This window comes from Cinclus cinclus, chromosome 1 (genome assembly GCF_963662255.1).
Source record: "Cinclus cinclus chromosome 1, bCinCin1.1, whole genome shotgun sequence".
Lineage (NCBI taxonomy): Eukaryota > Metazoa > Chordata > Aves > Passeriformes > Cinclidae > Cinclus > Cinclus cinclus.
The window spans coordinates 117,696,612-117,822,663 of NC_085046.1; the positions used below are offsets into that span (position 1 = coordinate 117,696,612).

At 40.5% G+C, this 126,052-nt stretch overlaps 4 protein-coding genes and 1 long non-coding RNA gene across 11 annotated transcripts; 2 read left to right on the top strand and 3 right to left on the bottom strand.

The window, feature by feature from the left end:
* Positions 1-2,663: 2,663 nt before the first annotated feature.
* Positions 2,664-18,149, bottom strand: VCPIP1 (valosin containing protein interacting protein 1). 2 transcript variants are annotated; one of them, XM_062489381.1, is made up of 4 exons: positions 15,304-18,149; positions 10,826-10,912; positions 9,496-9,558; positions 2,664-7,903 (listed from the first exon to the last, which is right to left on the bottom strand). In XM_062489381.1, exons 1-4 carry the CDS (start codon positions 17,990-17,992, stop codon positions 7,038-7,040), a joined length of 3,705 nt encoding a protein of 1,234 aa, XP_062345365.1. In that variant the 5' UTR covers positions 17,993-18,149; the 3' UTR covers positions 2,664-7,037. The 2 variants fall into 2 exon arrangements, with proteins under 2 accessions (XP_062345365.1, XP_062345373.1); XM_062489389.1 differs by lacking the exon at positions 9,496-9,558.
* Positions 18,150-36,111: 17,962 nt separating this feature from the next.
* On the top strand, positions 36,112-91,648 carry SGK3 (serum/glucocorticoid regulated kinase family member 3). 6 transcript variants are annotated; one of them, XM_062489428.1, is made up of 17 exons: positions 36,112-36,227; positions 64,776-64,980; positions 69,771-69,854; positions 70,529-70,601; positions 73,416-73,491; positions 79,045-79,132; positions 80,992-81,041; positions 82,097-82,154; positions 82,939-83,022; positions 83,119-83,250; positions 84,420-84,532; positions 84,743-84,779; positions 84,893-84,979; positions 85,738-85,833; positions 86,609-86,764; positions 87,805-87,894; positions 88,361-91,648. In XM_062489428.1, the coding sequence occupies exons 2-17, from the start codon at positions 64,903-64,905 to the stop codon at positions 88,529-88,531; spliced, it is 1,473 nt and encodes a 490-aa protein (XP_062345412.1). In that variant the 5' UTR covers positions 36,112-36,227; positions 64,776-64,902; the 3' UTR covers positions 88,532-91,648. The 6 variants fall into 6 exon arrangements, with proteins under 6 accessions (XP_062345412.1, XP_062345394.1, XP_062345385.1 ...); XM_062489410.1 differs by lacking the exon at positions 36,112-36,227 and adding an exon at positions 41,001-41,138; XM_062489401.1 differs by lacking the exon at positions 36,112-36,227 and adding an exon at positions 52,316-52,515.
* Positions 91,649-93,309: 1,661 nt separating this feature from the next.
* Positions 93,310-103,149, top strand: MCMDC2 (minichromosome maintenance domain containing 2). The gene is made up of 14 exons (XM_062502141.1): positions 93,310-93,518; positions 93,608-93,738; positions 93,830-93,889; positions 94,200-94,395; positions 95,350-95,472; positions 95,642-95,749; positions 96,943-97,071; positions 97,597-97,828; positions 99,418-99,623; positions 99,924-100,090; positions 100,427-100,603; positions 101,322-101,464; positions 102,020-102,129; positions 102,621-103,149. Exons 1-14 carry the CDS (start codon positions 93,419-93,421, stop codon positions 102,785-102,787), a joined length of 2,049 nt encoding a protein of 682 aa, XP_062358125.1. The 5' UTR covers positions 93,310-93,418; the 3' UTR covers positions 102,788-103,149.
* LOC134049599 (uncharacterized) lies at positions 97,629-105,614 on the bottom strand. The gene is made up of 4 exons (XR_009933624.1): positions 105,515-105,614; positions 104,607-104,712; positions 98,994-99,117; positions 97,629-97,761 (listed from the first exon to the last, which is right to left on the bottom strand). It is a non-coding gene; the product is annotated as an uncharacterized LOC134049599 (long non-coding RNA).
* Positions 105,615-109,737: 4,123 nt separating this feature from the next.
* On the bottom strand, positions 109,738-113,262 carry TCF24 (transcription factor 24). Its single transcript, XM_062502161.1, has 2 exons — positions 112,882-113,262; positions 109,738-109,851 (listed from the first exon to the last, which is right to left on the bottom strand). Exons 1-2 carry the CDS (start codon positions 113,260-113,262, stop codon positions 109,738-109,740), a joined length of 495 nt encoding a protein of 164 aa, XP_062358145.1.
* Positions 113,263-126,052: the final 12,790 nt, after the last annotated feature.

The window sequence follows — 126,052 nt, forward strand, 5'->3', positions numbered from 1 at the left end:
TGTGTGTGTTTGACAGCTTCTGCTCCTGGGAGAAAAGTGGACTTCAGGGAAATATCCAGATTTGGAGTGAGCCAGTGCAGCTTCCAAAGTTCCAACCATGGAGATGGAACAACATAAATCATGATTGCCCTACCGAACTACAAGGTGAACTTTTAGAAACACTGATACATCCTTACCAATCCTCTCTTCTCTCTTCTCTTCGTCTTTCTCTTTCTCTTCTCTTGAATCTCCCAGGAATCTCCCTTTGTTCCTTTCTGTGCCATATAAGGTTTCTGTGCTTGTAATAAGGTTTTCTTGTACATCAGTCTAATTTGTGTGAAATTTGTTGCCTCCTACTGTCTGAGAGGGGCAGTATAAACAGAGGACAATAAACTTGCCAAAACATCCGTGGTAAAAAGGATATAGAATCAAGGTTCAAGAGGCAGATGAAAAGCAAACAGGAAAGGCAGCCCAGCGTCAGAAGAGATCTCTTGAGGATTTGCCGAGGCAGCAGAAATGCATGTGGGAAAGGGAGAATTTAGGATCAGGAGGTAGTGTCTGGCAACTATTGCTCTACATTTACACAATATGATAATCTAAAAGAAACTTAATTTAAAAGAAAATCTTATGCACTGACTTGACAAAGTAGCCTACAAAATCAAGTTTTCTTATTCTGAAAGAAGCTGCTTGAAGCATGCCTTATGGGTTTGTAAGAATTGACTGTGCATTTCATGCAGCCAGACTCCAAAGACTGTTGGCTAATAAGAACCACAGCATCATTCAAACCTTCTTATAATTTCTGGTAACTTCCTTCCATCTGCCAGCTTTCTTTTAATTTTTCAGTTATTGAATACAAGTTTCCAAACAGCACAGAGCCAGTCCAGACCTACAGGATCACTTTAGAAGTGAAATTAGATTTGCTAGCAGCAAGACAAGCCACTAGAAGTATTATTTGCAGCGGAGTCTTTTAAAAATAGAGGTGGATAAAGTCCAAATGCAAGTCTGTGCAGCTATCTCATAATCAATGTTTTTCAGCAACAGAACAGTCTTTCTGAAACCTCTTAAAGTGCCTGAAAGTTACTGCAACAGAAGTCATTCTTACACTGAAGCCTAATTCCTCTGTGTTAATACATGTTCAGAATAACCCAGTATACTCAATTTAAGCAATCTGAGTCCAAATAATCCATTTCAAACCAGCTGCAGCAACAGGGTTTCTGCAATGTCAGCTTGGCCATCAAGTCTACTGTGAATCCAAACACCTACTTTCTTTATCCATTTCTGAGTAATAAATACTGAAAACTACACAAACCAGCAGAAGCCAACATATATCAAAACCTCTAGATCAAGCAAAACAACATGATTTCAAATAACTTTTGCAGTCAGTATAAGGTGTTTGAATTCCTTTGTAATACCAAAAGCACCTTCCCTAACTCACTACACATGCTTGGATGAATATCCAAGGTTCACTCTTACCCTGGCCCTAGGGACAAGATTGCATTTTGAGGAGTTTTAGGGTGACAGGGAGCCTGTCCACTTGCTGTGGACATGCATAAGAAAAAAAATGAGACAAACCAACCAAACAACAAATAAGAACCCAAACCAAACAACTCCAATACAAAATAAAAATTTAGACAGATATTAAAATGGTACAATTAATTGCAGAAGTAAAATGAAAACACTTTGAAAGCACACTAAACTTTGTTGCTTCATACATTCCGTACTCTTTTTGGCTCAGATTATAAGCACTGTATTAATAAAGATGAGCAAATTTCTATCTTAGCATTAAGCATTTAAGCTTTTCAAATACAAATCTTCTGAAGGATAACTTTCAATTCTTCGTGATATGACATGCTTTCAAAATTAACTCCGTATTTACACCTATCATTTTAAAGAATGCTTTAATGCTAGCACACTCGGAATTAAAGCCTTTCAGTAAATCCAGGAAGAAGCAACACAAGAGTTTTGCAGATGGGTTTTATGTCTTGTTTCTAGGCTCAGAAGTTTTGATTAAAGCAAATTTGTGAAACAAAGTACCACATGTAGCTGGCGGGAGAAGCATAGAGATAATTTAAATAGTTGTCAATATGTTCATCTTTGAGTATTGCCAAATTTTCAAAAGCCTAGTTCTTCCAAATGGTACTATTCATACTTGAATTATTACATGCACACATTAAAATTTTGCTTTGAAATACATTTTGGACAACGTTTCAAATCACAGGTTGCAAGGTATCTTAAATGCTGCTTTGGTTAGCATTTTTCTACATCTTCTTTGTGATAACTTCGAAGATTCAGGTCTTGAATTTTGGTCCCAAATATATGAAACACGTATGGTTTAGAAATCTCTCAAATCCAAAGGTCCTGTGTGCTCAATGAAATATTTAGAATAGGAATGAGGTAAAAAAACCCCAACTTTTCCTTAAAGAGCTTTTCTCTCAAAAAATTATTTTTAAGAACAGCCATTACAAAAGGAAAATGGATAACATCAGATTTTACTTCTCTAAGAATTGTATCAGTTTTTCAACTTCTGTACTGGTATTCATGTATGCAAATATAATGCAATTCATACGAAAAATGTAGAAATTAATGTATTTTTAACTGACTCATTTTATAGGCAAATCAACACTAATGAAACAAGCTAATGTGTGAAAGGCTAGATAAAAATTACACCTTATAAAACCAAAGCAGATGTTTTAACTTATAGTTTTAATATAGCAATCAAAGAAAATTCCAAATACTGTACAGTGAAGTGTAGTATAGTACACTATATACTGTTATAATACACTATTGTTACATTACAGATAAAAAAAAATCAAATATAATTAGTACAGCAATCACAAATAAAACAAACCAAACCTTGCTGAGTAACAGCCAGTACTGTGAAGATGGTACAGTTTCTATGCTAATTTATTAATTCAACATGTAAAGCACTTACTTTTTAAAAAGATTATTTTCTAAATATATACACTATTTTAATTCCTATTTATACACTTTAAATAGTATTCCCTCCTAAAAGTGCACTCTTTCATTTCTTGGCAATAATAATCCTCATCAAGTGTAAAATAACTCTGAAAATACCACTCTTGTTTCAACCTTTTATTGCTCAACCACAGGCATAAGGGCTCAGAGGGAATCCTGCATTCTAAAGATCTTAAGCAACTTCCTCATGAAGCTAAACTGATATCCACAAGCAAAACAAAGAAACCACTCTCTGCTGTGGCCTTTTTTAACAAAAGTATTAACTTCATATTCATATTATTATTATTTTACAAAAGCATGTAGATTCTGATATTTAAAAATAGGAGCCAAACAAATGTGGAGATAACAGTGGCATCTTCTTAAATCATTCATTTTCTATGCAATTCAGATGGAACATTATTCTCCCAACTGTGAACATACCAAGAATTTTGTTATCTGGAATTTTCAGCACATTGAAAAAGTAGCAAGCAACTCCACCAACCCTGTGACAGTGACAACAGATTCTACTTTATGAAAGATTGTAAATCAAGTATTTTGGCCTCGCAGGGTTGTTAGCACACAGCCCTGTGGCACCGTGCCTCTGTGACACTGCTAGAGCACTCTGTCAGAGGCAATGTCTAGCTTGTATTTTGCAGCCAGCACAAGACTAGTAAACTATACGGGATTCACAAAGCCAACAATGCACACAGCTGCTTTGTTTTTGTTACAACAGGGAAGACATCCCAAATACATTTCTTTGATTTCATTTGAAAATCTGCTATTTATTTTCCCTCACTGAAATGCAAACAATTCAGAGAAAAACAGCACTATCAAAAAGTCAACCTTGCTAAGCAGCCAGCCATTTGAAGTAGCAAAAGTCTTGCATTTCCCTGGAAAACTGATCTGTTCTCCCAAGGTTTCCCAAATGCTCACCAGCAATCTAGTTCATTCCCCTTTTTCTTTTTGTACTAGGTCTGTATTTTTAGTAATAATTTTTTCTTTGGGTTATACATACTAAGCCATAGTAACATTTAGGATTTTCTAATAATGTGTCTTCTTTGCCATGAGACGCAGTGTAGAAGATTGCTGGCCTTCAGACAAGAAAGTGATCAAGTTGGGCACTCAAAACCACAACCTCTTTCCACAGGCAAATTGGTAGCAAGGATTTGGGTCGGTTGCCTTTACTTTTCAAGAACAGGGCACCATTCTTGACATTTGAGAAGTCCTGCCAACACATCATCTCATCCACAATGAGCTGAAGTCTTCCCTGCCCTTGTCCCCCACCAGCATTTCCCTGACTCTAATAGGGAATTCTAACAAGCACACTGGTGCTTCTCTAGACAGGCACACAGATTTGTCTCAACTTACATTTGCATCCACTGCCAGCAACCAAATGAAACATCTGTTCCAACTTACACTTCAGTGTTCTTTATTTCACTTCTCCTGCCCAGTCACACATCTCACTGGCACATAGATGAAGTTTAGCTTCACTTGAGAGTATCAAAAGCTATCTATCCTTCTCAAAACCACTGATATTAAATGCATGAAAAAGCTACGTGAGATAAGAACACTGCAAAGAAATATGCACAATGCTGCCTTCCAGAATTCACAGCAGTGGATCTTGTGATTGACACCATTTTACCAGTCCTGTGAGACCACCTTCTTTTAGGAACTAGAGGGCTCTGATGTACATGACTTGAGTAGGCCCTAGATGATGCTAATGGTGAGTCAGAGCTATTATCTGTTTCTATGTCTATTTAGATAAGAAGGAAAATGTCAAATTACTGCTGAAATGGGAAGTGTGTCAAAACTAAACCAAGCCTTCCTCTTTACACAGTAAAAGGCACACAGACTTCTGCAGTCTTACCAGAAAGGCATGAAAGAAGTAAGCATTCTTCCTTGAAATAAGAATAATGTGCAATAAATATTTCAATTTATTTCAAACTTGAAATTCTCTCATATACACTGCTCGCTCATTATTTTTCCAGTCAAGGAAGACTTTTTTTTTCCTAAAGAAAAGGTTACAACTGTCAAAGCATTGGTTACCTGGTCTAAAATGCAAGAGATCCAAGAGATTCCTCCCCCTCAGCCTCTCCCGATTGAATTTATTTTTTCAGGAACAAGTCACTTCTAACACTGTGACAAAGCACAAGCCTCTAGTCAACATTTTCTATATAGATGTAGCCTTCAGCGAGCTAGACTGATTCATGGGAGACTAAATGTTTTCAGAAGTCATGGCAGGCTTCCAGGTGCTGCCTGTGCATCCTGTTTCCCATTGAATAAGCCCTGCCAGTTAATCAGTGCATCAGCAAGGTCAGTTCTGGCAAGCCAATTACTTCATACATTCCAAGTTTCCAAATTGCTAACTTACCAGATAACATTTTGAGATCTTAACATTTTTCATTTATTTGTGAAAATGTGATATATTTTACCTCTAAGTAGTATACGAAATCATAAAATATTTGTACCATCTACATAAAAAAGTTAACCAACAGAGGCATTTTAATTTACTTTGACAGAAAAGAAGGGCTATTCTTTAAGTGACTTACTTCATTTCAGTTCTACATACAAAAATAAATCCTTCCTCATGGGACATTTTATCATACTAATGCTTAGAACTGTTTATGTGATTATAAATGTAAAAAGTGAGGAGACTTTTCTGAATACAAACATATACAACACAAACCACATTTGTGAACTGGTAAAACCTACAAGTGACAAACACAGGCTTCAGTATTTAAATACTCTTAATTCCTTTGAAGCTGTATTAACATCTTTTCATCCATTTAATGTTCTTTTACCATGAGAAGAAGCAACAATAGTGCATTTAAATGATTATGAAGAGAGGAAGCAAAGTGCAGTATCAGAAACACATTCCATCCTCAGGGAGCAAGCACAATGGCTGCTTCTCAAAAATCAGCACTACAGGTCTGATGAACATACTACTTAAGTGGATACCAGCTCTATTATCACTGATGCAGGGAAATCTGCATCACAAACTGAAGTGAGGCTGAGAGAGGTGGGTAGTCTTTATAGACATATAGACACTGAAACAGCATGTATTCCTTGTTCTCACAGAGTAAACAGTGAGCTTCTAAAAGCTCAGTTATCACCAAATGCTTTAGGATAATGTGTGTTGGAGAGTCATTTCCTTCCAATAAATTGTTAATTTGCTCTTAAGAAGACAGTTATTTCATTTTTGCCATTTCTAACCAATGCTAGCAATCTAAGTCTTCTAAAAGAAATGGATTTGCCATTGAACATTTGCTTTTACTTGTGATTGCAAATTTCTCTCCCGTAACTGTCTTAAAAGTTGCACAACCACCTGACCAGTTTGGTATTTGGGTGGAAATAAAGACATGTTACCAACAGAGCACCAAAATGGTTGTGTTGTCTCAGACAGCCATGCATAACCACAGCACATTCAAGGCATCTTCATCATATGCTGTGTGGCCTTTTTTTCTAGCTTGCTTTCTAACTGGCAATAAGAGAACTTAGACTTTAGTTTCCTAAAGTTACACTTATTTCAAGATTTGAGAGGAAGATATGAATGAAAAAGTTATTAAATTGGAGAAGTGCCAGCAAAATGTAATTAAAAGTACTGTATATGCTGCATTATCAAATTGAGCAGAAGTTTAGTTTCAGTTACTTTTTGAAATTTATGTATAACTTATTATAATAGTGTCTTGTTTTATTGGAATTAAGTACCTGGGACAGAATTAACTTTGTCATGTTTCTAGTTTTGCCTGTTCTAGCCCTTCCAGTAACCTTAAGCTAGCATGGTTAAGACCCTTGCATGGGCTTAAATTTTAAGACTTTCAAGAAATTAAAAATTACAAAGAATTTTCAAGAACCCACATGTACAGCAGATATTTATCTCAGTGCATTTCCTAATAACTAATTTACAGGTAACAGAGCCAGCCTGGGCAGCAGTATGGTAATATTGAAAGCTATTGCCAATCACATGCTTATCATGCACTGAATAAGATGATATAGTCTTTGACATACATACAAGATTTAATAACTAATCACTTTGTGTGGCCCAGCCAATAAACATTACATTTGAACAGTAATTTCTTCTACCCTTATTAGATTTTAACCTATCAAGAGTGATCCATTGGCTCAGTTGCATTAGTGATTCCTGCATCTTGACTATCCATCTCCTCAAGCTCCTCAACAGAATTTCCCTTTTGTGCTTTAGACCTTGCAGGGAATGTTCCCACAGAATTCACCATGTTACCATCAGCTGATTCAGTATTCAAGTGTTCAGTACCAACTGGTGCAGAGAATGATTCGGGTAAGGCAGCCTGAAAGCTCCCAGTTTTAGCAGTTGAACTCACTGCCTCTACTTTTCTTTGAGATACATCAACTGATGCTGACTGCTCTGTATTCTGATCCCGCAAATGTCTATCCATTGAAGCCTGAATAGAAGAGACCATTTCCTGCAACTTTTTTCTCTGTGCCTCAATCAAAGTGGGGTCAAGCTGCCTGCTGTCTCTCATTGTCACAACTCCTGGAGCAATTCGAATAAGCTCACTGTTACCAGAAGCAGCTGTGAATACAGAAGGCTCAATTTTAGCAGAAGGACTGAAGTCCGTTTCTGTGCTATGCTTTCTTAAAAGTGGTGTTTCCCTGGCTCTTTGATCATGTTGTTGACTACTAGATGCAGTTCCTAGGGAATGACCCTTTCCTTGAAATGCAGTTATGTTATGTAGTTGTTCAGATTTCTTTTTCACTACTCCACCACTACCCAGCTTCAGCATTCCATGTGAAGGACTTGCTTCCCTGCTTCTTGTAGCTTCTGCTCGCACTTGACTTAAGGCCTCTTTGACCAGCTCTTCAACATCAGGACCGATCGGGAAGTGCCCAGCAGCATCCACACACAGCTCTAATCTGTCTTCTGCTGCATTGTACACAAAGTTTTTACCAGGCAGATGTGGAAAAGTGCAGTGCTTGCCATCAGCCAAACCTATAAAGACAGGAGAAATTATTCAAAGTGCTAACATATTTTAAGGCATGCTCTGAACACACAGTAATTACTGTATTTAAATTTACTGAACCAAGTATATAAAATCAAACACTGAAAATTACTACTGTGGGAGAAAAAACTTTTATGGCTTTTATGCCATATGACAACAACCACAGTATGCTGCAAAGATGCTGCTGCTTTCCATGATGACTCTGATGAATAGACAATTACAAAATGAAATAACCACACCGCTATGACTTGCAGTTCTGTGTTTGCAGTAATGCAAAACAAATCAAACCCCATCACTACCACCACCCCACACCCCCAAAACTACACAAAACCAAACCATCAAAAAATCAAAACCAGAAAACTGACAAGGAGAACATTTCAAAACACAATCTGGAGAAATACTATTTAAGACTACTTCCATACTAGTTAGAACTGTAGTAGGATTTCTGGTTGTCTAACTGCTGCTAAACCTGAGGATTTTCAAATTTGCTATTTTGTCTCCTCTGAGAGGAAGTGTTGCTAGATTAACAGAAGTGTTTCAAGTTTACTGTACTTAGTAGTCCTGGAGATTATAACTATTGACCTTTACGAAACAAACATAAGGGATAATATTTTTGATCTGCTGTTTGTTTAATTGTCCCACTTAGAATTTGACCAATCTGTTAAAACTGAAAGTTCACTAGGTAATTTCAAGTTCTGAAGTTTGTGTGCCAAAAATGAACAACATTGATTTTTTATAGTTTATCATCGTAAAACACAAAATAACTTTTTCAACTCTGTCAATGCAGGCTGTAGTAAAAGCAGTAAGGTATCACTTCAGTGATGGTGGCTTTCTGTGAGTTAAAAGCTATCTGCAGATGAAAACTTGGCTGCAACCATTCTCTCCACTTTAGTTCCATCAGCTATGCATGGAGAGCTACAATGAAAACAACACAGCTTAAAAGATGCCAGGAACAGGTAAACTGTCAGGATTTTTCCTCTCATTCTCAAAATTCTTGAAGAAAACCACCAGAAATTATTCAGAAGGGAAGAAAACACAAGAAGCAAATTCTATTTCTGTGTTACCAAACACAGTGCTTTCAAAATTAGTATTTTGGGCAGCAGTGGAAAAGGTCATTCAATAACTTGTAAGTTATTAAATTTGTTTTATACTAATGAACCTACTGATCAATTTCACTCATACTCCACAGCTTCTGATTCACAAGTGCACAGTTGCAGAGGACCTACACAGAAGATTTTATTCCGAGAGCTTCAGACATGTAGCTTCTTTCTTTAAATATCCTTGGGAACCAATAACCAAACAGGCAAAATGCAGAACAAAATTCAACCTCAAACACCTACCTGTTCTTAGCCTGAAAAAACATATTTTAAGCACCTAATTTAGCAGCTCAATTCTCATATGCAAAAGAGGGAACTGTAACAATTCCTATGATTGACCAAAACTGCCTCTGAAACTGTAATCCCAAAATCTCAAAGTAAGATCTTAAACAAGATCTATTAAATCAAGTTTTCATTGATTAACAGTACCTACAGTTGACAGACAGCTTTGTTCCAAAGGTATGATAGGTGCATTATTACATTACCTGAAAGATTACAAATAGGTAAGCAGCTTCTTAAAGTAGAAAGATGAGTCAGATTGTTGCACACTGGAATTGTAAAAGTGTGCTAATGCTGAAACAGGAATTGTACCAACCAGGACAGTCCATATTTGAAATTATTGCACTTCTTTGTATGCAGGCATTTTACACTATTATCTCCTACAGCCTTATTTCTTACACAGTAAGCTAGGGAAAATGGCTTTTAAGTCAGACATTTTCTGTGAGTTGGGTTAAAATTCCTTGGATTCATTTCAGGCTTTCAAATCTGGCTAGCCATTAATAGGTCAAAAATATCCTTCCATCAGGCACTGTTTAAGCTGATTCACTTTCCACAAACAATACACCACTCGTTACTGTACAAGCACAGTAAGCAGAAGGAAAACTAAAAGGAAACAGATCTGATAAAATACACTGGCATGCTAACTCTATAATCTAGGTTAATAATTCAGTGAGTGGTAGTGAGCATTGAGTACATCACACATTTTAATTTATTTCCAGAAATAAGTAAGATAAGGTTGATAAAACTGCCTAAGAAAAAATCAGACAGCAAGCAAGCAGCAAAGGAACCATTATACTGCTGAAACCACAAAAGCTAAACTGTGAATCCAAAGATTTCATCAAGAAAATAAACTTAGAGAGAAAATAACTCCTCAGTACTTTCTTCTCTAAATAAACAGCTGTTATTCTTTGTAGACAGTATTTGTAAAGCCACCTAAAAATCAAATATACTCTACTTGCTTGGTTATTCTGTACAGAGCCCAAGATACAGTATTCACCAATTCAAGGAGACAGTTTTGCTTTTGAACAATAATCTTAGGAATATGAAAAACAAATTTAACCAATTGTTTAAATTTAAAACATGCAGTACCCCACATAAAATATCTACTAAGAAGCACACAAGAAAGGTAAACCCCTTATCCAGTAAGTGTCTTAAATTATCAGGAGTAAGTTCCATGCTTTTCTTGTTCGATCTTTACAGGAGAAAAAAAAATAAGAAAACAAAAAAAAAAAAAAAAAAAGTTTAATTTTTTTGGTCATACTGTCATTAAAAAAATTAAAAAAAGAGTTGTTTGTACAATTCAGGAAGTGGAAATTTCAGAAGAGAAGAGGTTTAAGTTCAATGAAATAGGTTTAGGCAGATTTCTTAGTCTGTCTGAGGGAGCATTAGGAGTTCTCCAATATTGTAAGAATGAAAATTTAGCATAGTAATAGAATTAAAAAAATGTTTACACTTACAAGTGACTCAATACCAACTTACAAATTTCAGGATTTGGAATGAAGGAAGGAAGGAATAAAACCAAAGCCAAAAAAATACCTGTTGTTTTCTTCATTATGCTGTAGAATACTCCACCCTGCTGAAACAACTGTGGAAGCCCCTTTGCGTAAGACCAAACATCTTCTCCTGCAAAAATCAAATACAAACATTATAATTAAACTGTTGTATTTTCACATTATAGACAATGGCTGAAAATGTAACTCCTTAAATCAAAAGTTGAGTGCTTGCTCTCTTCTATGCAATTCAGAATTTGAATTTTTATTGTAAATGCACAGAACAGGAGCCTGGGACACTGAAAGACTTTCAGAAAAACATACCACTGTCTGCAGTCAAATATCCTACATGTTCTAGTACAAAGTTTTCCAAATTTGATTTGATCCAAGATGCAGCTCCTGGTTCTTTTCCAGGCCCTGAACATGAGTCTCCATTCCCTTCCTACCTCTGCTTTCAACATTAAACTAGGAAATTACTAACACACTTCTGAAATTCAAGCACATAACCTTGCTAATTAAAACTTGAATGCTACATCTCTACACCTTCTCAAAAATCAGAGCTCAATTTCACAGCTGCCACACAGCAGACTTACTACTGCAGCTGAGACACAAATGTCCACCCAGGCAGCTGCACAGAAGCTGTGTCTGTACCTTGCTTTTCTTGAGTTAGAAGCAAAATACCAACCATGAGGCCCCTGAAATGCTGTATAACCAGCATTTCCCAACAATGCCAAAAATGGCATTGAAATGTGACAACTTTAAATGCCATGGAGAGAAAAAAAAACCCAACCTAGACTACTTAAGGAAAGGAATATAAAGAACAGAAAAAAATGGTTACAGTGATGGAATATCAGTGACCTAACAGCACCTGCTCAATCAGTTCACATCTGCATTTTGCCTATACCCTTTTCCTTATTTTGCTAACCACTTACCTGCTTCAAAGAAGTGACATGTGCTGCAGCTGTCTAAGCAGTACAAACAGAAAGTTCTGAAAAATTCCATTCTCCTGATGCAGAAACAACTACTGTGCATACTCATTTTCAGAAAAAAAAATCCCACTTTCCATCAAACATTCAGGGAATATAAAAAGATATTTTAGATAGAAATTATCCCCTTCTGTAGAGACTGAAATCTCAGTAACCACATGTCTCAAATTTCTGTTAAGACTAAAAAGTGTACAACTTCAACTATAGTTAACTGGTTGTACTACTTGGATAGAGATAGCTGCAAGGTGTGAGGCTGTAAAACATAACCTACCAATACGTCTTTGCTTGTTGTTGTAAGGAAAATAAAAGCACAGGAGGCACAGGACTCTGTATGCTTTCCTGCTCATCTGCTCCCCCACAACTGTCACTCACCTCCCCACTCCAGGCATTACTCAAGCCCCCATTGTCTTTACAAAAATATAGTTGCTGTGGGCATGATTTTTCAAGCCTTGCACAAGGGAAGCATCACTGTTTAGACAACCTTTTATGCAATACTAACAAGTACTATATGCAGGAAAGCACGGGGAACAGGCTCACAATACAAAAGCATCAGCCACTGAAAGAAATACAAACTAATGACACTGTTTTGACAGACATCTCTCACTGGAAGACCAAAAAAGACCACAGTTACAACTGGACTTTCCCAGATCAGAGGAACTAGTGTGTGTGACTCAACTAAACTACATTTGAGGTTTGAACATTTTTGTTGTTAGTTGAGCTTTACCATTTGTTTTGGATTTGTTTGCCATGGTGCCGAGATGTTTATAGGTCACAAGTTAATTTGGACGATCACTTACTTAGATAAAAAACTCCCTCAAAACACTACATTTATCAAACAGATTATACTGTTCCTACTCCAATACACATTTCCCCAGACCAGATCCCAACCCAGAACATTAAGGTATGGGAACAAATCAAGACTGTCCTACCCACAAACAGGCCTTGCTCACTGGTGCAAGTTAGCCTGCAGCTGCTGCAAGCCCAGGACTGTCACTTCAGACAGCAGAGAGAACAAAGCGCAACACAATTAAAAAACTCAATTGATAAACATATGTTACAGGGAAGTACAGCTGGCTTCAAAGCAAGCTGTTTAATTCCAAGAAAATCCTGTTATCAAATAATACATTAAATTTAAACCTGGCTATTTTGATTCCTTGTGTATGGATGAATTCATCAATGAAAAACAAGCCAATCAAAATAAATTCATATATGGCTTGCACATATTCAGAGTGCCTCTGCATGAGTGTAATTAAACCTAAAATATAATGTTTTAAATATGCTAACGCAAAACTCCAATTCCTTTAGTAAATTCCCTATAGAATTCTGTATTTTGAGCTAAACTAAAAAAAAGAAGAGAAAGCTTTTAAAAAAATCACTCATAATATGTTAATTGGTCCAGGAATTACAGTATTTAATTTCCCAGGGCTTTTTTAAAAATTATATACAGAAAAATTAAAGAACATGATCTAAAATTCCAGTAAGTAGCTGAGACCAGAAAAGAAAATTTTTAGTAGCTGAAATAAGAAAATATTTCAGCCTACAGGAGACTCTGCATGAAAGAAAATGCTTTAAGCATACAGAATGAATAATTATAGATGTTTGAAGACACACTTCCACTATGGGCATTAGGGAAAAGTGTGTCTGGCCTAATGAGCTACCTCAACAGCATCACCCCTCTACACATTCTAATCTCACTGTATTACAGGAACGATTTTAGCAGAACAAAGTTACAAAGCTGGCTCTCAAACCTTTACAGCAGTTTTTAGCAGTACAGAAATCTTGTTGAGAAAAAACAAGGCTTCTTGTCCCAAAAAGGCTGAATATGCCACCTTGAGGAACTGCCACCCTTAGAAAGTGCAAGGACTTAGGAAGTTTGTTAATCTGTTGAAAAATCACAATTGTGAACAGTCTAGTAACTAGATTTGTCCCACAAGTATTTTTTTAAAGGAAAATGAAGATCCAATGAGAAAAGCAATTATACAATAATAGCATCTTATTCAGTAGCTGCATAAGGTTTTGTAACTGGTTGGTTTATCACCTGCTGCTGCTTTTACTTGTATTAGTAATGCACAATAAATGCAGCCAGAGAAGAGTGAGGTAAATTCTATTCTAACTGGCACTCTTAAAGCAGAATCTAACAGTAGTGATGTCAAAGACAAAAAGTCATTACTGCATACAAGATCAGCTCACAGTTTATGGGTAAGCACCTGTAAAATAATGACACACCTTTATGCTCAAGTAACCAACGTATTTTTAAAGCATGCCAAAGTTTTTTGAAGTCAGTAACTATACTTCCAGCAGTATTTCCTGCAGACAAGGAAAGCACTCTTTTAAGCTCTAGCTCAAAATTAAGACAACTTTTAAACCTAACTTTTTCCTGCACTTTGGAACTGGGGTGTAAATGTCAGTGTGATGAGGTGAGTAATGATTCAGCACACTATCTTGTAAAAGAGACAGGAGTAAACAGTCACACTTGGAAAAGAATCAAAGTTCTGCTTGATGAACTTCTGACATACCACTCTGCGATTACGTAATTGTTTCGTTTCTGAAACATCACATGCTTTAGCCACACCAAATCCCTCCAGCAAAAGAGAAGGCTCCCACAAAAAAAAAAACAAAACCTGTAAACATGACTATTCAACTGGTTTGTACAGCTGAATGTATGATAATTACAGTTGTACTTCCTGCCAGAAAGCAGCAAGAACTGTGAAACCTGATGAACAAAATACACAAACAGGGGTCCAAGTCTCCTGAGTTGAAAAAGGAAAATAAAAAACACAGACACTTGAGAAAAGTCCTTTTGTCTGAAATTATTCACACTCAGATTTACATGACTGATAATTTATAAGTATAGCTTTGCAACCCTATATCCAACCTCTGGAATTGAGATCCATGTTTAGATTACTTCAGTTTCTGCTTCTGTTTATATTCTGAAATATTACTTTTCTCAGCTCTTTAAAAATGCCAGATCTTCATTTAAAACTGACAGACTACCTACAGAGAAAATGTCAAGCTGATTTGACTTAAACCAAGACAACTCCTTGTGGGGCCAAATGTCAGGATTTAATCTTACTACATAGGTGAAAATTTGTTCCTCAAACTTCCAATGAGCACACACTCAGCATCCCTTTCTCACCTCTGTTCTGAATTTATTTCCTGAAACCCGAGGGAAATGTTGGGAAAAAAAACTCTGTAGCTTTCATACATACAAAATGTGTGCCTGATGAGAGGCAGGAAAAACAGAGACAAGACAGCAGAAGCAAGGCAATCACCTCTAAACTGCAATTTTAAAAAGAGGACTTTATAGCAAAGGAAGAACAAGTATCTCATATATCTCATATATACACCTCTAAACGTCACTGACAGTATATTAAATGTTCTTCTAAGAAAGGAATAAGGGAATTTACCTGATTAGCCATGATTTAAGAAAAAGGGAAATGTGTATGTAACTACTGTTTGCAACATGTTATCTTCTACTTAAAAACAAAATTTTGAAGAAAAAACAAAATTTTGAAGAATAACACCAAGTCAGCCTTACCCATGAGGGTTGCCAGAAGACAGAGCGAATACATCTCCTTGTCAACTTGCTCTTGCAGGTCCTTTGATGAGATCTTACTGGTCACAGCAACATCTTCGTGCTTCACAGCATGGGCCGAGTGTGCTGAGGCAGCCTGCCTGCCTTCTTCCTTGCCCTTCAGGATTTCTATGGCAATCCTGTCACCGTGCTGCAAAGGAACGGGCTCGTTTTCCATGCCTTCTTTGGGAGGCAGAAGCTCTTTTGGAGGAAAGCCGTAGCGAATACATTGCAAATACGGGGGAATATTAAATTCTCTTGCTATGCCTTCCTGGAGCTCCAAGAAGGTAGTAGTGCACTTCAAGGTAAGCATCGACTGCCTCCCATCATTGGTGGTTATTCGAATTTTCTTCTCTTTTGCAGATGTTGGAGAATACGGGGTTTTGGTTGGTGTAGCAGGTGCAGATGAGGGCCCCTCACGAACAGCCCCAGGAGAAGCAGTCCTGGGCTGCCCTTTATGCTCTTGTTTCAATTTTTCACTTTTCCGTTTCTGCATTACAGAAGCCTGGTCCGCAATGTTCTGCTGAATAGTTCTTTCAGCTTTGCTCATGTTCAACTCCTCCTTGTGCAAAGTTTTAGTCTTCTGACCAGTCAAAATGATCTTGGTTGGAAGTTGCGACTCTACTTCTTGTCCTTGCTGTACATCATCAGCTCTTTGGGCGTGAGCACCATCGATATTTACAGGGGTATAATCATCAGGGTTCTTTTTGGCAGTCTGGTGCAGTATTGTGTTGACAACTTTCTGCACAAGAATCTCACTACCAAATTCACCAGGGAAGTGCTTGGTAACAAGTTTCATGGCGACATCATACACGTTGCTGTTCAAAGAGGTGTCACTTTCATACTGGAACCAGTAGACAGTCTCTCTCACCACTCTTCCACCCCACTCTAGAGTTATAGGAAAAGCTTCAGGCAGATTGTCATATTCTTTACCTTCCCAGTAATGCTTGAATCCACAGCCACATTTGCCACCTGAAGACCTAGTATTAGTTCTGTCTCCATCAATATACAAAACAGACCCATCTTCTCTGACACGACGCATTAAGTTACCGTGGCACCAGTTACAAACAGTCAAATTACTCAGGCCATAGTCTGGTACCAGCACATCCTTCACGGGGTTGTAAGAACATACCAAACTGTTGAGGGGAAAACTGTAATTTTTGTCAGGCCTTAGCTGGCCATGAGTACTTTTTGCCAGGTTATACAGCTTTCCCCCAGGAGCCAGCCACTCAGGGGGAACGTGATGCTCTGAAAGAGCCCCACAGATGAGGCACCTGTGAAGGCGGTTGTCCATCACTGCTTTTTTGGCAGCTGCAGTGACCTCTTCGGGCTGGACCCCTATTACACCAGTCCTTCTGTAGAAATATTGATGTACATCAGCTACAAGACTGGGGTGGATCCCATGTTTACTCATGAAAACCTCCTCCATTGCAGCAACAAGCCTCATCAAGTACTTATCCTGCAAACTTCTGTCTCCTCCAATAATACAACCACCGTCCTCCTCTAACATGATGTACTTTTTGATGAGGTCTTGAGGAACTCCCCAGGCTTTAGGAAGCAGCTTCCTAGGCAGCTTAGGTAAAGCAGCACCTTTTATTCCAACCAGAGGAATATAATGGTTACGTCCTGAGCTACTCCACGCAATACAGATTGGCTTGTTCAACATGCCATCTTTCCCCATGCATTTTTCCAGAGGTATGAGACCAGGGAGAAATGTCGCTGAATAGTCTCCAGAGCTTCGCATTCCACTCAGGGAGTCTAACAGGATGATAGGCCGGTGAAGCACATTGGCCAGGCCAAAGATGTGAATATTCCTAAGGCCCATTGGCACACCTTCTGGAGGAACAAACAAAGGGTCACATTCATTGATAATATCCTCCCACTCTGCAGCATCAATAAAGTCATGGAAAAGTGCCTTGTAGTGGCTTAGATTCTCCTCAAAATGCTTCTTTAGATTCTCTCGGAGAGCATGCCAGAATAGTTCCCTGCCAACGAGCGCTCTTGAGACTGCATGGACAAGGCAGTGGCCATCTCCATCCACGTGGACAGGAATGAGGCACTCTTGACTGTTGTTGGCCTTCTTGATGTCCTCCAGGGTGTCGTGCAGGTAGATGAGGCTGCCGGAGCGGTCCTTCCCATAACCCATGGTTTCAACGTGCTCCGGCTCGATGAGGAAGGCGCGGTCGCCCAGGAGGGAGCAGTCAAAGATGTCTCCCTGGTTCATCTCCGTGAGGAGCTTGGCTTTGCCAGTCTGCTTGTCCATCCCATAGCGGGCCAGGATGGGAGCCAGAAGCTTGCAGTGGTAGTTGGAGAGGCCATTGACTTTGACGAGCTCAGTGTTCCTGCGGGGAGGGCCGGCGCCGCTGACGCCCAGCAGCGCATTCCGCAGCAGGTTGTGCAGCACCAGGTCGGGGTCCGTCACCTCCTCCACGGCCAGCAGCTGCCGCTGCTCGTGGCGCCGCCCGCAGTCCGTGCACTCGATGCTGCCGCTGCCCTGCGGCCCGTGCGCCGGAAAAAACAGCCGCGCCTGGCATTTGGGATCGGGGCAGGTACCCGAGAAGATGCGCCGGTCTCGCTTCTTGGAGGCGGACGGAGGCGGCGGCTGCGGCTGCTGCTGAGGGGACGGCGGCGGCGGCTGCTGGGGCTGGGACATCGCTCCGCTCAGCTGCGCCCGGGCTTCACCCGGCACCCGCTCCTCCGCCACCCTCACAGGCGCATTCCCTGCGCGCCGGACAACGACCGCCGCCTCTCAGACGCCGCCGTTGCCGGTACTGCCCGTGCGGTACCGAACGCCGCCCGCCACCCCCCGCCCGACGCGGAAGCCACCGCCGCTCTCACCGCCCCTCGGCCGCCTCAGTGCCCGCAGCGCCGCGGCCTCGCGCACTTCCACGCCGGCGGCGCACGCGCGGCGCCGCGGGGGCGGACGGGAGCGATAGTTTCTTTCGCCGCCAAGCCGCGGTGTAAGGAAGGGATGTATGTGCCGAGAGAAGACTACACAGACCGTGATGCCACGCGGCGGAGAGAGGGAGGGCGAGGGCGGGGCGAGCCCCGGCGGGGTTGCTGGGAAGAGTAGTCCGCGGACGGATGGGCTGGGAGGGACGCGCAGGGCACTCGGCAGCGCTTGTTGCGCTTCCTGCGGGAGCGCTGGGGGTGGCGGTAGGGTGTGAGGTAACACCCCACGTGCACATTCCTGCTCTGTCTCGCTCGGGTGTTGGTCTGAGGTGACACCCCACGTGTAAATTCCCCTTTGCGCCTCTCGGGTGCTGATTTGAGGCGACACTACGTATATCCCTGCTCTGCCCCCTTCGGGAGCGGGTCCGAGGTGGCCACCCCGCGTGTACATCCCTCCTCTGCCCCCTCGCCCCCCGCCCGCTCACGCCCCGCAGGACCACCGCAGCGAGGCTCCCTCCCGCGTCACCTGTCCCCCGGGGCGGGCTCCGGGAGCGGGAGGCTGCTCAGATCCAACAGGCTGCTGCCGGCAAGGGGCTGACAGCAAGGGACAGGGCGGGGCCGGCCCCGGCCTCAGCCTTCCCCTCAGCAGTGCCGCTGAAGGAGAATCGGAGGGCTCCCGAGGGCTCCCCGGGCACGGCGGTTTCCAAAAGCACGGCAAGCAACGTGTCCTGCCAGGCAGAATGTCCTGCCAGGCAGCCTTGCCTGTAGGCGCGGGCACACGGGCTCTGACCCCCGGCTCTGCCCCACAGGCACCGCAGCCAGGCCCGGGCGGCGCCGGCTGGGCTGGGGCCGCCCTTGGAGCTCCACGGGGCGTCTGGAGCTCAGCACCGCCGTGCCGGGGTTTCGATTTCCGAGGAGCCGCGCCAGGCTGCCGGTCCCGGGGGTGAGCTATCGAGCCGAGGTGTTCCCCGGCTGCCGGCTGCTGATAGCGACAAGACAAGGCTCAAGACGACGAGAGAGCGAGCTGTTAACACGAGTGATCCCTCCAGCTGGTGCTACGCAAGGAGATAATGAGGGAACGGAGCTGGCGTTTACGTTATCTCCAGCGGCCGTCTGAAATGGTACTTTTGCCAAAATGAAATGGAATAATGTTCACAACTTCCAACCTAATTACAGTGGGCTGGCAGCGTATTCATGTGGAGATCTCAAGGAAGGATACTGTCAGCAAACGGAGGAGTTAAGCTCTCTGAAAGCTATTCCAGATAGAGATTCATCCTTCAACTAAGGAAAACAAAAGCTGAATGTCGGAGGACAAGGGAGAACCCCACAGGGTTATTTCCAAGTACCAGTGACATACCACTATGAACACAAGGAAAAAAAAAATACCACTTCCTCCCTCCTCCATCACCCTTGTTCTACTAAACATCTGGAATTTACATCCCAAGGCCTCACCTATTCTATAGTCACTCAAGTGATCTAAAATCAGAATAGAAATCATAGAGTTGTATTAGAGAGATAGTATTGTGCTTGTAATTTCCAATACAAAGGGCATGTTTCATTTTCATTATTCCATGAAAAGTAATTTATGCGTCTGACATTTAAATTATAAAGATTCAGATGATTAATACATACAGAAAAAATCTGTTTCTGTGCTTTATCACAGGCTTAAGGGAAAAAATGGCTCCGGGCCTGGCCCTGTGACAGGCTGAGCACTGCCACCTTCCAGTGACAGCAACTGAGCTGTGCATGCTCATTCCCTTTCAGCTTCAGTACTTTGTCAAACACAGAAAATATGTGTCTTTGTGTGTGTGTAAATATATAATGCATGTATTCCACAGTGTCTTTTTTATGTGATCTTTTAAAATATGTGGCAGGTTTGAAGAAGAAACAAGGAAAATTATGAGACAGATTTTTCATTCTTGCCTGCTAATACTTTTTAATGTGTATGACAGTAAGGTAAGCAGCATCACCAGCTCCACAATCCTGCCAATGTGCCTTGTACTTGGGGATAAATCAGCAGTCTGTGCCCATTCATTCCTTAGTCTCCCCTTCATAAGTAGCAGGAACGCAGTAAAAATGCAAATAGGGAAGCCTCTGTCCTCTGTGAAACTGTGTAGCAGCTACTGAGAATGGGCACCATTCAGGGCATCGTCCGGTGACAATCCTGTGCTAAGCCGGCCTGCATTTTGAAGAAATGTCAAAAGAATTTTTCCGTAACATTGCTGGCCTCTGGAGCAATCCAATCTTTCACATAAGGGAAATAAACACTTCTGTTACTGTTTAATAGTACTTTGTAGTCAATAATAGGGAGCACCCTGGTGAAATAATTCACTTGTACTCTCAAAGTGAATTGAATTTATGATGTTTTGTTTACTTCTCCAACTGGATACTTTTATGAGGGCACTCTGTAAAGTCAAAAACATTTCTCCTTTCTAACATTAATTTCACTGATAAATTATATTCAGTAGAGGCATCTATATTTTGTGGTGGCTTGACCCTAATTAATATGGATGTTTTTGATTAATTATATTTATAAGCTTTTCAGCTATATGCAGACTTATGATCATGACTGATTGCCCAAGCAATTTCTGCAACAATAAACTTTCATTACAGAATCTCTGATAAAAATCACAATTCTCTGGCAAACAAATAATTTATGCAAATTAAATGCATCTTTATTTACAAGCTTTATACACTGTATCTGGCAAACAGTATAAGGAAGTTCTGTGTTGTATCACTGAATACAGATTACACGAGTAACTAAAACTTTAAGCAGTCTTAAAGGAAAATTCAGGAAATACAGTGTCTGCCTTGTTAGTAAGTACCCTGCAGAGTGTAGCAATGAGTCCTACCAGAGATCATGGCAAGAGCCATGCTATTTTCACAGACAAACAACAACATCACAGTCAAGAAAGTAGGATTGAAGATCACAGTGATTACAAAGTTAAATCTAATTGTAATGGGTCAGAAGAATGATTAATTGTCAGCAACAGGACATACCTGAACTTGTGCCACTTCGTTGATGAGAACCAAGCACTGACAGTCAAAATACCAGGCATTCATTTCAGGCCCAGGACGGAATATGTAAAAATTTCAGTTTGATCTTCACCCACTGCTATTCTGTCGTCTTTGTCATTTACCCTCAGGAAATGGGTCATTCCCAGGTCAAAGCAATTATTTTTCAGAAGCACTTGTTTCTTTGGAAGAGCAATGACAGAAGTTTCCAGGTAAACAGAAACAAAAGGCTTGAGCAGCATGCCAAATAACCGATCACGATAAACTAGAAGATGGTCTGTGTTGTCAAGAAGTGAATGTTATTATCAGCCTTCAGCTATACCTCAACATGTTCCTCAGAAAGGATAGCTAAAACCTGGTGTTTTCTTCATTGAAACCCTTGCAGAGCTGATCCTGCCTAGCCTGCAAGACTAGCAGTTTAGCCTGACCTGGCTCTGAAAGCTCATGTACACTCAAGAAAGAGGAGAGAGGAAACAAAAGTGTGAGCTAGAGGGAAGATGGCAATATTATCACACCCCACAATGAACATGTAATGGTTTAAGGTTTGCCAATTGTGATATATTTACCTTTTGTTGTGAAATAGGATTAGGAGTAAAGCAGGCCTAAAACTTAAAAAGGGAATAAAGGAAAAAAAAAACTTTATTAACAACACAAAGAATAATAATAATAAATTCAGAACAGATTTTTAGACCAGTTCCTCTTTCCCCCTTTGTAACAGCTTAACAACATACAGGGACACTTCAGTCAATTCCTTACACAAATAATCTTTTTCAGTTCACTTTAGGGAGAGGAGTTTCTTTTTGTTTAGCTATAAGGATTTTTACCAAAAGAGGAAATCACCAGTTCTCTCTTGACTCCACTTCTTCATGATTAACAGCTGCCCGGGATCTGCTATCATGAATTTCCTCCCACTTCACAGTCTTTTCAGAACCGAGTTGCAGGCCATGTTAAAAAGTCATGGGGTATTACTTTTAAGGATGAGCTCCTCAAAGGCAAAAGTTCTCTTCAGCTCACTTCCCTCTGTTCATACTTCATTCCCAGGAACAGAGGTCCCCCTCTTTTCCTCGGGGCAAAGGATTCTTCAAACACTTTACAACTTGCTCCCCATCCCCGTCTTTCTTTTTTCATGGTTTAAAGGAATTTTTTCGTGAAGTACAGTCCACCCCTATAACTTACAAAAAGATATTTCAGCCAACCTTCATGGTGTCTCCTCATTCTCCTTCCATTTAGAAACTTAGCTTTTACTTTACTGACTTTGGTGTATCCTTTGTGTTCCTCTCACCCAAGGAAAGACAAAAGTCTCTAAATCTTATCTGAGCATTGGGGGAAAAAAAAAAAAATATAACCCCCCAGGGGCTGTGCCAGGCCATGCTGGAACTGCGTCAGGATCTCAGGGTGCCCAGGCCACGCTGGAGGGACAGGATGAAAACCGCAGAGTCCATCCAGAGGAGAAATGGGTGCCAAGGCTGTGTCTCCATGGCTTTCCTCCGGTTCCAGCCGCCCCCAGCTCCAGCCGCAGCCCGGGGGTTCTCCCTCTGCCCTGCCCAGCACACAAAGCCCTGGGGGCTCTCCCGAACCGGGCCCGGCTGCCTCCCCCCAGCCCGTGAGGGCGGCAGGGCAGGGCCCCACCGAGCCACGGCCACACCGGGAAAAGGGGAGAATCCAGCAATGGTCTCTGCTCCCCTCGGCCACTGGGACCCCTGGTTAAAGACGGGGCCCAGCCGCCTCCGGAGCCGCTCCCGCCTGGGCCGGGCCCCGCTAGAAGGACCCGGGCTAGCCCGGGGCCCACTGTGAGAGGCCGAAAATGCAAGAGGAGCTTTCCGAGCGTTTACTTGCTTCAAATGTGATTCACGGAGCGAACCGACTTTTCCAATTGGTTTCTCAGGCTGTCAACAACTAAACCAACCTCCAGTTGGTCCCATCAATCCACAGAGGAAGTTCTCATGGAGAAAACCTTCTTAGTGTGCTCTCCCCCCAGGTAAAACCGGCACATTGTTACAACATTTTTTTATTTAGATGTGACAACCTAGCATCTAAAAAAGCATGTGTAGACCCACAACTGGATAGTATTTATAATATCATAAGTACTATCAGTAGTACCAGCTACAAGGAGAGAACGACAGCGTGTGCTCCACTGCACAGAGCAGCTTCGAGTGTTGTGTGAGCTCTGCTTCTTGCTCCTGTTAAGCCAACACTTCCCGACTGCTGCTGAGCCACGTATCTTGTTTTGCTCATCGTTTAAGCAGGCACTGTTAAAAGCCCAAGTGCTCACCACCATGCTACCTGTGGTATTCCAGAGGGGTGCTGATCACAGGCCTCCTCATCTCCTGGTCCTTAGAGGCAGCGTGCAGCCCAGCAGTATTCTGGAAGGACAGGAATGACCACTGAGAAACTTCAGCTTTCATGAACTTTTGGGTTAATTAATAGTTAGTCAATGGCAGTTAAAAAACAGCACTTGATTTATCCTGGGGACCTGGGCTGGTAACTCATGTCCTGCATACATCCAACTGAATAACTTCCATATCCCGCTTCTACTGCCTTCCAATGACCTCCAAAATTACAAAATGTTTTCCTACAGTGCTTTCACAGAGTCAGAACTTGAATTGCTGCCATTGCACCAGGTTCAGCAATTTACACCACTATTAGATGTCCTCTGTTAACACTGATGTCATTCCCACACGAGACCAAATTTGGGCTGCTCAAAGTGTGGAATGTTGTGTTAGCAATACATGAATGCATTAGGAAAACAACATGAAAAGTGAAATACTGGGCAGAGGTTCCAGTACTAATTACAACCATCCAAATAACCCACTCAAAGGCTTTGCTGCAGCAAAATCAGTGTTCCAAATGGTGGTTCAGGTACAGCCTAGTCCAGAAAGAGCAGCTCTACAGCTGACTTTCATGCTGGGTCAGTCTCATCATCCAAGACACGCTGGTTTGGGTTTGTTTACCTATGCTTTCATTTTGTTTCTTGGCTCAAAATCTGGTTCTGAGGCCCTATATTGAAAACATTTCACATTGATTTCACATGCAAACTCCTCTGCAAAGTGAAGGCCCCACGTTTTTTTACTCTGAATATCACTTTGTGAATTGATGTCAGCACAACTGGCAAACAAAATGGATTCATTAGGACTGTCAGTGTTCAGAAACTGTCAACAGAAAATCAATCTTTGGGGCAGTAGACCATTGTGAAAAAGGAGAATGTAAGTGTTATTAGCATAGATGTGTAACCTGATTATATGGAAGCCTCAATGGCAATTACTGTGAATGTTTATCTGCTTCCATAGTGCTCTGTCAAATACAAATTGAACGAATGGTACAATCCCATTACACTAAAAGATAAACGCCTCAAAATAAAATAGGTTGAGCAACTAACACACTCACTGCCCTATTGATTTGTATGTTCACAGTGTATGCAGTCACTGATGTCATCAGCTGTTACAGTTTTACTTAAATCTTTGTAACAATCCCATGTATTTAAGCGTCCCAATTAACTGTCTGGTCCTAAGTGAAATTCTCTCTGCAAATACCCAGTTTAAAGAATGAACAGCATTTCCAGCACAGAAGAATTGCCAAGTCAAGGATATAAATGGGGGACAAAGACATCAAATTCTTCTTACAGAGAGCACATAGCAGTGATGCCTGGCTCACAATTATGCTTCAAATTTGGAAGTATTTCACAGGTTGAGAGCCTGTGTTTTTCAGAGTTGAAGACAGAGGAGAGAACCTGATACACAAATCAAAATGGTGGGAGTGGATCAACAAGCTGAAAAAAAAAAAAGAAAAATAAATCTACTATATTCTTAAATTTTCTCCTGAGGGTTTTTAAACTAGATGTAATAACACTTCAAATTGAAACCAGATGAACCCTTCCAACTGGTTTGCTGCCCTATCCTTTGGCAATTGAGCTGAGCATAATGCTCCACCTTCCAACATGCACAAATAGCTTTACCACCAGTAGCCAAATGTTCTAATAGTTTCTAGTTTTCTGATAGTTCAGAAGGTTCTTGGTCCTTTATACACCTCTAAAGGTCTAAACTACAGTTCTTGTGTTCATTAATTCATTGCAGTTCACTAATAACCTTCCAGTAAGTGGCATCCTCTACCACACTTCCTTGTCTTGGATGTGATTCTAAGTATTGAAATAAGTGAAAAGGAGGTTTGCAAAACCAAAGAAACAGGTGCCTATTACTGTGCAGTAATTTCTTTGAAGAGCAGCTTTTTCTTGCATCTGATATAAAACCACTCACAGTAACAATGAAGATGTACCATTTATGAAAAAAAAAAAGAAAGTAAAATCTTTCTTTTTGCTTTTGAGTTTTTTCCAGTTATAAACTCATTGGCTTCTATCATGGAAAATGCATGAAGTGACTTTCAATCAACTCTTGTCCTTCACTAATTTTATCAGAGAAAAACAACCACAAAAAAAAAAAATCCCACGGAATTAGTCATGGGGCCTTTGCCATTTCTGGTCTATCTAACTTATTTCCTTAAAACTATGGGTGGTATTTACCTCTTTCCATACAACACCGGTAGTCCGAATCCAAAGCTGCACGCCAAGAATCCCGTGGGAGGGACGGCGCCTTCCCCTGTCTTGTTGTGCTGCGTTCGGCTCTGGCAGTAGGTGTCAGCAGAAGCTCGTCAGCATCCCATCATCCCGGGAAGTGCCGCGCTACACGGGTGAGACAACAGCGCTGTCAGGCACCACCACTTCGTCGCTCTGTCGCCTTTTTTTCTGGCTAACCAAATAACGAAAGGCAGCGGGTCCAGCTGCTGAACATCCTACATGATTGTACACCTCAGCAAATAAGCAGTTTTGCTTCCACACTGATAGTTCATTTACATAGCAAGCATGGTAGGGTGGTTCACAAAACAGATGCTGGTCTCGAAGAACATTCTGTGCTGGAGAATGACAGACAGGACACCGTGATTTGCACATCGAGAACATGAGTGCCTGTTCTGAGGTCCGGAACTCATCAGGCAATTGGATCAAGTAACTGCAGAGGAAAGATCCTCCTTACGGTATGACTTTACTGTAGAGCACTGTATAAGGATGATTCAGGGGATAAAGTTTCAAGGAGAGCGTTTCAAATTAAATCGTACTAAGGTCAAGCTCACTACTCAAACTAAGAGCTATCAGCAGGAGAAAGCTCATTCACAGGTAGAAAGTTTGAGAGAGATTCTGTCGATATAGAGGATGTCAGACATCCTATGGGGAAGGCTTTCTAGATTTGAATCTGAGCAAATCTAGATGAGTAAAGTATCAAACAAGTTGCATAATTTGATGAAATAACAAGAGAGTGAATGAAAGATAACTTCAATACAGCACCTTTGGAACTCTTCACATTTCTAGATAATACTGCCTGTGAAGGAAGTAAAAATGAAGAATCATTCATTAAAAAAACTGAGGTTATATGTGCCCAAGCTATCTTGATCTAAAGAATATTTAAGTGAAGAAAAATCACTTTAGTGAAACAATGACCTTGACCCCAAAACTCAAAAAAAAAAAAAAAAGGCATGACAAAATAAAACCCCACTAAATCGAATTACCAAACAGAAGGCAGGATGGGGAAAAAAATACAATGATTCCAAAGCAGAAAGTAAAATGTAATTAAGGGGATATAAGGAGAACACTGCAAGCACATTATTTCTGTTAAGAATGTTTGACAATACCAACCCAATGTGGTCACCTGTTTTCTCTCAGCAGGGGCAGAGCACACCCAGGAGAAGAAGTGATACTGTCTGATCTTGGCATTCGTGAGTTTTGGTATCCTCTCACATTGCACTTTACAGTCAAGCTGGCAGAAAATGTACTGATCTGATACTGCTGTGCTAGATAGAAAAGCCATGATTATAGCAAACTTACGTAACCAGAGCATATGCAGAGCAGCTGGTCACTAACAAACTGTAAAACCATATCAAAATGAGGTTATGCAGGCATCTGTCCTCAGTCTGTTCATTAATTACAAGCAAGATTATGCTTACCAAACTTGTGGGAAACACTGAGCTGGAAAGAGTTGCAAGCACTTTGAGGGAGAAATGTGGTTTAACATACTCTTGACAAGCTAGTGAAACAAGTAAGATTAGAAATCAGCACATATAATATTTTATTCTTACTTACAATCACAAGATAAAGGAGTACATTTATTGGAAACATTTTTCAAAAAGGATCAGGGCATACAGTGAATCACAAACTAATTGTGAGTCAGCCACATCATATTGTTATGAAAAAGCAAAGCCTTTTAAAGGATTCAGTGATTGAGTGTCACAGGGATACAAAAGGATCAACATGGCAACTTGCAGCAAGCACAGTGTGTTAGTACCTCATTTCAAGAAACATGAAAATCAACAGAAAAAGGTCCAAGCTAAATGAACAATAAAATAATCGTGACCTAGAAAAAAATAAGGTTGAGAGAAAGAATGGATGTCCTCCTGTAAGCATGTAAGAACAAGGTAACTGAGGCAGGTAACACAGAAACTGTAAATGAGTCAAGATCTCAGTAAAGAATCATGATACAGCAATAGAGAAAATAAGAAAAATATGTTAGAGATTATATGGCTTCATGAAAAATAGTCTGCTCTACTCACAACCCTTTCCTATGTTTCTATTTGTGAATATGATGGATAAATCCACTCCTCTGATGGTGAAGCTTTGTTCACCACTTGTATACACCAGGAGTAGCCAGCCCAGCACTCAAGGTGAAATTTGAGGGAGTGCTCCTGACAAAGACAAACAAAAACATGCTACACTGAAAAGTAGAAAAAAGCAAAATGAGAGTTTGAGAAAAAGAGACTGAGAGATTACCTTTTTATATGTGGGTTAGCAGAGCTGAAAGACATAGCTAGTGTTATAGTGACCCACAGATCAAGGAATATTTGACTGAAACTGTTATCCCTCCAAGAGCATTATTCCCAACTCATCTCTTCACAGGCTCTCTGTAGCATGGGCAGAAGGAAATGCATGTGGAACCTGGATACAGGGGGACACCTAAGCAGTCTCTGGCAGAGTAGGAAACACCAGCTCCTGAGAAAGGGAATCCCAACAATACCTCTTCCTTGTTGCACAATACCAGACCCCTTGAAGAAGGTCTTCTGCAGGTAAACATACTACAGTTGCCAGAATAAGACAGAGAAGAAAGCAGAGGATATGTAATTGTGCCCAAAACATTGTCTTTCAAGTCATGGTGTAGGAAAGACAAATCCTTAGGAACAGATAGGATCTGAAAATTCTCTGGAGAACCATTTTTACCACTGGTTTAATATTGATTTAGGTTTATCTAATCCCTATTTAATTACTGTGCTTTGGTCACTCCCTAGACTCCAGACTCTTCCCAAACAGACTTTTTGTAAGCAGCCATCTCATATTGGGTGCCAAAGGATTTCTCATAAACTTCCAGCAGTTGCCACCAACAAATAAGCTACCTCAGGTGTAGAAAGCTACTGTGTTTGAAATATGCTCTACTGACAGCAGATCCATGGACTGTTGGTCAGAACAAACCTGGGACATTTGCTGGGTCTTTACTGCTGGAGCTCTGCAAGACCTGATTACAAAATGGATGCTTTTAGACTAGAGTTACAGCACACTGAAGACCCAGGGTTTAGCAGATATCTCTTACTCACTTGTACAGTTCAACAATCTCATAAATAAATTTCACTATGCTTATGTCTGTGTGCAAGATTTAAAAAAAAATAGTTACTTCAGTTCTTTCACATTTTTCCTAACAGTAGAGATGTCATCCAATTCCTTAGTCTGGTTGCATCTGAATTGCATTACAGGGAAGAAAAGTTCATAGAACAGAAGACAGTAAAGATGAGAAAGCAGAACAACAAAACTGAAGGAAAACAAAAAAATTAATTTAATTTTTAAGTTGCACTCCTACTATCAGCAGAGCAGGAAAAAGTGCCTGTTAATGATGAGCAATCATTAAGTAACAACACTTCCAGCTGATACATATATAAAAGAATTTACATACATAAACTTTAGTAACCCCTCCGCTTCACTTAGAAATGGACTACAGCTTCCTTACAGTCTTGTAATCTTGACCACTCAAATGGCTTATTCTCTTCTTTTTAAGGTTTTAGACCCTAACTCCTATATTAATACAGGTAAGAACACCTCCATGAATTTGTGGTAGGTTTTGAAATTTTGTATCTGTGAAATCTATTGACTCATTGTTGCTACTTCCTGAGAAACTCATGGGAAACATATGAGGCTGGGGTTTTCATGTTCCCCAAAACAGCAACCACAGCTAGGATGGAAAGAAAAAAGGAGAAGAAACAAAAACCCGTTTCACTTTAATAAATTTGTTTTCTGAGCAGGATATTTTCTTGAACTGAAACTTTGGTAAATTAATTCAATTTCATTTTCTTGGAAACTTACATTGTTATATCACATGACACTTTTTTTCCCTTTATACCAGTAGGATTTAATCCTAATTCCCTTTTATACAGCTGTGTTAAAAAGCAAAAGTAGACTTAGGGTTTGACTTAGGATCTCCAACTTACTGCTTAATTCTTACAGTTTGCATTGAGTAAGATGATTATATGTCCTCTCATATTTTGTTTGCTGTATTCTTTGGATTTCAATTTGGCGGTATCTTGATAAACAGTTATATTTCACCCTTGCAATACATACCATTCTGCCCTTTTTTCTTTTATCTTTTTGTAGACAAATAGCTTATAATTCTTGAATGTATGTTTGAGAATTGTTATTTAATATATTTAAAATAAATAGTTTCAAATTTAAAAAATATTTTAAATTTTAAAATAATTTTAAAGAGTTTTTTCAGATTTGAAGAATAAACTGTCTTCCAATATTTTAGCTAATTGTGTTTGCAGAGATTGATTCTCAGATGCTGTAGCCAACATCACTGATGTTTCATATGATAAATAGTTCACAGCAGCAGGGATCCTCAATGCAAAAAAGGGGCTCTACTTTGTACGCAAAAATTTAACAGGCTTGTGGTGTGAATGGGATGGGTTTTACAGTGCATCCAGTAACAAAAGCTGAAGGGCAGCTAACCTGGTCTAATTAACTTTGAACTTTACAGAGAACACACTAAAGCATGAAATAGCAACACAGTATGTCACAACAGTTGAGTAAGAGGATATGATTGAGGAATAACAAATGTTGGTTTTGGAAGAAGGGAAAGAAAATAAAGTGTGATTACTACTTCCCTAGACAGAGGATATGATGCTTAATTGCATACCTCTCACCATTCCAGGGAAAGAACTGTACTTACTCACTTGAAAGCTGCCCTTAGTTAGGGGCAAAGCAAAAGTGCTTGCATGTCCTGAAATATCACCCACAAACTTGGCAACATCTTGCACCAGTGTTTATCATGTCTCATGATCAAACAGCAAGTGGCCATTATTTAGTAACAACTAAGACTGGGAAACATCTCTGTTTACACTCATCTGAATATCTGTCCGTGAACTCCAATTCTGCAAAAATCTGATCTAGATTTACTCATGACACTGACAAAGTACAAACTGAAGTATGAAACTCAAAGCATGCAACAGTGTAGGAAGTATAACCAACCTAAAGTGGTGGCTATGAGAAGAGTGGTCTCTACTCCTCTGTACCTGTTGTGACTTGGGTGTTGATGTAAAAGCCTAATGGCAATACTCTGGAGAAGATTTTTCCTTGAAGGCACAATGAGAGGTATGGATCCCCAGATGTGATTTGTAACTAAGTTCCTGGAACTCAATAAAGCACTTAAGTTTATTTTTATTTGACATTTGTGTTAAACTTTCATCTTAATTGCTGTGATCCGTATTTCAGATGTTAAATAAAATGTGTTATACTGTATTAATGGAGCAAAGTTTTTTCAAAACTATATCTTGTCAATATCTATGCTACTTAGAAATATGAACTGTTAGCTAGCCTCCTGAAGATTAACTTTATCATTTCTGCAGGAACTTGCTCTGAAAAATGGGAATTTACATGCCTGAAGACAGGAGCCTCTTCATGAACATGGAGTCAATGGCAGATGAATCCATGTCACAACAAGCCTTTCTCATGATTCGTAACCATTGATTTATTTCCTCGTTAGTATGTGGTTGTGGGGGATCTAACCAGCCTGAGCGTGTACTGTCAGGTCTGCTGAACAGAAAGCCTAGGTAAAAGGTCAACTTATATAACTTTGCTCTCTACTTTAAAACTTTTGAAGCTTCTTTTATTCCACTTGTCCTTAGTCTATCTCTATTTCTTTCATCCCTACTTTGGCTCATAGCCCATAGTGCTAGAGATCTTGCTACAAGTCTACATCAGCTAACAACCATTTGTCTCTGCAATTTCACCTCTGAAATTCAGCCCATGCTATTACCTGGCTTCTTCATGTGGGAGCAGGCAGAAGTAGGATGTATGAAGGCAGAGTTGCTATGGGGAAAGAAGTGCAAAGGGATGAAAGGTGGACACATGCAAAGAGGTTAAGCAAGAAAGAGAATGAAAGAAAGTAGAGCAAGAAGGCAAAAGTCCTGGCGACCTCACAAAAGATGTTTCTCCCATTTGTTTGGCCTTTCATAGTAAGATGATAATGCATCATCTCCACAGCTACTGAGCTACTATACAAAGGGTTTACTCAGACCTCAGTCTGTGCATCAGACCGTTGATATTGACAGGAGTTTTGTTATCCTTTAAAAGCCAAATGTCATCATCATAATCTGTTTTTTCTGTTTGCTCTTTCTGTATTGCTGGTGCTTTTAGGTGTGTGCTGCTCAGACACTGACCTTTGTGTAGTTAAACAAATCAACCTGTCTGGAAGGATATGCATAAAAGAAGAAAACAAACAATGGAGCAGACATGAGGAAACAAATGAGGCACATCTATTACCTTTGTTTGCTCAGCAGCCAGCCTGAGACTGAACTTTTGAAGATTTTCTAAGTTTAGTGCTTCCTAGTACCGAGGACAATGCAATAGGGATTTGAGGGTGTACTTGTGTCCTCACAGTAGAATACCAGAGCAAGAGGAAAACACCATTATTCTGGGAAAACTAAGAAGATAGAAGAAAAGGCTGGCTGTAGTGGCAAGTCACTTTTTCCCTTTTTTTTTTTTTTTTTTTTGTGGGGGAGGCTTTTACCATAGGTGAACTCTGCTTACATTGAAGTGGAGATGGTTAAGATTCTCTTTGATATTTAGGTTTTCTGCTGTGTCTGTAGAGGAGTGCAGTAGCCTGACTAGCAACAGAGAAGTCTCTGGTGGAGAGAAATAAGCTTGTAAAGAGCATGAACTTGCAGTTGCTCAGGAACTCCACCACGGCTGCATCTGCACATTGTGGTCTAGACTGGAAACTTTTCCCCAGGCTGTCAACATGGCAACCCATCACCTGCAAGAGGACCATGTCTTTCTCAAGCTGCCTAGTTTGTGCCAAAGTGTACGTGAAGCAGGGAAAAAAATGAGTAATATCAGGTCAAAGAAGGATTTGTAGTGTTTTTACAGACACATGCACACAAATAGAACTAGAAGAGACTTCCAGCACTTCAGACCCCTCAACTGATAAAATATGCTATTTACAGCTGACCTTTTGTGTTCCTTTGTGATAGCTCTGTGTTCTTTTAAGTGGCAGGAAAACTAGAAAGAGTTTCTTGTAATTGTTAGTTAACTGAAGTTGATTTCACTTAAGATGAGAGCTTTTTAAATTTTTAAATTTCTGATAAGGAATAAACAATACAAGTATACCTTGATAGAGCTTTGGAAATAGGAATTCTGTAGGCACTTTATGCAGTGTGTAAGAAGCTCAAGTATGTTGACATGATACATCAGGTTATAGGCTACTTTGGGGTGGAACAGATTTTTCTTTCTACGGAAAAAGAAAGAACATTTTTTGTTCTTAATTTTGTTCTGGTATGTGAGAAGACCTTTCAAAACTTTTTCCTCATTCAGGTTCTTTGGGAGAGAAGGGAAAGGAGGGAATGGTTACATCTATTATTCAGTCCTGTCTCTGCCAGTTTAATCCAATGCAGAAATAGGGTTCTGATACTGACAGATTAATTCCTGAAAATCTAGGCCTTACAGAAAATGTTTAGTTGTGTTAATCAAACCCTTTCTCCCAAATGATAATATAGCTAGAATCACTCATCACTTTTTAGCATTACTTCTGCATAACAGGGGTGGGTCTCCTGAATGGGTCAAACTGCATAACCTTTTTGTCTGGAGATCTGCCTTTTGGAAGTTGTTCTGAAAATAGTTTTCTGTGTGACTGTATTCTAAACAACTACACATGCAAGATGGATCAAGGACACCCATGTGTGCATAACATTAAATGTGTGCAAGCCTTATGAGAAACATAAGGTTACAATGATCACAGAAACACAGAATAATAGAATAGTTCAGTTTGGAAGTGACCTCCTCTAAAGGCCATCTAGTGAACCTGCCTGCAATGAGCAAGGACATCTTCAGCTCCATCAGATTGCTTAAAGCCCCATCCAGCCAGAACTTGAATGTTTTTACAGATGGAGAATCTACCACTCACAGACAGACAGCCTGTTCCAGTGTTTCACCACCTGCACTATAAAATTTATCTTCCTTATATCTAATGTAAGCCTACCCTCTGTTAGTTTAAAGCCATTATCCCCTGTCCTATCCCTTTCTGTCCTTGTAAAAAGTCCCTCTTCAGGTCCCTCTTAGGCCCCCTTTAGGTACTGGAAGGTGCTATAAGGTCTCCCCAGAGTCTTCACTTCTCCAGGTTGAACAACTCCATCTCTAATTGTTATATCTCAGCCTGTCTTCATAGGAGAGGTGCTCTAGCCCTCTGAGCGTCTTTAAGGACCTCCTTTTTCTGGACAAAGACATGTTGCAACAGGTCCATGTATTTCCTGTGTTGGGGATGCCAGAGCTGGATGCATCACTCCAGGTGGGATTTCATTAGAGCAAAGAAGGGGTCAGAATCCTCTCTCTCAACCTGCTGGCCACAATGCTTTTGATGCAGCCCAGGATACAGTCAGCTTTCTGTCAAGAACATATTGCTGGGTCACATCCAGCTTTTCATCTACCCCAAGCCCTTTTCCACAGGTGTGCTCTCCATCATTCATCCACCAACTTGCATTGGTACCAGGTTGCCCCAGGTATAGTGTCTTGCACTTGGCCTTGTTGAGCCTCATGAGGTTCCCATGGGCCTACTTCTGGAGCATGGCCAGATCCACCTGGATGGCATCCTGTCCTTTAGGCCTGTCAGCAGCACCACTTGGCGTGGTGTCATCTGCAAATTTGCTGCAACTGCAATCAATCCCTTTGTCTATGTCACTGGTGAAGACATTGAAGAGCATTGGTCTCAGTATGGATCCTTAAGGGACATCATTTGCCCTGGTCCTCACCTGGACATTGAGCCATCGACCACCACCTTCAGGATGCAATGAATTTTAGGTGCAGTCAGGTGACTGGGTATAATGATGGGTTAAAACAGTATTCCCACTAAAATATGTTAGCAAAAATCCCCAAATGAAGAGAGGAAGTTTGCGTGAAAACATAACCATCTTGGCAAGAACTGCTTATACCTACCTTTCCTCACAGATGTGGCTTTTAGCTGTACGTTTTTGTCTTGCTCATTTGCTTAAATAAAAGCTGGGAAAGAAGGAACCATCCAAACTGTATTGAAGGGATGTTGTAATTTAGGGATCATTCTTTTAAAATGTACTATGACAACAGATTAACTATACCAGACCATCATATTGAGCTCATTCTCTGTGATTCACTTCTGCCCATACTATAGCCTCTGTCTTCTTTCCAGCATCTCAGGATGCAAGAGCTGTTGCTGTCCTCAGGAGTCTCTTCTCTTCCTCTTATTACCATCAAAAAAATTCACCTGTGCCCTGGATGTGCTTAGAAAAAACTCCCTCATCTCCCATCCTCTCACTGAGGCCTTCCTGGAAATTTTCATCATTTTGTGAAGTATCCAAGCTGGTACCATCTCCTAAGGTGTCCCATGTGGGGACCTCAGTTTGCCATACCCAGAACCATGAATCTGATAGAAGCGTGATAGAAGCGTTTCGAGGCTGGATTGCACAAATTCCGGGTGAGGTGAATTTTGCTGTGCTGCGTCCTGTGGTAATTTGTGGAGACGAAAGTGTGCCAGGAAGCATGGAAAAGCAGCCAAGAGAGAGATAACAAATGTTGGTTGAGAGAAACTGGTAACAATTTTTACATCCTGCTGTGAGAAATGAGCACTGAAGGTGATTATTGAGAAAAAAAGGCAAAATAATGCCTACAGGACAGAATGGGAAGAATGCTTCTGTACTCTCGTTGACGTCTCCGATGTCCCTCTTCTCCATCCAGCCCGACTGATCTACTTTTGCTGCCCAGGCGGATAAAATATCGGCATCGAAAACCACCGTCGCTTTCCGTGCCGGGGTGCGAGAGCCGTGCGGCGGACGGAGCGGGCCGGCCCTGGGCAGGCTCGGTGTATGTCCCGCTGGGGCACAGTCCCTGCCAGCGGCCAGGCAGTACGGCTAGCTCTCGGAAGCCGCTCCCGAGGCGCAGCCTGCTCGCCCGCTGGATGCCGCATGTGGGGAGAGCGGCGTGGCCCTGGATTATCTGCCGGGTCCGCGGGGGCATGGCGGTAATCCGCCCTCGGATCGCACATCCCGCGCCAAGCCGGCAGCCGCAGGCTCTGCGGTCCCTCGGGCAGCTGCAGCCGCGGGGCCCCGAGCGGGAGCGGGGCCGGCTGCGCGTCCCGGCCTGACCCCGGCTGCCGCCGCCCGGGGGGGCTGGTCGGGGCGGGCGGGCGGTGGGGGCGGCACCGACAGCGGAACCGACAGCGGCACCGAGAGCGACAGCAGCCCCGCCTGCGCCGGCGGGGAGCGGCGGTGGCCCGTGGCCGCCCCGGGGTGGGCGCAGCCCCGTGAGGGGAGCCCGTCATTCCGCGGCCGCGGCGGGAGGAGCGCGGCTGACGCGGCAGGGAGGAGGAAGCGGCAACTCGAGCGGGCGGGCGGACGGACGGACGGACGGACATCGCCCCGGCCGGCGGAGGGACAGAGGGAGGCAGGTACGGCGGGTGCAGCCGTCCAGGGGTCCGTGCCCCCTCCCACGGGCGGGCTGGAGAGGGCCCGTCCGGAGCCGCGGGGCCTCGGGACTCAGCCGGGGACACGGGACTCAGCCGGGGACTCGGGACTCGGGGACGTTTCGCTTCCCTTTTGTTGCAGCCCGAAAACGCCTGCGTGCTTTGCCGGCGTTCCTGAGGAGCGTGTTCGGTGCGGCCCTGGCCAGGCTCCTGCGGAGGGGCCGGGGCTGAAAGTGTTCCTGAAAGTGTTCCCGCAGGAAAGCGCTGCTCCGCGTGGGCGTGCGGCTCCAGCGCCCGGGATCCGCTTACGGACAGGGGGCAAAGTGCTCGCAGGAGAATAAACAAAAAAACATGGAGAAACTTCTGCTCCCCCCTCCCCTGCCGCTATAATTTTAGATATTATATTTGCAAAGAAGTTTTTAAAGTAATTTAGTGTTTTGCATTCTCCTCTCTTTTTTTTTCCTTTTTTTTTCTTCTTTTTTTTTTTTCTTTACTGGCTCCTGCTAGTGCCCTTGCCCTAATGTTTTTGCTGCCTGTATGTGTAGTTTTACGTACTGTGCTTTATTTTGCATGGCTGGCTCGGTGTGGGAGGGTTTGCTTTCTGGGTTGCAATTACGGACACCACCAAACTCCATTTCAGCTCCACTACTTAACTCCATAAAGACAGTAGCGCTGTGCTGGAATCAGACATTTAAGAGGTGAAGAATGGCTGGGCGTTTAAATTTAGAGCAGGTGAAAGAGCCTTTTTCCAGAGTCCTTTACCTCTGTCCCAGCAGGATGAGGAGACCCTGGCTTGCTTTGCTTTGTGCCTTGCAGAGGCAAAGCAGTGAACGTGGTTTGGATCTGCAGTTCCTCTTTCTGGTGGTCTCTTTGCCAGAGAGGCAAGGGTTGGAATTGTTTCTTTACCTTCAGCATAAGAGAAGGTTGGAGGCAGGGAGGGAATTAAAATAATGCTTCCTCCTCCTGTGCAGAAGAAGTTGCAAAATATTGGTGCTTCCTGCACAGGTCTTTTATGGGAAGGTAAAATTCTGACACAGACTTGAGGGATTTGAATTAAGGAGAGAAGTATGAGCTTGAAAGAGTATCCAGTAACATTCACCTGCATGGCTTTGTTACTTGCAGGAAGTCTGCCCCACTGCTTTTGTGAGCACTGGTCAGAACTCCTTGGCTTCCCCTTGCTGAGACTTACGTGCTCCTGCAAAACTTTTTTTTTTTTTTAATTTGAATTCTGTCAGGCTCTTTCCCTTAATTTTTGAGATTGTATGAAGAGCAGAAATATGCACTAGCTGGCAGCAAAATCCAGTTAATGATCTTTGCATTTCTCTCCAGTAAGTGCTACAGCCTCTTTATTATGTGGTCTAAGCATTGAAACAGCATTGACATTTATACTGGACACTCAAAATAGATGTTGACAGCCCTTGCATTTAATTTCTTTCATGCTAATCTAATAAATTCAGTATCTATTGTAATCTTCAAAGAGGATTAAACATTTCCTGAGGGAGAGGAAAGTTATGCAGTCTGGTGAATACATGGGCTACATCCAGAGTGCTGCAAGACTTGTAATTCATTGGTTATGTTGTTCTGAGGGGATCTTCATCCTGATAATCAACAGCCCATAGGAGTTGTTGCTTTTTATTATCAGTGTGTACATTCTCATTCTCTAAGGACATCCTGACAAAGCTGGAAGTTCAAGTCTCACTGGACTTGAAGTCTTCAAAGGACTTATGGGGGGACAGTAGTGGTGATCCCTAGTCCACCCTGCTTGTAAAATAATGTATTGCAGGGAGCTAAATAGTTTTAAGATGTGAGCACTTTAAAAATCACTACTCTGTTCATTTTTTGACTTGTTTAAAGTCAATCCACAAGTAGGTGGATAATTTGACTGTAATGGCATGTGTTTAAAATAGTGATCGGTGGTTTTTAATATGCAGAATTGCTTCAGCCTAGCTAGCTGGAATATCTGCAAGCCTCCAAAGCTGACTTGACCCAGCAACAAAATGTTTCAGTAGGGTATGCTGAGGGCCAAAATAAAGTATATAAAGTAAAATCACTTAGGTATTAGCAAATAAACGATATGCAAAGCATCTCTTGTTTCTCTTGGGATCTAGGGTTTATAATGGAAATTATGTGTCAATCTAAAATGTCATGCGTGCTAATTGCAGGTTCGTGTTAATCATCACTGTATAAGAGGGTATGTCAAATCCTATTTTCCATCCCATCCATACAGGATAAGCTGCTAATAAGCTGTGATCCTTTAGCCACATCCACTCATCAGTTCTCTCCTGGGTTATCCTCCATATATCCCAGATCATTTTCCAGATGGTTTCAGTTTTATAATTTGCATGCAAGTAACTAGGGCTTTTTTGTCCCATGGCTACAAACCATTTCATACACAAATGCCCTGCATTTCTGCATGGAAATAGAGCTCAGATTACACTTATTTGCAGTTCCAAATTATGTTTTTGTTTTGGCTGTCTAAGTTGTCATTAAGAAGAATGTTATTTTGAAGGAATGTGTGCTTCCGAAAAGGAAAGTCACTGTTGGTTGGTTTTATGGCTTCATTTTTGGACATCCCCAAGTTGTTGAAGATTAATTCTGCTATGATTTTTTCTTTCAAAAGACCAAGGAACTAGTGTAAATAATGTATGTACATATATAGACTGAGCTGTAGTAAAGCAATATGTTGTTTTTATTTGAAGTTAGCTCTGTGAGTGTTTGTATTGAAGGATTCATTTTGTTCTAGTTTGAGTAGTATCCATATGCTAAAAAGTCCTACAAAGCAAACATACTTTCCAAAGTAGAACTGAAGGGCTTCCACGTGCTGCAAGAACATTTTAAAATATCTTAATCAGATTCCTGCTTGCATTCCTAATTCTCAAACAGAATTTATTCCCTCAAATCTTCCAAACCACCTAACACTGTGTCTGCCTGACTCTGAAAGCGTCTTAAACATATTGGATCTCCTTTGAGCAGAAAGTTCTTAAGCGCCTTATCTAGAGCTGCTGTAGTTGAGCATCAAAGCCCTTAGGAGATGAAGAAAGTAGGGCACCTGGCAAGCACATTGTAAACATGCACTGATGGCATTGGTTGTGTCTCGAAATGCAGTTGTCAGTTTCCTTTTGGGAACACTGCTGGAAGAGGAGCCAGTGCACACTTTTCTCTGGGAGCTGCTGGTGACAGGATCTGTCTATATAGCAGGCTGAACCTGGGCTCCTGCTCCTTGTGCCCCAGGCGTTCAAACCCATATCTCCTGTCACCTCTGCAGCTGTTGAACAGGCTGAAGGAGGCGAGCAGAAGGGCACACTTCGCTCCTTGTGTTCAGCCTGGGCCACCTCGTGGAAGATGAAGCAGGTTGCCCAAGGCCAGCGCTAGGGAGCACCAGAACCTTGACTCTGTCACAGCAGTTTGTGTCCTGCTGGGAGGAGGGCTGGGATCTGGTGGTTGCTTGCTGGTGATGATTACCAGAGGTGATAATTTCCATGACATCCCCTATGCTTCAAGAGAGGATCAACACTTGACTAATTTCTCTATGAGAGAACTGTGCTGAGGAGAACAGTCTCAGGGATCTGGAGCGGGTGGTGACAGCTGTTTGTAGTCCCAGTTTAGAAGTTCAAGCTTGCAAACTGAAGTGGGGAAAGTGCCCAGTGTTTCCTTCCAGAAAGCCCCATTTCCAGTGCAGGAATCTCCATCCTGGGCCACCACTTTCACACAACGTATCTGTGTGGCAATAGCTGTCACCCTGCCAGTTTTATATTATACGGGTTTTTAGGTGGTGTTTTATGTGTTCTGTACCACAGATTTGTGTGTTTGTGTCCTGACCTATAACTCCATTCCCATGCCCAGTTCTGCATTAGGATTTTTTCTCCCTACTCTTCAGCAAAGGAAGAAGTAAGGTTGTACTTTCATCTGACCTTTTCACTCCAGTTTCTCAGGAACCCTGTGAGTATCATCTGAGAAGGAGAAGGAACTTCCTTATTCCCTCCTCTTCAAAATGCTTTGCTTTGCAACTGCAGTTTTTCTGTGGTTTAGAGCAGGAAAGTACCTGGGGGTTGGGGGAGTGTGGGTAGGCAAGACTGATGTCTAAATTTATTTCACAGCTCCTTTATTCAAAGAGATGTCACATCTTACTTCTTGGCAGTCTTGTTTGAAACTGTGAGGGCAACTGGCAAGCGGCTAGTGCTGAATGTCTTGCCAAATACTATTGCAAAATACTGCCAGTGCAGAAGTTGCATAGTTTACAGGCTGTTACGTTTCTCAGGGAGTAAACCAAAGGGTACCAACTTCTGCTTCTTTGCCTCTGATGAGAAGCAGGACTGAGGTATTTCCATTGCCTTGTGAGGCACCATCGTGCTGCTCTGCTGCTGCCGTCTCTTCCAGCCCTTGGGATTAGTTTTCCTTCAATGGTGCTTCTCCATCTCTTGCTTACTTGCTCATTGTTGTGAAATAACTGAGGAAACGGAACTATTTAAAAGATCTTCCTTATATTGTTAATTGCAAAATATTTTGGAACAGACATCAGACCAAGGAGAGCTTTGCCTCCAATCCTGGATTCAATGTTGCTAATGCAGCAGGTGCATCAGAATAGATTTGCTGTGCTCCATGGAGCAATACCCGATATCTGAGTGTTAATTGAAGAGCCTTGCAGCTAAAGTCAATCCCAGCTATTTATCAATATAATATAAGATGCAAAATCTGATATCTAAATATGTGCAAACTGCATGCTTTTCTATTTTTCAGGAACTATCTTGTTAGCTATTTCAGAGCTTTGCATCTGTGCTCAAATTGGTATTTTAATGAGAAAATGGGCACTTGTGAAGATTATTGTCCCATGGTGTTGTATATAATACTGCATTACAATGACATTTCTGGATTCAACTAGGAAGAAAAGCTGAATGGGTAAGTGCAGCTCATGGCTAAACATCTTAAATCATGTTCTCATTCTGGTTAGAAGGAACCTTGGAAGGCGGGGAGTTAACTTGCCAGCTTAAGTTAACTCCTCACCCTGAGTGTTCAGACAGGGCTGCTCAGGGCTGTGTTTGCCTGTGTTTTGAAAGACTCAGAGAGAGAGGCTACACAGCCCCCCTTGTTCTAGTGGTCTATTATCCTTGTGGGGATTTTCCTTCTCAGGCAATGTGCCAGCAAGTCTGTCTTGGTAACCTTCTCAAAGGTTTGGGAGGCTGCTGTGAGGTGCCCTTCAAGCCTCTTCTCAAGGCTAACTAAATAAGTCCAGTTGCTTCCAGCTCACCTAGAGAATGTGCTGCAGCCCATGACTGTCCGTGTTTTGGCCTCTTCCATACCCTATGTAATTCCTGCTTAAGTGGGAGAATGTTGGATGCATGTGTTGGGATGCAAGTGTACTTGGTCTGCATGACTCTGAACTACTGTATGTTTGTATTATAATAGTTTAGGTTTAGACATTTTTTTTGTTTGTAAATTCCTAGTGTTAGGTATTTATGAACTGGGATCACTATCAAACACTGAAATATGCTTTATACTAAGTTTAGTAAATAAGTAAGGACTGAGCATTCAGAAAATGAATACATTTACTCAGCCATGGTAGAATTTCCAGTTTGTGGTATGTGTTGTGCTTTAATGCTGGAAAAAGCATAGAAGAAGGACAGGAGGTAATTAAAGAAGAAAATAATTCCTGTACTCCCTTTGGATGGGACTTAACCATACCTTGCAAAAGCAAGATGCAGTAAGTCTACAAGTTTGAAATGCTGCCAAAAACTACAAAACAGAGAAAACTTAGGACAATTCAGAAATAAAAACTACCTGACAAAAATACCCAGACTGTCAAATGCCTTGAAGACAAGTGCATCAGAGAACTAGGAGACTCCTGCTTCCTTGCTGCCATAGTAGTGGTGCATCTTGAATATATTAAAGATACTGGGGGAAAGAAAAAAGCTATGTTTTCATAGAAAGGTAAGTGAAAAGAGAATGTAGCATTAAGAAGTATATAGCAATGTTTTATGAGAGGTAAGAAGTGAAACAGAAGGGGGTTATTTGGAGTCATTGTGGATGCTGATAGCCTAGAATCCAACTATCCAATTAGCCTCCTGGTGTTTTTTCTTTTTTCAAATACTAGGCCCTCATGTTTCATTCAAGCAATAAATGTAATGCTGTTAATTTAATCTTCCAGTACTCATGGTAAATATCTTGTAAATAACTAACTTGTTTTCATCAATTGCTCTTTAAAAGGGGTCATGGATTCTTCAGACTAGCATTGAAACTGTTAAGCAGCATTTTAATATCTAAATTTCACCCTCCCAAATCAGCCTTTGGTAGAAGAATATCTGTTGTCTTTGAAATTTTTGGGACTAACAATCTTTCCTGCCATCCTTTGGTTTTCAGAGCCGTGATAGAAAACAGATGGGGTTTCTCTGTCAGAGAACCCCAAAATTGTCCCTTAGTTGTGTCCCTTGAAAATACTGTGACACTTTGAGCAGTGATGGAAAACCAGACAGTTACTGTGCTCTGGTCAGAGATTGCATGCTACAAAATTTTCAGCTGTCTTGTTGTAAAGTGTTTGTATCAAGAAAAAACTGTGCTGTTTGCAATGAGGTTTTACATCTTGTCTGTGTGTCCACACACATTATATGTAACTCTAAAGGCATATGCCAGATAGATTGGTTTAACTTCACTTTTCTTCAGAATTTTTTGGAGGTTGGCTGCCTCTTTGGTGCTCTTTTCATGTTAACTAATAGGTTATGTGGTGGATGAATAGGATTCTTTATAGAATTATCTAAAACCAGGCACTGATTTATTTGAAAACAAAGGGTTTCTTTAGAGCAAAGTTTAAGCTGGCATTGCCATGAATCCTAGAATTATTCTACATTTAAATGAGAGAACAGTGATGCACTTGTATTTGGGCTTTGAACAGCACAGAGCTGTTGACCAGAGACTCAGAGACTGCTGAGCAAATCTGTTTAGGTTCCTTTGCTGAAGTTTCCAAGCCTACTCTTCTCTCCTTACAGATGATGAGAAGCCAAGCTAGAAAGACCCTATAAGTTGCATTGATCAGTTTGTTTGGAGGAAGGCAAGTTGTTTGCTTGTGTGTGATCAGAAAATGTATAAAATCCTGCTCTGTAGCAATCTGAACACATAGTTTTTCTCTGTTTTGCTTTGGGGTGTGTGGGGTCTAGAGCATAGCAGCTAAACAATACCTCACTTGTTTGTAAAAAACCTTGGAAGAAGGGGTGAAAAAGAAGAAAATATTTACAGTAGCTTTCTACCCAATTAAAATCAGAAGGCAGACTAAAAAGGAAGGAGTTCATCCACGGTCCAAGCCAATTAAAAGTAAATTTTGCTGCTTGGATGTTAATTTACACATCCAAGGCAATATAAATTTAAACTAGAAGCTTGACTTAACCTCACCAGTTCAGATGTACTTCAGATTTATGATTCATTTAGTTTTGGTCATAGCATCTGGGTGTTTAAGTACATTTAATGTGAATTGACATTAGAAATTCATAAACTGCCTTAAAACGTTAAATCTGTGGAGTATTTCACCAGAATGTGTAAATAATGCCTGTCTTGCAGACACAGCTCTGCAACATGAGCTGGCTCAGATCCTCAGTTAAGATATTCTTATGTTTTATGCCCTCAACCATTTATCCCCTTGTTTAATTATCTGGGAATAAAACTAGGTTTCTGTAGCTTCTCTCATGTGTTAAAAGGTATCTTGAATTTCTGTGCAAATACTTTTAATTGTACTTGTTGATATTAGTTGACATTGTTTGTGGGGTTTTACACATAAAACATGGATTTATAAAGAATTGAAATAGAGGTAGAAGCAGGAATCTCATAACACTTACAGGTTTTACTCAGAAATTAAAGTGCAAACTTGTCAATGCATGCAAAAGTCAGTTTACTGTTTTACATAGGAGCATCACTTGAAATTACCTGAAAGAAATTTTATGATCAACCACCTAGTCAAATCCTGGATAATTATTCAGGGAACCATGTAGGATGTGTGATGTGCACAGAGTAAGAAACAAAACAGTCCTTGAGAAGGAATCTGAAGGGGCTGAATATTTCAGAAGTTACAGAGCAGAAGGAACAGAGGACAGCCTTGCAGCTCAGAATCTAAACAGGGACACACACTGACATATGCACAATTTGACACTTCTTTAGGAAAAGAAAGTTCATGAAATGAAAATATGTTGATATTAGGAACTGGCAAGGAGAAACTGGAACAGTCTTTGTCTTGGTTATTGCTCTATGACTCTGCAGCTAGAAAAGATTGATGACTTGGGTGCTTGGCCCTTTGTTTTGGTTTTGCTGTTTTAATTTATGAGTCAGGGAGTCCCTAGACAAAGGTCTTCATTTAAAGAAAAGGAAGAAAGAAAAATAAGACAGGTTATTAGCAATGTTATTTTAAAGCAAATGCAGTTGCTAAGTTAAAATATTGTGATAGTTGTTCCGGTGTATTTACAGATCTACCAAAGATGTCCATGTGTCACATCAGATGTCGATTTAAATGGTCAATATGTTGTCTCAAATCAGTCAGTGCCTGGTGTCTAGACAGTGAATACTGCCACTCCAGTCATGCTTGTTGCTGCAAAGCATTTAGATCAATCTAACAGTGGAGGAAAGCAGTTAGGGCTAGAGTTAGGGTTAGGGTTGTTCTGGTCTGTAATGGCTGGTGTACCCTGCTTTGGTCTCTGCCACATGGATGCCATGGTTGGTCCCTGGATTCCTCTGGTTTGGCTTAAAATGAATCTCTGTTACAGTAATAGCTCAGTTCAGGGGCATGCTTCTGGAGTGCATCCCCTGTGGTTCACTCTGGTGGATGATCTTGGGGAACATGAGCTGGATTCCTTTCAGATGAAGTAAGACTGGAAGATGTTCTTCAGGAGTGCTGTTAGCACTGAACCAGGCCCAGGTGTCCTGCCCACAGCACTAGGCTAAAGCTGGGTTGAAGCACAATGCACAATCTGCCATGCCAACATGGGTCATGTGGGTGCTGCATCTTCAACATCAACTGTTTTCCTCTCTGTGGATATGCTTTTCTTGCACTGCAGTATTTGCTAAGGTAGGCATTGAAACAGAAACTGCAGCAAGAGTAGATCTGCGTATCTGGAGCCTGCCTTTTCTCTTGACTTCAGGTGTAGCCTCGTATGTCATTGCTCATGAAAATGTAACACGCCTCTGAAATTACTCTCCCTGCAAATGGCGGTCTCATTTTTCATCTTTGTTTTTCCCAGTTTGCTGCCTGTCACCTGACTTCCCTCAGTGCTTCTCTCTGTGTTTCTAAACCACGTTTTCTTCCCCACACTTCTGGTTGGCGACCATAGCATTCCCCAGCCATAAGGTCTCAGTCTCAAGTGGTCTCTGCCCCAAAGATGCAATCTGTGTTTTATGAAGAAGTGTTTGCTTCAGCTGTTTTTAAAGCTCCTTCCTGGTGAAATCTCTTCCATTGCTTCACTATCCTTCCAATATTTTTATCATGTTCTTTTCTCCCCTCCTCCAGTGCTTATTAACCTGAACCTTTTCTGTGCTCATTTTAAGCTCATTAGGACTTGTCCTGAAGAGACAATTCCCTTCTCTTTGAAGTAGTCTTCAAGGTAACAGCCATCCCTCAAGTGGTTTTCCCCCACCCCACACTAGCTTGTCCATCCCACTTCCCCATAAGTCACATTTTCTAGACCAGTTTTCATTCTTATTTCTGTTCCCTAGACCCACACACGTGGGACCACATCTTTCCTAGGTGTCCAGATACAGAGTGAAGTAGAAGGACTTCTTTGAGTTCAGAAGATTATGTGCAGGTTTTCCACTCTTGTTTTATATCTCACAGCAATATTTGTCTTAGAACAGCATTACATTTGTCTTTGTGACCTGCTGTAGTCCAAGGCTTTGTTTCCCATCCCATATTTCCATATTAGATGTTTCCTGTCTCGGGCAATATCTTGCATATAACCTGCTACATTTCACTTCATTCTTCCAGATCACTACTCTGTCCTGATGAGGGTTTATTTAACCTTTGTTCCTCACATCCAGAACTAATATTTATTCTTCCTGCATCTGTAGCCTGGTTGTTAAAATATCTCAAGGCAGCTTCAAAGCTTTTCTAAAGGGAAGGTGTGACATCTGTGATTTCTCTCTTACCTCTCTGGAAGGCTGTCAGAGGAAGTTAGCAAAGTGATTTAACAAATCTCTTTTGGCTGTTACTTAGGATTATCTTCCAGGTGCTGCTAATTGATCTGTTTTGGATTGTTTTCCCCAGAGATTTGAAGTTAAACTGACTCACTGGGTATTTAATATTCTTAACTTGTTTTTTGTTGTTTTGATTTGTTTACTTGTTTTTTTTTCCATTCTGCAGACATGCACATGCTTCCATTCACATTCTCTGTCTCTCTCCCATTCCTCCTGAAATCTTACCTGTCATTACTGTTATTTATTCCAGTCATTGCTTGCATTTGACCTCCTTAGTGAAGACTGATGTCCTAGATATGATAGTCTTCTGGGTGTCATCTCTCATCAGCTTTTCTATGTGTTGACTAGGGCCAGAAGGTTTTTCTTTCTCTTAAGCTATAGACATATTGATAATAAGGTTTTCTTTTTGTTGCTAGTATCTTTTTTTTTTGCATTATAAGTCTACCTTAACCATGCTGATTCTTATAACTATGCACTTCTGCAGAATTTATGTTTATTGGTAGAAATTTGACTATGTTTTCACATTCTGTGTCTGTCTTGACAAATAAATCTTGTCATACTTGTGTTTATTTTTATAGGGCACAAGCACAGATGATCCTGTTGTGTTGTTTTGTAGAGGAATTGCTGCTTCTTTCTTGTCTCCTCTCTTAGTGTCTCTCCTGTTCACATTCTCTTCGCTACATTCTTGGGCTTTCCATTTGTCTGGTAACAAATCTAAAGGGCCCTTGCCTTTTATTAAATGTAAAAAAACAATCTGATTTTGAAACAAAAGAAGTTTAAGTCTAAACTAAACTAAAGTGCTGTTAGTTCACAGGCCTTTGCTCCTTATACCATGTGACTGTAGAGATACCACAGGGTAGTAGATTCCCTGTTCAGGCTCTTGGGTTTTACTTCTAAATTGCTAGCTATTTGATATGTAGATTTGAGATATCAAGAAAATAACCCTGGTGCTGGTAGGTGGTTTTTAATGGCTTTGTTGTTGTTTAAATTGATTAGCCCTGTCAGTGCAAATGGCTTGTTCTTGCAAGGCTTCAGATCCTGCCGGCTGTCATTGTGCTTGTTGTCTGTCATTGTGCACAGTGACAATGGATCTACCGTAATGAGACACATCAATTTAAAACCTCAGGAGTGTGTATCCTTTCAGATTTACTGAATAACAGAATGGTTTGGATGGGAAGGGACATGAAAGATCATCTAGTCTCCATTTCTGGTCTGTAACATCAGCCCATTCATGGGATGGTCCAGATTTTGTTTCACAAGTTGTTGACACTATACAAAGGTCAGATGCTAGATCCAGACTCTTCCAACCATGGATTTATTTCCTTGGCTCATTACAGCAATGGCAGCAGAACATTTTAACTGAACCACTCCATCAGAAGGAAGGGCTGCTTGATGTGGGTGACCTCAGCAATTAACTGAAATGCCTCCCCTTGTTGTTTTGAATGGGGGATGCTGTACTGCATTCCAGTCCCAAGAGACAGCTGAACCTTTGCACATTCACCCTCGGTGACACCAATGATGTTAAAGGCTTACCATTGACTTGCTTCACATCCAGGGTGAGTAAAAAAGGCACTCACCTTGCTGTGGGAAGACTGTCAGTTCAGGGCTTCCTCTGAATTAAAGTTGTGACATGTGCTGCCACACTTGGAAAAGAAAAGGATCTGGTTAAAATGTAAGACAAATTCCACAGTTTATGTGTTCAGAAGACACTAACCATTATTCTCTGGAATAATCTTTTGCTAGTATCTGATTTACTTACTTTCGTGGTAAATTTGTCCCCACCCCCCCAACATATATTTGGGGTTATTTGGTGGGTAGTTTCTTTCTTTACAAGAGAAATTCTCAGAATAATAATTATTATTTTAGTTATAATGTAAAGGAGTGCGAGTTTTGTATGTTTTCCTCTCTCCTTCCATGGGACATCCTTGCCATAAACCAGATTTGAACATGTGGTATGAGTTTAACTGTGCAGATTCATGTTATGGTTTAACCCCAGGTGGCAACTAGCCCCTTGCTCACTCCCTCTGTTCCTGGTGGGACGTGGGGGAGAATTGGAGAAAGGTAGAACCCATGGGTTGAGGTAAAAAAAGTTTAAGAATTGAAATAAAGTAAAATATAATAATAGGAAGCAGAATGAAAAAGGAGAAAATGGAAAGAGGAATAAAACCCAAGAGAAAGAAGTGATGGACAATACAATTGCTCACCATGCTCTGATGCCCAACCATCCCTGAGCAGGGATTGGTGGCTTCTGGCCAACTTCCCCAGTTTATAGCTGAGTATAATGTTCTAAGGTATGTATTATCCCTTTGGCCAGTTCAGGTCAGCTGTCCCAGCTGTGGTCCCTCCCAGTTTCTCTTGCACTGCTCAGTGGCAGAGGATGGGAATGTGAAAAGCCCTTGACTTAGGGTAAACACTGCTTAGCAACAACTAAAACATCAATGTGTTATCAACACTGTTCTCATACTGCATCCAAAACACAGTACTGTACCAACTAATAGAACAAAAATGAACTCTATCCGAGCTGAAACCAGGACAGTGCATGCAATAAAGTGTTTATGACAAACTTCATTTAGCAATTATGACTATAGGAATGCTGGAAATAGGAGTCAGCAGTAGCAACAGCCAGCTTCCCTACTGTTATTTTAAAAGCATCCTGATTACTTCTGCATTTCTCTTCTCAAAATTAGTCATCATTCCTGTAAGAGTGAGAAATAAACAGTGGTTGTATTTTCTGACTTTGGATGCGCTTCTAAATCAATCAGGGGAGGTAGATGGGTGAGGGATGAAAATATCCACAATTACCCCAGCTTTATTTTAACAGAGGTGTGTGGTGAGGACCCTTGGCTGGACACTGCCCGGCACCCCAGGCTCCCTAGGGAGGTGACCGCAGCAGCAGGCGGGTGTCCCTGAGGTTCTGGTGTGGCAACAGCTGCTTTCGGGAAGGCATAAATTGGAGAAAAACAAATTTTAAAAAAAAGAGCAGCGTAGGCCTGGGAGAACCATAGTTATATAAAAGTGAACAATGAAACATTATTTCTCAAGTGGGTATTTTGAAGGGCTGTTACCGCAACACTTTTTAAATAAATGAAAGGTACATTTGAATCGGAAGCAATTTGGTGTAGCAAACTGCTACTGACTCATCCCAGACCTGAGGGGAAACAGAGCTGCTGTGACATGGAGAGATTTTTTGAGTGCATGCATGGGATATGCTTCAGAGGATCCAAGAGTGAGAGGTATTACTACCCTCCTCCAACACTGCTCCTATTAGCATCCGCTGGCATGGTGCACATTCCAGTAAGGAGATCATCATCATCACCACTGCAATTGCATCCAAACACAGGTTGATTGTTGGTATCTTCTTGAATGTTATACAGATTCCACACATATCCCATATTTTAATACCAATGCAATTACAATGTATTTATCAAGAGCTTCAGTGCAGGAGATGTATGTCTTGAGTTCTCATGGCTTCGCAAAATCTTTTATCTTCTTTCTAGAACAATTTTTTTTTCTTTTATTCCAAGATTTATAAAAATATTTAATGAAGCAGGTTGACACAAAGGTTGCCATGTAATTAGAAAACTCTGATATTTTGCTCTTTTATGTTCTTGTGCACACTTGGAATTGTGCTGTCAACTGCAAAAACTGCTTTAATTTGTACAGCATTGTTGGAGAAAACTGTAGTTTGAATAAGACTTGCTCTTGATACATCCAAGAGTAGCTTGGATAGTGCAGGAACATTTTCTTGTTAAACATCTGAATAATTCAAACAATGACATCAAGAAAATACCGTGTCTTTTAAATAATCTGGTTCTTACTGTCCCTTTAAAAATGGCTGTATGTACATCAAAGCTAAATGTCAATAGATAAAATTTTGTGATAAATTCTCCTCCCTAGTAGTCATGTTCCATGCTGTAACCTACAATATCTTGCCTCATTCCTTGTGGTCCCTACCCTGCAACACCACACCTAACACCAAAATATTATTGACTTCAAATATGAAATACTGCCACGTTCCTTTTTAAAGCTGCATAATCTAACAGTGGCCTTGAATTAGTGTTGAAATTAGATGGATTAGTTTAATTGTTGCTTATACTCCATACTTAGATTTACAATATTCCATTAACTGACTTCTGCTAGATCGCTATATTATAAAAAAGAAACATAAGTTAAAGAAAAAATTAGTTTGGTGGAGTCCAGAAGTTGATCATCTGTACCTGCTTCTTGTACTGGTTTTACCTGGTATAAGAGGATCATATGCATCTTTATGTAAAATATTGCTGATGTATCTTTATATATATCCTTTCTGAAACTCACTTGAAAGTTCAGACCCACATGTACCCTCCAAACACCATAGTTCCCAGGACAGAAAATGTGAGAATGAAAATATTCTTAGAGAACAAAGATCAGACTCTCTGCGAGTAGATGAATGTACATCTTCTCTGTGGGTTAGGAATAGGGTTGGACATCTGGCAAACTTGGGAAATTACTTGATAAACAAGTAAGCAAAGTAAGGTCAGCAAATAACAAACTCTTGAAACATTTGTCATAAAACTGTATCCTTTCTGAATTATAAGATACATCTTCCTGCTTTGGTAGGTTGGGTTTTTTTTTTCTTTGTTACTACCTTTTTTCTGCTCTGAGTTGGTGGGTAACAGTGCTTTAGTGGAATGAATGTGTCTTTTGCCATAAACAGTTGGAAGTATTAATAGAATAGCAAAAACAAATCTGGCCTATCCTGTAGATCCTAGGCTGCCTTTAAAATGTTTTTATTTTGGAAAAAGCCTATGAGCCTTCTGTGGGGGGACATACACACCCCAAACCAAAGCCCTTGTTCAGTTTCTTTTGACTAGAATACCAGTAAATAGCTTGAAAATGCAAAAGGGGTCCTTGTGTTCTTGCTCATCTCTACAGTTTGAGGAAGAAGTCTTGACATTCTGTGTAGACCCCACCTACATAACATTGTGTGCCAGAGAACTTGTTTACCAAAGCATGTTTGTTCACCCCAGCCTGTATTTGCAATTCTAGTAGAACGTGCTGTAGCTGGGATTCAGGAGGCTGAAATAAGAAACATCCATACAGAATTACCGCTTAGAGATATTTTTTTTTCTTTTATGCTTAGCTTTGGTATACCTTCTTGCACAAATTACTCAGATCTCCTGGAAACTCAGAGACTTGACCTATTTTATAGCACTGCATTTATAAATGGAATTCCAAAGAGTGTTGAGAGCAAAATGCAGGTCATACAGTGCTGTCACTTAGGAGAGTTTTTGGCAATTTATATTTCATGGTCTGTATTTGATAACTTCAGCTTCACAGTGTTTACCAGTGCAGTAATTTATTACTGTGTTTTATGCATGTCTGCTGAAAGTAGTCCCAGAACATGTCAGCATGTACCAATAAGCTGTATATGTGACATGTCAAGCACATGTGTTGCTACATGCCTATAATGCAGCTGGGCATCTTTGTCCTTTTTGTTATTTATATATTCCATTTTGTTATCTGTGTATTCACCCTTGCAGGACTTGGTGGTAAGCCAGGTCCAATGTGCTTCTTTATTCCTTGTATTCTTGGAATCCATGTCTATCTTTTTTGCTTCCATGTGAGCAAGTGGAGGTGGCTTGAGGCAGTATCCACACTGCAGGTCTCTGACATAACTGATAACTAAGGTAAACTAGGTTATCAGGAATTCAGCATTCACACTGATCATCTTCTGGTGGCTGAACTAGTTCATGGAGGTTTCACTTGGGTACCTGCTCCAGACTGCACACTTGCAGTGAGTGAGGGCAAAAAGAGATACTCTGATAGCGGTGCTTCTCCTAAGGACACAGCTATGGTTGGATGATGTCTCCTCCTTGGTGGAACCCTGCCAGCTATTGGAGTGATAAGTGAAAGGGATGTAAACAGCAGGGTTTGGGTCAGACAGTTCATGTGCACTGAATTCACCATTCACTTTAAATGCCTTGCATGCTAAGTAATTTTTAGAAACTAATCATTGAAAAAAAAGTGAAACTAACCCAAGAAAAAGTGCTTCATACATGGTAACAATAATACATTTTGGTGTATGCATGAGGAAAGTAAAGATCTTGAGGAGTATGAAGCTGGGAAAATAGAGGTAAGTGTATTGAAATTGCAGATATGGTATTTCACTGCCTTATACTGCTGTTTTACTTTGATATTTCATTGTTCATTTTTGCTATTGGCAGAATGCTTTCTTGTGGACTAGTGTTCCTTTTTAGTATATGCTTCAGTTGATTTAAACCAGTTTTCTTCTGAGCTTCTGTGAAGAATTTCTTTGATGTGGTACTGCTGTCATTTTTCTGGTTCATGTTATACACACTCTGTGATGTTCATGAGATGATGCAATTTACTACCATTTTTCTATAGTTTTCCATCATTTTGATATGTGGTGTTTGCTATGCTAAGGGAGAGTCCATGTAGTGTTGTTGCAGATCGTGGTTTTGATATTCATTAACCTCTGTGCTCAGGACATTCTTCTTGCAATACATGGATCATCATCTTTGTGTCTGGAGTGCTGGAAAACTGGCAGTTCACTATGTCACTATGAATGAAGCCTCCTTTTAGTTGCCAGGTTCTTATGCTTTGTCAAAAGATAATACTGAATCTTTCAGCTGTGTTTAGGTGGCTTGTGGTAGTTTCTGGTGGGTTGGTTAGTTTGCTTGGGAGAAGTGGTTGAAGTATATGTTTGTAATGAATCAGTCTTTTAATTATTCATTTCATTCCTTCAAATTGAAAGACTGTCACCTGAAGACATTCTGTAGCTGATCTAGCCTACAAAAAGAAAGTAGGGAAAAAATCATTTCCTCTCCACAGCTCATGTAAAACTGAACCATTACTCAGACTCCTCTAATAAGCACAGGCATGCAACTGTGAAAATGAGTTAAATGAAATCTATTAATATGCATACATTCATTAAGTGTTACAAAACCAGCTTTGGTAAAGAACAGTTACCTGGTGATACTGTTGCATGTGCCTGCATTGTGAGCTTTAAATCTTGCCCAGCTGTCATTTCTTCCATAGTTTTAACTCTCAAGTTTTCAGCTAGCTCACTTTCCCACTGAATGTCTTCTCTTACTTGATGTTGTCCATGGTAGCCTGTGTTTTCTGGTCATCTCACGAGTCCAGGGAATCCAAGAGGACACTGTTTTCTCCAGTACACAAGTCTCGGGTGCCACACATTGCAGTGCTGCATGCCTGGTCCCAGCTGGCCCATGCCCAAGCCTCCTCTATTCCTAATCAGACAGTGGGGTGTGAACATAGCCCAGTTAGCTGCCAAACAAGAGGCTGGAAAGCAGCGTGAGAGTAACTCATAGAACAGGGCAGATGCATTTCTATCTGCATATGTTTATGGGGTCTTTGTGGCAGCCAGAATCCCTGGTGCTAGACAGTATTATCCCAGAGTTGCTGTGCCTGTGTCATTGTGAGGCCCATCCATTGCAGCCTGAGACCCTTCAGAAAGGTGGTGTCCTCAGACTGCTCAGTGCTGTGCAGGTGGGTACAACCTGCTGGGAGTTGGGTTCCCTGAATAAAATAATTGGCACATGCCATGTTAACTACAGTGGCCGTGAGTTGTTTCCTGAATGAAGTCTAAGTTCAGGGCTCAATGGGCTAAAGGCTAACAATAATTATTTAAAAGATTGCTTCATATCTATTACTGTATCATGTTTGGGGGGGGTTTAAATAGATGCATTTGGTTTAACTGGAGTTAACAGTTGGCAAGATACTGCCACAGAAGTAGTTTTAGTTCCAAACACGATCTCATCGTAGTGTCCAAACCTCTTGACTATTAACAGTCTGTTCTGGGGCCAGGAGGTTGTGTTTTCCTTAGTGTGAGGAGTAGGATACAAAGCTTGGTGTTAACAGAGAAAGGCTAAGATACTCCTTTGAAGATGAAAGAACTGAAATGGAAAGCTCTGGTGTTAATGTTTGAAGGTGATAGTGAGGTAATGATTTTGTTGCTCAGTGACCTTCTGTGTTTTGGAAGTAACTAAAATTTTTGGACTATGCTTGTCAAGTGGTTTGGGTTGTGCTTTTTGTGTGAATATTTGAATATCTACAAAAGTTTCACGGTATATTGATATAGAACAGTATTCATTAGCAAAGCTCCTGGCTGCATTTGAACAAGTCATCTGTATTCCTGCTTGTCTTTGTCTTACAATGATTTTTTTATGGTCTGGGTTTTTTTTGTTGTGGTTTTTTTTTTTTTCCCCTGTATAGTTCTCTTGATGTTATAAAATGAGACTCTTGATCTTTGGTCAGGGACAAGGTTTTCATGCTAATTTAAGGACATTTTCAGTAAAAACCAAATTGAATAGTTCATATTGTTGCTACCTGGTCTTCCTGGGCTTGGAGAAATATGTTAAAGGTACTCTGCATTTCTGTGACCTCTTGCATTTGCAATGGGTTGAGATGGGTCCCTCATTTCTCTTCCCTTTTCTCATATTTTCCACCCCCACTACCCAATCACTGATACTGCTTGAGCAAAGGCTTAAAATAGTTGGGACGGCAGCACACTACATGGATTTGTAACATTCCTTAGAAGCAAAGTACTGCAAAGCAGTGCAAATGAGATTCGCTGTGTGTATTACTGCCCAGAAAATATAAGTGGGGAATGCAAGGGAGTTTCCTGGGGACAAAAAATGTCAGAATGAATGCTGACCTTTAACTTCACTAAAAAGCAAGTTGAGTTCCGTGCATTTCTCTGTTGTGCTATGCAGTTAACCACCAGGTATCCACCTTGACATTAAAATATTAGCCTTTAAAAGCTCAGCAAGCAAATCTGTAAATTACAATTTATTTAAATTTTAGGACCTTAACAGTGCTTTGCATTGTATGATGCACTAGACAGATGGATGTGCTGTGGAATTCATTCAGGCAAATTACAATTTAAGGATATGTACAGTGTTGCTAGTCTCTAATTACCTATGCCAGAATAGGGAGAGGAACCATATAAAATTAATGTTCAACAGCCCAGTCTTCACAGAGGGATTTTAAGTGTGAAGAAGGGCAAATAGCCGCTCTTTAGCCAAACTCAGAGTGTGGACAGGGAGACAGAGTTAAATTCTCTCCAAGCCAGGGTCATCTTCTCACCTTTCTTAGGCTGAGGCTGTACTGTAAATTAGTCCAATAGCTCAATTTAACTGATCTGCTGACAAGTGAATGATTAACTGAAAACTATCAACCAGACAGAAGTGGAATAACAACAGTGCTCAACAACTGCATGTAAAATCGCTCTTGAATACAGATTACCTGACTAAATTATTTGCTAATGAGTTATTCTAACTGACTGAAGTTCAGAATCATTGTGGTCTGGGGCTCACCAAGAGAAGTCCCAACAAAGCCTCTTTAAACCCTCTCCATTAATGCAGAGGTAAATACCTTGCCAGATCAAATCGAGCTGTTGCTGCAATGCCAAGTCTCAATACCTAGCAGTACCTATCCAAAACCACGAAACTCCAAAATCAGGAAGGGGCAGGTTAAGATGGGAAAATTCCTCATTTCTTCCTGTGGAAGCTTGTGATCCAGTTGACTTGTAGCTTGTGTGTACACAGTTACAACACACTAATCCAAACAATGACGTATTTTAAAAACTGCCAGACTGCTTCTCTGATTTGTTTTTGGAGAGTGCTTGGATGACTGTCAGTGCCTGACTACATGAGTGTACTATTATGCAGGAATACTTCTGCAGCAGGACTGTTCAGAAACAGGATCTCCTGAATTGCTTCTTGCCAGATACTTGCCAATACCTGAGACTGTTGAAATGAGCACTGTCATGTCCTGTCAGGCCCAAATACAAGTCTTGTGAAGACAGGCCTGTAGAACATGGGGCTTCTCCATAATCAATACAACAGTTCCTGATGACAGCTTGTGGGGTTTTGGGGACACCTTTGTGTTACATTGGTGATACAGTGGAGCGGGCTGCAATATTTTCACAGTTGCTCATTCTTTACATTGCCGTTGAAATCACAAGAAATATTTCAGGTATTTATAGGGAGGAATCTAAAATGGCATAGGCTTTTAACTCATCCTGAGTGTTACCATTTGCATTAGATATTCCCTGCCTCTTAAGCCTTCTCTTTCTTCTTTGAAAGCATAGCAAGATCCTCAGTAAATATGAGGCTTTAACTTAATGGGTGTGGTGATCTTTTCTGTTGAACAGAATCCATGCTAACTCCTGTTTGTCCCACACTTCTAGATCTCGTTAAAAATATAAAGCGAGGAGTGATACTGTCATTAAAGAAGCTCTTCCCCCCCCCCTCCCCCCCCCCCCATAATTTTTATAACTGTTTTCAGGCCTCAATTTGCTCAGGAAAGCTTACCAAGTTACACATCATTTTAAGAAGTCCGGTTGAATTTTAACAGGAGTATTGAAACTTACCCTGAAATTTCAGGGGCTGCAGAAATAGTTCCCTAAGCAGTGCTAGGTACCATACAAACCTATGTCATGTTCCGTGTGTTATTTCTCCTGTCCATGGAAGGAGAGCTGTCATTACAGCGGCTGGCTGGTTTAATGACCAGTTTAATGCCAGTGGGCTGTGGGCACCCCTGCACACACTCAAGAGTTAAACTGGAACCCCTCGTGTGCGCAGGTGGGTTTTTAAGTTATTTTTACCAGAGCGTTGCTGTTTTTCCAGAGTTTCTGTGGGGAGACGCCCAGCAGAGAAGCACGAGCATCCCCCGAAGGGCTGGGGAGGGGAGAGGGGACTGAAACCGTGGGATTAGGGGAGGGGGAAACTGGCCCCTAAAACAAAGTATGTTTTTAAAAGTTTGGTTTTATTTTAGGATGGATGGATAGAGAGATAGAGAGATAGAGAGATAGATAGACAGATAGATAGATAGACAGACAGATAGATAGATACGGGGGCAGGATGCCACCTCCCGGCCCCGGCCCTCAGCCCGGGGCACGCCGCGGTCGGGGCTGCGCGGGCGGCCTGGCGCCGCGGGCGGGGAGGGGCGGGACGCAGGCGAGGAGAGACGGAGGGAGGGAAGAAGAGAGAGAGAGAGAGAGTGAGAGGGCGGCCCGGGCGTAGCCGCTTTTCCTTTCCCGGGCCGCCGAGCTCTGGGCTCGTTATCCTGCGGGGGCGGGCGATGGCCGCGCGGGGCAGCGGCGGCGGGCGCTGGGCCGGGAACGGCAGGAACGCCTTCACTTCCTAGAAGTCGAGGAGCCGAGGAAGAGTTGCTGCGGTGAAGGCGAGAGAAGCTTGGTTTCGTTCCCGAGGTCCTCGCGGTGCGGTGACGCCGGGGGCTGCGCCGGTGAGGAGGAGGAGGAGGAAGAGGAGGAGGTAGGTGTGGGTTCGTGGTACCCAGGGAGGGGAACCGGGGCGGCCTCTGCACCGTCGTTCTCGTCCTTCCCCGAGTGATTCGCAGCCAGGTCGTGCTGCTGTTTCGAGACAGCAGCACTGAAGCGTCTTAGGCAATGCTGTTTTGTCGGGATTCAGGTACCCTTGAGGAATTTAATTTTGTGGAGGTTAATTAAAAGGCTGTTGCAAAGTATTATGGCTAAAGCTGTTTTGACAGCTCGTCCTTTTTGTGTGTGTGTGTTTATGTGAGTTTCCCTCCTCTAGCAGTTGATAAAGGTGTAACTGGTGCATGTAAACTTGAGGTAGTTTTGCGGGATGGAATGTGCCTTTCGTATTGCCCATTAAACTTAGGATGCGTTGTCGTGCGGGTGGTGCATTTCATCACAACACAACAGAGTCACCTGAGTGCCCCTGTGGTTCTTGCTGAGCTGAAGATTTATGTGAATATCACTTGCTGCAGTATCCTTGTAGCTAAGGTTTGTTTATGACTTCTTTCGGACATTCCAAGTGGTTTTACAGACACATAGGATGAGACTGTATTTTTAAGGGTTGATGTTACTCTATTTTGGTTCTAACATTAGTAGTGTTTCAGTCTCAATGTCTAAATATAGTTCTGACTTTTTTTTTTCTTCACCTGCACATCAGTCTCTTCAATGACTGTAATATGAACTAATGGTAAAAACAGAAGCTGCATATGGAAGAGTGTTTTCCTGAAGTCTTTTAGATACTTTGGATTTCAGGGAAAATTCTTACTAGCTTTTGGAAAGCGCTTTGGAAAGTTCAGTATTGTTAAGGTAGTCTCCATGCATTGTATCTCTTATAACTTAGAGCTAGAAAACTGACCTGTTTCTTGAAAGTTACTTTGAGGGCCTCATTTAGATCAGAAATGCAGCACAATTGACTTGCCCACGTCAGTAAGAAGTACTGTTTGTTTTAAAAACCTTTGCAAAGCTGAAGAAGTAGGCACTAGTGGTTACATGATAATGTAACATAATAATAATAATAACATAATGTGTTAAAATTGCTTTCCAGCCTCGAATTCCCACCTGTGATGTAAATTACAGCCTCACCACATCTGACGTTGTTGCACCAAATTCTGCGTTCTGTACATAAGCCACTAATCTGTGAATCCTTATGAACTGAACCTTCTCATTCTCTGAGCAGGACGGAAATATGTGAGAGTTCAGTGTATGCTCTTACCTGTGGGAGTCTGTAAACTGTCCCTGAAGAGTAGACATAGAATCCTTGCTGTGGCTGCACTGATGTAACATGATGAATCAACTGGTGGTGAATTGGACATGCAGTATATTGCTAAAGGGTCTTTCTCTTGCTTGCCTTTTACATTCCAATGTTTAAGTTGTTGCCTTTTCATTATCCAACAGCATTATGGTTCTAAGCAGCCATCAATTCTGTAAAGCCCAGACTTCAAAAGTGTGATTTCTGGATTGTGGCCTGTAGCCTGGATTTTCATATTTCATTATTCCAGCTGTATTCTGTTATATGGATGTTACCCTTTGGCTGGTTACAGTACATAAAATCTCAGAGCTCTCTACATGTTCAAAGTGTTAGCAGTAACATCCATCTTAAACAGATTGGAATTCTGTTTGTAGTAAAACCCAGGGAGAGCAGTTGGTGACTTCTGTTGAAGGTCATGTAAGAACATGTCCAGCATATCTGGAATTGAAATGTGGTGTTCTCTTGTTTAATTTTCAGCCAGAGGGGTAAAATGAGGCTGGATTATTTGCTTGGTGTTTACTGAAGTCTGACTGCCCTCTTATGTAGAACTGACTATGTTGCAGGTGGCTGCTGTCAGCTGTCTGTAAGACCTCTTCAAAGCAGCTTATGGTGCTGTTACTGCGGCTCTTGAGCTGTGCTATTCTTAGGCATCTACATTTAAAATTTAATTGGGCCTGGTGTACAGGCAGACTGAGGAAGCACACCAAGAAATGTGCACGTAGCAAGTGTAATACAAACTGGAGTTTTTAAATGTACTCCATTATTTGTGTAAGTTGTACCATCTGAGGCACGTAGTGATCCTTGTGGGTACTATGGACACAGGCTACAGTTGAAATTATTATGGAAATGTGTTTAGGATTAAAAGAAAACTGCCTCTTACTGGCAGTATTTGTTCTTAAGACCCGTTTTATTACTCAGGGCTTGTTTACCACAGCAGGGAACCTGTGTTCTACCATGTAATAAATATGAATGCAAATAGGTCTAATCCAAGCCATGAATCTTGTTATATGCCAGTTAAGAGTAATTTACTGCAGCTTCTTTTGGGAGGTAGGGCAGAAGGGATGGTCTTGGGTGCAGTACAGTCGTGGGAAGGTAATGTTTGCCTGACTTCTCCAAAGTAAATTCAATAGAGACAAAAAGAAGGTAATTACTTACTTCATTCCTTTGATTGCATTTTCACTTTACTTGCAGTTCTTCCTCTAAGTAGAAAGATTCAGTTGAATTGGACTTTGAGAGGAAAGACTCAGTTGAACTGGACTTTGCCCATGTTGCTGCAGAGGAGTGGTGCTACTAGAAAATTTTAAAACTGCTAGGTTGTGGGTGGATGTGTAAACAGGGAGCAGGCTATTTCCTTTATACCAGGGGCTGAATTCTCAGCACTTTCAAATCATACTTAGAAGGGAGTGTGGAGATAAGAGAGGGATTGACTAGAGTATTTTGGTTAGTGCTCTCTCTTTTGATTCAGGTGAAGTCTCGTTCAAGATCTGCCCTGGTATATAGTGTTACTGTATTAAAAATTGTATGCAATGTGATATTTAAAAGGATGTCTTTTGTGAATGAAATCTGTTTTCTCCAGAACCTTGTTGTTGATCAGCTTCTGGCTATCCCCCTTTCTTTAGAGATTAGCAATCTGTGTTTTGCATTTGACTTTTTCTGAAGCATTTGACTTCATGTACAGTCCTTCATCCTGTATTTCTGTTGCACTGGATTCTGGATATCTTGTCTCCCATTTCCTGTGTCAGCTGCCGGTCTTGTAACAAAAATGGGACACTATTTCTCCATAGAAAGATTGAGAAAAAGTTGACTTTCTGGGTTTTCTACAAGACTGTGTAAGGTCCAGCGATATGTTGAGCCATCATCAGTGTATTTGTGGAGAAGACTGAGGAAGTGGTGAAAAGCATGCTAAAGCTGATACTTTCTCTAAAGTTAGAAGAAATAGGATAGAGTTTATAGCATAATAGGACTGCCTACTGTGCCTTGCTTTCAGTTTCTTTATATGCAGGTTCCTTTTGTAATTGGAATCACAGGTGAGATTTTCATCAGATGGTTTAATGATGACTCAGTCCCAAGCTAAGTCCTTCAGGGTAGATGACTAGTGTATAGGGAAGTCCCTGTATTCTGTTCCAATGGATATGGATCTTGGCAATTCCTCCAAAAGTGCTTGCAGGGAGAGTCTTTTGGGGGTTTTATCTACTCTTGTCTCTGCTTCCCTTGTGTTACTCAAAGAGTGAGTGTGATTTGCCCTGGCCTTGCAGATATTTAAGGTAATGTTGGCAGCAGCTGGAATGGTGCCAGGTCACAGCTGCCTGATCTGGCCTTGGACATTCTAGGAGAGGTTGAAGCATAAGGACCCAGAAAAAGGATCTTTTGGTTGTACAGTGATACCATCTTTAGGCAATTACCATTTTAAAAAGAACAGAAAATGTTTCAATCCAAATTAAAATAGTCTGATTAAACTTCAGAAACCTTTTCTAATACAGTTTGCTTACATAGAAGAGAGTAAAAGGAGGATGCCACATACTGCTAAACTATGTCATTTGCCTGTTGCATACAGCTATTAAGAGGCTGCACAGAAGATTTTATAGTCAGGCATTCTTTGTGGGTGTAGTAGATTTGTGTGTGCTCTTGTGGTGTCAGGGTTCTGCTATCGCCATGGCCTTGCTTCACTGCAGGCAAGGGTCAGCCTGAAAAATGATGTTGTTGTGGCTTCCTGCAGGAAACGGTGAAAATACTGCTGGCTTTTTGACAGCCCCCATGGAGAGAATGGACAGTGTAACTGTTGATAGGCTTGAAACTCTGCCAGGAGGACTGGTGACTTCTGATCTACTCTAACTTTTTCTGTGCTTTCTCCTGTTCCAGGCATCCATGCTGTAGCAGCTTAAGTTTTTGCTGTTTCTGAACAACACTGATCTGAGCATTAATTTGTCTTGAGGGTTATCTACCTTACCTACATCTTTCACTGGTGGCCGAGTTTGATCTAAGGAGACTTACTTTGATGTGTGCTTTTCTGAAGTTCCTTTCCCTTTTGGTCTGTTACCAAAGTTGAGCCGAGGGGCTGCTTGTTGTTAGTTCCAGGAAATGCTGTAACCAGAGGCAGAGACTTCTCTGCTGACAGCATCTGTTAAACTCACTCCTACCTGGCATCCTTCAAAATGCTGCAATTTCCACTTTTGAAGCTGCGGATTAAAATGTCTCTACTGTTTTCTCTCCATTATTACTTCATGTAGTTATCTCAGCATTAGTGGTTTTTACCTGCTGTTTGAACTACAGCTGTGTTCCTAACTGCAGCATGGTAAAGATTAAGGCAAGTCTGTCCCTATTTCTGTAGTCAGACCTGCAGTTCAGATGTAAGAAGCTCTCAGGAGCTGATATGCTCGAGGCAAACAGAAATTGAAAGAAAGCTCTGATCTGCTGGAGCTTAGTGGCAAAGTGAAAATGCAGTTCTTCCAAGTTTGTCAGTTCAGCTTAGTGTTGGTGACCCAGGCACGGCTCAGGGGAGATGCCTCAGGGAAAGAAAGTAATCACAGCTAGTGATCTTCCAGGCAGCTTAAAGAAAGAAATGTGAACATTACAGTTTTGGTTTCTCGGATGATTTATTCTTCTCCTCAGTAAGATGAATAAAGTCTTCCTGAATTAATCTGGTTGACACTTCCTCCTTTTGTTTTTCAGAGATCTTTCAACTTCAGATCTGAAATAAAGCTCAGTCTTCCAAGACTACAGTTTTTAATCCATACGACTCCTGTACTGGCATTTAAAACTCTTTTGACACTAAAAATAAGAAACTGAAGGGATGAGAGAAATACAGCCCGTACTGTGAAAATGAGTACAGGCATCTTGGAAACCTTTGTAACTAACGTTGGTTTACAAGAGGAGGACAGTGAGTGATATTAATCAGGGAACACCTAATCCATTTCAAAGCTTTACTTGTTTTTCTGTGATGAGCAGTAAGGCAGATAAAGCACAGGGGCTTATGCTCAGTTCCTGATACTGGACTTGAAGTGGCTAAAGATTGACACAAGTGCTTAGTAAAGTCTCAGCTTAGTGAAACACTTACTGGAAGTGGTGCCTATTAACTGTTTTAGTGGACCTCTTACGATGGAGAAGAGCTCAGTTGACCTTTACATCTCAATTTTAGTAGATGGCAATGGGAGAAGAACACTCTTAATCTCATGCTGGTATAAAATTGTGGAAGGTGTGCCTTGTAATAAAGCTTTTAACAGTAGTTTTCCAAAGGAAAAGAGAAACCAATTTGAAATTCATGGTCTGTGTAACTGGGTTGAATGAACTGTGTTCTAGTCAAATAAAGGTGGGGGAGAAGCTTAACCCTGCTCAACACTGTAATTACCTAATTGGTGAAGTAGGGAACAGTCAAATTAAAGTAAATGCAGTTGTAGCTCAAAATAATTTTCTGAATATCTTGCAGTATGGATGATCTATCACTTAGCTGTGATTTTAGTGGTTGTAAGCATTCCTTTTTGTTAAAGTCATCAGATAGATCTTTCAAAATTAACTCAATTTTAAATGGCAAGATGAGAAAGAGCAACATGAAGTTTAATGATCTGGCTTTTGATGATCTGGCAAGAAAAATAGTCAGTTGAACGACTGAGACGAGTTGGGTATCAAGAATAAATCTTTTTACTGGATTCCAGGAGCTTTGGCCAAAATAAATATGGGTGTCTCTCTAATAGCAGAATTGCATGGGATTAGTTTGTGCTTTTTGGAAATTTATGATATGAAATACAGAGTTCACTTTTATACTTCCCTGTTTTAAGAAAATAGGGAGTTCATGTTGAACTGGGTGCTCCTTTTTTCCTTTGACTGTTTTGGAGAGACCTGAGGTCCCCCTCTTTCTAAAACACTCTTTTCATATTTGTAAGTTAGTCAGACACATCTTGTTCTAAAGTTGTGCTGCATTCAGTGAAGCAGTTCAGATGGCTGTGCTCTGCTGTGCAGGCCAAAACAGAAGGTTGTAGCTGCTCCCAAGCGTTGCTGAAGTCCGTGTTGTCACCAGTGGGGTCCAGTAAATAATGTGCTTGTGCTCAGGGAAGGTGTGAAGAACACTGGGCCTTGTGTGAGTGAAGAGGTGTCTGGCTAACACTAAGCTTTCTGCCTTTTTGATGGCTTTATTCTCAGTCTCCTCTGTTGCGCCCTTCTCACATTCTGCAAGGAAACCTAACTGTTCCACGGAAGGGAAAGGGTGACCCTACACCCTGTGTTCTGCTAACACAAAGTATCCCTGGTAAGGTGAAAGAAGGGCAGAGAAGGTAAATATTCAAACAGACACATGATGCTGTTTGTGTCCCTCTCTAAAATTTGCATGAAAATTTAGTTTTTCTCATGTCATCTTTGATTTCTGATGTGACATTTAAATGCACTCAGCATGTTCTGGCAAATCTGAAGTGCCCCTCTGGTAGAGACTCATGCAGTTGAAAACCTTTGGCATTGAAATAAATTGTTCTGAATGTCCAAGTTGGTGGCATTTCTCAGATGTCTGATACCAAATTGTCATCTCCAATTATTTCTTCATGCCCTTTGTTCCTACAAAGTATTCTCTATAGCAGGGCCAAATCTGTTTCCAGTGTGTCTACACAGCTCAGTGATTTTTTTGGATGCACTTGTGTCCTTGGAGAATGTGAGCGATTTCAGTGAAACAACCAAGGACTGCAAGCATGAAAATGTAGAAAATAGGCATGATTGTGGCTTTATATGTGCATATTAATGTGCATTTCCTGCCAGCAAGAGTTGTTGTCACACAGGTTTTTGGCACTGTGAGTTAAGAACTCCTGTACTTAAATTTTCTTTCTATGTTCACTTTAAGATAACACAATGGAATTCACATTTTCTCAAGAAAAGCTGCGGATCTTGGATCAGTACCCTTGATGAAACCACCTGATTGCAGCACCCAGAGCAGGGTCCTGTAAGGACTTTGTCACAAGAAACATACAATGGATCTCAAAGAGAGCTGCCCAAGCGTTAGCATTCCCAGCTCTGATGAACACAGAGAGAAGAAAAAGAGATTTACTGTAAGTATGTAAGAGAGTAAGCACTGTGGGCAAAGGCTGTTGGTGCCTAGCAGTGCTGCTTTCTTTTCTTCTGCTACTAAGCTTCATATTATTTTCAATAGTTTTATGGAAATCAGTTTCCCTGCTCTTGTGAGTACTAGCCATAGTCCAGTGTGAAAAGTTGTGAATATTTTGGTATTTACCTGTGTTGCTTTCTGCAAAAAGAACTTGCCTTTACAAATTTCTCCTATTTTTACCCTGAAATAGCTGCATTTGCTTGTATAAAATATTTAAATATCCAAGTACGGGGGAAACATCCTGGTACCATTTTTGGCATTCCACGTGATTTTTCATTGAAGACCTTTATTTTGTAAAGGGATAAAGTGTGGATTTGGTTATTTGTGGGGGTTTATTTATTTGTTTTAATGTCCATTCTTTCACATATATCCTATTATACTATTGTAATTTTTTGTGTAAAATGAAAAAAATATAAACCATCACATTTTTTTAAAGCCTTTTTTCTGCCTTCCTTCCTGTTTCTGATTCTAATGCTTATGAGTTTTTTCCTATCCTGTTCCCATTTCCACTTCTTGTCATTTCTCTCCCTCTTCCTTTGTTTGCCTCCCAGTTTGACTTTCTGGTTGTGAAGTCTTCCTATTGTGTGGGAAATTCTTTGCATTGCATACTGAAAAATAAAGTAGTGTGGTATGGATTTTTGTTTGGCTTCTATATAACCATAAATGACAAGATCAAAATACTTCCTTTAAGAAGGCTCAAACTATTTCATTGCTCTTGTGCAACTTCCTCTAAGGGTTTTTTTTCATTGAGGGAGTTAGTCACTCTTCAGATGAGGAATGCAAACATCCTTATATGGAGCTGCTATCTGAAGAATACAACAAAACAGTGGTTTACTATGAGTTATGTTGTCTCCTTTTCCTCTTCACCTCCCTTCCTCGGAGAAGAACAGTGTGCTGTTTGATTCTAGTGTGTCAAGATGTAGTTTGGGGAAAGAGTGTGCTGGTAAAAGGAATAAACAAAAGAGAACTTTATTGATTCCTTAAACCTCTGCATTCATGTGAAACTCAGGTGAGCAGGAAAACCTTCATGAAAGTCTAAACGTGAGCAGGGCAGGTTTGCTTTGTTGCCTTAGTGATGGCAGTTCTGCAGGTAAAATATGCCAGTGTGGTACATTGAGCATGTACTAATGTTGTGGTTTCCATTTTACCTAAAGGTTTGTGAGACAGCCTGAGCAGTGTAAAGGAACTTTCTTTGGGTGTACTCTTTAGAAAGCTATATGAAACATCAGAAATGGGGAGCTGATGGAGGAGGGGGGTAAAAATCCAGCCTAGCTTACACTGTGCAGGGGTACACTTCGTCTTGCTGGCTTCTGCTTTCTGTGCCAAGGAGTAATTAGCAGCTTGACAAGAACTGCTTTCACAACCAAGCTTTCAAATATTATCACATATATTTTAGGATTTGATAACAGAAGTGGGGGTCATAGTAAACTTCATGGTAGAAACTGTGAATTCCAGCACGTGTCAGCACTATTGCTGTGTCCCCTCTTCTATGGCTGTGTGTAATGACAGGATCCCATCAGGACTTCGACAGGGAATGAGAAAGGGGTGCGGGGGGGGGAGGGGGGGGGGAACAGTTCTTAACAAATTTGTGTTAAGTATGACTGTCTCTTTTGATGGCCACATTAGTGCCGTTCCTATGAAGAGGAATAAGAAGGGTTTTCACTTGGGGTGAGAAGAAAGGTCAGAGTGATAATGGCTAGGAAAGATTTCAGGTGACTGTGTAGTCTTCACCTTACCATTGCTCACAGTGTGTATCTCTGCTGCTTCTGAGATGCTTCTAGAATCGTACTGGTCTGAATAGAATCTGAATTTCAGCTCAAAGCTTCCAATGGCTCACTTAATGCTGGCATGGAAACAAGTATGTGCAACTTAGCTTTTGCTAGCTCTGCTTTTCCCCCCTCACACTTACTCTGATAAAGCATTTTTAAAAACAATCATGTCTCTGTGCAGTCATCATTCTGATAATTAAATGAGCTTTTCAGTTTTGTCTCTGGAAGTGAACTTCTCATTCTTCCTGAGCATTATCATGACTTTTTATTGAATATTCAATTTGGTTTTGTTAAATACTGTGTACTTTTGATATGTTTACAACCAATTTATTTTCTTTTTTTTTCCCCAAATGATTACATATTTGCATTTTTTGGGTGTTCTGGCAGGGAGCCTTTTTTTGCTTCCACTTAATTCATGGCAACCAGCCTCTATGTAAATCCACACTAGTTTGCTGTCCCACATTTTTCTGAAGATCCAGCATCCACTTTCTCCATAAAAAGAGTAAAATATTTCCTTGTTTTGAACCATATCTAGCATATATTAATTGCTTTCTGTCCTTGCTGCATTTTAGGTCATTCTTTTGCCTGTTTTGACAAATAGCTTTGTTTTGGGTTTCTCACTTTTATCCCTATGCTGTTTGATGTCTGAGGCTTAATTTTCTCTTCTGACCTGTTCTCATCTCCCTTTACACCTAGATCATATACAGGCTTATTAAAAAATCTCTTTCAAGGGTGCTGTTTTTCTGATTATATCTGAAAACTTTGTGTCAGACCTGTGATATATAATATTAATCCCCAGCCCTGTGGAAATTGGAGTTGTTTCTATTTTTTCTTTATTTGTTGACAATAAATAGTTTCCTAACCTTATTGATTGCTCTGTCAAAATTGGAAAACAGCCTATCTTTTTGTTTTTTTTTTTGTTTAATAAAAATCAAGCATTTAATCTAGGAGCATGAGCAACCACAAACAGAGTTGAAGGCTTTTAATTTCAATGACTTCTTTTGTGAAGAAGTCCTACTGCATCCAGAAATAGCTGGATCCTGTTCTGTCTGTATCTGGGAAGATATTTTATGGTGATGTTTTCAGGAATTGTTTATTTTTTTCTTCCTTTTTATTTTTCTCAAAGCTTTGTGGTTTTTGCCCACATACTATGAGTTGTAGATGCATCATATCTATGTTTAGGGAGTCTTTTAAGACCAAATTTGGATTAGGAATAATTTGTCTTAAAAAGGTTATTATCTAAGTTAGATTCCTTCCCCCTACCTTTCTAGAAATAAGCATTGCACATCTCTCTTATCATTACATAGGTGTAGCTGAGAGAAGTAATACAGCCCAGACATGTCATGGTTTTAGGTTTTACCAGAATATTTGTGGTAAATTTTGTGTTTTCTCACTGCTCAGTGTGTCCATGACTGTTGGACTTGCAGCTGTTCCTTTCTTGGGGTGTGCAAGAGCTTTGTTAGTGGTGTGAATTGGATGATCTCATACAGGTTTTTTTAATACTGTGTTGTGTAAAAAATGTTGATTGTGTCATTGTTCTACAGCTACTCTGAGAGCAAAAATTTTAATCTAGCAGTTGCCAAGGAGGTGGATATTATCTCGTATCCTGAGTTATGCTTGCCTGTGCACTCTGATCCGTTTGCATCTGTGCTTTCAGCCCATCTGCCTTGGCCCTCTGCTCAAGTGTGTTGGCATTGATTTGCTGTGCAATCGTGGGGAGCAGAGGTGTTTTGTGTTTGAATATTGCCTGCAGGACTTGATTGCTGTATGAGACCCAGTTCAGGAGGACAGTGCTTAAGTTTTGCAGCTGAAGTTTTTGCTATCTACAGTGTAGGGAGACTCTTTGAAGAGGCACGGGTAGGTTTTATGCTAACAAGTGTTTAGCAGTACGAGGCAAAGTGGGTTTTCTTAGAAGGTCTCATCATCATTCTGCTGGATGCTTCCATCCAGCTCCCTGTGTTCCCCAGGGCCTGGGACTGAGAACAGCTTATGTGAGCAGTTAACACAGCCTGACTGCAGCCCTCAGGCTGAGGAGCCAGTGGTGATGGCTGCCACTTCCACTGCAGAGTTAAGAGTGAGAGCCAAGGTGCTGTTGCAGGGCAGAAGGGAGACTGGGGCACTGGTCCAGCTGTCTGCGTTGGGAATTAGCAGCGCTCTGCACTCATTTCCTTGCTGTACCCATCCTCTTCCCTGAAGGAATAGCTGAGGTCCTACTGGAAGTGCAAGAAAGTGGAGAAGTGAAGACATCTCCTGAGAGACAGGAGAAGCTTGCTGCACACACAGCTGCCAACCAGATTTATGAATCCAGGGACCGAAAATCTGTTTAGTTACTGAAGTGCTCTGTGACATGGCATTTGAGAGGCCAGAAGTGTGCAGCAGATTCCAACTATACCTCCCTTCATCCCAGTGCAGTGTATTATGTTATATGGGCTATGTTTCAGCCACAGCACCATTTTTTCTTCCCTGAACAATTGTGCCATCAGCCAGTATTCTTCTGTATCCATGGTGTTCAAATGAACAGCTATCTTCGTACCTTCCATATGTACTTCCTCTTTAGGTTTTGGTGAAGGCAGTCGTCAGTATTTTTAAATGCTTTTCTTCTTTAATGTCTTTATTATGGATTATTGAGTTGTTAGAAAATTTCATATTAAATTGTGATAGACTATCTGATAGCCAAGTATTCTTTTTGGTTATTAACTAATTTATGGAACTCCACTAAATCAGTTTTGGTGTTAGTTTTTGCTTACCTGGTGTTTAAAATACTTTCTGTGAAGTGCCAGATTATTTTAATTGTTCTTTTAATCATTTCTGTTGATGTCTGTGTGACTTAGCTGTAGGAGATACATGGTTCGATAAGTGCTTTTACACCAGGAGTTTAACAGCCTGCCCTTACTTCCACCACAAGATTAAACCTGGGAGGTTTTACTAAGCTTCGTGGGCAATAACACTGTCCTTGTTCCTACAGGTTTACAAAGTGTTGGTCTCTGTTGGCAGAAATGAGTGGTTTGTCTTCCGACGGTATGCAGAGTTTGATAAACTCTACAATACGGTGAGCAAAAAGCAAGCTGTGAAATCATGCCAGAATAGCAGAGTAACGCTTGCAGTGTTATGGTTTGAGTTAATCCTCTCTTTAGGAGTTTGTGTTCACATTTAATCACCATAGGAGCCTAATTGAAGAAAATGGTGAAGTGGGCTTTTTAAACTTCAGTTTGTTTGAATTTCAAACTCAAAATCCACTTCTTTTCCACATTTTTTTTATAGTTCCTTGGGATCATAGCTTAATGAAACTTCCAGTTCAGTTGTTGTCAAAACATATAAAATGTGCTTTTGTTCATAATAAGACAACCCACAAAACATCTAGATAGATATGTTTCTCCTAAAGTAAGTGTTTTTCTTTGAAGTACCAAAAGCAATGAACAAATCCTTATTAACAGAAATTTTCTAGTCAGAAATAGTTTTGCCCTATTGCTCTAGTAGTTCATAAGATGAAGATGAGATGGCCTTTGAATTTAAAAGGGTATGTCTATTGCAAACAAGCTGAGTACAGATTGTTCTGGGTATGTTTTTTTCCCCTCATGTGTATGAGCAGAGGAAATGGCATAGCAGAGCAGAATTACTAATAATCAAGTGTTCAAATGGCTCATCAGAAAACAAACAAAATGCAATTATTTCTAGATACTTTAATGTCTAAGCACAATCCAATTTTATGTGTTTTGCTTTCAGCTAAAAAAGCAGTTTCCCACCATGAACCTGAAGATTCCAGCTAAAAGAATATTTGGAGATAATTTTGATCCGGGTATGTCATCATCTTGTTATTCATTTTGTCAGTTTCTTTATGTGAAAATTGATCCACTCCAGCCTACAAGAAGCTGTCTTACATGAGTTTTGCAGCGGTCCTCAAAACAGTGACTAAACCACTTAGTCATGCTTCAGTCAAGAGCAGGAACTAGCGTGGGTAGGTGTTTTACCTTGTGATAGTGATCAAAGCATTGCTTGGTCACCCAGTGCCTCTCTTGCACTGAAGGCTATAGCTCCTCCCAGCCCTCCCATATTCAGGATTCTGATTCTGAACTGTCAGGTGTGATCTATCTCCTATAAAATCAAAAGCCAAACCCCAAGCTCTACCTAAGCTTTTTATGTCTTCCATTTTAAGCTTTTCTTTGTGTTACATGCCCCACAGCCATCTCTGGAAAATTAAATAACTCAAGGATTTATCTCTGAGGACTTTAGAACTCTCTGTATCTGAATGTGCTTCCTTGTACAGTTTAGGTGAAAACGAACTTCTTCTTGGAGTGGAACAACCAGAAGCGTGTCCAGTGTGAATGTGTAGTGCTCCAGTTACCAGTATAGGTCCCCATTTAGCTTGCTCTGTACAGAGTGAAATACTAATGAAGGTCACTTGTAAAGTGCCTTGAAGTTACCTGGGTGGCACCATGGATGAATAATTAAAAAGGCAGATTGGAAAACCAGGACATTGCTCTGTGTGTTTGTACTATTCATTCAAGCCAGTTTTACTTCAGGCTTTTCTCCATGTTCTTTGGACCCCTCCCACCTTCCCCTGGCTTGCTGGTATGGTCAGACTGCTTGTAGTTTCCTCTCCTCCTGCACCTGTTTCAGTTGTTTCATTTTCTTCTTTGCTGAGGAACAAATAGATCCAAAGCTGTTGAACTCTTAGAATGTGTAGGTTTGGGGTTTTTAAAGTTCTGACAAACAAACCTAGTGTTCGGCAGTTGCAGTTAATCATCTGGATCCTGATGTGAAATTCTCTTTTATTTTTTATTAGAATAACCAAATACAAGTATCCAAGCTCTGATGTTCTCTTCTGATGAAGATGTAAATGATTGCCAAAAGTTCTACATGTGTTTTGTCTAGAGGAACTTATTGTTTAGCTCTGGTTTCTTTTCTCTGACCTTGGGGTTCTCAGAGCTGGCTGAAGACCAGAGAATGCCATGCAGTCTGGTTTGCTGTACAGGCAAATATGCAGGTGGATTTCTTGGAGCCAAATTTAGGAAACTGGAGTTTTAATGGGGAAAAAAAACCTCAACTAAAATTTTATTAAAATTATATATGTAAAACAAAGTCCTCAAACTTGTTTTAAATTTCCGTGAACTACGCTGAAGTCCTTGAAGCATGAGAAACTAAATAGTTCTCAAGATGTTTCTTGCTGGGAGGCAGGGTGGAGATGCAGCTATGATGCTTATGTAAATAATTTTTCTTAATGCTGATTTATTGAAGCTTTGATGTAATATGTCTGCTGGCTCCTGAAACAAGTTACATATTTTACAAATATTGAAGAGGTATTTTATTTCTGTAGTCCCTCTATGGGTATGCAGCATTGTACTACTGCACTGAAATGCAGCAGAGTGAGACCTTTACATCCCTCTACCCAAAATCTGCCAAAAAACCTGTCATTTAAATTGCCATTTAAATGCTCCAATTTTATTGTCGCTTAGGTTATTTTAAAATTAGTCTTGTTTTACCTTGAAAAAATGGAACAGAAACCAGTCAGAATACAGAACCTGAAAATTTCAAATGTTACAGGTGTTTTTTCTTCACCAGTATGGATAGCCCTGTAGACTTAGAATGACTGATGACACTGAACATCTGCCACACTGAAATTGCTGATGTTGGTGACTCCCATAATATATGTATGCAAATTTACCTTTCTGGTAGATGTCAGTGATTTGGGATTATTAAATACCCTAGGAAGGGTTCAGGGGTTGTATGCCTGAAACAATATAGACGTCTTTCTTAATATTTTAAGTACAGCTGTTCATTAAAATTTAATTTTAATTTAAAATTTTAATAATTATCAGTAATCTGGATATGGCAGTCATTGGAATACCTTAAAAGTTAGTGCACAAGTTAAATATTCTTTTTACATACAAGTTATTGTTGATAAGAGTAATGAAAGATAAGATTATTCCATTTTACACTTTATGTTAGAACTCTTTCTATTCTAAATCCTTTGTGTATCTTTCCATGTTGCTGCAGAACAGTTACATGTCTCAAGCTTTAGATAAGAGAAGGGATTCTGAGGATTATATTTTTTAATGTTGGAGATGATGTCCAAAATCTAAAGGAAAGTATTTTATTTTGTTGCCTTTGATGGCTCTATCTGGGTGCCTGCCGGCAGGATATGAACTGTGCAATCTTCCCTCTGCCATACATATGTTATGGAAATATGCTGCTTGGTGGGACTGTTCATGTAAAAACTTGACTTGTGCAACTGATGTCAGGTTTTGCCTGTGGGTTCTTGGGGGTTTTGTTTCTGTGGAATCAGGTGCTGAAGGGCTCACCCGTGCAACGAAGGCTGCACAGGTTAGCCCGCTGTGGTTACACACTGTTCTTGAAGCACAGGGTGGCACTTCTAATCCACCTGGCTTTCAACATTTTTATGTAGTGTTATTACAGAGACACTGAAATTTATTCTCTCAGCTCAGTTCAATGTTTGAAGCTTGCAGTTTTTGTATGTAGAACCAATCCTGTTCTAAATCAGTCATGGGCCAGTCTCCTTTTAACTGCTGTTTTTAATCCTAAAAAATCTGAATAAGAAAATAAGTCTTTTTCACAAGCTGACTGATGATTCTAATAAATCTGTTTTTTTCAGATTTTATTAAACAGAGAAGAGCAGGACTGAATGAATTCATTCAAAATTTAGTTAGACAGCCAGAGCTATGCAACCAGTAAGTAGTTTCATTTCTGTTTTATAAGGGCTGTTGAAAAGACATGAGATGAAAAGATACATTAAATACAAAATCGCAAATTAGATATTTAACCAGAAAATGTATTTTACCTGTTCAGAGCTCTTCAGTATAAAAAAATAAACTTTATATGACCATCCATTCAGGAAAAGTCTACAGACTGAAGAGTATAAAAGTGTTTTTGTTTTCTGAAAACCAACCTACAAATCAATTTGCAGGCAATTAACTGATCTTAATTCCAGGGGTGCAGATTCCACTGTAAACTGTTGCTGTAGGGCAGGTGTTTATTTTGCCAGAGGCTGTACTGTTTGAGGGCCCTGCTGTCACTTGCTGCTACACTTCTGGCAGTCAGTCACTGCCTACATCCGTTTTTGTTTTTTTTTCCTTTATTTTGTTAAGAGCAGTTTGTGTGTGCTCTGGAACTTGTTTAAAGCGCGGTAATCAAGTGGCTTAATTAGCTCGCTGAGATGGTTTGGGATAACCAAACTGAGCTGCCTAAAGGAAATGATGGATAAGCTTGTACCTAAACTGTTCCCAGCAGAAGAACTGCAGGTGTGTTCACCACCACCAGTGGAGGATGGGAGGTGGTGTTAGGACAGAGTCAGCTCCAGTTAAATCTGGAGAGCAGCACTTCATGTGTGAACCCATTGGAGGGCAAACAGGTGCCTTCTTTCAGTTGAAAGCTTCAGCTAAATCCATGTAGCTTTCTATGTTGCATGAACTGGTAAAATGGTAAAGCTCTGTGCTTGGCTTTAGTGTTGAGTAAACGTCTTTAATACATATGCTTTGTTTAATTAGCCTGTTTGTACTGTGAAATTGCCCACTTCCCACAGGAAAAAGTAACTAACAGAATATCACTGCAGTTCGCAGCATGCAGATTTTCTTTTTTCACAACAAATGAACTGTTTAATGTCCTGTCAGCCTGAAATATGTACTTCCTTTCCTTTCTAGATTATAAAAAAAAAGTAAAAAGGAGCATTTTATATATACTTGTTTTGACTAGTGGAAAAAAAATCAGTAACAAAGTCATTATGGAATCTCCTCCTCTGGTTTTCAGTATATACAATTAACTTTTTTTTTTTTTTCCCCAAAACATACTGTATTTGTTCTCTAGAGGTAAAATGGTGCTTTTTTGTTATGGACAGTACAAAATGGTGTGCTTAAAAAAAAAAATGGCCTCAAACCTCAAATCCACCTGCCTCCTTAAATTTTTGTGACCTTTTAAAACTGTTTGATGCTTGAATGCAACTGTAGAAGAATCAATGTTCTTTAATATGGCACTTAGCTTGCCTGATCCATTAAACTGACTTAAACCAGGGTTAAGACGTTGGTCTGATAGTGTTTGGTTCTGATGAAAGTGTATTCAATAATAAGCTTATTAAGCAGAGTTCTACAATAGCAACAACAAAGAGAGACCAAAGTTTGTCTTGTACTGTTCTTCTCCACCTCGCTCTTAAAGAAATAGTGAATTTAGTGGGAGAAGAAGCCTTTAATCCACAGTTCAATCCGAAAGCATTTAATTTTATAATAATTTCTGTGTTGTTTCTCTTTTAATCACTGCAAGGTGATTGTTTTTCTGAAGTTAGCTTTTACTTTTTGTAGCTGCATTGCAACAAATCATATAATTAATTATATCATCTGTCAACTTTTCTGTGTTCCAGTGAATGTTGTTATAGAGGAAATACCAAATCTTTGATCATGGTGCTTCAGATTTTTTGTAAAATCTGATAGAACCTACTTAAGGGATATGTGATGACTTGAGTCTTCACAGATAGTCCATCCTTGCTTTCTTAGTTTTGCTTTAATGTGCTAATTAAATTTGAAACTAGGTCAAATAACTTATGTAAAGTTAGTGATGTACAAGGAAGACTTAGTGGGTTGTGCATTCTTCACAGAACCATTAGGAAATCCACCTTCCACTGCATCTTTCAAGCATTAAAACCAGTAGCAGCATGTCATATATTTGAAGTCCTGCTTAGGAGAATGGTTTCACTAAAAGCTTAAGGATGATTCAAGGTGTTACCATTTCTGGATGAGAAGGCACCTGAACATCTGAAGTGAAAAGCACAAATGTTAGATTCAGTGTGTCCAAGATGGTAATATTTACATTATTCTTTGAAACACGCAGCACTGTGTTTTTACTTTCCATCAGTGGACTTTTTTTCTTGGGTCTGGCACATTTCTCCAATATTGTATCAAAGCCAAACCTTTTCGCTCGATAAAAAATCCAAGAAGAAACCTAAGGTGTATTGGAGTGCTTAGAGAGACCCTGTGACAGTTGATAAGGTTTTTCCTGCAGTCACTGTCAGGTGGAATACAGGGTGAGATCACTGGCTTAGTCCAGACTGGGAATTAAGTGGACTAGCTTCAAGCTGCATTTCCTCAGCAAACCTACTGTGATAGACAGCTTGCTCTCATGGGTAGAATGCAGGTGTTCCAAGAAAAGGTAGGGATATATATATATAGGGCAGAAGGGATAGAGATCTGATAGTCTGCCCCCCTTTCTGACTGCTGTCCTTAATAGGAGCTGGGAGTTTGTTCCTAGGGAGCACTGTGAACCTCCCTAAAACACTATACAACTCCTGAAAGTGGGCTGCTCACCCCCTCAGATGTAGGTCTTCACTGAAGAAGTATTAATGCATTTAATTGCTGTCTATCAGAACAAGTCCAAAGAAAACCTGTTTGAAAAACCATATAATAGAGGATGTGTTAAAGATGTAACGAAGTTATTTTTAAATAGTCCAAAGTAGCTCCTTAATGAGAACATTTGCATAACACTTGAAGAACTCAAGGATGACAATACTCTGGAACCTGTGGGGAAATGAGTTATCAATTCTGTAAGTGAGAAGCAGGGTATGAATGTGGTCCTTACAAGAAAATCAGTCACAATTTTTTTCTGATTTCAAAAATCTGATTAATATAAAAGTGAATGTGAAACCCCTGAATTGTAGGAACCTGCAGTCCGTGCTGGGGAAAGCAAACCTTATGTTACATTATTGCCTTCTTTTAAAGAGTTGCTGTACTTGGCTGTATTATGGTTTTTTGAACCTTTGCTTTCTGTAAGGAAGATACCAGTGGTTTGCTATTTAAGAAAACATAGCAAGAAGAGGGAGGAGCTGAGCACCATTATTTAAATAAAGTGTCTTAATGTTAAGCTTCTGTCACTGACTATTAATTTTACCATTTTGCTTCAAAATCTGTGTGCCTTTTTGGGTTTGTTCATATTTCTGTGTGCATCCAAAATTTTTGTGTGGTATTACAATGTTTTTGCAGGAAGACTAATGCAGAACAAGTATTACATAAGCAACCGTATTTAAGCAGAGCTTGACACTGTTTTGTGTATTTCAGAGGTAATCCATAAAATAAATTTATTCAGCCAATAATAAAAATACAGACAAAACCAACTTTTGCTGGTAGTATATGTACATGTATAATGAGTATCCCTTTTTAAGTGGTTTTCTCAGTCCTTTTAATTTTATAGGTGGGGTTATTTTAGGAATAGTTTCCATGTATTGTAAAATACATTGAGTTAAACCATGTGAGTTAATACAGCATAGAAGTCCTATCAATCTCTGTAGCATTTTGCATAACATCCTGCAGTCTTGCCTGAGAAATTGGTACATTAAACTTTTTTTTTTTAATTTTTAATCAGGAGTTCTTTGCATTGCTTTTAAAATTGCAAATGTGAACAGTACAACATCAATCAGTTATGATTCTGGTTATTGTGGAATACCCTGCAACTGTACAGCCTTTTCCTGTGAATTGATATTTTTGTGTTTTTCCTGCTGTGAATTCAGTGATGAACAAAGTTACTATAGTAACTATTTGAGATGTATTACAGCATGCTCTATTTAATCAGCCAATTGTCCAGAATAATTAATGCTGAAAGGTAATTAAGGTCTGTTTCTGTTGCTCTGTCTAGTGAAAAGCATTAACCACAACTTTTTATTCTTGATTTTATGATGTCCAAACATTCTGAAACTTAAATTGTTGCATCATGACCCAGTATAACCACAGTGTTCAAACCACTGTAATTTTTGTCTTCCTGGCCTCAGGATACAAGACAGATGCTGAAATAGATCAGAATTTGGAGTTCATATAAAATGGGAAGTATTAAAGTGAAATTATGGTGGGAAACTGTGTGAAAAGTCTTGTTGCTGTGCTTTAAACCTGAAAGGCTGAAGGTAACTGAAACATATTTCAAATAGAACTTAGGAATACAGAATGTAAGTGGTGAAGACTGGAGCCTCAGATAGCCTAGGATATGAGGTAGGTTCAGTAGTGCTGACAGGAAATTACAGGAGCTGGAGAAGTGTCAGAAACAGCTCATCTCTTACTTCTGATCCTTGCTGATCAGAGATGTGTGAGGGTGAATGGATTGAAAATAGCGATTATATCTGTTTCTTATGTAAAACCACCCCATTTTATATATTCTAGGGACAGATTAAAAGAGCAGCTCCATGGTAAGCTAGTGCTTTTGTTTGTACTGAATGGCTCATGTGGAGTTTCCTATCAGTGGCTGCCCTGAGTCCTTCTCAAACAGCTTAGTCTCTGAAATGTAGGTAAGATTTCTTCCTTGGTAAGAAGATTGCCTTTTAGTGAACTGAAGGGACTTGAAAGATTCAAATAATCTCTTGAAGTGGTTTACACAGGCTATACACGATACCCATTTTTTTTTAGGAATTAATTTTTCCTCAGTTATATTACATTATTCTTTACTTGTGCTGTGGTTCAGAAGCATGTTACATTCTTTTGATCTGTTGGAAAACCCTTCCTGGAAGAAGAAATTAGTGTTCTTGGAATTCTCTTACTTTCCCACCTTTCTCTCAGTCCTTGTCCCCCCACCAAGACAGAGCTTGAAACTGCTGCTGAAGATAAAATGCTTCTCCTTGGGTACTGTGGAAAACCTGTGGGAAGCTAATTCCTGAGGCATTTGTGTCCTGCAGCTGACTGGAAGGATTTCTTAACACTGTTTTTGACAGTGCCCAGCCAGAAGGAATTTTGAATACAAGACCACCATCTTCTGCTTTAAAGTGAATGGGGAGAGGAATGTTACTGCTGTGTATCCCTTGGAACATGTGTCTTTCCTTGGGATACAGATGATGTGCTTCATTCCCTATTGTATTGGATAACTAAATTAATTTTAGAAAACAAAAATTTAAACTCTTCCAGTTTTTGGAAGAAACGTGGTTTCTTGGTGACTGCTAGCCACTTAGAACTCATGCTTTCTTCTGACAATTATCTTCAAATGCAGTTCTGCAGTGTTTCCTTCTGAAGTCTTCACATACATATACTTTAATATGTCATGTTTTTGCAAATGAAAAGGTTTGTGCTGTGTAACACACTTGGCAGTTCAATTATGTTGCTGTAAAAAAAAAGTATTGCTTGCACACAGTCCTTAATTACCAGAAGTTAAATACAAAACTTTGTAATGAGTAACTCCTATGCATGCTGCTGTTCAATTCTATGCTCTGTGTTTATGGCTGAAAATCATGCAGATTATTGGTGTGCTAATGAAGTTAACTGTGTTTCTAGCCCAGATGTCAGAGCATTTCTTCAGATGGATAACCCAAAACACCAGTCGGATCCATCTGAAGATGAAGATGAAAGGAGCAGTCGGAAGGTAATGGAACAGAAGTAGAACAGTCTTCTAAATTTCAGCTACTTGAGGGCAATCTTCTTAGGTATATTATTTACTGAAAACTACTGTACTGAAACTACTTTGCAATAAATCCCCTCCCTGCTCTTTTAAACAACTCAGTTCCACTGTGGGCTGTAAGCTATTTTTCTGTCACATGTGAACTGCTGAGAGGAGCAAAAGTGATTGCTGGCTTTTTCTTGCTTATTCTCCCCTTGCTATATGGGTTAAAGAAACACTACTTCAGTCATAACTTGGCTGTCAGAGTTTTTGTAGTCTGTTCAAAGGCTCGTGCTAAGAACATCTGGCAAGGAACAGGGGAGACTGAATGTTTGTCTTTTTGTTTGCTTGTGCATTCTTCTTTTTTAAAGATGGGGGGAAATAGAATTCTCTCAGGGGAAAAAATGCAGTCTTTCTAAAAGTCACTTAGGAGCAAGGATGGATTTGATTTCATTTCACATATAACACTGTGTGAGGTCTGAAGTTTCTTTTGTTGAAGAAGCCAATATATATATGGATGGATTCTCTGAAAATTAGTTTACAACCTCCAGAAACAGTGCTGTTTGAAAAAAGGAGTATTTCCAGGAAGGCAGAAGCGCCATATTTAAGCTTGTCTTCTCTATTACTTACTACTTGGCATAAATATATGACATTAATATTTCTCATTCAGCCCCTGTTAAAGATGTAAGAGTTGTTTAGGTTTGTATGTGATCCACAGGACATTTAGTGTGTTCTGAATGTTTCATTTCCAAAGTCACTAGTTTAAAATACCGGTTTCCTCCTCCTCTGAAAGGTATTTTAAGTAATGCGGAATGATATAAACTGTCTGTGGAAAATTAACGATATGTCATTCCACAACAAATTCCAAAAAGAGAGCTACTGCATAATGGCCTGGACCCCATATTATTGGTGGAAAATTCACCTTATGGTTATTATAAATGATGAAGCCAAACAACAAGGAAGGAAAAAAAAAGCCTTCAGAAAAAAAATCACTTTTCTGCAGTAGCTCTTTCAAAACTGTCCAGTACCACTGGCTCATTTCAGTGAGTAGTGGCAGCCAGTGCTGCTGTTAGGCCATGTTACACTTCTGGAGTACTGCTTTGTGCTGCCTGGCAGCCTGTCCCCAGGTAACTTGTATTTGAGTGCAGTTTATTCCTCTCTGATAATTTCCAGAATCACAATGAGAATAAAAATACTGCTTTTCTAAATCAAAAACAAAATGGAGAAAATCATTTAAATGACAGTGGCTTCCTCTGCTCCCTGTAATTTACAAATTCTGCCTGGGTGTGTACCAGTAAGATTCATGGAATTCCAGGAATTGAGTTATTTAACCTTTAATGTCAGGATAGAAAAGGTTGGTAATGTTTTTCTTGGGGTTGGAAGAATGTTCACTTTTGTGTTTTTAAAAGCACTGTGTCTTTCATTAATTACTCTTATATAAACAGTGTGGGTCTAAAATTATTGTATTAGTAAGAACTTGGAGAATTTGGAATAAAAGGCAGAAAATATGTTCATGAAGCAAGTACAGAAAGGGTTAAGTTCTGAATGAGGAACAAGTTGTTTATTGAAATAGTCTTCAATTTTATTTCTGATCTTTTCATCTCTGAATGAACACAGATATTTCACCTTTGAACAGGATGTGTGTAGAAAGAATTTGTGACAAGGTGATGATGGCCAGGTATTTCAGTTCCCAATCTAGGTGTTAGATCTCTCTAAAATTCTAGTGTAACAAGTGTAAAACTGTGGATTGAGCAGATTAGTTCAGTATTTTGAAATCAGAGTCGGTTGAAAGATAACAGAGAATAAAAAACATTACAAGTAAACCTCTTTGTTTTTCCCAACAGTTAAACTCTACCTCACAGAATATCAACCTGGGACCATCTGGAAATCCTCAGTAGGTTTCAATTAAATTGAATTTAATGTAATTCAGTTTAATGTAAATTTAAAAATCTAATTAAATGGGATTAAAATTAATTTTAAAACCTGAAATGTTAGACTGACCTCAGGAGTGGTCCCACAGCTTCTGAAAACAGGTTTGGTTTATTGCATGCCAAAGGAGCAGTTTGCCTTGTTGATGCTACAACGCGGTTATTGCAGTGGTAACTTGTGTCTCTGTTTGGTGTCTTCTGAAGGGGTTCTCTTCTCAGATCTGTATGAATCTGCTTTTCTTCTCTAGGAGATGACTGCTATTTTGGTTTTGCTTTTCTCACAGATTTGTTCTGTAGCAAGAGAAGAAAGTGGTTAATAGATTGAACTAAGAAATGAAATATAAGAGTCCTTCCCTTCAGGGGCAATAGATAGAGAGGTGTATGGTGATGTAACTTGTTTTGTAATTTGAAAACATGGATAATTGTTTTGCTGACAGAATTGTATTCAGGAAAGAGTATGGGAGCCCTGGGAAAAACTGAAAGGAGTGGTAATGTGGGAAATGGAAAAACTGAGAGTGAATTCATACAAACACCAAGAAGAGGCAGATGTTAGGACCTCCCTTCTCTTACTGAAATTTAAAATGAGGGAGGATCGGATGGAGGGAAGAATGGAAAAAATAAGAAGGAACAGATAACAAACTTGGTCATTCCTTTCCTCATGTAAGATTTAGAATGCATTTCGACTGCTGGATATAAGCTTCACTAAATGTCATGGGGGAAATAGAGATTTTAAAATTACAAGAAACTAGACCATGGAGAATGAAAGAATCATCTTGCTTCTCCTTTACATCATAAGGTTAAACTTACTAATAAACTCAGAGGATGCAACTTTCCCTTGAGGAAAATGGAATTGCAAAATGAAGGGGAGATGTGTCTCAGGACAGGTCTACGGAAGCAGTGCTACGTGGATGAAAGAAAAGGAGGGTGTTTGCAGGCAGTTGTGCTACACTAAACTGCTGTACAGCTATAAGGCTTGTAATTTCTACCCAGATGACCTCTCTCCTTCCTAAATATCTTTCAGTGCTAAACCAACAGACTTTGATTTCCTCAAAGTTATTGGGAAAGGCAGCTTTGGCAAGGTGAGCTTTTATTTCTGTGTCTTAATGGTGGTGCAAGGGTGTTTGCTGGTTTGTCATGGATAGTGACTGGAGACTTGGCCAAAGGTTCCAGAAGTGGTGTTGCTCTAGGGTGGCCCATAAACTGTCCTGTTGGATCCCCATTGCTGCTGCTTTGTGATCCTGCCATTTTTTCCATGGTGCAGCTGTTGGCTGCCTCAGCCGCTTGTTGGGACTAACAAAAGGGAGATTTTCCCTTTCTAATTAAGAGCAGTTGGGATCCTCTGTTTCCCCCAGGGAGGAAGGGAGGTACCCCTATGCTTATGCAGCAGCTGGAGTACAAATCGTGCTTTTCCTCTTGTTGTCATGAACTATATGTGAAACCTCTGATAATATGGAACAGTGTGAGCAACAGCACTTGGAAAAGTGAATTAATTACTGATTTTTCACAAAGATGCCAAAATCCCTCTTGAAATCTCCGTTTCCAAATTATTTTTTGTGCTGTCATTTTTTTATTCAATTACCTTTAAAATGTATCCCCGAAAAAGCTGAAATTTATCTTGATAGAGGAAAACAAATGTTATAATTCAATCTTTCATGATACCACTGTCGAGAAATTTGAAATTTTTACTGAACAGTAAGCTCATTCTATTGGCAATTGCATTGTTGACTGACTGTATTAGAAGCAAAGAAATAGTATTGTGAAAAAATAGCATGAATGCCTTCCAGTTACACTGAAATTATAAAATATTATCAACATTATGTGAGCTGCAACATCACATTTCTTCCTTCTTTTTGAATTTCACAGGTTCTTCTTGCAAAACGAAAACTGGATGGGAAATACTATGCTGTCAAAGTGTTGCAGAAAAAAATTGTTCTCAATAGGAAAGAGGTTAAGAGCAATAGTCTTTTTCCACCCACCTCCCTTGCTTTTTCCCTTAATTGCAAAATCATTCCTGTTTACTTACTGATCTCTTACTTCTTGCAGCAAAAACATATTATGGCTGAGCGTAATGTGCTTTTGAAAAATGTGAAACATCCATTTTTGGTTGGATTACATTACTCATTCCAAACAACAGAAAAGCTTTACTTTGTCCTGGATTTTGTTAATGGAGGAGAGGTATGTGGTGGTTTTGTTTGCACTTTGAGTTGTCTATTCTGCTAATTCTAGGTGGGAGGAGTGAAATGATCATTTACAATGGGCTGTAATCAGCATTCTCCCTGTTTCGAAAATTCTGCTGATGCTACAGACCTCTGTAGTTATTTGGACTCTATTCCTGTTCTTATTGACAACTTCAATCCAAATGTATTCATACTCGTCAGATACAAATACTGTATTTTACAGTTACTTATATTACAAATTAATCTTAGTTCACATTTTTCACCATGTAACACTAGCTTCCTCTTGCATCTGCCTTAGGTGAGATGCTGATATTTGAAAGGGTAAGGAAGGAAACTGACAGCTGAGTTTATTTTATTGTGTCCGAGTTGGAACAAGATGGGCATTTCTCCTGTCCAATGTACTGTCACCTTACTTAGACTGTATTAGCAGAATCCTGGTCTGCTCTACCCTGAATTGTGGCCAGAACATAGTTTTGTATTGTTTCAAGCAAAATAAATCTGGTCAAAACAGCTTTCAAATTTGAATGAAAAAGTCGGAAAGCTGGGGTGGCTTTTTATTTTTCCTGAACTTTTGAGGCAGAAACCAGAAAACTTCATTTTTCTTAAAGTCTTTACAAGTTGAGTGTGTAGGATAGTTGAATCTGTATGTTTATGATTTAATCTTTGTCTAGACTTTTGTATCTGCTCAGATTATTTGCAGCTAGACAATTCTCTGTAGTAGAGAGAATTGGTGGATCATCTTGGAATATACATCTCACACAGTAATCTAGGTTATTTCAGAATACAATTCTATAAATAATTATGCAAATCTTTGAATTTACAGAAATGAAAGATGACTTATTTGACACCAGGTTATATTCTGCATGGAGGCAATCTTGCATGATTTAGTCTTGCCAACTTCTATTCACAGCTTAGTGATTTACTCTAGTTCCTTTTGACTAGTCCTGATTATAAGGGAATGTATTTGAGTTACCTATCCATCTGAGCCACAAAAGAGAACCAGGGAAGAGAGTAGAGTAATGACTTAAGTCATGCAGTAAAACCATTTCATTGTAGTTTTTTTAAGTGGATAACAAAACAAATTACTCTTCACTGTAAAATTACATGTTATTAACCCGAGTTGTTTTGTCTGTGTAATGCTCTTATTTCCTATTTGCATATTTACAGCTGTTCTTTCACTTACAAAGAGAACGTTCCTTTCCTGAGCACAGAGCCAGATTTTATGCTGCTGAAATAGCCAGTGCACTGGGCTACTTACACTCCATAAATATAGTGTACAGGTAAGTTTCTGGAATGTATCCTTGTCCTGCAGAAATTGAAAATAGGACAAATCACCAAATAAAAAGCTCTGCAAGGACTCCTCCTAAAAGAAACCTGAACATAACAATTGCATCAAAACTTGAAGCTTTCAGCTGAAGAATAATAAAACCCCTTGCCTCTGAAGCACATGTGACTGCTGTTTTGATTTACTATCTTTTCTTTTTTAATAGGGATTTAAAACCAGAAAACATTCTTCTAGATTCACTAGTAAGTATGCAAGATTACTTCTGTTATCTGTTTTCCCTCACAAAATTTACACTTCTATGTGTTCACATGTTAAGCATGTTCTCTTTTTAACTTAATCACTCTTTCTTAAACAGGGTCATGTTGTCTTGACAGACTTTGGACTTTGTAAAGAAGGGATTGCAACTTCTGATACTACTGCAACTTTCTGTGGGACGCCAGAAGTATGTTGACAACTTTTATGGGTTTTTTAATCAGGAATTAATGACTGTTGACTGCTATTAATACTGGTGTAACTGGAAGGTCAGATACTGTGTTTGTACTGCTGGGCGGTTTGCATTCTTTTAACAAGATGAAACCAGCCCAAAGACAAGCTCCCTACAGATCTATTAGTTGATCTTATTAATGTGCAGTATCTACTGCTTCCTACCCACATAGCCTTAACTCTTCCTTCCTCTTGTTTCCCCAGCCCTTTTCAAATACCGTTTTCTCCCATGTCTCCTAACTGCAGGGTAGACACAGAACAGTTAGTTTGTGTAACAGCTGCTGCAGATTTGTCAGTATGAATCTACTTACCATATCCTGCCATTGATTCTTAGTAAGTTTATAGGTAATTAATATCTGTGACTCAAGCAAATTATTGCATATCCATGGAAGTCTGAACTTGCTCATTGAATTATTGAACTGTTGTCTTTTTACTGAGAAAACTTCACTGGAAAATTTAGAATGTGGAAGGCTTGAATATGTATGAGGGATTCACTGAGCAGAGGATTAGAAAATTTGGTAATTTGATAAGCATACTTTAAATTACAGGAAGTACCTTTGAAGGCAGTGAAACATGAGTGAGGTGTAGCTGAAACATTTGATTGCTACAAAGCAACTTTTCTTGGAACTGTTTACTGTAAAGTGACTAAACCCTAGGTTTTATCCATGCTAGCCTCATTCTCTAAAGTACTCTCTTTTTTTTTTTATATAATTTTAGTATCTTGCACCAGAAGTCATTAAAAAGCAGCCCTATGACAACACAGTAGACTGGTGGTGCCTTGGTGCAGTTCTTTATGAAATGCTTTATGGGCTGGTATGTACCTGATATCTAAAAGTTGCTTTCCTCCCTTCTCCCCTTTTATTTGAAATCACCTTTGAATGTTGTTAAAGATGCTAACTTCTTCTTAATATTGGAATACTCCATTTAAGCCGATTAACAGATTGTCTTGTACTTCCATAGAGGCTATTTTTCTCTTTCGAATTTGACATGGAAAAACAAAATCATAAACATGAGCAAAAACAGTAGGCATCACTTTGAGGGACTCTGAGAGTAAACTGAATCATTATACACAAACCCAAAAACATAAGTAAAATTTTGTCAAATTTTGCAATAAATAAAATTGAAATTCTTTTTTTTACTTAGGTATCCCAGGTTTTCTCTGAGCTTTTCAACAAAAAAGTCTCGCTGTGCTTCTTCTAGTCATATGTAATTACTCTTGTAAGAATCTGTTCTTCTAATATTCTTGAGTTCTGGCTCCTCCAATAGGACCTTAAATAGGGAGATGGATTTGTTTTCCCATTCCTTTTCAGGCAAGTTCAGTGGGAGCTTTGAAGCTGGATGGCATCTATGGCTACTTTTGAGTGTGAGAACACCTTACAAGTAGAGGAGGCGGGTGATGGGAAGTTATCAAGTGTAAAGTTCTGGCAGTGGTGATGACTGAATTAGAAGTTAGCAGTGCATGGGAAGCAGATTTCTGCTTTGCTGCTAGCAGCTTGTATGTCTTACAGAATCATTTACTGATCATACATAACATATGAAACAACACTGCATGTGGCTTCAAATTCATGTAGAACTTGTATTTTTTTAGCCTCCTTTTTACTGCCGTGATGTTGCAGAGATGTACGATAACATTCTTCATAAACCCCTGGTTTTGCGCCCAGGAATCAGTCTTACAGCCTGGTCTATTCTGGAAGAACTTTTGGAGAAAGATCGGCAAAGCAGACTTGGAGCAAGAGAAGACTTTGTAAGTAATGTCCTAATTTATCAAGCCCTGTTTAATTTAAAGGGACTCACCAAATTAATGTACACAGCACAGAATTAATAGTTAGAGACAGAAATTGCATTGCTGCATCTGCCTCTGTTTTCCTCCTTTTTATTTCTTCAGTAAAGACACCAGTGGGGTCAATCCCTGGAAGTTGCTGGGGATAGAGCAATGATTGTTGTGGGGTATTTTGAGCTTGGTTGCTGCTGTACCTGCCAGCAAAGGAAAAACAGATACTGATGTAGTAGTTACTAAGGTGCACAGAGGTAGGTTCACAGAGAAACTGGAAATAATCAAAAGAAAAGGCTGTCATGTGGAAATACTAATGATTTGGAAACCAGTTCTCGGGTAAAGAAGGAACAGTAGTTCCATACAAACAGCAGGGTTGGTTTTTTTGCCTTAAAATCATGGCAGACATTTTCCCAGTGTAGCAACAAAACGTTTGTTCACAAAAAGTTGATGTGAGAAAGTTACAGGTGTCTTCAGAACTGTGCAATGAGGAATGCTCTAGAAGCTGTATTCCGTCCACTGGTGGTGGGATCTTTGTCATCTTTGGTTTGCAGTCCTTATGTTAGTCTGTGGACCTTGTAACTGAGCAAGACGAAAGGATTTAGCGTAGCAGTTTGCTGCTTCTTTAAATAGTAAGTATATGGCAGAGTTGTTGAAGCAGCTGCTTCTCAGACAGTGATACGCTTTACAAAAACTAACAAAACTGTAAGGCAGGAACAGATACTAACAGAAAACATTTTTGCCGTGTGGTAGACTTCAGGGTTGTTGATTTTAGGGCTTAAAAGCAGAAAGTATGATCTTAGAAGGGAAAACCGTTTGCAGGGGCAGTCTCACAAATTTTAATTGCTGTTTTTACTGACTACAACTTTTATTGCAAAGTAAATTGTGAATAAACAGACTTATAAGGACATGCACATAAGAACCTCCCTATGTGCATGTAGTATGAAATAATGTTTACTATGATGCACGTGATGGAATTATGAAATACGTAAAATCTTTATTGTTTGCTGCAGCTTGAAATTCAAAAGCACCCGTTCTTCGAATCTCTCAGCTGGACTGATCTTCTTCAGAAGAAGATTCCACCACCATTTAATCCTAATGTGGTAGGTGCCCACGGTGTGGCAGTGATGTTAGTGTTTGCATCTCAGATCACTCATCACAGAATATTCTGAATTGAAAGGGACCCACAAGGATCCCTCATCATCCACTCATCAAGTCCAGCTTTTAAGTGAATGCCCCATATGGGGACTGAAGCCATAAACTTGGTGTTCCTAGCACCATGCTCTAACCAACTGAGCTAATCTCCCCAGGATAGACTTTTTTCATATATTTTAGGTTTATGGGATCATTAAGAGTGTAGGATTTGGTAAAAACTCCAACCTAAATGAAAAAAACCCCAGCCTTTTAAAACCTGTTTTCTGAGATGGAGGTCTTCTTCCTTAAATTTCTTTTACTTAAATGGAATATAACAGTAAAATAGATAGCCTTGAGAGTTTGGAACCTAAAGGACAAACACAAGTTTAAAACACTGTATTAACTTGACAACTGACAGATCCTTCTGTTTTCTAGGTTGGACCAGATGATATTGGGAATTTTGATGCAGTGTTCACAGAAGAAATGGTCCCATACTCAGTTTGTGTTTCTTCTGACTACAACATTGTTAATGCCAGTGTCCTAGAGGCAGATGATGCATTTGTTGGATTTTCTTATGCACCACCTTCTGAAGATGGGTTTTCCTAGGAACTTAGAAGCAAGGAGTGGTTTGGAAGTCTTGGGTTGAATTGAAATGTGAGGATTATGGACACATTCCAAAATAGCGTAAATAGTGCCTCGTCTTGTATGTAGGTTTCAAACCTATGAACAAACTATCTCTGCTGTATAGGAGGAATTTGGGCATTTTGGATGGCTTTCTTTGGGGTTTGAACTGTTTGTTCCTGCTGCAGAAAATATTTTTTAAATCCTTTAAAAAGCATTCTCTACGTATTTTTTAAGTAAAAACACTGACTGTTCTCCTCAATCCCTTTGAGTTTACATTCATACCTATCTAATTTGGCTGGCAAAAACAGCAGCAAATTTAGTAAATTTATAAATGCTTTTGTACTTATTTACAGTGACTTTGTGCTTGAATTGTAACTATGCAAATTGTCTTTTGTATATCCTGGTTTAAAAAAAGGTAAATGTTTTCTCTGTTACCAGTTTGGAATATGTGTTAATTTACCTGTCAGCACTTAAATGATTTAAGTTAAGGACCAAGATTCTTAAAGGACTTTTGCAGAATGAAAACTTGGTCACATAAAACTGGATTGTTGCTCTTGTACTTGCTGAAGTACCCATTGACTCAACTGGATTATCTGAGGTATGGGGGATTACTCAAAGCAAGGACAGAACAAAGTAACTGGATTGATTTGATAACATTACTTATTACGTGTTCTACTTTTCTTTCTTCCCTGAGCTAAGTGTCTATATTTCAACTACATTAAAATATTTTTGGTTTAAGCTCTGCTTCTCCAAAGATCTAATATGCAATAATCATGGTTACTTTAAAAGTAAGTCAATTAGCTTTGACATTTTGGGGGTGGCTGGTGAGATGATCATGCCAAATATTAGGGATTTTTCTCACAGATTGGTAGTTTAAAACACTTTTATGTTCCAAATTGATTGTATTTCAGTGCTCATAGTTACTTGTCTTTGTGTTTCAGTTTGCACCATTTTTAAATCTTCACTTGATATTGGGGGGAAAATGTAAATAACACTGATGATTTTAAAAATGTGAAAAGCTATTGTATTTCTCATAACATACACGTGTATGGACAAACACAATTCTGAACAATTTCTGTTTAAGGAAATTTTTTTAAACAATGCAAAAATTGACTGCAGTTACAGTGTATAAAAGGCATATAATGGTAGTAGTTCTATTATATATATTACTTGTAAATAACAACTTATTTTTGTCTGTTACTCCAAAAATGTTCAGTGGTTTGTTGTCTTTTTTTTGTTGTTGCTGTTGGTCATAAACACATTCAGTTAAATGCCTTGATTTGAGGGAAGTCTGGTTAGATACTGATACATCATAATGATACATAAATTGAATGAATGTTACATAATTTTCGGTATCTAAGTCACCTTGTTTTTGGCAAAATAAGGAGCTAAAATAAATGCTCTTTATACTGCATCAAGATCTGATAAGAACTGAGACCCTAGAGGGGAGCGAGTGTATCCAACTGTAATTCTTTTTAAATAAATGTATCAATACATTAGAAGAGTGAAAATTAAAACAGGATTCCTTACGTAGCTCAAGGAGTATCTTCTAGATCAGTCTCCTGCATAGTGGTTAAGTGATGCTTAGCAGTTGCTACATGAGGTTTTGGAAGGAGTGATTGGGTAAAAAGTAGGAATTGACATTGGCAGGGGAGGAAGGAAGGAACTGTATCATTTGTGGGAGCAGGATGGTGGCTTGGTACTCATTTTCCATAGTTTTCTTCTGCAAGGTTTGAAAAAAGCTGTTCAGAACCAGAACTACGTGAAATTGTTTCCCTGGCATTAAAATAACTTGGAAGTAACAGCCCTGGGTTTTTTTAGGTTGGGGTTTGTGGGGAAGGGGAGGGATTTGGTAGTTTAGGGGGGTTTTTGGGGTTTTGTGTTGTTTTGTTGGGTTTTTTGGTTTTGGTGGTTTTTTTATTGTTGTTGTTTGTTTTGTTTTTTTGTTTTTTTTTTTTACCATGGCTTTCTGGTGGACTGGGAAACAAATTGGTGGTATGAAAGGAAATATCCATTCTCATACTGAATTTTTAGTCTATCCTCCTGAAATTCCTGTGAAATTATGTGGCTACTGTAATTACCTTTATGCCCAAGAGGTAGTGCTGTAGAGGGATGGGAAGGAGAGAGAATACTTAAGAAATTGTTGTTGTGGGAACTAGCACCCTTTTCAATTTTTGTCTTGTGTTCCAAGATGTTCATATCTAGCTGTCTGACTAGATGAAGGGTTTTGTTGTTTTGGGGTTTTTTTTCTTTTTTTTTGGTCATAATTCAGGGGTTCTTTCCTTTAAAAAATAGTGTGGCAGTTGAAGTTATTTCTGTGAGAGCAGCTTAATAATGGCTTATTAAGCTTTTTCCTTCAGCAGACTGCCTTTTTGGTGAAGTGTAATGTGTTCAGCACATCACTTGAAGTACTTAAGTTCTTTGAACTAAAGGCTAACAGACTGTTCATCATCAGGCACTAAAGCCTCACAGTATTTCTGTATCCAGTGTTCTTGTTCCACATCTCTGTGCATCCCATGAGGATGGTTTCCAACCTGTGTGGAGTGTTGTAGCTGCCTCACCCAGGGCTGGGTGGAAAAGTGGCATCTGAAACACTTGGTAAAACCTAGAGAGGAGAGTGGACTTGCACAGCAACCCCCTACCTGTGCTACTTCTTTCCTGTTTTGGCTGCTAAGTAATAAAGGGAGGCAAATTTTGCCTTTTTGTGACTAGTTCAGGGGGTTTTGTTCTGTTTGTAGTGGAAGGGGATTGTATCTTCCCTTGCAGAGAGGGAGCCCAAGCACCCATCCCATGAGGAAGGAACAGGCCTTTCTCCGCTGCTGTGGTCTCTGCTCTCGGCCTGAGGGGGGAACGAGAGACCACACGAAATTCCACACGATGGTTGTAAAAATGTGAACTGAAATAGGACACAAGTAGCGTTCAGAGGTGCTCTCCCGGAAAAGTTTGGGAGTGCTTGCCATGCTGAGGGCAACAGTTAAATATGCAACGTGTACTAATGACAAAAAATGGTTCTGTAAGTACACTGCCACAGTACTTTATACGCTGACAGAGCCCTGCCCGTGGGTGAAGGCAGCAGCCGTGTGGGGCCGTCGCTAGTCCCGGTGGTGGCCGCGGGGCTGGGGCAGCTGTGGCTGTGGGGCGGGCTGGGACTCGCCTTCCCTGAGGCCTTGCGCTGAGCTCGGGCGCTGCCCCAGCGCTGCCCCAGCGCGGCCGAGCCCCGCGGGCCGTGGTTCTCCCCCGCCGGCGGCTGAGGGGCTGAGGGCGGAGCGCGGGGTCGGGAGCGTCGCCCCGCGGCCGCCGAGCCCTCGCTGCCGTCCCGTACGGGGCTGAGGGCGGCCCGGCTCCCGCGGTGCCCGCTGCTGCCGCCCCGGCAGGGCCGGGTGAGGACGGGGCCTGGAATAGGAGTAGGAAGCCTGGTGAATAACCGGCGGAGAGCTCTGTGAGGCAGGGGTGCCGATGGCAGGAAGCTGAAGCCAGGCGGGAGGTGCTGGGTATCCGTGCCGAGTCACAGCTGGAGTGGGGTTAGCAGGCTGTGGGGACGCTGGTGAACACCATCACCGTGGTCAGGCCTTATTTTCCGAAGCTTAGGCGATGGCTGCCGACTGCACAATGAGCGGGGCCATAGCTCAGTCCTTCCCATCCAGCCCGGGTAACACAGGATCCATGGAGATCCGGTGGATCTCTGCGTGTACATTTCTTTAAACCCTTCTTGCTGAATACTTCAAGGGATGGAGTAGTAATTGCACAGGACTAGTCCCAAAGACACTAGGGGGAGCGGGGGGAATCCCTATTATAAACTGTCTTTTAACTTATACCTTTGTTGCTACAGGCCCTAATCATTTTTCAGCCCACAGTTCTCAGGCCACAGGGTTTACACTGCTGCCACACTGAAGTTGTGCTGGGATCCAGCTACTCCTCGAGGATGTTGATCTGTTTGTCCTCCCAAAGTAATTTCTCTGAACTCCTACAGGCAATCTCTCATATGCTGTGAGCTTTGATTCCTCATCAGCTCAGCAATTCCAGGTCCTATCCTTTACCAGGTAGCTGTCTTACTTAGATTTGAGTGTTGATTCATATTGGCTGTCTACAGAGAAGACTAAGCACATTTTGCAGAAGAAAATATGAAAGACATGAAAACAGATGATATATACAAAATACTGTATTTTTGCCTTAGTAATTCCCCTTGTAAAATTCTGCAAAGTAGTGCTTTATGATACAAGACCCTACTCTTAGAAAAAAATAGAAAGAGACGTGGGTTATACACAATGAAAACTGCAGTAAAGAGCAGGGTCAGCTCTTGCAGTTGTAAAAGCTTTGCCAGTGGGAATCAGAATTGAATGTCTGTGAACATGCATGGAAATGAGTGCAAAATCAGCACCATAAGTGGGTGCTACAGGAGATCACAGCAGAGTAGTAGGAAAGTCAGATTTTAAGAAATGAAATGTTGCCCACTTTCACTTTTAACAGCTATGACAGACTTATCAAATAAGAGAGATAAAATTTTAAGACTTACTTTTGGTAGATTGATTATGATATCTACAGGGGAGATTAAATTAAACTGAAACTTTAATTTCATGTCTTAGGGAATTAGGAGAGCGAAATAATTCACTGAGAAAAATGGAAACACAAGAGCATTCTACAGAAATTTACTCTAGAAATAAGGGTATGCTTCACTCATTGGAAGGAGCTTTGAAGTGCATTTTTTTAAATACTTCAAGAATTGCCTAGTTTGAAAAAGAAACTATTTTAATTTTGTGCCTTTGTAAATATGTACCTTTATTATTACTGTTACACAGCATGGGCAGTGCTGCCATCATTTCTTCATGGTTTATTCCCACAGTTGGATAAAGAGTGCAAAAATCTTAGAAGATGGATCCTGAAATACAGAAAATGAGGGAAGTTGTCCTTGTCTACCTTGACAGAAGTGGTGGCCTTCAGAAATTTGTGCATGATTGCAAAAAATATAATGGTATTACTTAATACATAGTCTTGTTAAATTGATACATAATGTGTTACACAAATCTGTGTTATTTTACAATACTTTTTTTGCTCCTACAGACTCAAAACAAAGTTATGCTGTTTATCGTTTCATTATTTCAATTAATCCTTCTGACATTGCTGAATTGGATGCAACTCTTGGAAACTATATTCTTCATAATCCCCTACAAGCTGCACAGATTTTTCAGTCAGTAAGTGTATAATAGATGAGAAGACAAAACTGCATGATCTAAATTTTAACTAGATTCTCCTTTCTAAAATGAAGTTATTTTTCCATCACAGGTATGCTTCATAGCTATTAAGACATTATCATTAATTGAACAATTGCAGACAGAAGCCCAGGTGAGTCTGCATTGGTTTTTCTCCATTTAGATCTTGAATCTTCCAAGTATAGTGAAATATTAACAAATATTTTTGTATTAAGTTTTCATTTTCCCTGTGGCTGCAGTGCTATTTGTAATTAAAAACAGCTGGAAGTCTCACCCTACTGCATTGCAATTATGAGATTAATTAATAGGAAACCTAGTTACCCTTCATGTTTCTGAATTTTTTTAACAGTTACGTAACACATTGTGTTTGTCCATTGAAAAGTAAAGCAGTTTTAAATAAAAGTATGTTTTTATTATATCAATGCCATTGTGTCTCTTGCTAGATCAGTATACTGCTGAAACCAACACACGTGCCACCTTTACCAAGTTATGTCCTGAGTCTTTCTACATATCCCTTTAATTACACATCTCAAAGATTTTACATGTCTGAAGGGATAGTGATTGCAATGGGAACTGTAACAAAATACACACAAGGAGCAAGATTTCTTTGTACTGAGGAAACTTGTCCATTCTCTGAAGGTAGTAAAAAATATAAAAAGCTATTAAATCCATTTGGTAATAAGAGCTTAAAAACCTAGCTTAACAAAGGTATTTTCCTATATAGTTTTATTGTGCATGCATTTTTGTGATGAGCACTGAAGGATTTTTTTTAACTGAAAGGAGTGGACTTGCTCAGCATAATTAAATGTTTTAGAAGAATTAGCTATGCCAGCAATTCCTTTTCCTACTGCTGAAGATAGCTGATAGGAGAAAACATAGGCCATGTGTATAACTTGAATATATTTAGTATCTTAAATATCTTAAATAAAAATAAAATATCTCAAAAGTAAATAAGCTAAACTAGTAAAATACCTATTTCCTTGGAAACTGCTTCTGTCTATACAAAAATACCACAGAACAATATGCTTAAGTGGCTGGCAAAAGCTTCTAGCAAGGAAAAAGTGATGCTCTGATGAGTACTTGACTGCTGTGGAACTACTGCTTTGAGGTGTATTACTGAACAGTTTGCACCATTGCAGAGAGAGGCCCCAAGTACTTTTAAGGCTGTCTTTTTCTGCTTCCTCTATAAGACACCATACTGTTATAAAAGAGATGCAAAATCCCAAAGTTTGGAGACTGCAGATTAAATCATACAGACATCTTTACGAGGACACGTACCTTGAATAAAAACTACCCATATCCCATGTCATTCCCACCCCAGGCAGAAGCCACAGTGGCTCACTCCTCAAGAAAACCCAGCCAAAATCTTCAGCTTGGGAATGTGCAGTAGGAAACTGCCATCTCGTGGCCCAACACAATAAATCAGATGTATTATTTTAGTGGAATATGTAAGGGAGGCTCATCTGAAGAAACACATAATACATTTATAATTTCATTGTCTAGTATTTTAATTGCTTCTGTTCCTCACAGGAAATCTAAAAATAAAGCTATGCCCTCCTTTTAAATGGTTGGTAAATTATTACTTTTTTTTAGGGTTTAGGTGCATCAGAGTGCATTGTCCTGGAGCTACAGAGTCTGCTACAGTGAGGACTGATTTTGTGTGTAGCTTGTGTTCTTCACCACTGCAGGAAGATATGAAATTTAGAGTACTTGGTGGTAGGATCTATGTAATCTTACTTTTAGATCTGGTACTTTCCTACTTCTGTTACACAATAAGTAAACAAAATATTTAAGTGGGAAAAGCCCACTTAAAACACACCAGTCTTTAAAAAAAACCAGATGTTTTCAAGAGAATTAACCTTTTTCTTTGCCTTTGTTTTGAAAGATAAACAAATAGTTGAAATGATTGATGCTAAAATACTGAATGCTTTGAAAGGATATTCCATTGATAAATCACATTTTAGGATTCAGGCATTTACATTGTTCTTGAGAGGTAAGCTGAACTTTGGAGTTCTGTCAAAAATGTTTTAGAATTGATCCGTAATAATCCCTTGAAATTGTAGCTCGTTTATTTTATTTTTTTTTTGCTAAAATGGTAAAAGTTGTAACTTATATTGCAGTTCTTTCTGTACTCTTCCCTTGATTTTATAAAAAGTAGCTAGGTGACAAAGCAGTGTGTACTGGTGATTGCAGAGTGTACATAGCAAAACTGTGTCACTTTTACACCTTCATTTAATTAAAATCTCCTGGCCAGCTGGGCAGTCTTACTCTAACTGTTGCTTCCTTTCTACTTCCTTTGGTCATGCTGTTCTGTACTAACTTTCTGTATATTTAACATCTTTCTTCAATCTAGCTGTTTTCCACATTCCATCAGGATTTTTGGCTCCTACTACCACTGCCATCCACTACAAACATTAAATGATTTCTAATGCTAATAGCTAACTAAAATCACAACTCAGCAACATGCTTCCATTAATTCTTAAAAAGACCCCAAATAAACATGGAGACAAGCAAACAAAAATCCTCTAGGGAATTATATGGTTCATTTATTGAAAACTAAGTAGAAAGAACTAGTAATACTAAAAATATTATAAAAATTATAGAACAATCTATGGTCAAGATATTCAGAGTTGCATGCATTAAATTTCAGCTGGCTCTAGTGGTCAGTGTGGTTACAGTGTTTCTCAGGCTGAGATTGAGATATGGTTGGATCTAACTCTCATTTTCAAAAAATAAATGGGATTTGGTTTTCTAAGATGCACAAAAATATAAAGGTTCACAAAGCTGTTTGTGTGTCTTTCTGAAATCTGTGTAGTTTGTATCTCCTCTTTATTGTGTTGGATTTTTTTCTCTGACGTTTTATAGGACAGTGACTCATAGTGGTGATGCCACAAGTTTCAGAGTAGGAAATACACTTGCAAAAAACTATCCATTTTCTTTTCAGTGCAGGACTAAAGGCTCTATCCATTTTCATTAACATGAAATCTATTTTCCCTCACCTGGTGTGCCGTCCTTACCTTTCACACTGAATAATTAAAATGGCATCCAGCTGTTTACTGCCAATGTTCCATCACAAAATCAAACATTCAGAATGTGTAGTTTTCTGATCATGATTTTAAAGTTGTTTTTATGCTCTAACACATCTGTAGCTTTGCCCCCCTGCACTTAGTATTTTATTATTTGCAGATGAACTGGCCAATAAAATGACAATAGGAAACCACTACAGGATTATAGGAATTCCAGCTTGCGTACAGAATGGCCTACAAGCAACTGCATGTATAGAAGTCAATAGTGTACAGCTCTATAAACCAAATGGTAAGAAAGTTCCATTAAAAATGACTTAAAAAAAAAAACCTGGAAAGTCTCCTAGAAAAAAAATCTTAGAAATCTGTACAGTTTTTTAATATTCGGAGGTCCAGGTTACAAAACCACTCAGGGACTTCCCTCTTACAGTCCGAAATGTGTACTTCCTGTTATTTGAGAGTATCTGCTTTTGCCCATTTTCTACACACTGGGAAGCTCCCTAATTATTGACTATAGTTCTTCAACTTTTCTTTCCATCTTCTCCTATCCATTGGAAAGTACTTTGAAATTATATAAAAGGAACCTGATGTTTCAGTTTGTTTTTCCTTTCTTATTCCATCAGTTCTAGCAGATCATGTCTGCTACCTTTTTAGCAGTAAAATTAACGGTGTCAGATGCTTACATTCTGAATTTGTGCTTAATAGAGATATGTTTGTTCTTGTTAGGTTTTTGCATCAAGACTCCAATGGTAATTTGTTCTACCATACCTACAAAGGTCTCTAATGTGTTTGTTCACCTGTTCTTTGTTTCCATTAGGTCCTTCTTCTGTCAGTGACAATTTTAAGTATCTGCTCTCACTGACTTCAAGTTCATGCTGGAGATTTACTGCCATCCTGGCCAACATCTTTGCTTCTCAAGTTGTTCCACCAGGAACTTACAATACTCTTAAACTTGCAGTATTGCTGAGTCTAGTACAGACATCTGAAAAAGAAAATGCAGATTATCTGGATCTCTTGATTATGACAAGTGACACACTAGTAATTGACAGGTAAAGAATTTTTTTTCCCCCCCAACATAAATTAGAATTTAAAATCTAGTCTTTTTAAAGATGTTAAGATTGGTCTTACATGAAAAGCTAGAGACTTTGTTTTAAAAGAATATACAAGGCTCCAACTTAATGAAATACTCAAATTTTATCCCCGGGACATTTTAGTTTCTTTCAAATGATAAATCTAGATCAGAACTTCATTATAAAACCTCCTAAAACTCTCATAAGATTATAGTAAGAATTTCAAACTAGCACAGTTTTGCAGAGCTCAGACAAAACATTCTTCTAAAATCAAAACTGAAGGCTGTCCCAGAAGATGGTAACAAAAAAAAGGGACCAACTTTGCAAACCTTGTGTCAATTTAAGCCCTCTTGATTCCCAGTTACTAGCATTTCGAATAAATAAGCAGTGTATAAATAGATACTTACATTTTTATCTTTTTCGTAAAAAACATTCTAATAAGGAATCAGAATTCACATCTATCTTTACACATAGACTATGAATCTGGTTGTTGTTGGCTTTAAATATTTTTCACTATGCCTTTTATCTATTTACCTATTCATGCAACAATAAACTGTTAACACAATTTTACATACACTGCAGGAAAGTACAATATGCTCAGATTTACATTAATTTAAACAAGATTACTTTTTCCTTCTGTAATTTAAAATCTCTGAAAGTGGCATGAATTTTATTTTCATTTGGAAGTTATTGAACTGATTCACTGGTATTTTTTTGTTGTAAAAAAAATCCCAGAACTTTGACCATTTCAAAATTTAGCTGTAGAAATTAGTTGAATTTTTTAAAAATGTGAACTGCAAGATTTCTTTTTCCCCAGGTTAAGATTAAGATTTCTTAAGAGAAACAGGAGTTCAGTGTTTAAAGAATCGAAACATCTGATTTATATTAAAACTGTTGCACACTGTAAATCATGATCAATACTGTAATTTGTACTATCTTGCATGTGTCAGTAGCCTACTTACTAATTCTTACTAATTTTACTTAGTAATTTTTTCCCAGGTTGTAATAGTAGGGCAAACCACGCTCTGACAAACCATGCTCTGACATCTTAAAATCATTAATTTGATTGTGGAACCAGACAGACAATTTGCAACTTCTCTGTGCCAAAGAACATAGTTCAGGGGATGAAAAAGATATTTTATACCTTCTTTCTCCAAAATAATTGGAGGGGAGCGTGTAATTCAGGAAGGCAGCACTCGCAAGTTCCAGCCTTTCATTTTTCCCAGATGGCCACAATTACTAATCTTTTTAAATCACTGGAAAAGTTTCTGTAGAACAGAAAAAGGAGTTAACATGGGATTAAATTACTAGACATATTTGGTTTCCTAGGAATATTCCTGCAACTCATGTTTAATCCATAAGAAATACATTCTTGATGACAGCTGTTGGAGAGCAGGCTTGAACCTTTCTACTTTGGTATTCAAAGTTAATCAATTAGTTTTGATGTTGGTTTCATCTTAAAGATGCTTTGTTGTTGTTGCAACTAAGTGAGTCTTAATACTTATTAAGTTTTTTTAGAAGTGAATAATTTAACAATTTGTGACTGACAGAATTATTTAATCCTGCAGGCTTCTGAATTACAGTTTATGTCTTCTGCCCCGTGGCATACGACACCCACCTTCCAGTGAGATTTTTCCTTCTGTGTCCAAAGATAAACACGGAACTGGAAGTGCCAGCATTCAAGCCTGCAGCGCTGTGCTGGCCAAGGGTGGCGTCTGTTACATAGGAGACTTAAGTTCATATAAAAAGGATAAACTTGAACTTCTCCAGTCTGGTAATCTCCCACCTCCTAACAAATGAGGGGACAGAACTAAACAAATATGCAGATTCAAGGCTAGGTTTGTTCCCTATCTTATGGCCCTGAAATGCTGCAAAAATCCATATGCTGCTTTTAATGGCTATGTGTAAGACACAAGGACAAAAAAAGCCAAGGTCCTGTAAACTTAAATCTGCTACACTGCAGACATTATTAATCATAATAATTCAACAAAAATCGTAATCATGACTGATTTCAGACAGAATTTACAGCTAAGCTAAATCCATCATATAACTCATGAATTTTGTCTTATCCTAGTGCTAGAGAGCAGAACAACAACAGTATTTATTCCTGGGAAGAAGTATGGAGAAGAGGCTGACCAACAAGTTACTGTTTCAGTTCAGACCAACTTTTGGTCCTTTGTAGATGTGGACTCTTCATCAAAGAAACATATACAAAAGGAGAACTTTCTAATTGGACAGATGGTAAAGCACGTGCCTTGTTATGAGAGGAACTGTGCTATAGCTATCATTTGTGTTCATTTCCACCTATAAAATAATGAAAACAATAAAACTTGTTAGTATTTCCCAGAAAGTCACAACTTTAGCAACTTTAAATCAAGTATCTTCTAAAATGAGATAGCTTTCCCAAAAAAGGAGGTGTCATTCAAACAAAATTTTACCAAGTATTACAGGTAATTCATTAGATAATCTCGCAGTATAAGTGGATATAGGATATTTCAGATATAAAACAGTGATGCTTCTACAAGTCAAAAGCCCAAAATAAAGCAGATATTTTCTTTCTATGGGTCTTTTCTTTAGGATGTGAGTTTGATTCCAGCTAACCTTGTAGATGGATTTGGACTCTTGATCTACACTGAGTTTCCTTCCTGTCGCCTGTCTTCTCCTGTTGTACATCATATCTTGAAAAAAGCCATTAATCCTGAAGCCATGCTGCACAAAGTCTCACAGCAGTTCAGAACACAGGATTATGAGGAGGTGACAGATTATACACAGTAATTTAGAAGTGCATTATATTTGTGAATCTCATATTGGGTTTGGCAACAGAAGGTTCTCTCTGCTGTCTGCTGACTTTTAATACTCACTTTCTGCCCTTTCCCCCACCATATTTCCACAAGCACTATTAGGATCATTGACAAAAGCAGCTTCACTTCTTGAAAAGGGTCAGTATAAATAAATAGTTTGAGCACGTTTCTGGAAAAACATACTAAGTTAGCTTTCATGTAAGAACAGATTTCCAGTATCTACTTTTGACCAAAAAGCTTATAAGCAGTAGAAGTTAATATTCCATTCTAATCAAACTGTCAATATCTGTAGTATAAGTAACAGATGATAGCCCCCCCCCAGAAGTGTTTGAGTCTAGGTTGGATGGGGCTCTGAGCAACCTGGTCTAGTGAAAAGTATCCCTGCTCATTGCAGGAGAGTTGGAACGGGATAATCTTCAAAGTCCCTTCCAACCCAAACCATCCCATAATTCTGTTTAGTATCCAAGGTCTGTCCTCATTATTATCCTTCATATTTTCCTTATTCAGCATAGCCAAATGGTGACAACTGTCTTTACTATTAAAACTATTGGTAGAATATATTGTGCAGTCTTTATTACTATGCTGCTGGTATATTAAAAGGTGTGGAAAAAAAAAAAGGTCAACTCCTTATTTTCCCAGTAAGTATTTAAAATGTATGTCCTCTTCTCTAGTTTATTTTGTTTGCTAGGAATCTTCATGTTGTACTGAGTTCAGAAGCAGAAAGTCTCATTCAGGGCTATTATCTTGCAAGTCGCAGGGTAAGAAGAGATTCCATTCATGGATCGACATTATCAGCTTCTGCACTAAAAATTCTGTACGTTCTGCTTTCCATTTCCAAAGAGAAATTGTGCTTATCTGCTCAGGAGCTTGTTTAATAAAAATCTATATAAGACTCATGTTTTGAAAAGTTCAAGTATAAATAATCTTACTATTTATGAATGCTATTTATTTTATATATTGATGCTGCTAAAACAAACCCAAATTCAAATAACTTTGCCAGAAAAACAAACAAGCAAACAATAAACAACTCAGCTATTTATAAAACATGTATCATCATTAAAGCTATCTAGAAAAAAAGGGGTGTAAATATATACAGCTTTATTATGGGAGCAAAATAAGTATTAATGGATAACACGCCAAGTTCCACTTTTTAGCACAAAAAAGTTAATGCATAATATGTATTTTGTCAGTGGTAAGTGTAACTGCACAGCTGACTTATGAAAAAAACCCCATGCCACTGTTAACTTTTAATTTACACAAGTGCTTGACACAGGCCAATACATATTGCATTCATGCCTGCAGTGTTTTTTTTATTTATTTCAAAACATAAAATATGTTTTATTTCAACATGCTTATATTAATCTCTTAGGATTTCACTGGCTAAGGCTCATGCCAAGCTCAGTTTAAGACAGACAGTACTTGAGGAAGATGCAGTGATTGCCATCTTGTTACTCGAGTCATCGCTGACCTTAAAACATGGTAAATAATGCACAACAGCAGTTCCTTAGTCTTGGATGCATCACTGTCACGTTTTGTCACTCTGAAAAAAACTCTACATCCATTGATTGTGATAGCAGGTAATTTCAAATCAGAATCCAGAACTTCTACTGCTAAAGACTGGTATTGGAGAAATCTGTCTGTTTGTCTCAGTGTTGTACGCAACAAGGCCACAGGCCAGCACCAAGTCTGTCCTTCACACTGGTTTATTTAAGGCACTGCTCCTCTAACACTGGCTCAGATTAAACTAAAGACAGATTTCCCTCCCTGGGGAAAACAAAAACAAGGGTTGGAGGGTTTTTTTTTTTCTTGTTTATTAAGCATCAGTCATATTTGTTCACACACAGATTTGAAAGTCAGGTAAGAATTATGATCTAGGATTGCATTACTAAGTAATTTGCATCACAGCTCTTTTTTCCCCTCAATGTACTAGCAAATATTAAGTCTTACAGCTTAATCTCTTCTTTGCCTAGGCACATCTGCATTATGTGTAGCACCAAATCCTCTATTTCCATTTGAACTCAGTGATGAAAACTCCCTGCAACAGAGAGATATTTACCTCATGCAGTGTCACCATCAACTGCTGAAGTTTATTGCTGCCTACAGCCCAGGAATTCACATTAACACTCATGAAGAGTAAAAACTTCACTCTAAGTAAAGCCTGAGGTTTTGGCTTTTTGAGAGGCTGCAGTTAGAAATATGAAATTACTAAAAACTTTAGAAGACAGTTCAGTGATGTTTTACCAAGGAATAAAGCATAGCTAACCAGACTTGAATTACAAGTTTTGTGAGATATTTGAAGGCAGGAGGGATGTCTTCATCCTGGAAATCCATGGCCATACCTGGCTAACCATAACTTCACTTCCTGGCTACCACTCTCCATTCACAGTTAATCAAGGAGTAATTTAGGATTCAGGATTTTTAAAAAGACTGCAACTAAAATTAAACCACCAGTTCAGAATCCAGTATTTTATTTCAGCTGCCTGAATTCTGCATTTTTTCTTGCTCCTTCCTTTCAAATGTATCACCCAAAGGGTTAAGTTTTAAGAACATTAAAACTGTTCTGTTCATAGTTTAAGTCAACAGTCTGTATTACTCATGGTGTATAGATTTTGAAATATATAGAAGTATTATCATACTACTTAATGTTCTGTGTCTTTTCTTACATTACAGCAACATGAGATTAGACAAGGCTGCTAGATGCTTCTGCAACCAAAACCCAAACAAAACCAAAAAGCCTGCAAAACAAACCACAAAAGAAACCCACCAAACCACCCCAACCTGCCAAACCCAGTGTTCCTACGTTATTTTATCTAGACTGCAGGGGATAGTAGGGTGCTACAGCTAGGGAAAAAAAATACTGGACAACCTGGTAGGAAGGTAGCTCAATGAGTTCAACTCTACCTCACTGTAAAAGCAAATGAAGAGTGCATGGTAGGAGATGAGGTGTTTGGAGCACAGTATGCTTCCCCAGCTATGAGCTTTCCTGTGTTTCATCTTCCTAGTAAGGATATAGCACTAGACAGAATCCTCAGCAAGCCTTGTATCCAAGAGACACACATTAAATAAAAAAGCTGCAGTAAAATTGTACACTTTCTGCCAAATCTGGACAAGCTAAATACTTAAGGCTTGTGTTACTCCTACCCAGGATGTCATCCAGCAGGATCAGAGTGCTTCTGCTCCCACAGCAGCCACAAAAAAAAAAAAGTTACTGAAAACAGAAATCCAAGATATTCATACCTACTACTAACACTGTAAACACTCATTTAGACAACACAAGTTTTCCCATATTTTTATCTCTGCCTTATTCACCTTTGATCCATCTATTTGATACACTCAAAAATTCATACTAAGTTCTAAGACTGCCCATAAGGCCCCTTCTCTTTCTAAAGTGACACTCTACACTGAACTTCATTCCAGGATTATTCATTTTCAGTGAACAGCTACTCCACTGCCATACTATGGAACCAAGCAGTATTTCTGACAAGCAGGAAGGACAATGGAAGCATTTCCAAGTGCATTAGAACTCCACATTCCAGGCTGCTGCTAAGAACAATAACAATGAGTTAGTTTCCTGCACCCTTAATCAATCTTATACAAAGGTGTTACCCTCACTGGCATTTCAGATCTCAAGATACACATCAAATAACATTCAGATGGGTAAACGGCAAAAGTCTCATCATTATGCCAGAAAAACTAGTCTTTAAGGGTAGACTGCAATAGAATTCCTTTATAAATCACTATTTTTGAGAAGCAATATTAAAGGACTTTCTGCAATAAGAGCACAACATTTTATCCTTGCTTCTCCTCGGTTTCTCCCATGAGCTCTTGAAAATTGGAAGACTTCTAACAGTATCACAAGGAAAGGACAGTTGCCAACAGGGCCAGTTCAGGCGTGCCCTGGATGGCAGTACAGCCTGCAGGAGCCTGGGTACTGTGACAGTAAAAAAGCAACTGACCTCCTTGAACACCCACACTTCTAGAAGTGGGTGCACTCTCCTTTTGGCCCTGTGTGCACACACAAGGCTGGAAGTCAGTGGAGGTGGTCATCTGATGTCACAGAACCTTGAAAAAAATAAATAAAATCAGAAATGACAGGGGCAAATCACACACTGGGAAAACCGTACTGATTAGCTGGCACATCAGATATACCACACTGCTCATCACAGCACTCAGCTGGGTAAACGGCAAAGGGTCATCATCACTATGCCAGCAGTTTCCTGCCTATGTAAGACTGCTTTTTCCAGGTACTAAATACAATGGAATTGGTTAGGTCTGTCTCAAGAGTTGCACTTCCATAAGCTGAAGCAGAGCCTTTGTTTTAACTGTTAAGCACAGAACAGATTGAGTACAGCCAGGAACAAGAGAAAAACAGCTCTGTCTGGGCACAAAAATGCAAGTCCCTCTCTCACATTCAAATCCCAGTACCAAGTATCTTTCTAGAAGTAAGGCTCACAGTCACCCTTCCCTTTGGAATATATTCCAAGACTGACACAGTTGAAGTGCCAGTCTTGTGATCTGGACATACTGCTCTTCACGTAATTCTCTCTCTTTCAACTAACATCCATGAATTCTTAAATCAGAAGTCATGTTTCCCCAAATAAAAACTAGATTCTCTGATACAAGCCTCCCCCTTCTGACTCCCTTGGGATTCTTGGATTGCACCTACTTTGTTCTGGGGAGCAAGTCTTAGATTTCATACCATAATACCTTTTGTTACGACTTCAATCTCTTAAGCATACATACAATCAAATTTCTCCTTTTTCCATCTAAGGGAATTTGCAAGCCATTAAAGAACTTCAGAGCTCTTGAGCTGGATTTCATGATGCTTCCCTCAGCATCTTAAAGTGCAGTAAGAGACACTTACTTCTGTAGCTCCAGAATTCACGTGGCATCTTTCTGCTTGCAAGGTATGGCAGAGTCCAGACAGAGGATGCCAAAAGCCAGTAATAAACTCATCCTGAGCTTCACTTTCTGCCTAAAACAATGAAAAGATGATGTTTTATTCAGAGAGCTCCACTGCCGAGCCAGCAGCAGAAAGCATTAATACTTCTTTGGGAAGCGTAAGCAGTCCAAGAAGCACAAACCCCATGCTCTGTAATTACCTGGGACAGAACATCAGCTGACATCAAGGTTAAGCAGAAGCATGACCATTTTCCTAAAACAAGCTCCAGTGTGAGGAATGACTGATTGCAGGACAAGTACAGTGCTCCTAATGACCAGCCAGGCTGGGGACAGGAGCACCCTGGCAGGGTACAGCCTTTAACCCCAGTTCACATGCAACACTCTGGGGAACTCACTGATGTTTTACCACCAGTTGAACTGAGGTCAGCACTCACACCTCAGACTGTAATGCAGGAGTGCATTATCCCAGAGGCTGCTGGTACTCCTGGGGCCCTGTCCTGCCAGACCCCACCAGTTTGGATCAGTGCCTATAACCCAAAAAAGGGCATAGCCTAGGTCACCTCACAGCCCTTGCCTAATTCCCAGCAGGAAAAAGAAGGTAATTTATCTTGAATTATGACAGACATTTGCTGATGAAAACGACCTGTCAGCAAAACCAAGTGTCTTTGGATGTCCAATCTGTCATTCCTTTCAAGACTCGATGAGCCAAGAGACGGCTCCAAGCAACCACCACACAACAGACAGTAATTAGGTCCCTCCCAGTCTCCGCTCTCTGGGCAGGCTGTGCGGCTGCAATGTCAGCCTGAACTGCACAGCCGCAGCACCGGGGGAAACACAGGCACAGCTACAGCAGCGTGCCCATCGCTCCTCTTCAGCGACAGCTTTGGCTGTGCAAAAGAGCACCTGCAAACCATCCCTGCAATTCCTTAGAATGCAGCTATTGCTTTGACCTGGCGTGCCGGGATTTCTGGCCTTAACCAGCTGGGAGCGTTCCTAAATCCTCTGAGAAGGCCAGCAATCGCCCTACTGCCCGGATTGCCGAGCCAGGACCTGCTCCAAGGAGCACGGCGGAGGTCGGGCGGCTGAGAACCGCACGGATCCACACCGAATGTTCAATGTCTGGAACGGACCTTAGCGACCATCCAGTCCCAGCGCCTTTCCTGCCCAGGGACACCGCCCACTACACCAGGCTGCTCAAGGCCTCATCCAGCCCGGCTTTACACACCGCCATGGGATGGGGCATTCACAACCTTCCTGTCCCAAAGGCCTCACCACCCTCACAGCAAAGAATCTCCTTCCATCATCTAACCTAAATTTCCCCTTTTTCAATTTGTGCCCTTCAGGCTCGGCGGCCGCTGCTGCCGCTCCCACGCCCGAGGCCGGGACACGGCGGGACGGCTCCCGAGGCACGGACCAGCACGGGCACGTCCCACGCCCGGGCATTCCCCACCTTTCCCAGCCCTGGATCTGCCGCCAAGAGGGTCCAGCCACATCCATCCACACACCCACCGAGGCACGCACACCAACCGCTCCGGGCCCGACCCGCTCGGAAAGGGCGATTCCCGCCGGGATCCCACTAAATACGAGGGCCAGGGATGGGCGGGGCGGGCGCGGCGCCTTCCGGCTGCGCGCGCAGAGGGACACGGGGGAAGGGAAGGGAAAAAGAGCAGAAAAAAAAAAGAATCGGATCTGTGGCCGCAGGCGCTTTTGGAGTTCCGGCTACTCGCGGCCGGGAGAGCTCGGGCAGCGCCGCTGCTGTGGCCGCGGGAAGTTCCACATGGACCTGTCCCATCCCTCCGAGGGAAAAGCTGTGATAACAATGCCCGAGGTTTGCCGAGATCCTTTAGGTTCCTACGTGAAGAATGCCACCTTTTGATGCAGTGCACAGATATTTTACCAGCTGTGTTGCTGGGCACGCGCATATTCCTCATGTTAAATGCCAGGCTCTTGTATTTCAGTATATACGAGGATATGACCTATTCCTAGGAAATGTAGCAGTGGAACCAAACATCAGGTTTGAAGCAAACAGGTTCAGGGGAATCTGTTGTTACCCTGCTTGTAAATTTCTAAAAGCTCTTACCCTCGTCAAGGGAGTGTGTTGCCTAAACTGGTGTCTTGGTTCTGGAAGGAAGGGCATAATTCTGATGCAGAATAATCTGTCTCAAGGCAAAAAAAAAAATCCCCACTCATAAATATGGGGAACTCTTCTTAACTGAAAAACTGCTGTTGGAATTCTGAAGGTCTCTAATAATTCCATTAAATGCCGAAAAAAAGTCTTAGGGGTATGGCTACAGTAAATAGCTGGTGCTTGGTGCTCTGATTCTCTGGCTGCCTGCAGAGTATTGTAAGGATTTAGTTGTAAATACTGCAGGGGTTGTGGAGAGCTCTAGATTTTACCATACTTCTTTGACAAAAGTTGTTCTTGGTAGTATTTTTGTTTTCCTTTTTTCCTAAACATAATTTTAAAATTTAAAGTCTTCAGAAAGGAGACAACATCTAAAAATTCAGAATATTATCATGTACAATGAGAAGCTCATATAGGTCTTGCAGCTCAGTGATAAAGAGACAGAGATGTATTCTATATTCACCACTTTCCATGGTTTTAACCCTTAATGCTAAAGCATTTTTCATGCTTACAGACTCAACTAGGTTGGAAGAGACTACTGATCCTTTCACCGATTACCACCTTGTCAACTTGATCACGGTACTAAGTGGCACATCAGGACTTTTCTTGAACAGCTCCAGGAATGGTGACTCCACCATCTGCCACTCCACCACCTCACTGGGCAGCCCATTCCAATGCTTAACAGCCCTTTCTGTGAAGAAATTCTTCCTGATGTCCAGCTGAACCTCTGCTTCTTGCATAAGCAGTCAGAATCTTGCAATGACATTTAAAGGAATAAGCCTTTTAAAAACACTGAAGAACCCTTTTTTTCTCCTCCTTTCTTGAATAGTGTCCCTTCCAGGTACATTATCTTGTTTAAAGCTCAGAATGCTGCAGAGGCAGTTGAGAGTTCCAGATTTTACCACAGTGGTTTTTTGCAAGTTTTTCTGGCTAATATTTTTGTTTTCATAAACATAATTTTAAATTTTAAACCATGAAGCCTTCAGAAAGAAGACAGCATCTATAAATATAGAATATTTTTGTGTACAATGAGAAACTGATAACAGATCTGACAAAGTATATGATACTCACTAATATTTAATAGAACATTTACCTCAGCAATAACCATATGAGAAGTACAGTGTTTTACAGAACAGATACAACAGATGAGATTTGTGTGCTTAGTTTCAACTTTTCTTGCCTAAATACACATATTTAAGTGATCAAGTGTGCTATGAAGAAGCCAACCCTTCGGGGTCACCTGCTCTAGCATGTGAACCCATTAAATGAAATCAGCAGACTCGTGGTTGTGCCAGGGTAGCAAACACAGGCTGAGCCCAGAACATGCAGCACAGTCCTGTGGGTGGATACAAGCAGTGCCCAAATTACAGCACTCTGTGCAGGAGTGACAGGTCTGTCAGCACATTTTTACTCCATGAACATGCATTCACATTCCCAGCAATAGCTACAAACATGTAGGACTGTCCCATGGGTACAGGCCTGGCTCTATGGCTGCAGTCAGGGGATTTCTGCCCTCGGCTTTAAGCAGTGGAGAAAGTCTATGTGGGATTACAGATACTATTTTTAGCCTCCCCAAGGTAGGCAGATGACAGCTAATGCAAGTACAGCACCTGCAGAAAGACTGGCATGCAATCTGGACCAAAGGAGGATGCAAACCTGGGTAAGAAAGACCAGGTGCCTTTCTCTTTTCACCCCAGCTGGTTTTGCCCTGTATTTGGCCACTAGCACATTACTCCTCCTCTCTTTTCTCACGGTGCTTGTCCCAGAGAGGACAAGGATACTTAACTCTGCAGGCAGCTCCTTGCTGCTGCTGCTGCTCAGATTGGTGCTGGCTGCAGTCACCACCTCCCTGTCCCCCTCATTCACATCAAAGCAATGACAAAAGCCCATAATGTGGTACATTGGCTTAATGAGGTATTAATTACATTTAAGAATCAATTCCTTCTCCTCTACAAACAGCATTTCAGGAAGTATAGTTTGTCTGTAGATACTGGTTTTTAACTTAAATATATATATATAAGGTGTAATAAATAACCATTTTATGAAAGCAAGGAGGGAGGTTAGATGTGTGAAGATGTTGATGATTCCCCATGGTTTGCGCTGTCTCCTTGTGCTGAGTGAGTCAGAAACTGTCCCGTGGCTCCAATGTACAACCTGGAACGCATGGGCCACTTCTGCAAAAGAGGAGACAAGCACAGCACTGAGACACTCAGGATCTTTGCACTCTAACTGCAGTTCTCAGCAAAGATTTCATGAAATTGTGGTACGAGAAAATATAAAACTGTTCCTATCACCAAACAGTTCCTGTTTTGTCATTTGCTGGAAAATGTTTGGAGCTTGATAAGGGATCCTCAGCCTGGATATTTGCTTTGGTAATTAGTTGTGAGGTACAGCTCCCAACCCTGCCATGCCCCAGCAGACAGGAGCAGGCCGTGCTGGCCAGTCAGCCTAGCTCAGTTTGTGTCATAGATGTTCTATTAGTAGAATAAAACAAAGAATTCCTTCTCAAGGCACCAGGGATGCTACAGGGATACACCTGCACCTGCAGGGGTTGCAGCCCTGTGGGCACACCCATCCCTGCTGACTGGACCCCACAACACCACAGGGGCTGCTGCTGAAGACTGTGAGTCTAAAGGAATTTAATGTAATTGCACCCTGGCAGTCTTCAGCACTTTCAACTTCTTGTCAACTCCAGCTATTTCAGATGCCACAATTCATCTTTACACTCCCTGATTTTTGGAATCATCAGTTACTCTTTGTGGAGGCCCATGGGCCTGCCACAGCTCCACCATGGCCTTGCCCTGGAGGGATGTCCCTTGAATGTGATTAGCTTATCTCAGCCCTCCTGGAAGGATGCTCCTTGGGTTGGCACACCTTTTCTTATCATGGTGAGCTATCCTCAGACAGCTTCTGTTATCCCAGCATGCCATAGTACCCATGTTAATCCTTTGTAACCCACTGGTCTTTCCCCCTTGGTACCCCCCTTGCTCTCCCCCATAAAAACCCCAGTATTTCCCCCAGTTTAGAGGGGAGCAGTTGTTCCTGGCTCCCTTCACAGAGCTGCTGGATAATAAAGGACTCTCTGTGGAATTTGCCATGCGACGGTTCCTGTCTCTCTGTCCCTGGGTCAGCCTGGGACAGCCTGGCAAGCAGAGCTGGAGTCGCTGAGATGAAATCACTGATCAGAGCTGATCACCTGTGGCCATGGCCACCGCTTGCTGAGGCTTATCCGGCTGCTGGGAGACCAGCCAGAGACCCCCTAGAAGGCAGGTCCTTGTGGGACTCTCTCTCTGGGAAGGTTGGTGGCTTCCTGGGTCTGGAGCACTGGATGTCCATGGACCCCCTAGCAGCATTAAACTCTTGGTGTTAAATACTTATTCTGACAGCTTGAGTTTCTTAAGCCCAGCAGGTTACTCACTGCAAGCAGCCCTGTTGTGTGGGTGGCTGCAGCTGGGCACCCAGAACTTGGGAGGGAGCATCCAGCTCCATTTGCTGTGCCAAGTTAAGTACTAGAGAGGTGGATGCTTGAAGAGACTTGTCACACACATTGGATGAAAAAATACCTGAAATGCAGCCACATGTTGTTCCAAAAGACTGCAGGTCTTTAAAGACTCTTTTGGGAACAGACTGGCACCTTTCCTGTGGGTAAGGGGCACTCAATAGTACTGCAGATAAATCTCAGCTCTTCTGTTCAAAGACCTAAAGCAGCAGCATATTCTTGCTTAGAAAGACTGTACAGTCTGATTCAGTAATTTAATTTCAAGTGTGATGTTAGGAGTTTGTCACCAATAAACCATCCAAGTTTAAACTCATTAACCGTATTTTCCCTTCAGTGTACACACAGCTATACTTGGATATTTAACTTTCCTCACTATTTGCATTTACTATGCTTAATCTATCAGTTTAATTAAAGACTTTAAAGGTTGTCTCATATCCTGCGTTTGGGGGTTTTTGAAGCACATAATAGGATTTGACTGTGACACATCATATATATTAATAAAAAAAATAATGGCTTAAGTGAATCCAGTATTGCTGTCTTGCAGTAGCCTGGGAAATGGGCCTCTGGATCATTTAACTGCTGTAATAACTATTCAAGAGTATTATTCTTCTGGCAGTAGTAGTTGGCAACTGATAGAAAGTACCATAAAAAACCTGTGTCCTTTCACTCTGACTGAGGGAACTAACAGAAGCTATTTTGAACTTATTTTGAAATACATCACAGTATTTTCTAACTTAAATTATAGCCATCTTCTAATTGATATAGAGGTTTTTCTTTCTTTATGAGTCTGCTAATCATTTAAATGGCCTCAGAAGCCTACGTTCACATCATGTTGTAAAATACAGCAATCAACATTGTGAACAAGGAACTCACTGTGAATTAGGCACTTTTTAGAAATTAGTTTACTTCACAAATTAATTAAATCATTCTGAATTCAGACTCTCAAAAAAAACAAACCCAAAAACAAAAAAAAACCGAAAATAAACCACCCCAGTGCTCTAACTCGCTGCCTGTGAGCTGAGCCAAAGAAAACACCCCGCAGTGTCTGAGCCCCATCAGTCAGTGAGCACCACTGCATTTGGAAACAGTTTCCAGCCCTGCCCTCTCCAGGAGCAGTTCCCCTTTCTCATCCCTTCTGCTTCGCTGTGTTTTCTTTTTTTTTTTTTTTTTTTTAATACAGAGGGAAGAGAGTTTGCCAACCAGAGAAATGCTTCAGAAAGCATTTTCATGGAAGTAATTAACACATGGCTGGTAATTAACGCCGCTGTCCGCACTGGGCTGCGTGGGCAGCAGAACCAAAGCAGTGGCTGGAATCACAGCTGTGGGACAGTGTCACCTCAGCACACAGACCCCTCCCAGCAGGATCCACTGGGTTTGTGGGGATCCCCAAGGTTTCCACACAGAGACCAAGAAGATGCGAGTACTGTGGTGCTGACCTTCACTCCCAAAAAACAGGTTCTAGCAGGTTTGGAACTACACTGGATTTGGTATTTTGGTGCAAAGTCCCTGAAGCTGGAGGAACAAAGCTCCAAGATATTTCTATCAGACCCCTTAGACTTGGGCACAGCGGTTAGTCCAGGCGGAATTCCCATGCAATACCTCTAGGCAAGGTACAGAACTCGAAATCTTTAGTTTCAATTACGTACCTAAGGCCAGTGTACTCACTCACTGACAGGAGGTGGTAGCTGCTCCTCAGCTCCCCTACCTTGACCGGGTGGAGATATCCATCCCCGCGGAGCGTACCCAAGCCCTCTCCCGGTGACTCCTCCTCATCCTGAAGGCTGCGGGTGAGGTGCGCGATGTAGGTGGTGGCCAGGAGGAGCACATCCAGCTTGGAGAGCTTGGTGTCGGGGGGCACGGAGGGCAGAGTTTTCTGCAGCTCGAGGAAGGCGTGGCGCAGGGTCTGCACCCGGCTGCGCTCCCGGGCGGCGTTGGCGGCGGCGGGGCGGCCCGGAGCGCTCCCGGCCCGCGGCCCGCCCGCCAAGGACACGCAGGAATTGCTGCCGGCAGGGCAAGGCAGCAGGGAATCGGCCTCCGCGCCCGGGCTGGGGATCTCCTCGCTGCTCGCTAAGTGCCCACAGTCCATCGGTGACGTCCCCGGCAGGGAGGATCCTGCAAGCAACAAGAGCATCTCTAAAGTAAGACGCTGCGGAGAGCGGGAGCCAGGTTCATCCTTGTTCTGATAATAAGGACGGTCAGAAACGCAGGAATTTCCTGTGCTAGGAAAAGCTGGGATGCAGCTCTGTGAGCCACTTTTCCATTCGCTGCTTACAAATTCAGCATCACGCACGTGTACAGAACAGAAGTTAAAATCTTTGCAATGAACAGTATTTGATTTATTTTTTTTTTTGACGGTATTACACACAGCAAACTCTGAGTTGCTCACAGCCCAGAGATTACTTCTGAGAAAACCCAACAGGCACCACCCAGAGGCACTGCCACAGTGGTTTCCTTTTACAACCAACCAAAAATTAGGCTACAGGGAATTTTTAAAACATATTCTCTCTATTATTTGGGATGTGGAACTGTTAGTATATTTTCTATTTTAGTCGCAATCATTTTTTGAATGGTCTTAGAGGTGATCAGTGCTCCATGGACTATGTAAAGGAAAATATCATTTTCAAATGCATCAGTAAGTGAAGCCACAGAGCATGGACTCAGTTTTTGAAGGGCAAAACTTGGCCCATAATTTTAAAGGATCAAGAACTGACTTCTCCTGTCTTCCCACCCATAACCTTACTTTAAAAATTGCATGCTTATTCTTTCTCGTCTACATTTTCAAACTTCAGAAGAATTTCATAAGATGTATTTTGGCCATTGGGGGGCAAAAGAACCTTTAGAAAACAAACAAAAAAATTATTTTTGGAAAAAATTAAAACAGTGACCACAAAGTCTTTTCACAGCTTTTTGTAAAGCTGGTCAGTCAGTTCTGCCTGTGATACAACTCACAGTCCTTTAATTCATTCAGTTCCACAGAAAAATGCAATTCAATCAATATTCCTCAAAGTGCAGCACTTCTCAGCTAGAAAAATACCTGATCTTCTTGTCCTCAGCCAAGCAGCCCTCGTGGGTGTCCCAGATCCCAGCTTTCACGTGTTAGGAGTGTCTGTTCCTGTGACAGCCTGGCTAGACAAGGGCAGAAACAAGTTATTAAACCTTTTAATTTCATCCAAATATGGCATAATTAAAAATGTAAATAACATTGATGAACATAAATTACTGAATATCTACATTTACAAGACTTAACTCTTGATTTTGCAAAGTGTTTCAAGCACACACTGAAGTCAAAGATTTCTATCAAAGACAAGGAAAGGTTTCTAAATAATCCTTTTTGCAATGCTATAATTTGATGGTATTTAGAAGATACTTTTATTGTTATTATTTTGGGTGATTAAGTGTGATTAATTTTGCTATTGATATGGTTGACAGAGTGTTATAATGTAATGAGCTCTCAAGTAGCAGTACAGGTTAGACTGAAATTATTTGTGAAATACTCTGTGCACATTATAACTCAAAACCAAAGGAAAAAAATCCCACTTTTCTTTTTTATTGTGGTATTTATGATCAGTATAAAGTAAATCTTACATTAAGACTTCATGAGCTTGTCTCGAGTGAGGGCTGAAAAATGGTCCTTATACTGGTTATTGCCTCTAACTTTAAAAAAAATCGTTATATGTTTTTTTTTCTTGGTGTTTGCTCATTGTGTTAAGGCACAGTCAGATCAGGATGAATTTTAGTTTAAAAAAATAGTAGTTGTGGAGATGACATCAAGACAATAATTTAAGATAGTCATGAAAACTGGCAGGAGAATCTAATAATTTATGTTTAGCAGCAGCATTTCTCACCACCATCACATCAAAATCTCACTGGTAGGAGGAAGTCCTTCCCAATTACTAGAGAAGTCTGAATTACCCAAGGATATGGACAGATTGGGTTAGTAGAAATAGCTGCTCCACTACTGAAATACAAGACCAGGGATGGTTTACACACAGTTTTGATTTTGCTGTGCTGGTGTATAACCACATTTAGAACTGGAATGACTTCAAGTGGCATACAGTACATAGTAAAGCACGTACCTAAAAACCTCATTTCCTTCAGTGCCCTTGGAAATACGAGTTTCTGGTTTAGGAGCTTCACATCTATATGAGAAAAATCCTGGGCCTGTGGAAGAAAAGTACAAAATTTCAGCTGTGGAAATGAAAGATTTCACTCTGAATTAAATTTGTCCGCTGTCAGACTTTCCATCAAACACAAACAGCAAACAGCCTGGGAAAATCTGCTACACAAAACAAAGGATCTGCTGTAGGTATGTACATCTATGTAGCAAAACCATGGTAACTCCTGGATCCACAGCCAGGATCACTTCTGGTGCACACTGGGCAGCATCATTCTTCTCTCCGAGTAATCAGGACACCCATTCCAGGTGCTTCAAACCCAGGCATTGCTCAAACCTCATGGTCCAAAAAAATGCTACTAAAAAACTAAAGTCAATAAAAAGCCTCTGGGTGATGGTCATTTCCCTTTTAAAATTTTACAAGAAAGAGATTTGGTTTTTAAAATAATGACAGTAATTTTTGCAAGCGCCCACTTGACAACTGGCATGCTGTGAGAGTTGGGAACGGGGCTGTGAAAGTAAGTTAAAGTATTTATGTTGTTTCTCAAGCACTTCTAGTGCACCATTTCTAATGCAAGCAGATGCATTTGTGTTTTTACATCACACTACAAAGACATGATTGGTTTGACAACTTTTACCAAAAAACCCCCCACACAATATTTATTTTAGTCTTATATTCTGTGTGAATGAAACAGCGATGGAGGCATCCTGCCCACACAGACGAGGAAAAGATGGAAAACGCCAGAGCAGAGCACACAAACAGAAAACAAACATTTGGAAAGAAACCTTAGATAAACTTTTCCGTTGTTCCTTATGGGGCGAAAGACAGTGAATCTGAATTATTTTGCATCGGTTTTAAAAAGGTCTTGCCCTCTGTGCAACTCCGGGAGCAGGTAACGAAAACCCTTTCTCCGGAGCAGAGAAGTAGGAATTGCCTGTTGATGTGCGGGGGCAGCACCGGCGCTCACGGCTCCGCCGACCCACGGCGGCTGCTGCGCTCCGGTCCCGCATCCCGGCTGTCCGGGACCTGGCAGGACCCCGCGGTGCCCGGCCGGGGATCAACTTACCGCTCCTACCGCGGTGCGGAGGTCCCGTCCGGTCCGGTCCGGTCCGGTCCGGTCCTGTCCTGTCCTGTCCTGTCCTGTCCTGTCCTGTCCCGTCCCGTCCCGTCCCGTCCCGTCCCGTCGCTCCCGGTGTTTATACGCCGTCGCGGCCGGTGGGTGCGGCGGGGCTGTGTCGCACCTGGCCTCCGGGCTCCCCCCTCCAGCCTGGGCGACAGCGACCGCCCCTTCTCGGGCGGCTGGGTCATCAATCACGGAGCTGTCGGGGCGGCATCGCCTCACGTTCTCCTCGACCCCCGCCCTCCCCCGTGCCCGGCCCCGAGTCCGTGCGGGTCCCGCCGCCCCGCGCCGCCGCTCGCCCCGCTCGCGCTGTTTTTCTTAGGATAAAGTAACGGTTTTGCTGGAGGAGAGAAATTTAATCGCTGGGCTGGGAGCTCAGGCGATGCCCTGTCAAAAGCAAACCCTTTCTCTCCTCTCCGCCGCCGCATCTCCGGCTCGCGGATGTTCCCGGGTGGAGCGGGTCGTGGCTGCCCCGACACCGCTCCGGGACCGATCCACACGGGATGGAAACACGAACGGGATGCGGCGAGCCCGGGCGGACAGAGAGGGGATTTAACAGGGAACGGGGGAGCGATTAAAAATCAGTAACGCTAATGAGAAGGGACAGTCAAAATAAATACCGGGGTATGGAATTAGCCCAGAATAACATTTTGAACGAAGCCCGATTGTGCGATAAGTGAGACACAATAAATCAAGCCTCGGGAGCTGTGGAAAAACAAAGTCTGAGCGATTCGTTACCGGGTTTGCAGCCAAGAAAATTAAGGACTCAAACTTTAGCGGTAATTGGACGTCCCGGGAAGGGACGAGCGCGGTGAGGACCCGGCGGGGCGGGAGCGGCGCAGAGCGACCCGGACACCTGCCTTCAGCCCCGGCCCGGCACAGCGCCCGCCGCAGCCAACCTCTCCGGCTCGGGAATTGCAGCCGCGCCGCGCTGGGGGGGACGAGCGGGGTCTGCCCGCGGGCCGGACCCTGCCCTGCCCGGCCCCACCGCCCCGCCGAGGCCCCGCCGCGCTTTCTGCCCTCGGGCTTCCATCCATAGCCCCGAGGGGCCGCCTCCGCCGCGCCGGAGGGGGCTGAATGCCAAGGAATGCTGTCGGGCTGCTCTACAGGTTCTGAATTTAAGCACTAAATTCTAAGCTTAGTACTTAAATTAATCTGTAAATTTAAGTATTGAAATTGTGCCTCAACGTTTACTTTTGCCTGGTGCTGGCAGCCTTGGTGGCGATTTCCCTTCAGCCATCAGGAGCTACTCTGACAAAAGCCACTCTCGTCATTATGTACACGGCAGCGATGATGGACTTCACCGGCACCACAGATCATCCTTTGGCCTCCAGGGTGCGACAGAATGAAGACACTGGTTCCCTGGAGGGCAGTGGAGGAGCCTCCAAGCAGCCCTGCTAAGCCATGATTTTTTTGGCCCCAAGGTTTCCAGGGCTGCCTCCAGCCCAAGTGAGCATTGCTGAATCCTTTCTGCAATCAAAACCTCTTTAAAAATGCACCCGACAGACATCCCTCTGCTCAGGCAGCCTCTGGGGCTCAAACAAGCAGTTCTTGAACATATCCTTAAGCTTGTACTGAAAACACTCTGACTCTGTGTGTGATGTGGAAGAACTGATCCCAGACTCTCTGGGGAGCAGGGACACTTGCCTTCCAGCCTCAGCTCCACAGGGGCTCCTCTGTCATCTTGTGAGTGCCGAACATGCACTGACTGAGACCAGCACACAAGTCTGGGGATCAGCTCTCTCACACCCCAAGGAGGTTTCTAGGTCTGCTGCCCACCTAAATAATGCCTAGTCAAGGAAGACTTCTCCTCACTGGACCGTGGGATGCTCAACTATGCCACTGACAGAGACTTTCCAGGAGGTGTCCCAACACCCTGAGACTTCCCAGCCACCCTAAATTAGCAGATTGTGAGTCCTGTGCTCTTCTCTGCTCTGATTGTATTTTTTTTTCTGAGTTTCCAACTGTACATAGAGTTCTGCCTCAGTACAGGAAATCCAATGGAAGGAGTTGGAAGAGGAGTGATGGTGCAACTCCCATTACCATGTTTAGGCAGAACCAAATCCACCTTATTGCAGTGTGATTAGGGAGATCGCACAGTAAGAAACTGAGCAGTGTTTGGTGACACCACTCTGGCTGCTGGCCTTGTTACCAAAAAAGGTGTACTTTAAACATATTTTAAAAACCCAAAGAGATAGAAATGTAGAAATAGTTGTCCTTTGCTCCATCAAGACTTTCTCCCATCAGATGACGCCTCCTCCATTATAAGCACAAAGACATGCAGAGATTATTTTCTTGTATCAACACACTATTTAAATCTAAAGCTGTAAGAAATAGCTGCAGCTGTTTCTTTTCCTTCTTCCCCAGACAAATGGCTGAGAATTACTTTTCCTGCCTTACCTTCCACTGTATATCTCAAATCTGAGAAATGCCAGAAGAGACAGATTTCCAGTGTGATTTAGGTAAGAAGAAGTTCCACCAGAGACAGAATGATGTTTTTCCAGGTACACTCTGCTCCCTTTATGTCAAATTAGTTTCTGGTTTTATGGCTACAATTCAGCACAAACATTCAGGGTATTTATTTCCAATTTGTTCATTTTCTTCCATTCCCATTTCTGTATAAGGATTTCTCAAGTGTGCTTGCCTGCTGGTATGGTGCAGCAGTTATTGGTGCTTCTGACAGAGACTAGCAGAAACATCGCTTGTCTGAGTAAAACAGCTCTGGCAGGAAGTCACACACAGATTGTACTGGTCAGGTTCCACAGATTTCAGCTGTAGCCTGGGTGCAAATAAAAGGCAGGACACAGGCACAGGAGAGTAAAAATAAGTTGCAGTTCACAACTTTTGCTTCTTCGATAAATCTCAGCATAATAGATTCCAAATCCAAACAAATATTTTGAAGATTTCCAATTAAATACTTTTCCCCGCTTGTTTCAAATGCCATGTTGATAATGTACTGCAGAACCATGGCATATTCCACAGTTATGTTAAATAAGCCATATTACAGTATATCAATACACTTTTTATAGCATTTTCTCAGTAGTAACTACTTTTAAAATATATTTAAAATATGTATCAGAAGGGCTTCATTCTGTGTATGTGTGTGTGTGCGTAAGTATTATACCAAGGTAACAAGATTTTGTAAGGGGTTTCCTTTAGCTAGACATGAGTTGCTTGGCTGTGGGATTCTCTGTGTGAAACCCCATGGCACATATTGCATCGGGAGTAATTAATTCAGGTCTTCAATGTTCTATTTATCACACAAGAAATTAAAATCCTTAATCCAGAAATACACAGAACCTATGAAAAATACACCATGCTCTAAGTGGCCAACACTGCATAACCCACATTAACAAATACTAGTAATCTATTAAACTGTTGTAAATAGGTGTGTGTAAGGCAGAGGAAAGTGTAAGATGCAATGATAACACCATGACATAGAGATCAGGAGGTGAATTCCTAATGTGCTGTACTGAATGAGCAATCAGCAGCTAACACTGTGAACATGCTCACCAACACTACTGACATTCTTCTTTGGAAATTGCTTAAATGATCAACTTTATTTTAATGTATGGTTTTCTGTCTTTCTCAACCTGAATATCATTGATGACTACAACTAGAAAAAGAAATACCGTGCTCAGTTAGTACTGATTTCAGCAAGGGACTAACAGCTACACATCTGAGCTTTATTTTGTGTTTGCACTGTTCTGATTTTGAAGGCAAATGATTTACCAGCCTTATATGCTGCTTTCGGGTGGGGTAGAGTTAATTGTCTTCACAGTGGCTGGTGGGGTTACATAGGGCTGTATTTTGGATTAGTGTTGAACACAGGGTTGATAATGTAGAGATGTTTTTGTTATTGCTGAGCAGTAGTAACACAGAGATGAAGCCTTTTCTGCTTTTCATACTGTCATGCTGGTGAGGAAACTGGGGACATGGGAACAGACAACTTGGGAAGTTGGGACAGGTCACCCCAGCTGACCAAAGGAATATTCCATACCATATGATATCATGCTCAGTATCTGAAGTAGGGGAAGAAGGAGGAAGCTGGGGGAGGTTTAGATGTTTGACATTTGCCTTCCCAGGTAACCATAGCATGTGATGAGCCCCTGGTTTCCTGTCAATGGCTGAACACCTGCCTGCCCATGGGAAGTGGTGACTAAATTCCTTGGTTTTCTCTGCTTGCATGTGTGGCTTTTGCTTTCCCTATTAAACTGTCCTTATATCAGCCCATGAGTTTTCCAGCTTCTACTCTTCCTATTCTCTTCCCAGTCCCAGTAGGGGGAGTGAGTGGCTGTGTGGGGCTTGGCTGCTGGCTGGGGTTAAACCACAACATTTTAACAGAAGCATTGGCACCTCAGCGTTACTGCATTACCACTCATTTACTACCTTAGCTTTGGAAATCTTGGTCTTTATAATGAAGATAAAGATCTCGTTATTCAAGGGAGAATGCATGCAGTTAAATGTATATTAATAATCTGTACCGAATTTTCTTTATCTTTATAAATGTTAACAAAATACATAAAATATTCCATGGAAAAAGACAGATCCTGATTTCCTTGTTCAGGAAAAATTCCTTTATTATTTCAGAGAAGGCCATAAGCACAAGATGCTGAGCTGCCACTCACACAGAGAAACTGTGTTAGGAAAGTTTTTTTTTTTTTCTAGGGGCCATTTGTAATCTAGGCTTTCCTTTTCTTATCTGCAGGATTGGAATTTTCCTGTATCAGAAGTCTCAAGCATTTATTTACTCAGACAAGTGCAAAGCAGCCAAACAAACAGAATTTGAAGTGAATCAATCAAAAAATTAATCAGCACAGACATCATTAATCTTCTTGTACTTCATTTGCTAACTGTTCCACACTATTCAGCAGAACTTGGAAAAATCCAAATGATGGAAATTATGTCTTAGTACTACAGATCTTCTCAAAAATCATGTGCTAATAGCTTCCTTCTGCTTGAAAGGAGGTTGTAGAGAGGTGGGGGCTGTCTTTTTCTCTGAAGTAACAGGTGACAAGACAAGAGGAAATGGCCTAAAGTTACACCAGGGAAGGTTTAGATTGGGTGTTGAGAAAAAATTATTTGTTGGAAGGGTGGTCAAGCATTAGAATAGGCTGTCCAGGGAAATGGTGGAAATATCATCCCTGGAAATGTTACAAAATGTGTAGATGTGTGGTTTGGTATTCACCACAACTTGGTTTAGTGGTGAATATGGCAGTGTTAGGTTTACAGCTGGACTGCATAATCTTAGAGGTCTTTTCAACCTTAATGATTGCATGACTCTACTGTGAACACGCCTCTGCACAACTGCTGAGTACCACATAGGGAAAGAAGCAACTGCTAGGTAAGGCACTGGGTAAAAACAGTTCATTTCTTGAGAAAGTTTAAGAATTAGGCAACCAGTTTAGCCTAGCATGTGCTGATGTTTTTACATGCTTTTGAGACAAAGCATTGCTTCAAAATAAATAAGCAGTCCCCTTATTTTTCCGGATGTTCTTAGAAAGCAGTGAAAGTTCAACATACTTAATTTTATCTGGTTTTGAGATTAAAAAGACACAGATAACATAACCAAAGAGACACCAGTATCTTTCTTGGTAAGCTTTGAGGGAGAAAAGCAATCATGGCCAGATCTTCACCTCCTGTAACTTGTGGCTTTTAGAATTCAAACTACTTCTGTGTTACTTCAGATTCCTCGTCAACCTACATCAGAGAGATCAGAGGAGACAGGTGAGATCTTCATGTCACAACCACAACAGAGCACCTATTGCTCCTGTTGTCATTAACAATTCCTGGGAGCACTCACCATTTCTACAAAAATTATAAGCAGTGTTATCAAATGCTGCTGATGAGAAAAATCTTTAACTATTGCAAGGTTATTGGCTGTTGCAGTGAAAGCCCTTTTGTTTTTCATCCAAGTGCCAAACCTTGAACCAGAATATTCTGAATTGACAGAATCTGTCTATTTGGGGTATTGTACATTCCTTTACTACAAAAATTATTTTTTCCACGGAAAAAAATGGTATTAACATTTTTTCCTACATAACTATGTATCAAATACTTTTAATTTTCAAGTCCCATAAGGAAAAAAATCTCATTAATAATCAAAGCAATTTCTCATATAAATGAAATCAGATAAGATTCAGTCTTTTATTCCAAAACATTTTCTTTCAAATTATGTATAACTGATTATATCCAACTTTACTGGACATGTAATCAGTGGTTACTATGGGAGTCTAACATATTAACTCTCCAAGAAAGGAAGAGCTTATTGATTCAAAACTCTTTTGGATTTAAAGTATTAATCTATTACAGGGATCATTTCACAGCTGGCTTGAATTTATCTTGGTTTTGATGCAGCAATTAATTCTGCTCAGAATTAAGAGAACGGAAAGATGTAGTCAGTAATTTCAGTAGTCTCTGGTTACAGTGTTGTTTGATTGAAGAGGTAAGGTTCAAATATTTTTAACAGTGAATTCCTAGAATTCTTCAAGGCCAAGTGATTTAAAATAAATTTTCACTGTTTTTTTTTTCCCTAGCAAAGTAAAAAGTATTGTTTCCAGTTACAATATATAGCATTTATAATTTCGTGACTGTAAATAATTAGCTTCACATAATAATAATAATAATAATAATAATAATAATAATAATAATAATAATAGCAGTAGTAGTAGTAATAATAGTAATAATGTTCATAATTTTGCCTCAGAGCTCTGTTAGTCAGGATAGCTACTTTGCATACCACACTGAGATAAAAAAATCATAAGAAAAACAGGGAAGAGAGCCTTTCAGTTGCACTTTTACCAGTTAAACTCTGAATACAATCACATACTATCCCATATTAACAGATCACGTCTGAATCCTCATCCTGAAAAATCAATGGACACATCTTGAACACTGACAGTTGTCTGGCTATTTTTCCCCTGTCTATCTCAGAACTTTTGAACTGTATGGCTTTTAAAGCTGTATCAGAGGCAGTGCTGTGTACTGCACATATAAATACACATATAAAATTTTATTTATTTATTCATATTTAAAGATATGTATTTTATATATAAATATATATATGTATATGTACTACATATATAAATAAATAATACAGCATTGAATTAACTTACACCTTGCACTGTATTTAATATGATATTTAAGAAAAATATTATCTTTTTCATCACCTATGGATTAAAAATTCAAATATGAACTTTAGATTGGTAACTCAAACACTCTGTGTTTACCTGTGGTCTGACAGGGAAGGTAGTTGGGCAGTGATGTCTAATTTTTCTTCCTTTTGGTGTTTCTAAAACACCTACAGTACAATGGAAGCTCTAAAAGCATCAGAATCTTTACTGGTGAGGCCTGGTCTCACACCTCTTAAGTCCTAGGAACAGTTTTTTGGTGGGGGGAAATTCTACCAACAGTGGTTGATGACCGATTTAGGAACCACTAAGGTAAATCTGACATATCCAAGTCTTTGCAACTGGATGGGATATACCCCAAGGTGATGGAAATGAATTTAAGGAGGTATAGCTGCTATTAAGGAATTAGCAGTTGCAGTGCTGTCCTCCAAAATGTAGTAGCTCATCTTGCTAGATGAGCGCACAGTGACTATGTTTTCACCTCAGGTTTGTTAAAGCAACTGCTTTCAACTTTTCAGAGAGGGGAGTGTGACCGGATACAGGAAGGCAAATATTGGAAAATTTTTCCTATATTGGCAAATATAGGAAAGAGTGTTTGGACTCAATGATCTTCCAGCATAAAACATTCTAAATATTCATGTATTTTATGTAGAAGGTTTCACACAGTCTGGGTTTCAATGCTCTTGAGAGCATGTGACAGCCTGCAGCCCCAGATGTGCCCTGGTAAGCTGCTGACCACCTAGTTAGTGGCTGACAAGTCACACGTGCCATTAGGTCTTCTAAACGCCTAGGAAACAGCCCCTAGCTCCTGGAAGACTATTGAAAGCGAATGTGCTCCTGCCAGATTGCCCAGCAAGAATGTGCCTGTGCTCTATCTGGTAAGCCAGACATGTAGGAGTATGCAGTCTAGCTGGCAATCTGCTCATCAGCAGATGTGCTCTCTGTCCGTGGTTTGATAAGAATTTACTCTTTTCAAGGGCACAGGGGGTCTATCAGTGCACGTGTTCTGCCAGTGTGGCTTAGATGGTTACTCCCTCTCACCTTTGGGCACCTGCAGCAGCACAGAGAACTGGAGTGAGGAGGCAGTGCATGGGCAAAAAAGGATGCCTTTTATCACTACCTTTAGGACGCTGGGTGACATGGCAGTGTTAAGTACTACAGATTTGGCATATAGTAGATCTACTTCTTGATTTTTTTTAAATTACCACTACTGAAAGAAGTTTAGACAAAAGACAATGCCATTGTTTATGTCTCGTATGTTTGTAATGACAGTCATATTTTTCTTTCTGAACAGAGTATGAATGATCATGGGGAGAATCATCCAGCACCATATTCAGCAAGGCTGTAAACATGGATACCAAAAATATCACTAGGGTGCAGATTACTGTAATATTAATTATGTCTCTGCAAAAGTACTTACACTCACCTTCACAGGTAGTGCATATTCTCCACACAAAAAAAGGGAACCAGCCACTAAAACTGGCTGAATTGCCTGCTGAGACTTTACATGGGCCACAGTAACCAGAAACTGCTAATACCTGACCTTCATTCAAATGGCTCTGCTTCAGCAACCCAATTTAATTTCAGAACTTCACTTTATCTCTTTATCCTTATACTATATCTAGCATTGTGGTGACTCCTTTCATATCCTATGTCATGGCTAAATAATTCAATGGCAAGTAAATTCCTTACATTTTTCTTCCACAGCCTTCAGCACTAAATGCTGATTGATACTTTCTAGACCTCACTAAGAAGATGTTTACATTTTTCCTTCAACACCATCACCAAGGAAAGGCAGTGAGATGGGCTGCTGGGAAAGGCACTCCATATCTGTTCCAAGCATGCTCTCAGCTCTGGCAAAGTGCTTCAGCTGGTATTTCTAAGTATTTAAAGCACCTAATTCTGAACACATTTGCAGTGCTTGTAAGCTCTTCAGATGCTAAAACCAACTTGAGGGTGTGCAGCTGAAACTGCACTGGTTTATATCTTAAACCTGTATTTCTCCTTCTCCTGCAGCTAAGACTGAGGATATTTTTTATTTCTGAATTTAGAGATGTTTGCTGAAACTGATTCTCAGTAAGCAAAGAAGAATTAGGCCACACAGAGGTAACATATTTCCCCACCTCCCTCTCGAATGAGAGAGCTGTATTCTGTAACGTGAAGTGTATGATTGCAAAGCTTATGTTTTGGATACATATCATTATCATCTCAGTATCATTTCTCCCCAAAAACTTTTCATAGAACAGGCCTTAATAATTCTATTTATTATAATGCTAGTTAGATTCATATAAACAAAAGCCCAGTATGCATGCAGAACATGCACATTCCCACCTGTTAGCAAATATATATTATCCTGTGTAGATTTCAGACCACACAAATCACCACAACTCAGGGCATTTATAAATATTTAACTAAATAAACACAATGTTCATACAAGTATCTGCCTAAGAAGAGGGAGAACTAACATTGTTCACTGCAAGTTCCTACCTTTTGGACTAGAACTTGACATAT

Coding starts and splice junctions, on each gene's coding strand:
- VCPIP1 (XM_062489381.1), bottom strand. CDS start 17,992: ATGTCCCAGCCCCAGCAGCCGCCGCCGCCGTCCCCTCAGCAGCAGCCG. Junction 10,913..15,303: donor TCTTCTGGCAACCCTCATGG/GTAAGGCTGACT, acceptor TGATTTTTGCAG/GAGAAGATGTTTGGTCTTAC. Junction 9,559..10,825: donor CATAATGAAGAAAACAACAG/GTATTTTTTTGG, acceptor TTACAATTCCAG/TGTGCAACAATCTGACTCAT.
- SGK3 (XM_062489428.1), top strand. CDS start 64,903: ATGGATCTCAAAGAGAGCTGCCCAAGCGTTAGCATTCCCAGCTCTGAT. Junction 79,133..80,991: donor ATGAAAGGAGCAGTCGGAAG/GTAATGGAACAG, acceptor TTTTCCCAACAG/TTAAACTCTACCTCACAGAA. Junction 86,765..87,804: donor TTGGAGCAAGAGAAGACTTT/GTAAGTAATGTC, acceptor TGTTTGCTGCAG/CTTGAAATTCAAAAGCACCC.
- MCMDC2 (XM_062502141.1), top strand. CDS start 93,419: ATGGATCCTGAAATACAGAAAATGAGGGAAGTTGTCCTTGTCTACCTT. Junction 93,739..93,829: donor CTGCACAGATTTTTCAGTCA/GTAAGTGTATAA, acceptor TTTCCATCACAG/GTATGCTTCATAGCTATTAA. Junction 101,465..102,019: donor GCTTCTGCACTAAAAATTCT/GTACGTTCTGCT, acceptor TTAATCTCTTAG/GATTTCACTGGCTAAGGCTC.
- TCF24 (XM_062502161.1), bottom strand. CDS start 113,262: ATGGACTGTGGGCACTTAGCGAGCAGCGAGGAGATCCCCAGCCCGGGC. Junction 109,852..112,881: donor GATATCTCCACCCGGTCAAG/GTAGGGGAGCTG, acceptor CCTCTTTTGCAG/AAGTGGCCCATGCGTTCCAG.